Raw genomic sequence first — 144,179 nt, forward strand, 5'->3', positions numbered from 1 at the left:
GCAGTTCGGCAGGCGCCTACTGAGTTGGCCTTCCCTGCCCGTTCGAACCACGGCCCCGCCCGTCGTGGCCCTTGCTGTGCCTCGAATGGGGTCCTGGGAAGAATTGACGCCTGCCTGTTCGACTCTCATGCCTGCCTGCCCGACTCCCGTGCCGATTGCCTGCTATTCCGTCTCCCCTGCGTGCCAGCCCGACTCCGACTCTGCTGCCCGTCGGGCCGACTCCGACTCCGCTGCCCGTCGGGCCGACTCCGACTCCGCTGCCTGCCAGTCCGACTCCGCTCCTCCTGTTTTGTCTGTTCTGATTTTGACTCTCTCATGTCTTGTCTGTTCTGATTTTGACTCTCTCATGTCTTGTCTGTTCTGATTTTGACTCTCTCATGTCTTGTCTGTTCTGATTTTGACTCTCTTATGTCTTGTCTGTTTTGATTTTGACCCTCTCATGTTTTGCCTGTTCTGATTCCGCCTGTCCTGTCTGAATCGCCTCTTCTGAACCTGAACCCCCTGAGTCTGACTCTTCTGAACCTGAACCCCCTGAGTCTGACTCTTCTGCATCTGAACCCCCTGAGTGCGACTCTTCTGAACCTGAACCCCCTGAGTGCGACTCTTCTGAACCTGAACCCCCTGAGTGCGACTCTTCTGCATCGGCCTGACCTGGGTGCGACTCTTCTGCATCGGCCTGTCCTGGGTGCGACTCTTCTGCATCGGCCTGTCCTGAGTGCGACTCTTCTGCATCGGCCTGTCCTGAGTGCGACTCTTCTGCATCGGCCTGTCCTGAGTGCGACTCTTCTGCATCGGCCTGTCCTGAGTGCGACTCTTCTGCATCGGCCTGTCCTGAGTGCGACTCTTCTGCATCGGCCTGTCCTGAGTGCGACTCTTCTGCATCGGCCTGTCCTGAGTGCGACTCTTCTGTAGAGGCCTGTCCTGTTTACCTGCTCTGATTTTGCCTGTCCTGTTTACCTGCTCTGATTTTGCCTGTCCTGTTTACCTGCCCTGATTTTGCCTGTCCTGTTCTCGTCGGTTCTGCCTGTCTGTTATCCCCTGTCCAGTTTGCCCACCAGACCCCCTCCCTGCTGAGCGCCGATTCCGATCTGCCCGACGCAGATGGCGCCTGCCTCTCCCCGTTCCTGCGTGTTCGGAGGAGGGAGCGGGGTTGCCCCAATCGCGAGCGTCAACATTCCGGGGCGTGAGGTAGTAATTTTTTTCTTTTTGGGACCTCGGGAGCTGTCCCTTAAGAGGAGGGCTCTGTCACGGTCGCCTTGGTGACCAGTCTGCCCCGCCCTCTGGGCAACAGCTGAAGCAGTTCCACTAATTGTGTCTGCTATTTAAGGCTGCATTGTGGGCTCTGCGGTGGCTGGTTCATTACTCTTATACACAATCCCGGTCTGTTATGCTTGTCCTGTTTTAGTCTGTTATGCCTTGTCATGTTTTAGTCTGTTATGCCGTGTCCTGTTGAGTTCGTGCCGGAGGAACTCTGTATTGTTCTGTTTTGCCCCGGAGTATTGGGCGACTTTTATTTTATTAAATAAAACTTATGGATCGTCAACGCATTTGAGTTCTCCCTTCATGCCTCCTGCCTCCGTTCTAGTCCGGTCACCTTCCACGCCACCACGCCTCGTGACAGGAATATAATATTGTGAATGTGCTTGATCGCTGTTGTGATTGTCATGATTGTTTTTTTTGTTATTAGTGTCAATAAACTTGTTCAAAAAAAAAAAAAATTGCCCTTGCACAATAGTATTGCCCTTCACACGTTGGTTAACTACTGTTAAAAGATATTAACTCTGAAATTGTTTAATAGATGTTGAAAATGTCAGGAAAAAATGTTAAAACGTTATATCGTCGCGTCATATTGTCAGATATAACAAAAATACGCTTGATGGCTGTTGAGATTGTCGTGTTTGTTTTACTGCTGTTGGTGTCGGTGGATTTGTTCAGACCAAAGACAATCGACTTTGGCCTGGACGGATCTATTGACACTAACAAAGATGTTATATAATGAAATTGTGAATATGCTTGATTGCTATTAAGATTTTCGAGAAGGGTTGTTCAAACCTCACATTGTGTTTGCTGTTAAAAACGTCATATTGAAATATAATATTGTGAATGTGCTTAATTGCTGTTGAGATTGTCATGATTGTTTTCTGTTATTAGTGTAAATAAGTTTGTTCAAACCAAACCAAAAAATGTTGTATTTGAATTGCGTTTTTTCAATGTGGGCGCATGCGGCTAATATACAGGTGCGGCTTGTGTATGTACAAAATCGTTTTTCCTCCCGAAATGTGGTGTGTGCGGCTTATAATCAGGTGCGCACTATAGTCCGGAATTTACGAAATTTAAATAACATTGTATTATGATTATTTAAACTGCATTTGAATCAAAAACAAAAAAGTATTAAAAAAAAAGTATAAAAACAAAAGTGTAGGTAGCAGAGTTTGATAATCTGAGAACTCTGACGTGACACGGGGCAGAGGTGAGTGCGCATGACCATTGCAGCCCGAACTTAAGCATCGCAAAGGAGTCTTAATCGATTTTTATATACTTAAACATGACAGGTAAGGAAGAAACCGTATACTTTTTGCAACGAATAGGAGGAAACATTATTTTTTATTGATGTGAAAGTAAACTCTTTGTGTCTCATTTGTGGCTCGATTGTGGCTGCGGCAATTGGCACAACGTGGAGTGCCATTATAGAATTTGTCACAAAAGCTTCCATGCCACCGTAATAACCCGCCCAGCAGCGCACCCCGAACAAAAAAGGCCCGCGTGTTAAATTCCATTTCGGCCAAACAGCAGTCTTCTTTAAAAAGCCAGTAAAAAATTCAAAGCAACTGAGGCCTCTTTTCGAGGCACACAAATTTTATAAAGAGGGAGGAGGTAAAGAATTGTATATTGTATTTTTGTGATTCCTTGAACAGGGTGCAGTGATTGTATTTAAGTAGAGTAACATCCGGATGAGTTTCCTAAACATTCTCAGGTTAATTAATGATAGTCAGCAAATTCAGCTACAGCAGGAGCTTTTTGAGTGGCACCTGACTTTGGCAAAATCTAATGGACATATTTAAAATTGCAAGAAAATGTTTGACGTGATGCAGCTCATTTTTCGTTTTGCTCCTCTCAGCATTATCTCGTGCCAGGAGTTTGACATTTGCTGTAAAGGTGATTCATGTAACTTCAGAAATATTCTACATGCTGAAGGTATCTTCTGACAGTTATCCCCATTGCCGCTCTCTTTGTTGCACATGCAAGTACGTAAATTTCTTAAATGTACCCAAATAACCTCTTCCTTTTTCGGGGGTTTCAGTTGGCATTTGGATTGTATTTGACTTTCACAATTTTTTATCATAGAATTAAAGAAAACCAAGACCTTACCCGCATATCAGTCTGTAATATATCTGTAAAATTGGTAAAACTGTTTTTTTTTTGTTTTGCTTTAGGTTTTTTTTTTTACTGAATCAAAGTTTTTTTTGTACCATTAGGAAGCACTATAAATTACACACTGTCCCTTCAAGGACACCTCAAACTACGTACCTTTAACCAATAAAATACAAAATAATTCAAAAATAATTCCGTGAATGTTTTAAATGTTATTCGGACAGTTACATCATCCTTCTCGACATTGACTTTGCCCTCACCCTGACTTTATAATCCAGAAGCAGGAGGTCATAGTTCAACAGCACAGGCGAACGAGGAAATCGTTAAAGCCCCCCATCCAGAAACACTTCTGACATCCAATTTTCGCTTTGATTTATCAGTGGCAAGCTAAAATTGATAGCGTGTCATTGCTCTCGCGCCGGCACGTCGAAAAATCCCCCTGGTTTTGATTTAGCCGACCGGATCGATACGAGCCTATACTGTTTCAATTTGAGGGCTATTGATTTTCCAATGGTTGCCCCATTTAGGAAGTGGCATTCATCGCAAGTGTAGCCCAGATCTAGATGGCTGTCGCTTCTCTTCTTGAGCATTATTTGAAATTGTGGATGAACAAATCTTATCGTGTTTTCCAGACAAGTCACTCCGGACTACAAGTCAAAATAAATAAAAAATAATGCATAATTAAAAAGAAAAACATATATAAGTCGCATTCTGAGTATACTGTATTTTCACGACCATGATAAAAGGCGCGGTCTCCATTGAGGGTTCTGTTTCTGTATTTGACACATTCACAGGGTGCACCCCACGATAGGGCGCGGGAGCCCTCTGCTTGCGGCCGCGTTACAAAAACACAGACAAGCAGAAAGTGTGCTTATTTCTATATACAACAGAAGCAAAACTGAGTTTTCTTGTGGTTTGTTTAAATATTGATTACATAGTAAAATACACGGATGTTTTGCACCAACCTTTTTAAAAATAGCTGGTGCAAAAGAGTTTGGCACTCACATTTTACCTGTAATTAATAACAACCATCAAAATCTTTCTTGTTTTTGACCAAAACAGGTTTGCTAAATCTCCATTAAAGGGATCTATTTCTTCACTTTCAGAGTCATGATCGCAGTTACCGTATTTTCCGCACTATAAGGCGCACCCCGAAAAAATAGTTTTTGGTCCTATATTTGACATATATAAGACGCACCGGATTATAAGGCGCTACAATGGGAACGTCGACAAAACAGTCAAATAGTTCAGTCAAACTTATTACCCCCTTAACATTCCCAAAGCTTGCAAAGACGCAAATACGTGTCGAGAACACGTGCGGATACGGTGTCCTTACGATATCACTCAAATGCATCGTTCCATCATTCGGAAGGTTAAAGTCTTGGGATTCAAGAAATGACAAACATTCCTTAGTTTCTATTTTCTTTTTCGCTCGCAACTTTACTGTGCATATGACAATAAACACTTGGAATTGAGTTTAATTTAAAAAGAGACACTCCATTCCATCCATTATCTGCACCGCTTATCACAGAAACATCGAGTTCAGTCTGAAACAAGATACAGGAAAAATATATTGCCAGAGTAGCTCAGCGAAGTCGTTGTGTTCAATAATAATGTGCAGCCATGCTCCTCTTATATCCGTAACTGTAATAAATCCAGGAGAATAAAATATTTACAAATACAGAATGGTAAAAAATGCTTTCTGTATGCCGTCAACCACGTCCTATACACATTCATCTTTTTTGGCCAATTGCAGGCTTTGTTTTGCCACTTCTGCCTATGCCAGCCTGTAAATGATAAAAAGGATCCGCCCCTTGACCTCCGAATAACTTTAGCCAATAGTGATCGATTCAACTGATGATTGACACATCTTTTTCGGCCAATTGCAGGCTTTGTTTTGCAGCTTAAGCCTATGCCAGCCTGTAAATGATAAAAAGGATCCGCCCCTTGACCTCCGAATAACTTTAGCCAATAGTGATCGATTCAAATGATGATTGACACAGCCAATGAAACGCCGGTAAATGAATCCCAGCATACACCGCGACTACTTGGCGTTCGGGGGAAAATCTAGTCGGCGGCTGCAAGTTAGTTGGAAGACTTTGCGACTTAATATTGATCCATAAATAAGGCGCACTGTATTATAAGGCGCATGGTCCGCTTTTGAAAAAAGTAAAGGCTTTTAGGTGCGCCTTATAGTGCGGAAAATACGGTACTTGCCGAAAGCTTGAACCACAGTCCTGCTGAAGCATCGACAGTCCTGTCACAAACCAGGAAAGGAAACAGTAATGAGAACCCAATCGCGTAACGTTACTCACAATTTATTGAGGAGAGGAAGAATGCGCGCACACTCGAGACGGGGATCGATGGTCGCGGAAGTGGATTGAAATCCGAACAAAAGAGTGGTCAAAATCAAACAGATCGGGCCGAAAATAAAACAGGATCAGACACAGGCAAATTCACAGGACTTGGCATACCACAGAGTCTAGCAGAAGTTTCGCAGACGCTCTGACACCGGGCAACTCGCAAGACCGCGTTTAAAAAGTCCGGCAGCAACCTGTCAACGCGTTTCAGCTGGTGTCAGTGGGCGGGCCTAATTGGGCACCGTGGCAACAATGACAGAACCCCCCCTCAAGGGACGGCCTCAAAAGTCCCAACAAAAAAAAAATACATTGCACCCCAGAATGGGCTGATGCCCCCGAGGAGGGTGGCCCCACTTCAGCCTCTTAAGGCGAGGCAAAAGCAGGAACAGGGAGAGGCTGGGCCGGCAGACGGACAAGTCAGAGTGGCGAGCAGACGAGTCAGAGTAGAGAGCAGACGAGTCGGACAGGCGAGCCGGAGAGTCGGACAGGCGAGCCGCAGAGTCGGACAGGCAAGCCAAAGAGTCAGACAGGCGAGCCGGAAGGTCGGTCAGGCGAGCCGGAGGGTCAGACAGGCGAGCCGCGGAGTCAGACGAGCGAGCCGGGGAGTCAGATGGGCGAGCCGGGGAGTCAGACTGGCGAGGCAGGGAGTAAGACTGGCGAGCCCCGGAGTCAGACTGGCAAGCTGCGGAGTCAGACTTGCGAGCCGCAGAGTCAGACTGACAGAAGGTCGGCCGACAGGCGCGGCGTTGAGGCCGACAGGCGCGGCGTTGAGGCCGACAGGCGCGGCGTTGAGGCTGACAGGCGCGGCATTGAGGCCGACAAGCGCGGTGTTGAGGGCGACAGGGACCTTGGACAGATCGGCGCCACATTTTCACGAAAACCCCATTTGAGGCACAGCAATTGCCATGGCGGGCGAGTCCGTGGGCCAAATGGGAGGGAAAGGTGACATCGCGACAGGAAAAGAGACACCGGGAGGCGGGGCCGTTGACGACAGGAGCTCAAACAGCTGAGCTAATTGCTCCTGCTGGCGCTGCATGCTCTGTAGATTTTGTTCAAGCAGCAGTTGTCGTTGCTGGAACCGCAGCAGAAGGGCGGTGACGTCACCCATAAAGTCGCCGGACCTTGCTCTCAATCCGGTGCAACTGTTGCAGGGCGGAAGGAGTTTCTAGCTCTCCCCAATCCGAGCTTGAGTGAGCGTTTGCTGGGTTCATTTTGTGGTCAGAGCGTTTTGTCACGAACCAGGAGAGGAATAAGGAATGATAACCCAATTGCGTAACGTGACTCACAATTTATTAGGGAGAGGAAGAATGCGTGCACACTCGATCCGGGGATCGATGGTGGCTGAAGTGGATTGAAATCCAAACAAAAGAGTGGTCAAAATCAGACAGATCAGGCCGAAAATAAAACAGGATCAAACACAGGCAAATTCACAGCACTTGGCATATCACACTAGAGTCTAGCAGAAGTTTCGCAGACGCTCTGACACCAGACAACTCGCAAGACAGTGTTTAAGTAGTCCGGCAGCAATCTGTCAACACGTTTCAGCTGGTGTCAGTGGGCGGGGCCAATTGGACGCCATGGCAACGGTGACAAAACCTGGCGCCACATGGCGGGGACCAATTTGGCGCCATGGCATCCATGACAAGTCCATTCTTCTAAGTACGTTTCTGAGCCACTATAGTCCAGGTCCGAATGAAAAAATGACACAGTTCCAGGAAACGAAAGAACCAAGAAGATAATACTATCAAATTGCTACATACACCACAAAGTGAGCATTTCTGAGTGGTTCCCAAACAATGCATTGTGTGTGACTACACATGTTCTCTTCTGATTTTGGGAAACTTGTGGGGAACACGGGAGAAGGCAAACAAGTCACATGAGACCACATAGATGTCGCATTTAGTAGGGAATGTGAACAATCTCGGAAAAACATCTGATTTTACCCCAAAATGATTACAGTCTTGACTTGGCCAAGGCTAGAACCCGGGGCACGTACCCAACCCTAAGACCACAGAGCTGGTCTCTGTCCACCAATTTACATGAGACACTAGGTGCACTACACAATGGGGCACGCCACACAATTTGAAGAAAATTGTGTGCGCCCTATTGTTTGGGAAAATACAGTAAGTTGCTTTTTGGTGGGCAATGTATTTGATAAAATCCAAGACCAAACATACAAGAAATGTTAAATTGTGATTTAAAATAAAAACATAGTATGGTTATGAAATTCTTTTTACATTTAAAAGAAAAAAATATCCACATCCTGGCCAAATAATGGTGTTTATCATTCTTGCCTTAGCACAGCTCAACATCCTGAGGCAGAATTTGAGATTTGAGTGCATTAAGCTTAAAAGAAACATTTAAAGGCAGGCTTTCTGCTCTTCCTCGCTTTCCTTCCTTCCTTCCCCCGCTTGCACTTCAACAAGCCGGAGGGCTTTTCTATTTTACAGAGCGAGACGCATAAATGGAAAAGTTAATGTTGCATTGAATAGGAGAGCTCACCGAAGACAGCACCCTCCCCCTCCCCCTGGAGGCGTGCGTTCGCCAACATATAGCGTCATTTTTCTTCTACCACAGGTTGCCATTAAATTTAAATATTAATTTTATTTTTGCACTCATTTGCAAAATACTTGTCTTTTGTTTTCATGTCAAGAAGCAGACGATACATACATAAATATTTGATACAAAGGCTGCAATACAGCCTGTTTTTTTCTCACCCTTGCCGCATTTTATGAAAGCACAACATTTTAAAGTTATAGTTTTAAAACAAATCATACAAACACATGATAGCATTTAGCATACTATCTAGTCAGCCATCTACACTCAAAAAACAGCCGGGTCAAAAATAGTCCTGGGTTAATTGAATCCAACATTCCCTGAATCGCTAATTCGGCAAAAAGCATACTGAAAGCATTAGTTGTAATTAACTCAAATTAACCCTAGCTTTATCTCAATGACCTCAAAGCGCTGAAACATCTTCAAAGCATAAGCCGCAATTAACTTGAATGAACTCCATCTGATAGCTCAACCCATTCAAATCCAATTTTGTTCCCCTCTGTACTCAGACAATCCCAGCTGTGTATCTCTTCTTTTCTATGCTATTGTCATGGCCAGCATGGTCGCCATGGCGACCGGCTGGCCCCGCCCCCTGGGCACCGGCTGTAGTAAATCAGCTAATTTGCGTGTGTGCTACTTAAGGGTGGGTTGTGGGTATTGCGGGTGCTGGTTCATTGCATTTTCTGTTCTGCATTATTCTGTTCTGTCTGTCTGGAGGAAACCTGTGTTTGCACGCTTTGAATAAAACCTGTTTTGTGAGTATTTTTAGTCTGAGTTCCTGTTTGCCTGTAAAGCCTGTTTTTGTTTGTTTTGTCCCTGAGTGTTGGACGACTTTTATTTTGCTAAATAAAAGTAAGGATCGTTAACGGGAATAAGTCCATCCTTCCTGCCTCCTGCCTCCGTTCTGGTCTGCTCTCGTGACGGCTATTGGTAATTTCTTCTACCGAATCAACCATTGATGTTGATCTGTTCGCCCTAAAACCATATTAACTTAAGTAATTTTTGCTTATCTCTGAATTTGTCTTGTCTATTATGATAAAGTTATGTAGTTTGTGAAGATGTGTTTGTTTCCATTTTTGGATACTGGTATAACTTTTGCTATTTTCATTTTTTTTGGAAATTTCCCTGTGAGAAATGGTAAGTTACATATGTATGTCAATGGTTTCAAAATGGGCAGTGGGCAGGGGACACCCTGAACCGGTTACCAGCCAGTCGCAGGGCACATAGAGATGGACAACTCACTCGCTCATTCACACCAAGGGACAATTTGAAGCGGCCAATTAACCCGACATGCATCCTTTTGGAATGTGGGAGGAAACCGGAGTGCCCAGTGGAAACCCACACAAGCACGGGGAGAACATGCAAACTCCACACAGGATAGTTCGATGTCATGACCTCAGAACTGTGTCGCACATGTGCCTACCACTTTGCTGCCGTGCCGCCTGTAATAAATTGGTTTTAATATTTCTTACTAGCTCTTTACATGCCCGTTATATTGTTTTATTCGGATGCTTTACTGATTTATTGCTGTCTCAGTGGACAATTATTATTATATTCCGTACTGAATATTACCAACAATAAATCAAAGGCACTATCCACATCATCTTATCATATAATAATAATAATAATAATAATAATAATTTCCTTGTATTGTCATTCTGTGTAACAATGTACACAGAACGAAATGTCGATTGCACCTGACCCGTTGTAGCGAGCCGATGCAGCCGCAGCCAACAGAGGGCGCCGCCGACCACTTTTTAAGTCTTAGGAATGACTCGGCCGGGGCGCGAACCCCGACCTCCCAGTCTCAAAGCGGGCGCCTTACCATCTAGGCTACTGAGCTGGTTATATCATATTCTAGTTTTGTTTAATAAAATCCTAATAAAGCAATTTAATTGTCTCTTCATTTCTTATTTGTTTGTGAATATATTTTATCGTTGGTTTGTGACTAGTAACCTTATCACTTATACACTGTAAAAACTATCATGTGATCAGGCAAACCATCTCATCTCATCTCATCTAATAATAATAATAATAATAATGTTAATAATAATAATAATAATAATAATAATAATAATAATAATAATAATAATAATAATAATAATAATGCATTTCATTTAAAAGCGCCTTTCAGGCTACCCAAGGACACTGTACAGACAATGAAAAAATACAATTTAAAAAGTTGCAAGCGAAATAATAAATAAAAACAAGACATAAAATCATAAAAACATAGGAAATGGAGAAGCAATGTGTTGTAGGCAGTCCTGAACAGGTGTGTTTTTAGACAGGACTTAAAAGTGGAGAGAGATGTGCAGTTTTGGAGGTCCGGAGGTAGATTTTCCAAAGCTTGGGAGCAGCGCGACTGAAGGCTCTGGCTCCCATGGTGCTCAGGTGGGCAGGGGGCACTGACAGTCGGAGGGAGGACGAGGATCTGAGGGAGCGAGTGGGGACGTGCACCTGGAGAAGGTCGGACAGGTAAGGAGGAGCCAGGTTGTGAATGGCCATATATGTATATAGGATCAGTTTGTAGCTGATGCTGAACAGGAAGCCAGTGTAGCTGTTGGAGAACGGGGGTGATGTGCTGCTGGGAAGATGTTTTTGTGATGATGCGAGCAGAGGCGTTTTGAACCAGCTGAATTTTATGGAGGGACTTTTGAGGAAGGCCGAAAGGGAGAGCATTGCAGTAGTCAAGGCGGGATGTGACAAGACTGTGGACGAGAATAGCAGTGGTGCGGGGGGTGAGGGAAGGGCGGAGTCTGGTAATATTGCGGAGGTGGAAATAAGCAGTGCGGGTGATGGTGTTGACATGTGAGTGGAAGGTAAGCATGCTATCCAGGATGACGCCCAGACTCTTGACCTGGGGGGAGGGGGACACTAAGGAGCTGTCGATGTTGAGAGAGAAATTGTATACTTTGGATAAAGTGGATTTGGTGCCAAGAAGGTGGAATTCTGTTTTATTGGCATTTAATTTAAGAGAGTTTGTTGTGAACCATGTTTTGAGTTCGGAAAGGCAAGAGATAAGGGAGGGAGGTGGGAGTATGGAGTTTGGTTTGCAGGAGAAGTAGAGTTGGGTGTCATCAGCAAAGCAGTGAAAGTGGATATTAAATTTGCGGAGGATATGACCAAGAGGTAGACGATGAAGAAAAGAGGACCTAAGACAGATCCCTGGGGTACACCTGTGGTGACTAGGGGAGGGCTTTGAGGTGAAGGATTTCAGCTGGACAAACTGAGTGCGGCCAGTGAGGTAGGAATGGAACCAACTGAGGGGAGTATGGTTGAGACCAATGGAGGAGAGTCTATTGAGGAGGATAGGGTGAGAGATTGTGTCGAAGGTGGCGCTCAAGTCTAGGAGGATGAGGATGGAGACTAAACCGGAGTCAGATGCTATGAGGAGATCATTTACAATACGGATTAGGGCAGTCTCGGTGCTGTGGCGGGGGTGGAAACCAGACTGAAAGGGCTCATACAGAGAGTGGAGGGACAGGTACGAGTGGAGTTGAACAGTTTTTTCAAGGATTTTCAAAATAAATGGAAGGTTGGAGATGGGGCGGAGGTTGTCAAAGTTGTTGGGGTCAGTTCCATGTATTTCAGTGTAGGGGTAACAGCAGCGGTTTTGAAAAGTGATGGGACAATACCAGAAGAGAGCGAGGAGTGGATAATGGCAGATATGAGAGGAAGCAGGGAAGGGAGGCAGGATTTAACAAGGGATGAAGGGAGGGGATCAAGCTGGCAAGTGGTGGGCTTGGATTTGAGTATGAGGTTGGATAATTCAGCAGTCGTGGGTGGAGCAAAACTGGAGAAGAAGTGACAAGGAGAAGGAAATTCAGATGGGGAGGGAGCAGACAGGTTTTGATGGAGTTGGTGATGAATCTTAAGGATTTTGTGATTGAAGTACTCCATTATGGAGTTGCAGGTTGTTGTGGAGTACAGTTGGAGGGGGAGAGAATTTGGTGGCTGGAGGATTTTGTTCATGACAGAGAAGAGAGTTCTTGAATTTCCTTCGTTGGAAAGGATGAGGCCGGAGTAGTAGCTGGATTTGGTTTGTGCAATTTGGTCCTTGCATTTAGCAGTATGGGTAATGTACATGTCCTTATGGATGGTGAGGCCGGTTTTCTTATAGAGTCGCTCGAGTTGGCGGTTCTTTGATTTCATTGACCTAAGAGCGCGTGTAAACCAGGGGGCAGATGTGCAGAATGAGGCAGTCCTGGTTTCCAGGGGTGCAAGAGAATTTAGAATATTTGTGAGGCAGGCATTGTAGTGAGCGGTGAGATCGTCCGGGCTTGAGAGAGCTTCTGGGGGCGGGGAACGGTCAATAATGGAGCAGAGGGTGTCAATGTTGATATTTTTGGTATTACGAAAAGAAATGAGACGGGAGGTTTTGACAGTAGAGAGACAGAGTACGGTGTTAAAAGTGAGAAGGACATGATCAGATTCAGGAAAAACATCAGCAGTGGGCTTGGAGGTAGAGAGGCCAGAGCAGCAGACTAAGTCCAATGTGTGGCCTTTAATGTGGGTGGGGAAGTCAATAAGGCTGTGTATCCCGAGGCTCTCCAGGCAGGATGTGAAGTCTCTGGTGAGTGGCAGGTTGGGGTTGTCCATGTGAATATTGAAATCTCCCAATAAAATTAAATTTGGCGAGAGTGGATAAATGTGTAATTAAGCTGGAGAATTCATTGATAAAATCACTATGTGGCTTCGGGGGGCGATAAATTGTAGCAATAATGGTTGGCGAGGGTCCGGGAGCTTAAACACCAGGCATTCAAAAGAGCTCGATGCAGTGACGGAGACAGGCAAGACTTTCCACTTCTCGGGGTGGATTACCGCGAGACCTCCTCCACGGCCGTTGCCACGGGGACGGCAGATGTAAACAAAGACGGGAGGAGTGGAGTCATTCAGAGCAGCGAAGTCGTTTGTTTGTTGCCAGGTTTCTGTTAAAATGAGGAAGTCGAGTTTTCGTTCGGCGAGGACTTCTTGGATGAGGTGGCCCTTGTTCCTGAGTGAGCGGACGTTCAGTAATCCAAAGTTGACGGCGGAGGTGTCTTGTTTGACGGCGGCAGTGCTGTTAGCCGACCTAGCTAGGCGGGCTAATGTATGGCAGTTAGCCCTACGGCCGCAGTTTATGGGAGGGTGTTGAGATGTGGACCAGGTCGAGGTGATTGAGCCGGGGTTTTTATACTCGACGTGTCTGCGCGATCCGCGGTGAATGTAGCGGCGTCGAGGCAGGCGAGCAATGTCAGGATGGTGGAGCAGCTCCGGTGGCGGAGGCCCCAGTGCAGTCCACCGGATCCGGAGAAGATCCGCGACAGAATAGTGGAGCAATCCTGTCGCTGGATGATGGCAGAACGTCAGGAATATCAGAAATAATCCAAAGGCGGCAAGGTTTTGGCACGCCATGACGAGGGAGAGAGGCCGGTGCAGTGACAGCTGGTATGTTTAAGCTACCGGCGTTAGCCCGTGGGCTAAGTAACGAGGGTTTGATTGATTAGGTGAAACGTTTGTTCAGGTTACATCAACCACAGTACCCACAGTCCAAAACAGAAGGGCAAAAGAAAGATCAGAAAAAGTATCTGAGCTTCGAAAAAGTATTGGAGTGAGAAGCGGCGACATACACGCCAGCGTCCTCTCAACCCGGAAGTAACCCGCTTATCCTCAGTAGGGTCGCGGGGGTGCTGGAGCCCATCCCAGCAGTCATCGGGCAGTGGGCAGGGGACACCCTGAACTGGTTGCCAGCCAATCGCAGGGCACACGGGGACAGACAACTCACTCGCTCAGTCGCACCTAGGGACAATTTGAACGGGCCAATTCACCTGAAATGCATGTCTTTGGAATGTGGGAGGAAACCGGAGTGCCCGGAGGAAACACACGCAAGCACGGGGAAAACATACAAACCCCACACAGTAAGGCCAGGAGCTGGATTTTAATCCACGCAGGAGGTTCCCACGAACTCAGAACTGTGCCGCACACTCGCGAACACTGCGCCGCTAATCCACTAATGTTTGCAAATTCAATAATATTTGTAAAGATATTATCAACAAGTGTTGCACTGTGTGAGGTAATTCTACTAGGTCTTTTAATAGATGGGTATAAATTCATGCTGTACATCTCGTTAATAAAGTCTTTTGTGATTTTATGGTTGCTTGGATTCATCATGTCAATTATTAATGTTTTGTTGCATATTGCTGTATATGTTTTTTTACGCCCAATTTGTGATCTTTTCTAGACTTGAGCCCTGTTATCTGTATACAAAACTGACTAGTTCTCCTTTTTTGTTTAGTTAAGCATCTAAGTAAATCATTGATTACCAATTACATGTTTTGTAATATTTTAAATTGAAATCTCTTGTGCATGTATATAGAAACACCTCTTCCTGTTTTGTTTGATCTAGTTATATTATTTAAATTGTAATTATTTAATTCAAAATTGACTCCCTTTTCCTCATTGAACCAGGTTCCAAAAACTACAACAACACTAAATGGGTTGTCAAACTGCTGCAAGTATTCTGTAATTGCTCCAAAATTTGCATACATACTTCCACTGTTAATTTGAATCATTGATAATTACCCTTCAAATTTTATTTTCAAATTCAGTATAATACCTGTAGTTAAAAAGTAAAAATCGAAGTCAAGATTCGAAACAGCAGCTAAAATTAATTCAAATTAACTCCAGTTTTAATTCAAGTACTTAAAGTCACTTCAACTCGTCATTGTGAAGTCAAGAGTCAAAGTAAAGACCAAAGCATGAGCTGTCATTAGTTAAAATCAACTTTAGTCTTGTTTAACTCTAGCTTTAAATCAAGAGAGCAAGTGCCCCGACCCCCATCATGCTCTCATTCTACAAAGGCACCATTGAGACCATCCTGACCAGCTGCATCACTGTATGGTATAAGGCCTCCACCGTATCCTGCCAAAAGACCCAGCAGCGTATCGTGAAAACAGCAGAAAAGGTCATTGGTGTCCCTCTCAAGCCCCTCCTAGACATCTCCAACTCCCGCTTCACTCGCAAAGCCACCAGGATTTTAGGTGATGCCAGCTACCCATCTCACTGCCTCTTCAACCTGAACTGTCAGGGAAAAAGCTGCAGAGTCCCAGCGCCAGAACCAGCAGGCTTAATGATAGCGTCCTCCATCAGGCTCTCAGGACTCTGAACTCTCTCCCTGCCCATGACATTCAATTCCTTTCTGCCAAATAAATACAAAACTTCTCTATTTAGATCCAGGCTATACTTTGCACATTTTTTTATTAGAAACTAATATTTTTGTAATTTTGGAAAAACTTACTGCTGTTGGTTCTTGCTGCAATTGGTTACTTGTATCACGCCTTATATTTTGCATGTTTGTACACGGAGAAGGGGAAGCAATTTAATCTGTGCTGTATGTAGTGCATTCAGCATATTTGACAACAAAGTTAAAATTGGAGTTAACTCAAACCTGCTTTTACTCACCGGGCTCAGGTCAATGGACAAATTGGGTTTAACAAAAAACTTTCCCTGATATAAATTCTACACCCTTAATGCATTTTAATTGTGAAAGATGGGGCAGATTCAATGCATTAGCTGTAATTAACTCAAATCAACTCTAGCTTTAACATGAGTAATGTAATTGTAATTGCATTTATATAATGAATGTAATGTAATTGCATTTATATAGCGCTTTTTAAGTCAATGAAGACCTCCCAAAGCGCTTTACAATGTGTTTCACACTTTTACACACTAATTAACCAACCGGTAGCAGCGTCAGCCATGCAAGGTAACTAACTACCTGCTATCGGGGGCATAAGGGATTCGGTGTCTTGCCCAGGGACACTTCGACATATAGCACAGAGGAGCCGGGAATCGAACCTGTGACCTGTTGATCCCAAGACGAGTACTATACCTCCTGAGCCAATGCCGCCCCCACTCAAAACCACCTTAACACATCAATGGCAATTTAATGACCATAAAGCAGTCAAGCAGAAACAGCTGCAAACCATTTCCTGGAATAAATTGAAATTAACCCTAAGTTTACACAAGAATTAACTCAAGCCATTTCAACATACTAATGGGTATTGATTTGCCAGAGTCAAGTTAAAAGCAATAGCTCTAAATACCACAAATTATCTTTTGCTTTAATTTGCATTTTCTCAAAGCCATTTCAACATGCCAATAAATATTTAATGACCAAAGTCAAGATTCAAGACAGTAGCTGTAATTAACTCCAATTGACTCAAGTTTTAAGCCAACTTGATGTAACTTCAACTGGCTGATATGATGTCCATCATCAAAGTCAGGTTTCGGAGCATGAGCCGTACTTAATTCAAATTAATCTAGCTTTAACTTAAAGCTGCTTTTACTCACTATTACCAAGTCAATGGAAAACGAAGAGCTCAAACAGCTTCAAAGCATTATCTGTATTTAAGTAAAATCAACACCACTTAAACTTTAATGAACTCAAAGCAATTTTAACACACCATTAGCTATTTAATGGCCAAAGTCAAAACTCAAGCCAATCTTTGTAATTAACTGAAATTAACTCAAGCTTTAACATCAAGAGTACGTGTCTTGGCATAGATTTCAACAGAATATGAAGAAAATCTTCAATGCAATGTTTTATTATATATCAGATTAATCAACCAAAAAACTGACGGAATAATACCTCCTTATTTACAGTTTTTGCCCCCTTCTTGATGTCTGCGTTTTTTTGCATATTCATCACTCACAAAGTTTTCAGATCATCATACAAATTTTAATATCACTTAGAGACAACGCAGGGAAATAAAAATGCAGTTTTGAAATTTTCATTTCATTCATTAAGGCACAAAAAAAATGATAATAATATGGCCATATGTGAAAAGGTAATTGCGCCCTGAACTCAATATCTAGTTCGGCCGCCTTTGACAGCGATAACAGAGATTAAACGTTTCCAATCTTCTAATAGTTCCATCAACAAAGGAGCGTTGTCCTGGTAATGAGGCAGCAAAACAGCCCCGGACCATTACACTGCCGGCCCACCACTATGCTTTACTGATGGCATTATGTTCTTTTTGTCAAATGCTGAGCAGATTATACGCCGGGCTGCATACCTTCCAAAAAGTCATGAATTCTGGCTTTAATTGGGGCTGCTTTCTGCCTCAGGTCCAGGAAGGCTTTCTGTGGTTGACGGAATAATGAATTCTGGTGTAAAATTGGGCGTAAAAAAAGTTCCTGTAGGAGAACCCCTGGCCATCAATTTGTGCCCTCAAATTCAAGTGCTCTTGAATAATGCAGCAGGACAACAACCCAAAAAATAAAAATGAAAGCTCTGGAGTCCTGTTTAAAATCCAATTATGACGCTGTGGTGTGACCTTCAACTGTCAGTTTAGGCTGCTAAAGCCTCTATAATGGAGCATTTGAAACAACAAGTGGGCCAAATTCCTTCTCAGTATTGTTGAAAGACTCATTATCAAAGATCGTAAACGTTTAATTTCTGTTATCACTGCTAAAAGTGGCCCAAATTAGGTTCAGGGGCCAATTACTTTTTCACATAGGGCCAGATTATTTTTCTTTTTTTTGTGCCTTAATAAATGAAATTAACAGTACCGTAGTGCATTTTGTATTTTTTGGGTTGTGTCTGTGTGATATTGAAATTAGATTGATGATCAGAAACCTTTGAGTGATAAATATGCAAAGAAACACAGAATTCAGGAAGTGGGCAAAACATTTTCATGGCACTGTATGTTAGATTTTGTTTTAATAAGAGAAATGAAACCTTCCCTCCGACCATTTTGTCTGTAACTGGGGCGACGGACTCCCTAATGAGCCGGGACGCAGCCCCCTCTTTTGTTCTCATTTTTGGTAAACGATCTAAGGCAATAATAAAGCCTGAGGACGATTTTAAGCTCGTCTCATCGCGCATTCGTCAAAGAGACTCGAGTCAACACACACCATCGAGTCCAGATATTAGCAGACAGCAGGAGATGTATTGGGGCTCCTTCCAAGGGGGCCATAAATCATGGACGGGGTCATAAAGGAAAATAGTTTAATAGAGCCGCCAGGACCGGCACTTGTCAAGGACGGAAAGCGGCTACATATCAAACGGACGCCTAAAAGAAAACACACCATCAAAAGACACATAAATTTTGGACTTAATATGAAGGAGACTGCAAATTGAAGGGGTTAGCTTGCGCCTGGTTGGCTGCTGCTGTTCTCGTTAAAAGCCTGTAAAATAAATATTCAAGCAAACCAACAAAAAGAAACGAAACAAAAAAACAAACAAAAAACAAACGGATTTGCTTAGATTGATAAAAACATACTGGAAATATGAAATAGAAAAATGTAACGACAAAAAATAAAAAGAAACATGGAACATTTTCACACAATAGAATCCAAGAAATGAAATTTAAAATGATACAAAAATAAAACCTAAATTCACATAAAAAATGTAATTTAAGAAACGATACAACAAAAAATAAAAAGCTAACTAAAAACTAAATTATAATAAATTAAAAGCAAACTACTTGCTAAATAGATTGAAAATGTATAAATAAACATGCATAAACTATATAATACACAGAATGATAAAAAAATATTAGAACACACATAAAATAAAATGCAAGTCAAAAGCAGAATTTTTTTTGAAAAACATACAAAAAAATTCTTGCTAAAATATAAATACATTTATAAATAATAATTTAAAAAAAGTACATTAAATAAAATGCAAAACGTGATTTGCAAATAATACAATCTACAATTTAAAATATTATACAATAAAACAGCTGAAAAAAAATACATTTGAAAAAAATAGTAATTTCCCGAAAAGATTCAATATTAATTTAACAGGAATGTAATTTCAGTCAGAGATATTTTTCTTTCCAAACAAGATCATGCTAAATAAATGATGTCAAAGCAGTAACTGGTTATTGCATGCAAATATTTCCATATCCAGGTTTTGTACAGGTGCTTGAAGGCATGAAAAATATTTGAATTCTAGTTGAATTTTCCAGGTCTAAAATTTTAGGTGAAGTGCTCAAAATGGTTACCATGTTTCCTAGGACTCTGACTTAATAGACCACACATTAAATGATGAAAGGTGTATCAACTATGCGCCAAAAGGAAGCCGACATGCCTGCTTCCTTTTTCCCGCGTGACTATTGGCAGCTGGCATAAGTTTGTATGACGTTGTCATGTGAAATGCCATCGCCCCCTTACACTCCGCACCTAAGAGGACAGGACTGATCAAGATGAATTGGCCTTGGAAGTGCTTTAAGGGATTATAAAAGACATTTTTTTATTATACACGAATGTGTAGTGTTCCTCCCCGCAATCATGCAGATATGTTGCAAAATATTCCACAGGCCGGTGTACTCGAGAATTTTAGTCTCAAAATTACTCAATTTGGCATATATCCTCAACAGCTGTGACATCACTAGACGAAGAAAAGACTCATTGAAATAACATATGACACACATCCAAAGCAAACGGCGATTGTAGTGAACAGCGATCGCATACAGCTTAATTCTGCTTCGAGATATTGTAACTGAGGTTACTGTATTAATGACTTGAGACTTGAGACTGTTTAGTCCGAGTTGCCTGCTTTGATCTCCAAGTGCTTGGTTGAGGTAACTTTTCCTGCTGCTGTTACAGTGTGTGTTCTTTTTTTCCCTTCTCAACTGTTTAGGTTGGCAATCGTGGCCTTTCGTTTGTGTTTTTGGTTGCGTGTCTTGCAATTGGTATGATATTGTCCGGGTAGCTCATCGTTAGCGTCAGAGGGCGGCCGAAGGTTTTTAGTTTTGTTTGATTTACGTTAGCCTCGTTAGCAGTCGGCTAGCTGTCTAACCTACTGGCTTGGTTCATGTTTGTTGCTGCATCTGTTTTTCGTTGTTGGTTCCCTGGTAGTCAAGATGCTTACTACATGTTTTTTGTCAAATAGTCTTACGATTTTCTGCTGATCGGCCTGGTGAGCCCTCTTTCGCAGCCGGCTAGCCTGCCTAGTTATTTAATTTATTTCCGGCTCGCTTCATGTTTGTTGTCGTGGCTTACTTTCGTTGTAGGTTCGCGGGTAGACTGGCGGCTGACTGCATGTTTTCAGTCAGCCAGACTCTCATTTTTCCGCTGATCGGCCCTTTTTAGCAACCGGCTAGCCTGCCAAGTCCCAGCTGAGTTAGTCCCTGTTAGCTCTCTGTGTGTTTTTTTGTCCAGTTCGCCCTATTTTGACTGCTCACCATTTGTTGTACCATTGCTGCACCCACTGGCTAAAAAACGCCTGGCATTCACAACAAAAACTACCAACACTTGGCTTCAAACACTCAAAACCTTTTCGACTAATTAACACGTAAACCGTAATGGGGAATGGCTTGCGAAGGGGGCCGGTGATACCCTGACGATGTCTCAGTCCAGGAAGTTTAAGTCGAGACAGGCTGTCATCAAAATGTATTATCTCAGAAAATAGTTGTAATATACGATACAATTTATATCGATGTTATGCAAAAAACAGGTACTATTTTCTCATATTTTGCATGCTTTAGAATGTGGGTATCACTTTAAAAAGTACTTAAATTTGGCCATGGAAAAGGTGTACAAACCCTATATATTTGTGTTTATGATTGCATAATCTAGTCTAACTTTCCTGGAAATGTTTTTCCGATGTTCCCCCAGGAGGACACCAGCTAATATCGCACAATCTAATTTGCTATCAAATGCCGGAAGCTAATTGAATTTCCCAGCGTCGATTTCAAAGCCCTCAGATACTTTTGTCGAAAGTATCGCTCATCAGCGAGGGTAAGTGGATTGGAGCGATGATTACAAATGAATTTTGTCAAGAGTGGCGGCGGCGGTAATAAAGTGCTGGCTGTCAGACATAAAAGATGCTAGCAGCCACCCACCCCTTCTTGGATCCCCTTCCCCGATTTGACGTGTCGGGTCAAGATAAATCAAGCAGCTGTTTGAGGACGGCTGCTGTCCAAAGATAAGAAAGTCATCACGCGAAGGGTGCTAGCCATGCTAACAGCTGTGACGCGCATTGGTTGATGCCGCACAGATTGCAGGACTCAACTGTTTGAGGCTTATGAATGAGACAACTGCTGGTAAGTTGACATTTCAGGAGCGAGCAGCAGCAAGTCAACTGCAGGAGAGAGAGTGGGAAAGGTGAGATGGCACAACATTCATTTGGACAGGTAACTTAAAATTAGTTTTTGTTTGTTTGTACATGATTCAAATTGAATCGTTTCTCCGGCGCCGTCACGAATGGCAGCCACTCCAGCAGCTCCCGTGTTATTTTCGATTGTTCACAGCTCAGGGATGCTGCTGGAAAAGTGAATTTCCCTTCGGGGATGAATAAAGTATCTATCTATCTATCTATCTATCAATTTCCTTGAAAAATCAAACATCCATCAACATTTACTATGGATTTGTACATGTAAATCCGCTATGTATGCATCTTTGTCACTCTGTGTCCTACAGTGAACAATAATGGTATGACATTTTTGATTTTTAATTAGATAAAAGACTAAATAATTTGTAAAAACACATCTAATGAATAGTGTTTTACGTCTAGAAATGCGTAAATACACTCCACAACTTGATGGACTTCACATGTGAAGCGGTCATCTACCTACTTAAGAAGCCCAAACCATCATTTTGTGAAGCTAGCTTGTTTTGGTGCTACTTTCAGCATGCAACATCTACTTACCCCACAGCTAGGCCCGAAATGAGATGGTCGCTGAGTCCTGTCATTCAGGCATCCTATACCTTTTCAACTGTTTCTTTCTCGAGCCAATCATGTTAGCCCACTTTGCTACAGGCTATGGCTCTTCACATGCCACTATTGTTATTGTTAGCTGCTCTATGTAAATAATAAGTATCATTGATGTGTTTCTTTAGGACAGATACCGATTATTAGTATTAAGAGTAGGCCGATAACCAATATTTGGAAGTGATATTCATTTGCTGTAAAAGCTTAAAAATTGGCGCCAGGAATTTTAATAGTATAAAAAGAAACAAAGTATACTTCCTATTAATTCAAATGACTCTTGAATAGCTCTTTCAAACATACAACAGTAAATAAATCAGAATTCAAACACAACTAACTTGACTTATCTTTCCCTTAAATCGAAAACAAACAGTGCAGGAAATCAAATAAGGCTTAGCAACAACTCGTATAAATGTGATTAAAAGAAACAAATAGCTATGTTTTTTTTCTATAAGTAACTAAAAATGTCAATGAAACCAACATGACCTAAATTAACTTAAAACTAAAAGTGCATTGAAGTTAAAAAGTGTGGCGACTCCTTTTTTCGAGCCATTGATGAACTAATGTTATAGTAACAGCTAATCACTCGGCCTTCCACATTAGTGTGCTTTTTTTTGCCAGAGAAAGAAGGCAGCCGAGAGGCTCTGCTGCATCTGAGCCTTAATAACCCAGTCTGTCCCGTCCTGTCTGGTATCTTGCTCATGCATCCTGTATTCTGTATCAAACCTGTCTGTCCTGTCTGGTATCTTGCTCATGCATCCTGTATCTGGTATCAATCATGTCTGTCCCGTCCCGTCCGGCATCTTGCTTCTGCATCCCTTATCCGGTATCGGTCCATCCGGTATTCTGCTTGCTTATTCAGTAACCGGTATCGATCCCGTCTGTCCTGTCCGGTTTCAATCTCGTCTGCCCATGGCTTCCTGTTTTCCCGCGCCTGACTTGTCTGTCTCACTTCTCCTGCCCAGCGATCGCTGGCGTTTGTGTTTCCGCGCATGACTGCACCGCTCCCGTAAAATAAAGCTTGGTGTGAAAACATTACGCGTTTGGGTCCACCGTCTGTTTGCGTTCTGACAGAAAAATATTTTCCTATCCATTAATTTTTCATTTGTTTAGCATTCATGGTGTACTTTATCCCATTTTGAAATTTTAAGATGTTTTTTATATGTTGAATTGAAGAGAAAATACGTAAACCAAGCCACCACGGAAAATTTCAACGGGAACAGTTACATTGTTTTCTAAGGATCAAAGTGGCACCAAGTAGTATGTTCTTACAAATGGGGAGAGAGGTGAAAAAAATCATGTTTTGTCTCATTTGAATTATTCATATCTTCTACATATAGTGAGAGTAAACCTTTACTCTTAATTAGAACTGTTGGGTTTTGCGCCTCCTATTGCCACCTCAGCCAGCAGCGCCAACAGGAAGAGGGGGCACTAGGAAGGCATCGCAGTAGGAGGCGGGGCATAAGATCAAGGAGGAATAAAAACAGGGAGGGGGATTGGGTCAGGCCAGATGGATCAGCAGATGGGCGACCGGGATGAGCTCCTCACGATTGACTTAGACTCAAGTTCAAGCCACGCCCACAAAGGCAGACTTAAGCAGGACATTGTGACAAAAGGACATTGTTTAAATTCTGAGCTAATGTTTTTCTTCAAAATCCTCAAAAAACTTTACAATACACTTTACACTTTAGCCATTCACACACACACTCACATAGGCACTTATACGTTATACTTATCGGGGGCATCGGGGGCCTGTTACGTCCCGTGATCAATTCTTTACTGGCCCGTGGCCTCTGGCTCATCACTAATGTTGACTGCAGTATAAAATAAATTAATACCGGAAAAATAAATAAACCACCATTTCACCTGATGATGGCATATAGCCCTTTGGCCACCTTGGCCTTGGCTTTCTGTGAGCTTTTTAGCCCACTCCATTTCCGACATAGCAACTGTAAATACAAAAATGAAAGTTGACTGTGAGGCCCGCCGCTTCCACGACAAGTCGAAATTGGAGTACAGACGCTGCCCTACTTACGAACGAGTTCTGGACGTTTGTTTGTGTGTTGAATTTGTTCGTAAGTTGCTTCAGTGCTATTATTTGTATGGAATGTATGTTTAATGTTTATATATATGTTTTAGGCTTGTATAAGTAACCTGTATTGTTTTGTACTAAAAAATAAACATTTCATAAAATAATATGCTCTATAAAGTTAATAAAGTTAAGTTTGACTGATTTTTATAGGATGAGCTTCAAGAGTTAGGCGCCTTCCACCTCCGTGGTAAAAAGTGGCCAAAAAAAAGTGATCCAACCATTGTCTCAACTGCATCAAGCTTCCTTATTCCACTTTCATTTAAAAGCACACAATACAAAATCTAACTTACAGCAATGTCCAAGTATTTTTCAATAGCCCGAATTTTTTTTTTGTATCTACAGTTTTTCGTAACTCGAATGGTGGTAAGTAGGAGAGCGTCTGTATATTTTTCATTGATATACGAAACAACTGCGTGTGCCTGATTCGCTAAGAGACTGGCTGTTTTAAAAGAAAATAATATCAAGAGTGACTGCCAGACAAAGCAGGGCTTGCTTCCACAATCCGATGGCTGACGGACAAGAGGAGCGGGCGATGTGGAAGTGGCACTTCCGTGTCTAGCGAGGAGGAGAGCAAAGGTTGTGTCTAGTTCGGAAACGAGGTCGGCAACAGGAGGCAGAGTTAACGGGGCAAAACAGATCAAGAAACAGGCAGGCAGAACGGGGCAAAGTCAGGTCCGGAAACAGGTTGGCAACGAAGATCAGGCAGAGAAAAGCAGGGCAGGAACAGAGTCGGACGTAAGGGCTTAGTGAGCTGTTGGCAACAGTTCGCATAACGATCTGGCGGCTTCCTCTTGGAAGCCGGGGGTTTAAAAAGAGTGCATCAGCCAATCAGCTGTCCAGGCTGTTGGCGCCAACTAAGCAGTCGCAGGTGCTCTGAATTGGTAATAATGACACTCAGGTGACAGAACAAACACCGAAATGTGTGCCACGCCTATTTTCGGGGAGACCATTGGAATTTGATTGACTGGCTTGATTGGCTTTAACTTTAAATGATTACTGATCCCAGAACTCGGTTCTTTTTCTTTTTTTTTTAAACGCTTTCATCTGGCAAGCTCCGTAATCCGACCTGTCAGCCATTTTGCTTTCATCTCGAGCCTGACACTCTCCACATCTGGACGGCTTCCATCACTGAATCTTAAAACGGGGCCCGCTCCTCTGGGCCCCTCTTACCCTCGCGTGTACTCAAACTGTTACAAGAAACAGAGCCACTTGACCTTTTTTTAAGCATTTTGGAAGGGGCGTTCGCTACTTTGTGGATTTTCACTTTTCGTGGGTGGTTTTGGTTCACATTAACCGCGATAACCGAGGGATTACTGTATATATATATAATATAATATATTATATATATATATATATATATATATATATATATATATATATATATATATATATATATATATATATATATATATATATATATATATATATATATATATATATATATATATATATATATGTAACTTGTATGTAACTACGATGTGATCTTTTGCACAGTTCAGAAACCAATTTTTGTGGGTTTTTTTACCCAAGCCTTAACTAATATGAAAAGATGATACTGGCGGCACAAAAAAAAACCCTTGAGCATCTATAATTTAAGAAGCATCTTAAGGGGAAAGGGGATTGGGGGGCTTTCTACCCAGAATGTTTATTTTCTCACGTGCAATAAATCCAAACAGTAATAGGTCACTGTCAGCAAACTTTCAATAACTGACGATCGCCAGTCCCATTTGCAGGATTTTTTTTAGGGTTGGGGTCTGATGACAGCTCTGGTAGAAGCAAGGCCAGGCAAGCACCCTGCGGATGTCCGTGGCAGCAGGCAATGCACCTTGTGGCGCCGTAACGGTTTCCTTATGATCGTCCTTGCAAAAGATGGATTGGCTGACACCAAGTATGTTAAATATCTGACTCCTCACTGCTACATGAGGGCTCTGACCTACCCCTAAACAAGGATGTAATGGGGGGGTTCAGCTTCAAGGTGATCGTCTCCTGGGGAAAGGGTTGGAGACCACGGAGGACAATGAGAGAACAGACGACAGCAGCGTGAACTTTTGACATAAGAAAAATTTGGATGTGATTTTTTTAACGTAACAGAACAAAACATGACACATAACACGGCCTAAGATTCATTTCCACACATGGACAGAAAAACAAGAGTGCCATGACGATGAGACCATGAAATATACTAATGCAGGCATACTCATTATCTGCAACTGAACTAATATGAAAGTAAGACAACACAGGAAATGTTGGAATTACAAACTAGTTCATATACAACAAAACATGCATGTAAGAGAATGCGGCGAACATACCCATGCGTGAATTGAACTATTAAATTATGTTCCAACACGTACCAGCCCTAACAAATCAAAACATGAAAGTCGGACGAGCCAACAAACATTCCCACACATGAACAGAAAAACATAGGGAGTGGCATGACAATAAGTTGCAGAACCACTAACTAGCTCTTACTGAACAAAACATAGATAAAATACACTGCAGGGTATGTTGAAATACGAAGTGACTTTGACTGTCAGGAAGACAATGCATAATATGCTGGAAAATTAACTTTATCCGAACCAAACAAAGAAGAAAAACAATGTAAGCCATGTTTGGACACCAACAAGCTTTAACTGAACAAAACATTGATGGGGCACAATGCAGAATATAAATAGCCTTAACTTAAAAAAACATGAAAATTACAAAACACGGGATGTGTTGGAGCACAAAAAACTGACCGACAAAACATGAAAGGAGACATTGCAAGGTAGGATGGGACACAAACTAACTTTTTCATAACTTGCTGATATTACACGCATTTTGGCAGCTTTAAAACTTTACTTCAAGAGTTAAATAGCGTTTATCGCTTTCACTCCAGAGGGATTATTACAAAATTATATTGTACCCTTATGTTTTCTATGTGGACATTTCTTTAACCCGTGTAGTTATACAGAGCCATAACATGTAAATACTTTTTCAGAAGCAATGTCCTCAAGTGCTGAAAAACAAATATATATTTTTTTTTGTTTTAGAAAATATAATAAAGATTTTGGCTGTGCTAATCAGGAAGTATCATCCTTTGAGAATGATTTCAGTATGATTAATCACAACTATATGGCAGGAGTGGTTTTGATCAGATCTTTGTCCACACACCCACTGCTTAGTTTTGCTTCCTGTATCCAGCAATATGAAGTTAGATACGATGGGACACAAACTAACTTCACCTGAACAAGATTAAAAAGGAAGATGACGCATTACATATGGATACAACAATAATGGAGTGCCACGAATGCGAGACCACTGCAAGCATCAAAACACAGAACAAAAAAGGAAAAAATGTACTAAACATGACGGTAAAATGGTCCAATAGTGCCCCGGCTCTTGTAGGTGGGGGAAGGCGCCACCGTCGACCTCTATTTGACCTTTGACACAGTGGTCGGGTCGTCAGAGGACCTAAACCCTGTGCGGGTAGACAAACTAAACGCTTAGCTTGTCTTTGGTGGTGGTGGGGCGGTTTGGGGGCAACTAGGGGGCTGCCGGTCCTTCTCCTGGAAAATGAAAAAGGGTGGGGCCAAAGCCCTCACAACATTGCCGTGTCGGATGTTTGGCCCTCAAAACAATCTCCACGAGACTGTGAGTGTGCTGTTAGGACCACCAGGGTGTCTAGTTAAATAATAGAATAAAAGGGCAGGGCTTGGTGCAACGGGGCACGACCCGGGATAATGTAAGGAATGATGGATGTGAGTTAATTACCAGAAAATGGAGTGCCTTTAGATTTCAACCGTCATTTCCAAAATGGCTGAAGATGACAGAGAGAAGCCAAATTTTAAAAAAATAGTTAATTGTACAGTCATTTCCTTAAATGATCATAATTAATTATAAAATTGCTGCCAAACAAAGAAAATAAAGTTAATTGAACATATTATTATATAACTATTCATGATTAATTGCTCCATGTCAAGTCATGTTTATTTGTATTGCACAAAAAGGGCTGTACAAATTAGAGACTATTATTTCACCATCCCCTGATAAAAACCCTACAGTATGTCACAAAAGTGAGTACACCCTTCCCATTTCTGCAAATATGATATTATAGAGTTTATTAGGAAAACACAACATCGCTTTGACACAATGAAAAGTAGTCTTTGTAAAGCTATTATAGCAGTGTGGTATAGACCAGGATGACCAGTCTGCAATGGATGATGCAAGGGCATAAACAAACAATACACAGAAATTATCAAGCCACGGCATAGGAACAATGATTAATATTTCAGTCTTTTCAGGGTTGGGCAGAAGAAGTTAAGGGACATTCATCGTTTTATCTCAGTGAGGCAGGCATCCAAATTTTGACAATTTAGTGGGGCAGATGCCTCCATTGGTAGATACAGTTGAGTGTCATCTGCATAGCAATAGAAACTGATATTATAATTGCAAATATCATCGCCTATGGAAGCATATTGAAGGGGAAAAGAAGTGGACCAAGTACTGAGCCCTGCAGAATGTCGCAGATAACATTTAAGGGCTCAGTGCTGTCATATGAAAATGTAGTTAATCACACAGATTATCTGCAAATAATTGTGTGTAATCGCCTTTACTGAGTGTAGTTTTTAGTAAGTTTATGAAATTAAAATGTGTTAAATAAAAACGGAGGTAATTTCTCATTAATTTTCATTCATTTATTCATTAATTCATTTATCTATTTATTTCAGGCAGTTACATTCTTAGTGTACAAATGTCAATATCCCTTCAATACATAATAGAATGCCTGAAAGAAAGTAGGATGCAGAAAACATATTTAATCCCTTCCGTTGTCTCATATACACAACTTAAAGCCTTAATATTGTAATATTTGGGTGTCCGCTGCCCACTGCCTGAAGACAGTTGGATGGGCTCGGCACCCCCGGGACCCTACTCATTATAAGCGGTGCAGATAATGGATCGATGGATGGATTCATTAATCACGAGAAGGGCTGGTAAATGAAGAAAATCACGCAATAAATAGGTAATTAATCATGATTCATTGCTATAAGTGAATGCTGTCAGGTGAATACAATGTAGTGTATGTAAAAAAAAATAACTGACATTTTTAATACTGCTTTAACTAGTTACTTATTACTTAGACTTATTTTTTGTTTGTGGTTTTAAAATCAAAATCTAATCTGAAGAGTTAATCATAAAATAAAAAGATGAGGCGGTTATCATTATAGTGTCACATATTTTATCATTTAATCATCAATAGGACATTATGTAGCATTTCATTTTTTTGGTATAAACATGCTTTGTTTTCGGATAAATGTTTTTTTTTCCTCCCTGTGTGAAACGAAACCATCACTGAGATCGGGGTTACGCCAGGTTACAGTTACCATGACAACAGAGCTCCCATTGGTTGAGGGGAACACGACTGTCACAAACTATTACAGCAGTAAAAGTAGGACACGTGTGCACGCACCCACACGCACACACGCTCACACACCAGGCGGTGAGTTGAAATCCTTTACAGAAAATGTTCCAACTCAACCATCCATCCGTTATCTGCACCGCTTATCCTTAGTAGGGTCGCAGGGGGTGTTGGAGCCCATCCCAGCTATCTTCGGGCAGTGGGCAGGGGACACCCTGAACTGGTTACCAGCAAATCGCAGTGCAGACAGGGATAGACAATTCGCTCGCTCATTGACACCTGGGGACAATTTGGTACGGGCCAATTGACCTGACATGCATGTTTATGGAATGTGGGAGGAAACCGGAGTACCCGGAGGAAACCCACGCAAGCACGGAGAGAACATGCAAACTCCACAAAGGAGGGCTGGTAGCTGGATTTGAACCCATGACCTCAGAACTGTGCTGCACACGCGCAAACCACTGCGCAGCCGTGCTGCCTTTTCCAATTCATACAGTATACAGGTTTTTAGTGTTTTTTTGGGTAGAAAATTTTAAATAATATTGAACTAAATCTGTTCGTAGGCTGGGAATCAAACAGAGGGCACACGGGCTAAAACTGGGCCTTCAAGGGGTCTAATATGGCCAGGGAAGACAAGATACTTTTTTTCTCCGTGTATTAATTTTTCTAAAAGCATAACGGCCCAGTGTTGCCAGTTTTGGCGCTGCAGGGCATTATATTTGGGTGAGGTTGTCGGGGCCATGATTTGTTAAGAAAGTGCCAGGGAGTCACTAGGTAGTGCCAAAGAGCCGCATTGCCACAAAAAGCAGATGTTTATTGGTTTTCTTGGTATTTCTCATGAAGATATTTAAACAAATAAAACATCAAATTAAGTGCTTAAAATAGGGACATTTGCTTTGAATGTGAGTGTTTCAAAACCAATTTCATGAAACCAATTATATTCGGAAAGAAATACAATGTGAAGAAATATTTATTCATGGATGAAAAGTTTGGAGAAGTCTCCCAGATTGGCCCCTGGCCCAACTTTTTGATCCCAATACAGCACTCAACTCCAAATAGAAGAATAGAATAGAATAGAATAGAATAGAATAGAATAGAATAAAATAGAATATACCTTTATTGTCATTGTTACAAAATTGGTTAACGTATTGTGACAACGAAATTGGGCATGACACTAAAGAAAACAAGAAGATATGGAACAGAAGTAGGTGCCCACCCGTGGATTACGCCATGCTAGCACTTTTTTCCATCATATTTAAGCCTATCCTGTCCTTTATGATGAAAAAATAGTTTTTAAAACCCAATCATGTTGGGGGTACTTGAGCACTCTCAAAAACAGAGTGGTTACGCCTACGTTTCCAACACGGGTATATAAGTAATACACTTTTGTTTACGCCATCCGATTAATCATCGATGAATCAGTATTTGACTTTGAACGTGGGCCCGGCACAATCCTTTCGACACGGGTGACAAACCAAACCGTTGTGTTTTCAGAAAATAAGGGTTAAGGGGGAAACCCCATCAATGTGAGCTCACGGGGTCCTAGTCAACCCCTCTAGCCCTCTGCCTGACTATAAGGGATGTTTTTTTCTTTCTTTTTAAACAAGCTAGTGTTTGGTCTTGGATTCCATTGACCCAGTTAGTTCAGTGGCCGGTTCTGAGGCCATTATTGGACCAGTTTGCACGAAAAGGGAATTCTGCAGACACAGACAAAGATTTGTATTGTCTGTGGTACACGTCAACAGTGCTCTCTAGCGGATGGTAGAAGGAGCACATATGTGCTTGCTTGTATTGACTGCTTTTTTGTTGGGGTCGCGAGTCACGACCGACCTGTTTTAGATTTTAAATGTATTCAAAAAAACACGTACATTTTTGCATTGCACCATAGCTTCTTAACTTTGCAAGGAATATCTATTCCAACATAATCAAGTAAAACAATTATTACATGACAATAAAATGCTCAATGAAATTGCTACTTTTGCATTGTAAGGTCAGTTTTGACCAATGTTCCCTCTAAGCTGCGCGCATGCACAATTACGCACTGCCCGTACACTTTCTCAGCGCACAAGAAAATCTATCCAGCGCAATGTTCCCTCTAAGCTGCGCGTGTGCGCAGTTGCGCACTACCCAGAGCTTTTCCGCGCACAAGAAAATCTAGCCAGCCCACAAAAATCAGGGCTCGAAATTTCTAATTAAGAAGCGAATTAAGTCAAAAGTACAGTGCATGAAGGAAAAAATACAAGGGTTCCCCTGACGTTGTGTTCTAAATATGGTATTTTGAAGTCAAGGTCAAAGTAGAACAAAGTTGAGTAAAGTTAGTAGAGTTTTTCGAGAATCGCCTTCTTTTGCTCGGCTCACTAAAAGGAACCGGCTCTTTCGGGTCATAAACGGGTCTCCGGGTTGTTTTTGCTGCTTTCATCCCTTTATGACGAAATATTATGTAAAATTATGCACAAAATGACTTAAGGGAAGGGAGAATAGAATAAAAAAGAAAAAAATACCAAAATGAAAAAGCAGTGAAAAGCTGAGAAAAAAAGAATAAAAGGAAGAGAAAAAAGAAGGAAGCATTCAGAAAAAAAGACAGAAAAAAAGAAAAGAAGGAAACAAAGGGAAAAAAGGAAAAAGAGAACAAAAAGTAAAAAGTAACAGCTAGAAAAAAATAAACACAATGAGATTTTTTTAAAGTAATTAAAACAAATTGAAAAAAACAGAAAAAGAAGAAAAAGTTTGTGTTGCATTCAAATAATTTCATATCAATCTTGTTGCCAACATTGTACATCCACTAAAAAATGTGATTAAATACAGTTGTGTATCGTGCAACCGACTAAATAAGCCCCAAAAAATGTGAGTATTACGTGACAAAAGATACCAGGAAAAAAAATGGAAATCTTGTTCAAGAATTGTTGTAAAAACAAATGACGTTTGTACGCCGTACAACCTTTGCAATAATACATTAGTCAATTCATTCAAAAGTGAAAAATAAAAATTGCATTGCCGGAAACTCAGCAAAATGTAACGTGATGTCAAGTTTTGGACATGTTTGATAATGATTTAGTTGCCACACTTGGGGTGCTGTTGCTTACTGTTGTTTTAAGTGTTGCTCACCAACTTTGTGTGAACGCTCAGACCCGTGGAACATAAGAGGGAACATTGGTTTTGACCTGGACTATAAAACACTAACTACTACCATTTGACCATTTAAAAATATATATTTTCAATCCAAGTTCATGTTTCAGTTCTGTGATTCAAAAAAGTTTCTTTTCGATAAATGATGTTCTTCACTGAGCATAAGGAAAAGGTAGTTAGCATGCTTTTATTATATTATCAAGCGAATTGTTATTGCTATTTCAGACGTCACTGATTCAAAACATTGTGTAATTTTTCACCGATAAAGGCTTTTCTTTGCATAAGAAAGAGAATTCATGCGTGTGAGGAGTGTTAGCATCTTTTTATTTTAACTATTTAAGCCATTATTAATGCTAGTTTGAAGCTTTTTGTAGCTTTTAATGTATAAGGACGTCACTGGAAATATATTGAATTTAAAGGGTATTCCTTACTCGCAGAAAAAAGGACCTTGCGGAAGATTACGCTAACATGAACGTGTAAAAATAAAAGTCATTTAGCACCCGGGTCTCCACAACAAGTGGTGAGCGGTTCATTGGAAAGGGGGCTCCGTTCCAACATCCTGAATGTTGGGCTCCGTTCCAACACCCTGAATGTTTACCTTGAATGTTTAACGTAAATATAAAGCTAACCCAGGCTAATCGTACGTTAGCGTTGTCGTAATCTTCCGTACGAAAGGTTACGCTAACATGAAAGTGTAAAAATTTAAAAAAAGGATAAGGAAAAGAATTACGAATAGGATTTCTTACCTTTGTAGTGGTCAGCAGAAGGTGCAGGTGGACAGTGGGGAGAGGGATGGAGGAGGAAGGAAAATTATTGTTTGGAAGATGTTCTTGTCTCTTAAAATACCGATCTAATGACACTTGCTTCTTCCTTCTTTTTAGCACTTTTCTAAAGTGACTCATGACAGTGTCATTAAAGTCATCTATGACCCTGGTGGTTGCAGCTTCATCAGGGTGGTGGAGTTCGACAAAATTTTGTAACCCGGCCCATTTGTTACACATTTGTTTAATCTCGGACATCAGGGCACCCTTTCTTGCTTCCTCCTCCCCAGACGACATCTCTTCCTCCAACTTTTTCTTCTGCTCATTCTGCAGGTGGAGGAGTTCTTCTGTGGTGAGCTCGGCTTGATGTTCGTTCAGGAGTTCCTCCACATCATCTTTGTCAATCTCCAAGCCCTAGCTCTTGCCCACAGACACAATGTCATCAACGAGGCCGGGTTCCTCCTCAACAGGAGCACTCGTGCTGGTCCCTGCAACATCGAAACCCTTGCATTCTCGCTCGGTGACACACTCGGGCCATAACTTCTTCCAAACAGAATTCATTGTCCGATTGGTCACAGCGTCCCATGCTTTATCGATGATGTTGATGCAGTGCACGATGTTGAAATGGTGCCTCCAAAAATCGCGCAGGGTCAGTTCAGTGTCATTCGAGACTTGAAAGCACCTTTGGAAGAGATATTTTGTGTAGAGCTTCTTGAAGTTGGCAATTACTTTCTGGTCCACGGGTTGAAGTAACGGGGTGGTATTTGGAGGCAGAAACTTTATTTTGATAAAATCAAATTCCTCCATCAGGTCATCCTCAAAACCTGGAGGATGTGCAGGGGCATTATCCATTAACAAAAGGCAGGGTAGTGGCAAATTCTTCTCCACCAAATATTTTCTTACTTCTGGGCCAAAAACTTCATGCACCCACTTGGTGCAAAATTGCCTCGTTAGCCAAGCCTTGGAGTTTGTCCTCCACATAACAGGCAATTTGCTTTTAATTATGTTGTTGGCCTTAAATGCTCTCGGATTCTCCGAATGATAAACGAGTAGAGGCCTGATTTTACAATCCCCGCTTGCGTTGCCACATAGTTAAAAGCGTGAGGCTATCTTTCATTGGCGTGTGACCTGGCATGGACTTCTCCTCGCGTGGGATGTACGTCCTCCGTGGCATTTTTTTCCAGAAAAGACCACTTTCATCACAGTTGAAAATCTGCTGGGGAAAATAATTTTTTTGTTCAACGAAACTGGCAAAGTCCGTCTTGAATTTTTCCGCTGCAGTCTTGTCCGAACTTGATGCCTCCCCATGTCGAACCACGTTGTGGATGCCACTCCTCCTCTTGAACTTTTCGAACCATCCTCTGCTAGCCTTGAAATCAAATCCTTCAAAATCACTGTACATTTCTAGTGCTTTTGCACAAATCATCTCTTCACTAGAATTATCTCCCGCTAACTGTTTTTCATTTATGAAAATCATCAAAAGTTTTTAAACCTCTTCCAAAACTTGCGGCCGTTGCTTTCTTATAGCACTCATTCCCTTAGCCACATCACTAGATTTCACAGCCTCCTTATTCTTTAGTATTGTACTGATCGTAGATTTAGCCATGCTGTATTCCCTAGCAAGATGAGACACTCGCACACCTCCTTCATATTTTGCTATTGTTTCTTTCTTAAATGCAATAGTTGTACGCACTACTTTTACTTTTTCACCTGCAGCAACTTTGCTGCTTGCACTGACTTTCTTCAGAGGCATAATTAGGGGCTAAAAGACTTCGTACACCTATATTAAAAGCAAAAGCAAAACGAAGCACGTCCGCACGTGATAACAGTTGGGCACGAAAAGAGCGATCTACACCCGTGCGTCGCTCAGCATCGCACCCTAGCGGACGCACTCACGCATTACCGGCAGATTTTTTGACCGAACAGCAAAGCAAGAATTTCTCGAAATTTTTGGTCGGACTCCGATTTGTTCGAACTTAGAGGCGTTCGAAAACCGAGGTTCCACTGTATACCACTTAAGATTTTTCTCTCTCTCGCAATAACTTTTGAGGCTCGTTTTGTAATTTTTGTCCTAAATAATGGTTTCAAACAAGTAATTTTCTAAAAATGTCACAATACATTAGGATACAATAGGATTTTGTTGTATTTACCTTCAGTGCAAACATTGCTAGGCGAGGAGGGGTGCTGTAAATATAGCTCGGCCCATGCTTGCCCATGCTTACCAATCACCAAATCTAATTGCTCTGGGTGCTAGGCTAGAGCTTTTGGATGTTTAGTTTGTTCTTTGGCTTTTCATCATAAAGGGTTTCAACACCAAACATAGATTGTGATATTGTGAGCTTCCATATAAAGGATTATTTAGCGATGTACAGTGAAAATGAGGTCTGTTCGCGTGACACCGTGACTGTAAATTGTAGTTAAAATTGTGTCCCTTATATATTGGATGTTCAGAATTCAATCAATACTGAATGGCAGCCTAATAAAAGAGGATTGATGAAATTTCCATTCAGCTATAAAGTTTCTTATATTGCAGGGGGTCTCCAACGTGGTGCTCGCGGCCAATCAGGGTGTCCCCTATGGGCAGTTGCCTGTGGACTTGTTCTGAAAATAGCTCACCAGTGCTGGGTCATTGTGATTTTTTTAGTAAAATGATTCATTTTATAAGTTGAGTGAGTATATCTAACCCTATTTTGAAAAAAATAACCTGGTAATTACATAGTCAAGTCAAGTCATGTTTATTTGTATAGCCCTTAATCACAAAGAGTCTCAAAGGCCTGCACAGACCACAGATTATTGCAAACCACAGACTATTATTACATCATCCCCTGATCTAAAACCTACATGAGGGCAAGGAAAAACTCAAAAACCTAAACATGAGGAAAATGAACAAACCTTGAGAAAGGACCGCACATGAGGTAATCCCCCTTCCAGGATGACCAGGCTGCAATGGATGTTGCAAAAACAAATAACACACAGATATTGTCAACATGAAATATAGGTTATTTGTATGCTATAGAATGTGTGTTTTAAACCGAGATTTAAACTGTTGTAGATCGAATCTCAGGGGAAGAGCATTCCACAGCACTGGGGCCCGAATGGAGAACACTCTCGAACAACATAATAATAAAATTCATCACATCTCATATCCTTACCTGCACCGCTTATAGGGTCGCGGGGGTGCTGGAGCCCATCCCAGCTATCATCGAGCAGTGGGCAGGGCACACAGGGACAGACAACTCGCTCGCTCATTCACACCTAGGGACAATTTGGACCGCCCAATTCACCTGAAATGCATGTTTTTGGAATGTGGGAGGAAACCGGAGTGCCCGGAGAGAAACCCACACAAACACGGAGAGAACATACAAACTCCGCACAGGAAGCCCGGTAGCTGGATTCGAACCCACGCAGGAGGTTCGCATGAGAACTGTGCCGCACACGCGCTACCACTGCGCCGCCGTGCTGCTCAATAATGAAATTATAAATAAATTCCAGTTCAGGGGCTTCATGGACAAAAAAAAATCAATTATTGATCATTATTTTTAAGCAATTAATTATGAGAGTAGAGTGAGAATGTATTTTTGTATTGAACAAATGTATTTATTCAGCATTTTATTGATTTATTTGATAAGGAATGCCACAAACTGAATTCCAATTTATGTGCAAAGAAAATGCATTTTTTTATCTGGCTACCTTTTTCGCTTTGTAGCTAGTTATTTCCCTACCTATTTAGCAAGCTATCTGGCAAGTTTTGCACGCTATCTAGCTAACATTTGACCTTTGTGTGTGTGTGTGTGTGTGTGTGTGTGTGTGTGTGTGTGTGTGTGTGTGTGTGTGTGTGTGTGTGTGTGTGTGTGTGTGTGTGTGAGAATGGGTAAGTGTGAAGCACATTGTAAAGCGTTTTGAGAGGTCTTCATTGACTTGAAAAGCGCTATACAATTGCAGACCATTAACCATTTACAATTTGTGCTGGTTATCAAGCTAAATGTTGGCCTGTCTGGCTAACTATCTAGCTTTGTTTGTAGCTTTCTTTTTATATGTTGTTGATTTTTTACTCTTTTGACTAGCTACCTAGTTCTCCTTTAGTTGTTTACCTTTCTGGCTCTATATCAAGCTTTCTTTTAGCTATTTTGCATACCATCTAGAGAAGTTTCATTTCAGAAATTCATATTGAACTGAGTGCCCTAGCTGCAAAATTAGTAACAAAAAGTAGCCTGCAGTTTGAAAAAGGTTGGTGACCCTGAAATATAGTAGGTAAATTAGTGGATATTGGTACACTCTCGAAAATGATGACATGCACAACACTACCACTTGTGTCCACAAGGTAGAGTCAGGCTCGCCAATAAATACTCCAAAATTCTTCTCTAAAAGTTTAACTTTGAAATAAAAGTTAAGCACAAACATTTGAAGTTTTTCAGGTAATGGTGTGGACTTGTAAATGATGTGATCGCCTGCAGTTTTTGCAAATGGTGCCTGTTTGTGTCACGCTTGTCAGCTGGACTTAGGAGCGTTGAGACTTATGCCCTTTAGCAAGTTCATTGTTCAGCGCCTTTTTGTTTTTTTTTGTGTTTTTCTTTCTTTTTATTTTATGTTGACTACAAAAAAATCAGCCGCAAACGACAGTAAGGCCCTGCCCGACACGGCACTGCTTGGGGCCCCAGGTTCCATTTTTTTATTAAGTCTTTTAGATACATATTTCCAAATTATTTGTTATGGTTCTAATCACGATAATTACAGAATTATTATGTTAAACACCTTATTTTTAATCTGTTTGAAGCCACCTTAACAAAAATTATACTGTAGGTGCATAGTCAAGACAGTTAAACATGATTAATAGCTACAAGTGCTGTCAAGTGAATACAAAAGTCAGTTGCACAGTACATCTGTAGTTAATTATGATTAATTATACTACATGTTATTGTGTGATTAACTTGTGTTTTTTCTCCAGTAAAAGAGGAAAACATTTTAAACGTGCTTATTACAACAACAAAACAGTAGAATATAGTAAAATTATCATCAAATCCTTAGTCTTTTTAAATTATATTCGATTTATTTTTTCTTGTTGTCATTTATCATCCTGAATAAAACAAGAAACTAATAATTATAGAATGTTGAAATGTTTCTGTGTGATTTTGCTGCCACATGAATTATGAAAAAATATCCTCTATATCGTAAAAAAATACCTTTTCTGCCGATCGGGCAATATCTAATTACAACTGTATCTTATATCTACAGTAATCCATTAAGTATTACTTCTCTTATTTTCTGTTGGAAATACAATGTAAGATAAAACAAGCCATTTTCTGTGAATATTTGGTTGGTATATTTTAGCTTGTTACTCGAGTAACACAGCAAATATGTGCATTCTTATTTATAGTAGACACTTATTTATGTAGATAGATGGATAGTAAAATATGTCAGCAATTTCTGCCAAGGGCTTAGTATTTATTTAAGTATCTGTTGTGTGTTGAAAGATGTGGAATGACGGTAAAATGTGAGTATAAATAATCTTTACAATCATAAAACATGGTGCAATAATATTCAGTAACATAATTGCAAAATTGCTACAATCATTTGTATTTGTATATGTATTTTTTTCATAAAACATTTAACCAAATTGTGTTTATTCTCGCAAGAAACTTACAATGCAATGTGAGATTTAGCTTTCGTGGTGTCTGTAGCATAAGGCTAACGATGGAGTTTAATACATTCAATGACATAAATAAAAGAAAAAGATCCTGGAGTAATGTTTTTTTAGGAAGGCAAATTCTTCAGAATAGAGACAAGGGCGATCGCACGGTGTCACCCGATCCGGGCGAATAACCGTCGGATTCGGACGTGAAGTCGACGGGCGACTTGACCAAGTTGGAAGACAAAATTGAAGAGCGAGCGCCGTGCGGAAAGTCCACCGGCAGGATGTTAGCACCGGGTTGCTCCTGTCGTTGGAGGAAAACTTGCTTCTCTTTGTCCAATGGAGTGTTCTGACGACAGAAAACAAACATCAGGAACATTTTAAGGTTTGGGAACATTTTGACCTTAATAGCCATAAAAGCAAAACTATTTAAAAACATTTTTTTGAAAGAGCCTTATCATATATCTAAAGACAAAATTCAAGAAAACCACCAAACCCGCTCTCCAAACGAAAGCTAATTTTTCAGCATATTTTTATTTTACTGTTTGTCATTTGATGATTTGATAAAATCTAGGAATCAATAATAATGCCTGAGCCTGTCCCATATCAAAATAATTACACCACTTAAAATTAACCCAACACTCTCAGTTATTTAAGAGTGTTAAAGATCATTTTGAGCAAGCAAAGTTCTTTTATAAAAGTGTCACAAAATAATGCAAACGATAATGTACCGTCGTGCGAGAGAAGGGAGCGCCATCCCTGTGTGCGGAGATTAGCTCACACAATCAAATTGCTCTGAGTGGTTTGTTGTTATGTTTTATTTATTTACAGTTTGATTAGTGGGATTTTTTCATAAAGTATCTCAACAGTTAACATACATATTTAAATGAGATTCTATTTAAAGGGTTTTTTTAGCGACCTACTGCCAAAATGGGGTATTTTGGTGTGACACCCGGACTATAAACTAGGGGTGTCAAACTCATTTTAACTCGGGGCCACACAATAGAACAAACGTTCGGTCTGGGTCGGACTAGTAGATTAAAGAGAACGAAAAAGAGATAAAGAAATAAGAGAAAGAGGGAAAAGGAGAGAGGGTGGGACAAAGAGAGAAAAAGACAGAGAGGGAAAGAGCGTGAGAAACAAAAGATACAAATTTGTGAGAGAGAGGGAAAAGAAAGGTAGAGGAAGAAAGAAATCCAAAGATAAATAGAAAGACAGAAGGGGAGAAAGGAAAAGAAAGCGCAAAGGGTATGAAGAGAGAAAGTGAAAAAAGAGAAAAAGAAAAAAGGAAGTTAAAGCAAAAGAGATTAAAAGACACAGAGAGAAAGAGACAAAGAGCATCAAAGGAGGAAAAAAAGAGAGACACAGAGAGTGAAAGAGACAACGACAGAGTGGGAGAAAAGGGGTGGAAAAGAAAGAGAGTAAGGGCCCGGTCACACAGACATTTGCGGCTGAATGACGGCCAGAAATTTCTGCCCAAGAGGCGGACGATATTGGAAGTATTGAGCTCGCCTTTGAAACGTTATAAAGCTGTGCTTAACTCGAGTTCGGGAATCCGCGCGCGGGTAGCAACGCAAAATACTTTTGTCCTACTCAATTCTTCAGAGCGCGGGTAGGCAGCCTTAAACGAGCGTAGTGAGGCTTAAACACGGCCAGAAATATCTGGTCGTGAAGCAGATGCCGCTGGGGTGCCACAGGACGTTTTGAGCCCGCAATATAGACGAGATAGAGCTGTGCTTTACTCGCGGTCGCAAATTTTCACATGGTTGGGCGCGTTCAAAACTTTTGAGCAGCTCAAAAGTTTGAGCACGTGTTTAAAATGCGTGCCGCACACGTGGTCAACACGAGTTAATGACGCGGAAATGACGTGCTATGGTCGCGGCCAGGGCGCAGTTACACTTGGGTAGGACGGGAAATTTCAGCGGGTAATCGTGGGTGGAGCATGGTAATAGCATGTTCTGTGCCTGTATCGCGGTGTTATTACGTGAAATTAGCGTGTTACGCATGTGACAGTCAAACGCCTTTCTCTGCGTATAAACAGCGCAAATGCCGAGCGTGCTCGTGACGTCAAAGGGGTGAACATGGAACCACCGTCAGAGTAGTTTCTCTTCATTTCGAATAAATCATTCGGTGCATCCATCATAACCGCAGCAAGGCTTTATAGCTAGGACCTTAACTTGGCCTTAATGAATAACGAAAATAGATCAATAACCCTTAAACACCCCAAAACCCCTTTTGGCTGAGATTGCAATACCTCCGGGAACGGTGCATTCGCAATGATCGCAGCAAGGCTTAAGGGCTGGGACCTTAGCTTGGCCTATTGGCTGAGAGTAAGTGTCCCAGCTCCTAGGCTTTTAAGCGTATTATGAACTGACCGAAAACGGATAATGGATAATGAATAACGAAGATAGATCAATAACCCTTAAAAACCCCAAAACCCCTTTTGGCTGAGGTTACGAATCCTAGCTGTTAAGCCTTAATACACATTATGATTCTGATCGATAATGAACAATGAGAAAAGCAGGTAGACTCAAAATCCTTAAGCTCCACCCCCCTCTCCGTCAACGTAACAACTTCGTCTTAATCCATTTTTACAACTTAACATTTCTTTTCACGATAATAAAATTAAAATGATGCCATAGCTTGAAATCTTGTTCCTCACGAGACTGTGATTTTTTCTATTATGTTATTCTACAGTCCGGTTCCAAGATTAGCGTTCCCCCGCTACTTCAACCACGTTTACATCGTCCTATCTCACATTTAAGTAAGGAATATAATGGCGAATATACAATCAAAACCTCCTCATTTTGCATTTGTTGGAAATGTAATACAGATTAAACCGTTCCGTCATTGATGTTGTTGTGAACGTAATTTGACGGTAGAATCTCCCCCCCTCGCGTGAACGCGCATTCTCCTGCGTTCCCAACGAAAGCGAACGTATTCTATATAAAACGCTTATTAAAACTATAAAGCGAGCTAATTATAATAATTGGGAGATCCTAGTCTATATAACGCGCAACATCAAGAGAGAGAGAGAGAGAGAGAGAGAGAGAGAGAGAGATAGAGAGAGAGAGAGAGATAGAGAGAGAGAGAGAGAGAGAGAGAGAAAGATAGAGAAAGAGAGAGAGAGAGAGAGAGAGAGAGAGAGAGAGAGAGAGAGAGAGAGAGAGAGAGAGAAATAAATACAAGTACAGTGTCTTTGTGAGAGGCACTTGGCTTTGGCAACATCAAGTTGACATATTTTAACCTGCAGCTTGTTTTTCTCTTGCGCTTCTCTGAGTGTTGTCTCGCAGGCCAGATTCAATCCCTTAGCGGGCCTGATTTGGCCCGCGGGCCGCCTGTTTAACACATGTGCTGTAAACTGTAGTTAAATTGTGTCAATTATATTGGACTGAACCAAGCCATTTGATGAACAGAGCCATACATGGCTCGTGAGCAAAATTATTTTTGCGCAAAAAGATGCAATTCCATCTTACACTAGATATAACTAATTTGGAGTCAGGGACCACATTGGCCTAAAAAAACCTGTGGCCAAGTGGCCACTTCTGTAGACAGGTCTTTTTTTTTGTGAAAAAATATATATGCAGACATCTACATGTTATAATTCTTTTTACTTTTGTTTTCAAACAGAATAGTTTCATTAAATTGGTTCTAAAACGTTCACGATTAAAGCAAATAAATAAAATAATTACCTCCCTGAGGTAAGCAGTACATTTGATACTTTGATAGTTTTATAGTATTAGTTTTTTTTAATAGTATGTTTTATTTGTAGTATATCTGTATTATTTTGTAGTATTGCTGTAGTATTTCTGAAATAATATTTCTGTAATGACATTTTGTAGTAGTATTTTTTATTCTAGTATTACTGAGTTTGTTTTGTAATATTTCTGTAGAATTATTTTTGTACTGTTTTAGTAGTATTTCTTTAGAATTATTTTTGTACTGTTTCTTTAGTAGTACTTTTTTAGTATTTTGTAATATTACTGTAGTTGTATTTTTGTTGCAATATTGTTGCAGTAGTATTTGATGGTATTTCATATTTCCGCAGTAGTATTGTCACGACCGGTACAAGAAATGGACCCAAATGCGTAACGTTTCATACAATGTTTTATTGAGGGATCGAGGAAGTCAGGGCAAGAGGAAAAAGACCGCAATCTGGTGCTCGTTGGGCAGGAGGAGCGGGAAACCCTCGCAAATGAAGCGTGGTTAGGGATCAGAAGCAAGTCAGGCAGCCGGGACAGTAGACACGGAGCGTGGTCGGATATTGGAACAAGTCGGGTAGCCGGGACGGGAGACCGAGCGTGGTCGGAGATCGGGAGAATTCGGGCAGCCGGGACGGGAGACGGAGTGTGGTCAGAGATCGGAACAATTTGGGCAGCCAGGACAGGAGACAGAGCAAGGTCGGAGATCGGAAAAAGTCAGGTAACCCGGAGAAAATCTGGAAGCCAGGGACAGGGGATCGATACAGGAAACAGGGGACAAAATCGAGCAGGATACCGAAACAAGTCAGGAAGGGTCGGGATCTAGAGTCAAAAATGCTTGGCTTGTTTTGTGCGGAGGTTCGCTGACGGGCTGACCAGGAGTGAACGAAAATGACGTGCTTAAATAGGATGAGGACTAATTAGCAAACGAGAGGCAGCTGGGACTGAAAGAGTCAGCGCAGGTGAGGGCAATTGACAAATCATGACGAGTATTTTCCATGATAGTATTGTTGTCGTAGTATTTTGTAGTATTTCCATAGTAGTATTTTTTTAGTATAATTTCAATATTTTGTAATAATACTGTAGTTGTATTTTTGTAGTATTTCTGTTGTAGTATTTTTTATCATAGTATTTTCATCATAATATTTCTATAGTATTTTTTCTTATAGTATTACTGTAGAAGTCTTTTGTAGTATTTACAAAGTAGGTTTTTAATTCTTTCAATATTTTGTTATATAACTGTAGTTATTTTTGTAGTATTCATATTTTATTTTTTATTTTTAGAAAAGCCATATAATAGTTCCCTTTTTAAAGCACTAAATTGGATATTTAATTGCAGACACACAAAGGGACAATATTGGCACCTAAAAACATGTTTTATTAAAAGTACTTCTCATCGTGAGGCCCCTTCTTAAGGTTTCTTACTTTCCTCGTGTTGAGGTTTTGAGTTTTTCCTTGTCCGGATGTTGGTTTAAGATCAAGGGATGGTGTAATTGTAACCTTTGTAGTCCTTTGAGACATCTTGTGATCAAGGGCTATACAAATAAATGTGACTTGACCTAACTTGATCATATTTTAACCATTTTCGCTTTGGCTGCTCGGATGAAAATGCATCAAGGGCCGCATGTGGCCCGCGGGCTGTAGTTTGCTCACCACTGGACTAATTGGAAAGCTAAATTGTAATCTTATGGAAATGCCGAAGAAAAAAAGATTGCTAGCCTCGCAGGTAGTTTGGCGTAACAAATATATGGTAGACTCATAGGTTATAGTGTCCCTACCTTGCACTATTTTCACTTTATCCAGATACCAACCTTCCTGTGCGGAGTTTGGATGGTCTCCCCGTGCTTGCGTGGGTTTCCCCCAGGCACTCCGGTTTCCTCCCACATTCCAAAAACATGCATGTCAGGTTAATTGGCCGGTCCAAATTGTCCCTAGGTGTGAATGAGCGAGCGAGTTGGCCGTCTCTGTGTGCCCTGCGACCGGCTGGCAACCAGTTCAGGGTGTCCCCTGCCCACTGCCTGAAAATGGCTGGGATGGGCTCCAGCACCACCGCGGCCCTACTGAGGATAAGCGGTGCAGATAATGGATGGATGGGTTTTTTTGCCCTCTCATGACGTCATTTCTCCACTATATGACTTCAACAACAAATTATTTTGAATGCCAGAAACCTAAAATTCATACTTTTTGGTGTTAATACCTACGACAAATAAGGTCTCCAAAGTGCTGTCGGCTATTGTTCGGGGTAGGAATAGTTGCTGGTCTGCTATTGGCTTTGCCTAAGGTCATCATGAAAATGATGCTATTGACTGAACTTCCTCCCACAAATCCCTTTCCCTCCATTCAGTTCAGAATCCCGTGTGCTTTGTTGGGACTATGCAGGTTGGTGTGATACAATAATGTCATTTTTGTTTTCTGATAAATGAGGGGTTTGTATGCTTACAGTGATGACCATGACGCCAGCTGTAGAGCTACTGCCTTTAGGTCCCATGTTAAAGTTTTTCTTAATCCGACGTGCAATCGGTAGCAGCTGTTGGTTTTCCGACACTTCGTCCTCCTGCGAAATGAAACAATCGGTAAAAGTCCAACACACCAGAAAAGTTGACATTATGGAAGTGCACTTACGTTAACCCAAGGGTGCTGCAGCACCTGCGCCGCCGACAACCTTTTTTCCACATCCACTTGTAGCATGCCGCTAATGAGAGCCTGCAAAAAGAAAATGAAGTAAATTTGTTTCACCGCACCTTAGCATTTAATATCACGGTTGCCATGGCGCCCAATTGGCCCTGCCCATGTGGCGCCAGCTGCGGCTCATTAACAAATTGGCTTTCCGTCTTTTTAAGCTCAGTGCTCTCATTTTTCCTTTGGTCATTCCGTCAACGAACCTCTGCCCTGCAAGACGTGGGTTCTGACTCGCTCCTGTTTCCTGTTGGTATTTCCTGTCGGGTCCTAATCCTGTTCTGGTTCTTGACAATTAATCACGTTAGAAGCCAAAATTATTGTGTAATGATCACAAATTGTATTAACTTTTGCTGCACTTTAGATTTATAGGCATAATAAAAAGTACATTAGTTATTACATTAGTTGCAGAGTTTGTGCAATTTACTCAATTTACTCAATTTCTGTTCAGTGGCACGAACTAATGATTTATTGTGCAATTAGCTACATTGTATCATTTGAGAGCCCTTGTAGCCAATCTTAATGATTAATTGCAGAGATTTGTGCAGTTAACTTAATATCTATTTTAGTTTCATCAGCTTTATCAAAATTGGTCAATGCATCCATCCATTGGGCGGCAGTAGCTCAGGAGGTAGAGCGATCGTCTTAGGATTAAGGGATCCCAGTTCGAATCCCGGCTTGTCCGTGTTATTTGTCGAAGTGTCCTTGGGTAAGACATTGAACCCCCGATTCCCCCCAATAAGCAGGTTAGCGCCTTACATGGCTGCACAGATCACGGCCGCTATTGGGAAATGTGAAGCACAATGTAAAGCGCTTTGGGAAGTCATTGACTTGAAAAGCGCTATATAAATGCAGATCATTTCATTTCATTTCATCCATTCATCCCTTATCTGCACCGTTTATCATCAGTAGTGTCGTGGGGATAGTCAACGCAATCAAACACAATTAACTGAAGATGTATTGTTTAAGTCCATTGTAGCATTTAATCATGGATTAGTGTGTAAATATTAGGCAAATAAATAATCTTTTTTCATTTTGCAGCACTTTTGCAAATCATCCCGATTAAATACAGGGTCGCAGGGATAGTCAATGCAATTAAACACAATTTACTCAAGATGTATTGTTGGATTAAGTCCTTATTGCAATTAAACATGAAAGCTTGTGTCAAGATCACTTTTTGCGAATCATCATAATTAGCTACATAATTATGTGTTTGACACAATGGCGAAACTTACCAGACAACAACTTAATCCAAACAGTTCTACTTATTCTGCTAATGACATTAGATAATTTTTTTAATAAAAAGATTCAACTAATCAGGAATGAAATTTTAAAAGAACGCTCTGTAACCTCCTCCTATCTCAAAGATGTGGAGGTGTTAGGTAAGGAATGTGTCGGCGGTTGTTCAGAAAGGGATCTTAGGACCATCAGTTTTAAATATTATTATTATATCGCTATCCTCGGGTATTGTTCCTGTCGCCTTCAAGTCTGCCGTCATTAAACCCACGCTTAAGCAACTTAACCTTGACCCAGTAAGCCTAGGTAATTATAGGCCAGTGTCAAATCTGCCATTTTTTGCAAAATTACTTGAAAAGGTCGCTGCACAGCAGTTAAATGACTTCATGTCAGAAAATAACCTCTTTGAAACTGTCCAGTCAGCATTTAGGGCAAATCACTCTACTGAGACAGCCCTGGCTATAAAGTAACCAATGATCTCCTTTTAGCAATAGATTCCAGTGCCTCATCAATGTTATTGCTGCTGGATCTCAGTGCTGCTGTTGATACTGTCGATAGACCGAAGATTTATGGCCCGAGCCCGAACCCGAACCCGAGGCAATTTCGGGCCGGGTCGGGCCTGAAATGTCAGTCATACGGTCGGGTCGGGTCGGGTTCGGTCCTGCTTTTTTTTTTTTTTTTTTAATTAATATAATAATTATAAATATATGTTCATTAAATATATACTTAAACTATGTATGGATACTAGACCAAGGAATACTTGTTATAAAATAAATAATTTGGATAAAACGGAGAAGGAGCTGTAATTGCTTTTAACGGAGCCAGAGCATGCTCTGTGCACGTGACGTGACGTGAATGCTGTCCTCTTAAAAAAACAACAATTTGTTTACACCGCGGGATCCAATGCAACCAGGGTTTCATTCACAATAAAAAAGACATTACATACGGATATTATAGTAAATCAAATAAATATTATTTGTGTACAATTAGTTGTGATTGCGGAAATCATAGCGTACAGTGACGTTGGTGACTTTTCCATCCGCATTAACAAACGCATTTTGTAAAATACGATCGCGCTTTATTGTTTAAATAAACGCGTTATATAGACTAGAATCTCCCAATTATTATAATTAGCTCGCTTTATTTTGTTTTAAAGCGTATTATATAGAATACGATCGCTTTTGTCGGAAGCGTACATTGACGTTGGTGACATTTTCATCCGCGTTAAAAAACGCAATTTGTAGAATACGATCGCGCTTTATTGTTTAAATAAACGCGTTATATAGACTAGGATCTCCCAATTGTTATAATTAGCTCGCTTTATTGTTTTAATAAGCGTTTTATATAGAATACGATCGCTTTTGTCGGAAGCGTACATTGACGTTGGTGACATTTTCATCCGCGTTAAAAAACGCAATTTGCAGAATAAAATCACGCTTTATTGTTTAAATAAACGCGTTATATAGACTAGGATCTCCCAATTATTATAATTAGCTCGCTTTATTGTTTTAATAAGCGTTTTATATAGAATACGATCGGGGGGGGGGGGAATTTGCATAGGAGTCGGAAAAGGGCACAACACGTCAACACCCCCTCAATGAAAGTGCTGCGCTAAAATCTTAAGGACGTACAACTACTGCTGCTGTGGATTATGGCCCAATGATCAAGTCGTCAAAATGACGGACGCCCTTAAATGTTTTCGCTACCTCAAAAAAAAAAAAACGTCAATGACAGATTGTCGCTTAATGTAACATCTGCAGTGCAGACACAGAAATATAAAAGATGTAAATGTTTATACAGTTTTATTTAACTTAGGCCTAGATGTTGTAACAAAAGGCAGAGTTTAATTTGTTATCATAAATCACCCCTCCTTATAAATAAAATATGTAATTTCGGGCCCCTTTCGAGCCGGGCCAGCAAATCCAGTTAATTAGTCGGGCTCGGTCCGGGTCGGGTTTAATACCCCTCGGGCCTGCGTCGGGCTCGGGTGCTTTTTTTTGGCCCGATCTTACCTCTAACTGTCGACCACAACATATTACTTGTTCGTCTGTAATGCCTAGGTATCTCAGGAACTTTACTCTCATGGTTTAGGTCCTACCTGTCATACAGGATGCAATGTGTTAACTGTGGCAATCTGACCTCTAAACAATTTAATGTCTCCTGTGGTGTTCCACAGGGATCTGTACTTGGCCCCCTTCTTCTTAGTATTTATATGATCCCGCTTGGTGACATTATACGCAAGTATAATATTAGTTTCCATTGCTATGCAGATGACACTCAACTGTATGTGCCACTGGAGACAACTGGTGTTAAGTTGTAGAAATCTGGAGCCTTGCCTTAATGAGATTCAAAGATGGATGTCACTTAGTTTTTTGTGCCTTAATCCAGAAAAAACTGAAATGTTGAAAATTGGTTCAGCTCACTGTCGTGAGTTGTTTTCAATCACTACCCTGGACCTAGACAAATGTAAAATCACCCATAGTGACTTGGTCAAAAATGTAGGTGTTATATTTGATCGTAATGTCATTTCAGTCACACATGAAAAAATTACTAGAATACTTTTCTACCACCTCCGTAATATTGCAAAGATTCGTTTGATGCCGTCCCAATCAGATGCAATGTCACGGTCGCCTTGGTGACCAGTCTGCCCCGCCCCCTGGGCAACAGCTGAAAGCATTTTCACTAATGGTGGGTCTGTATTTAAGGCTGCATGGTGGGCTCTGCGGTTGCGGGTTCATTACTACTCATTCTTCACAGTCCCGGTCTGTTATGCCTTGTCCTGTTTAGTCTGTTATGCCTTGTCCTGTTTTAGTCTGTTATGCCATGTCCCGTTAAGTTCGTGCCGGAGGAACTCTGTATTGTTCTGTTTTGCCCCGGAGTATTGGGCGACTTTTATTTTATTAAATAAAACTTACGGATCGTCAACGCATTTGAGTTCTCCCTTCATGCCTCCTGCCTCTGTTCTGGTCCGGTCCCCTTCCACGCCACCACGCCACGTGACAGAATGAACCCGCCAACAATTGAACTCAGCGAACGATCCCAGCGCGACTTTGGGAGAGCTGGAGTGCGCAGTTTGGCAGGCGCCTACTGAGTTGGCCTTCCCTGCCCGTTCGAACCACGGCCCCGCCCGTCGTGGCCCTTGCTGTGCCTCGAATGGGGTCCCAGGAAGAATTGACGCCTGCCTGCCCGACTCCCGTGCCGATTGCCTGGTATTCCCTCTCCCCTGCGTGCAAGTCCGACTCCGACTCCGCTGCCCGTCGGGCCGACTCCGACTCCGCTGCCCGTCGGGCCGACTCCGACTCCCAAGCCTGCCTGTTCGACTCCCATGCCTGCCTGTTCGACTCCCATGCCTGCCTGTTCGACTCCCATGCCTGCCTGTTCGACTCCCATGCCTGCCTGTTCGACTCCCCCTGTACTGATTTTGTTCAGTCTTTCCTGTCCTGTCTTGTCTGTTCTGAATCTGTTCCCCCCTGAGTCTGACTCTTCTGAATCTGATCCCCCCTGAGTCTGACTCTTCTGAATCTGATCCCCCCTGAGTCTGACTCTTCTGAATCTGATCCCCCCTGAGTCTGACTCTTCTGAATCTGAACCCCCTGAGTGCGACTCTTCTGAATCTGAACCCCCTGAGTGCGACTCTTCTGAATCTGAACCCCCTGAGTGCGACTCTTCTGAATCTGAACCCCCTGAGTGCGACTCTTCTGAATCTGAACCCCCTGAGTGCGACTCTTCTGAATCTGAACCCCCTGAGTGCGACTCTTCTGCATCGGCCTGACCTGAGTGCGACTCTTCTGTAGAGGCCTGACCTGAGTGCGACTCTTCTGTAGAGGCCTGACCTGAGTGCGACTCTTCTGTAGAGGCCTGTCCTGTTTACCTGTTCTGATTTTGCCTGTCCTGTTTACCTGTTCTGATTCTGCTCTGATTTTGCCTGTCCTGTTCTCGTCGGTTCTGCCTGTCTGTTATCCCCTGTCCAGCTTGCCCGCCGGACCCCCCCCTGCCGAGCGCCGATTCCGATCCGCCCGACGCAGATGGCGCCTGCCTCTCCCCGTTCCTGCGTGTTCGGAGGAGGGAGCGGGGTTGCCCCAATCGTGAGCGTCGAACCATTCCGGGGCGTGAGGTTGTAATTTTTTCTTTTTTGGGACCTCGGGAGCTGTCCCTTAAGAGGGGGGCTCTGTCACGGTCGCCTTGGTGACCAGTCTGCCCCGCCCCCTGGGCAACAGCTGAAAGCATTTTCACTAATGGTGGGTCTGTATTTAAGGCTGCATGGTGGGCTCTGCGGTTGCGGGTTCATTACTACTCATTCTTCACAGTCCCGGTCTGTTATGCCTTGTCCTGTTTAGTCTGTTATGCCATGTCCCGTTAAGTTCGTGCCGGAGGAACTCTGTATTGTTCTGTTTTGCCCCGGAGTATTGGGCGACTTTTATTTTATTAAATAAAACTTACGGATCGTCAACGCATTTGAGTTCTCCCTTCATGCCTCCTGCCTCTGTTCTGGTCCGGTCCCCTTCCACGCCACCACGCCACGTGACATGCAAAGGTTTTGATTCATGCGTTTATTACTTTTCGGCTTGATTACTGTAATGTATTGCTTTCTGGTCTCCTGATGTCGAGCATCAAAAGTTTGCAGCTGGTTCGGAATGCAGCAGCTAGACTTTTGACTAAGACCAAAAAGTTTGAGCATATTACTCCTGTATTAGCCAACTTGCACTGGCTCCCAGTCAGCTTAAGATGTGACTTTAAGGTTCTCTTTTAACATATAAATGTTTGCATGGACTTGCACCCTCTTTTCTCTCTGATTTGATTCCCCCCAATGTTCCTGCACTGAGTCTGTGCTCAGAAAATGCTGGTCTACTGGTGTCTCCGAGAGCCAAGAAGTCTGCAGGCTTGAGAGCGTTCTCCATCCGGGCCCCGGTACTATGGAATGCCCTGCCTCCGGAGATAAGATCTGCAACCTCAATGAAAGTTTTTAAATCAAGGCTTAAGACACACTTCTATCCCAAAGCTTATGATTGATGCCCACATCATATTCTGTATTGTCCTGTCTTTTTCCGACTGCCTGCCTGGTGGTGATACGGAGGAGAAGGACGATTTGAGATGAGTCAGTGGACCAGCGTTTGACCTGTAGCATGTCAACGCCTGCATTGACCAGCTGGCAAAGATGGGAGCTGCGTCATGGCCGTCATAGACTTTCTGTACTAGTTTACAGGCTGGGGGCGTCGCTGCTGTCAGGCACTTTCCGGACAAATTTTCAACATGTTACCCAGTGTTTACTATGTTTGTGTACTGTAATGCTAAATGTAATTCACCCAGGTCATCCTGGAAGGGGGATACAACTTGTGAAGTCCCTTCTCAAGGTTTCTCCTTTTCCTCACGCTGAGGTTTTTGAGTTGTTCCTTTGCCCGCATGTTGGTTTAAGATCAGGTAATTGTGTCATTGTAATCCCGTGCAGTCCTTTGAGACATTCTTGTGATTAAGGGCTATATAAATAAATTTGACTTGACTTGACTTAACTCGATTTACCATACCTGTCAACCTCCACGGCTCCTTAACCTTACAAACTGTCATATTTTCCCTTACAAAATACAAAATAATCGTACAACATATTTTTTTTAAACGTGTTTTTTTTTATGTAGTTTAACATGTTGTATAGTACATGTGTTTCATTCTGTACATATTCTTACTAACGTTTTGGCGTGGTTCTTTGTATCAAAATGCGTCTTTAAATCATAGAAACCGCAGGCAGCCACTTTCACCTCTTTTTTGCAAGCACACAATACGAATATTCCACACTTTTCTTCGAAGCTTGTATCAATCCCTCGTATCGTCCTGACATTTGCTCCCACTCTTTGTGATGCTTGCCTCTTCCATTTAACTTTTGGCATTTTAATTTAGGTTCGGCCATTGCGACTTGATGATTGTATCAAAAGAAAATTCAAAACTATGTTGTAACTGCTCTGCTTTCGCTTTGTTCACATGTAGCATCAAACCGCTCGCTTCGTTTGCAACCAAAAAAAAAAGGTTCTGAGATAGAGGCTACTGCAGCAAACTCGTTTGACTTGATTGATTTGCCGTTTCGTGATAGTCTGTCACGGTCGCCATGACGACCAGTATGCCACGCCCCGAACTCAAGCTGAAGCAGATCAGCTGATTGCTGTTCTGCTATTAAAGGCTGGATTTTGGGTTTGGCGGGGGCTGGTTCATTACTTATATACACAATCCCGGTCTGTTATGCTTGTCCTGTTTTAGTCTGTTATGCCTTGTCCTGTTGAGTTCGTGCCGGAGGAACTCTGTATTGTTCTGTTTTGCCTCGGAGTATTGGGCGACTTTTATTTTATTAAATAAAACCTATGGATCGTCAACGCATTTGAGTTCTCCCTTCATGCCTCCTGCCTCCGTTCTGGTCCGGTCACCTTCCACGCCACCACGTCGCGTGACAGAATGAACCAGCCAACAAATAGAACTCAGCGAACGATCCCAGCGCGACTTGGGGAGAGCTGGAGAGCGCAGTTCGGCAGGCGCCTACTGAGTTGGCCTTCCCTGCCCGTTCGAACCACGGCCCCGCCCGTCGTGGCCCTTGCTGTGCCTCGAATGGGGTCCCGGGAAGAATTGACGCCTGCCTGTTCGACTCTCATGCCTGCCTGCCCGACTCCCGTGCCGATTGCCTGCTATTCCGTCTCCCCTGCGTGCCAGCCCGACTCCGACTCTGCTGCCCGTCGGGCCGACTCCGACTCTGCTGCCCGTCGGGCCGACTCCGACTCCGCTGCCTGCCAGTCCGACTCCGCTCCTCCTGTTTTGTCTGTTCTGATTTTGACTCTCTCATGTCTTGTCTGTTCTGATTTTGACTCTCTTATGTCTTGTCTGTTCTGATTTTGACTCTCTTATGTCTTGTCTGTTCTGATTTTGACTCTCTCATGTCTTGTCTGTTTTGATTTTGACTCTCTCATGTCTTGTCTGTTTTGATTTTGACCCTCTCATGTCTTGCCTGTTCTGATTCCGCCTGTCCTGTCTGAATCGCCACTCTGAACCCGAACCCCCTGAGTCTGACTCTTCTGAACCCGAACCCCCAGAGTGCGACTCTTCTGAACCCGAACCCCCAGAGTGCGACTCTTCTGCATCGGCCTGACCTGAGTGCGACTCTTCTGCATCGGCCTGACCTGAGTGCGACTCTTCTGCATCGGCCTGTCCTGAGTGCGACTCTTCTGCATCGGCCTGACCTGAGTGCGACTCTTCTGCATCGGCCTGACCTGAGTGCGACTCTTCTGCATCGGCCTGACCTGAGTGCGACTCTTCTGCATCGGCCTGACCTGAGTGCGACTCTTCTGCATCGGCCTGACCTGAGTGCGACTCTTCTGCATCGGCCTGACCTGAGTGCGACTCTTCTGCATCGGCCTGTCCTGAGTGCGACTCTTCTGCATCGGCCTGTCCTGAGTGCGACTCTTCTGCATCGGCCTGTCCTGAGTGCGACTCTTCTGCATCGGCCTGTCCTGAGTGCGACTCTTCTGCATCGGCCTGTCCTGAGTGCGACTCTTCTGCATCGGCCTGTCCTGAGTGCGACTCTTCTGCATCGGCCTGTCCTGAGTGCGACTCTTCTGCATCGGCCTGTCCTGTTTATCTGTCCTGTTCTCGTCTGTCCTGTTTATCTGTCCTGTTCTCGTCTGTCCTGTTTATCTGTCCTGTTCTCGTCGGTTCTGCCTGTCTGTCATCCCCTGTCCAGTTGGCCACCAGACCCCCCCTGCCGAGCGCCGATTCCGATCCGCCCGACGCAGATGGCGCCTGCCTCTCCCCGTTCCTGCGTGTTCGGAGGAGGGAGCAGGGTTGCCCCAATCGCGATCGTCAACATTCCGGGGCGCGAGGTAGTGATTTTTTCTTTTTTGGGACCTCGGGAGCTGTCCCTTAAGAGGGGGGCTCTGTCACGGTCGCCATGACGACCAGTATGCCACGCCCCGAACTCAAGCTGAAGCAGATCAGCTGATTGCTGTTCTGCTATTAAAGGCTGGATTTTGGGTTTGGCGGGGGCTGGTTCATTACTTATATACACAATCCCGGTCTGTTATGCTTGTCCTGTTTTAGTCTGTTATGCCTTGTCCTGTTGAGTTCGTGCCGGAGGAACTCTGTATTGTTCTGTTTTGCCTCGGAGTATTGGGCGACTTTTATTTTATTAAATAAAACCTATGGATCGTCAACGCATTTGAGTTCTCCCTTCATGCCTCCTGCCTCCGTTCTGGTCCGGTCACCTTCCACGCCACCACGTCTCGTGACATAGTCAGTGTATACCTAGATTGTACCCATAGTTGACAAATTTGCGTTTTTCCGTACCGATTTTCTTGTACGCCGTACACGTCTTAAAATGCATATTAACGTACTTTGTACGTCAAAAACGTACAGGTTAACAGGTATGATATACGTTCTTACAGCACTAGTGCTATCAATCACGATTAAAGCCATAATTATTTTGCGATTAACTCAGTGAGCAATTCTGTAATTGTTAGGCGAGGACCTCATTAACTGCATTTGTGCGATCAATCACAATTAAAAGCATCATTATTGTGCGATTAACTCAATGATTAATTCCCAAATTATTAAGTGTGTACCTTTTCTTACTTCACTTGTCCAATCAATCACAATTGAAGCTATAATTATTGTGCGATGAACTCCATTTTTTTTATTTGGCGACACCTTTTCAACTTCACAAGCTTTATAAAAAATGTAGTCAATGAAGACAATAGGATAGTGTTGACTTTTCAATTGGCAGTCGATCAAAGCAGCAGTTTGTTACATTTGACCACTTGAGGGAATTGTTGTCCAATGCAGACGAAAACCAGTGTCAATTGATCACTGTGTAGCAGCTAAATGCCAGACAAACATGGCGGCGACTACTAGGTATGGATTTCACTAGATAGATAGATAGATAGATAGATACTTTGTTCATCCCCGAAGGGAAATTCACATTTCCAGCAGCATCCCTGAGCTGAGAACAATCGACTATGTAGAGAAATACAAGTTTGTCCACCTATGATTTTTCTTTTACAAAAATGAACATTGGCATGATCGTTCCTGCATTATTGTCAGGTATTCAAATCATTTTTTTTAACTGAATGAACGTTTTTTTGTACCAATTGGAGACATTAAATATTACACACTGTCCCTTTAAAGCTAAGATAGTTATGAAAAGGTTTTCAGGGTTTTCAGCTACCTTGGCAGAGTCGGAAACACCATCCCAGTGTGACGAAGGGAAGTCCAGCTTGGCTTTCAGGATCTCTTGGAATTGTTTATCCTGCTCCTCATTGTTACTGTGCACAAGACAATTTTGGCAATTTTGTTTGCTTTTAGAAAATATCTTGAGGGAGAAAAAGTGAAGGGAAGTTAGGTTGAAGGTTATTTACCCTAACATGCTATCAAAAGTTACAAAATGAGAAGAATATAAAATCAAATAAGGTTAATAATTTACCACTTTTCCCACCATTTCCTTCTCTAGCCACTTGGCTGTAGGCCATAGCTCGCTGCTAGCCGTTACAGGTAGTTGAGAAAAGAGAGGCTTAATCTAAAGACCTTAAATACTTATGCTAATGCTAGCATATTTACATGACTGCTAAGCTGCCATTGCTAAAGTATTTGCAATACAGTAATGCCCAATATTAATTCATTCAAATTTGTTGCAAAAAATATAAAAATAATTTTGATAAAACTAAAATCATAACTTGGATGTATTTTTCATATATCGCCCACCCTTCTCTTTTATTTATTTATTCATATAAAGAAATGAGGGGCAGCACGGCGGCGCAATGGTTAGCGCGTGTGCAGCACAGTTCTGAGGTCATGAGATCGAACCTCCTGTGTGGGGTTTGCATGTTCTCCCCGTGCTTCCGTGGGTTTCCTCCGGGCACTCCGGTTTCCTCCCACATTCTAAAAACATGCATATCAGGTTAATTGGCCGGTCCAAATTGTCCCTAGGTATGAATGAGCTAGCAAATTGTCTGTCCCTGTGTGCCCTGCGACTGGCTGGTTACCAGTTCAAATTGGCCGGTCCAAATTGTCCCTAGGTATGAATGAGCTAGCAAATTGTCTGTCCCTGTGTGCCCTGCGACTGGCTGGCTACCAGTTCAGGGTGTCCCTCCCACTGCCCGAAGATAGCTGGGATGGCCTCCAGAACCCCCGCGACCCTACTGAGCATAAGCGGTGCAGATAATGGATGGATGGATGGATGGATAAAGAAATTAATAAATAGACACGGCAGAGTGGAACTCAACTTGAGCCGACACAAATATGTGTCCGAAATTAAAGTATATGGTTTGACCATTTATTTACAGATTGGTCAGTTACGAATAAAATCATCAGTTAAACAAAAAAACAAAATAAGACCATATTAAAGTAAATTTTTAAAAAAATGAGAAAATGAAATAACACTGTACATATCAAACTAAAAAGTGGAAATGTTTAAATCTAAACTTAAAACTCACTTCTACTCCATTGCATATGAATAACCTACACTTCTTGTCGGTTGAAAATAGTCTGTGTAATATAGTGTAACAATGTGTGAAGCCCTTTGAGACTCTGTGATTTAGGGCTATACAAATAAAAATGACTTGACTGGACTTGACTTGACTAAAAAAAATAATTACAAATATGAAATAAAACAATTACAAATAAAACGAATAATTTCACAATGCACAAATTAATTTAAAATCGATAAAATAAAATAAAAATAAAATAATTTAAAATAAAATGTATTTTTTATAATTAAATTTTAAAATACATTTTAAAAAATACATTACATACAAATCAAGTAAAAATACAAATACAGAAAAAATACATTGATAAAACATTTCGAAATAAAATTAAATATGTATGAAGAATGATGAATGTTTAAAGATGGGCTGCGTCATTTGAAAACTTGAGGCGGCAATCATGACTTTAAGCCAGGAGATGACAGCAAAGTAACACATGTTCTGCCTTTATTTAATAGACACGCATGAATAAACTATTCTTTTTTTCATCTTTTTGAGGGTTGGTTCTGCTCCAAACAGGCCTGAGGCGTGTTCAGGAGAGTGAGTGATTGCTATCGTGAGCTATCGCTAGCTTCTGAACGGCCAGTGATTATTGAGCGCTCGCGTGCCCGAGTAATCACGGGAGAAAGACCGCTCACTTTGATTTCCAACATGGCGTCGACAGTGCAGAAGATGGAGGATCTCACCCTGACGAGTGCTGTTGGCGATGTAATATATCGTCTTACATTGCCTGGTAATGTTTGTGAACAATGTTAGATGCACTCCCTTCCACTGCATTTAGGATAACCTTAACTGTGTCAATATGCGAACTGTCGCTCATATCAGCCAACTCGCTCAAAGCAAGCTGTAGAACGAAATCCATTGTACTGTCGTTGGCCATTTTGGATCAGTAAGGCAATCACAGTGAGCGATTACAACCGTTCAGCAGTGCGCGGCAAGCGATTAACAAGAGACTACATGTCTGATCACTCTCCTGAACACGCCTCTGATGAAAGTAAAATACAAGTACACACAATGGAAGATAAAGCATAAGGGTTCTTTAAACTCTGTTGTGAATTGTAGACACATCCTTAATAGAGGAAATATTTTTGTGGACCCCTTATACTACATACGCCACCTTTAATTAAAAAAAACTTGATAAATAAAACAATTAAAAATACAATCATAATTAGATTATTCAATATTCAAATCTAAATTGAAAAATATATAAATTAGAAAATATGAATAATAATTAAGAAAAAAAATGTCAGTTGCAGCCGTAGCACCAAAATTGGTAAAACGTGTTAAAATCCATAACTTACCCATCGGAAAAATGTTAAATAAACCAAATTGTTCCTGTAAAGAAAAAAGTAACATCACACTAATTGCAGCAAATTGGCACGCACCAATTGAACGGAGGAAAGCCACACAGCAGAATGTAAGTGATTACGCCTGCAGCCCAGATGTCCACTTTCAGGCCATACCTGCAAGGAAGTAGCCGCATTGTTAGGAACACAGGCAAGAAGTTTGTGGGGAATAAAGTACATTTTAGATTTGACTATCGTCAAATTTGGCTAAAAATTGTCTTATACAGTATTCAACTTCTTAGTGCACATAATATATACCAAGGGTCTTCAACGCTCACAGTTAAGTTGCCCGCAGACCCGTTCCTAAGTTGGCTCGCCAGTGCAGGGTCATTGTGATTTTCTAGTCAAATTTTGTTTTTATTGGTTGACTGAGTATATTCCACCCTATTTTTAATAAATAATCCGGCAATAACATAGTAGCAAAATAGTAGTAACATGATAAGTTGTTATTATAGAAATTCAAATAAGTTTTGTACTAAAAAAGAATATTTATTCATCGTTTTATTGGTTTATTTTACAGGAAATACAACAAACTAAATTTCAATTGATGTGCAAAACAAAATGTCAATTTTCTTAGCTTGTCACGGTCGCCATGGCTACCAGTCTGCCGCGCCCCCGAACTCAGCTGCGGCAGATCAGCTGATTGCTGGTCTGCTATTTAAGGCTGGGTTGTGGGTTTGGCGAGGGCTGGCTCATTATACACAATCCCGGTCTGTTATGCCTTGTCCTGCTTTAGTCTGTTATGCCTTGTCCTGTTGAGTTCGTGCCGGAGGAACTCTGTATTGTTCTGTTTTGTCCCGGAGTATTGGGCGACTTTTATTTTGTTAAATAAAACGTATGGATCGTTAAGCAATTGAGTTCTCCTTTCCTGCCTCCGTTCTGGTCCGGTCACCTTCCACTTCACCACGTCTCGTGACATAGCTAGCATTCTGGCTACCTTTTTCGCTTAGTAGCTAGTTATCTTCCTATATTTCCAGCTGTTTAGCAAACACCATAATTCATTATTCCTCTAAGCACAACAAGATGTCCTGGTCCTGAGGCAGCAAAGCAACCCCAGACCATCACACTGCCACCACCATGCTTTACTGTAGACATTGAATGAATGAATGCAACTTTATTTCGAACATGAGGAAACAAAATAAAACAAAACATCAAGTCAAAAAACAAAAACAATGTTAATGTAATATGTCCGAAAAGGAAAAGGAAGAAGCCAATGCTTTTTTAATCCTACCCTGAATAGTTGTGTCTTCCGGCTAGATCTCCTATGTATTTACAGAATACAACACCTCACGAATATAAATATTTACAAAGGTTCTGTAGATGCACAGTTACTTTTTCATTATCATTATCACAACCACCATCACTATTTTCACCGTCATCATCATTATTGCAATATTTTCACCAAACCATATAATAAGACTATCCATTATAATAACAAAAGATGTCATCGTGGCTCATTTATGGGGCGGCAGTAGCTCAGGAGGTAGAGCGATCGTTTTAGGATTGAGGGATCCCAGTTCGAATCCCGGCTTGTCCGTGTTACATGCCGAAGTGTCCTTGGGTAAGACACTTGAACCCCTAATACCCCCAATAAGCAGGTTAGCGCCTTACATGGCTGCAGAGATCACGGCCGCTATTGGGAAATGTGAAGCACAATGTAAAGCGCTTTGGGAAGTCATTGACTTGAAAAGCGCTATATAAATGCAGATCATTTCATTTCATTTCATTTCATGGTTACAATTGACTGTTTTTGGTGTGTATTGTCCATCACACAAAGTATCTTTGAACCGCCCCCAAGCAGTAGGATCACACTTTGCCAAGTGTCCTCATCTGTGCATTTAAAAGACAAGACATGGGAGCTTGAGCCAGATACATCCAGCATCAAAACCCCCACTTGTCTGCCCTAACTATAAGTTGTGCATGTGTGTCCTTTTTTGTTCTCATCCAAAGTTATCTCTATGTGATTGTATCTCAACCTTTTTTGTTTTTGTTTAGTTTTTACCATCATCACCAACATATTAATTCACGGCATTGATCTGTTTATAAATATAGATCTAGATTGTGATGAATTTGCATCATGTAATGGTGACAGCAATATAATAACAATAACGACGTTCAACAATAAGGATAAGAATAGTCGTAGTTGATGATAATAATAATGCAAGCTACACAGAGACATTGTCATATTTGTCAAATGCTGTGCCACTTTTACTCCAGATGTAACAAGCTGACAAAAAGTTCCAATTTTCACTCTATTCGCACAGAATGTTTCTCCAAAAGTCTTATAACAATAATAATAACAATAATAATAATAATAATCAAGATGCTTTTTGGCAAATGTGAGATGACTCTTTGTGTTCTTTTGTGACAACAGTGGTTTTTGCCTAGGAACTCTCCCATGGATGCCAGTTTTGGCCAGTGTCTTTTCTTATAATGGAGTTATAATAGGCCTCCATTTTGTTTGTACCTTAATTAATGGAACCAACAAGTCAACACTGTAATTTGTATTCCTTTGGGTTGTTTCTACGTGATATAAAATTATCTGAAACATTTATGAGTGAAAAATATGCCAAGACAGAATACTAGAAGTAGGCAAATACTTTTTCCCGGCATTGTACTTTGATGAATCGTTCAGGCGGTAGCGCTTCAAAATCACAAAATGGTGGCTGTCGAAAATAGTTCCACCAATAACCCAGACGCAAAAACTCGACAGAAAGTTCGAAAATCGTAAAATAACGTGAGGGCTCACCCTTTCCCAGAGACAATTTCCGGCGCTACGTATGTAGGCGTGCCGCACACAGTGTACAGGAAACCGTTGACAACTGTGGCCAGGCCAAAGTCGCCCAGCTTCAGAGATTTGCTGCCATCATGGTGTTGATATACCTTACATACCAAAACAAAATCAATACATTTGTTTGATTGAATCTCAAAAAAACATTATATTTTCATATTTTTAATAACATATCGAGTTCATATTTTTTAAGGTAATATAATATAACTTTGTATTCATACTCAACTATTTTCGATTTGTCATATTTTTTAATTTTTAAAATGACAATTAAATCAAATCAACTTCCATTTAGGGCAGCACGGCGGCGCAGTGGTTAGCGCGTGTGCGGCACAGTTCTAGGGCCTCGGGAACCTACTGTGTGGGTTCAAATCCAGCTACCGGACTTACTGTGCGGAGTTTGTATGTTCTTCCCGTGCTTGCGTGGGTTTCCTCTGGGCACTCCGGTTTCCTCCCACATTGCAAAGACATGCATTTCAGGTGAATTGGCCGGTCCAAAATTGTCCCTAGGTGTGAATGAGCGAGCGAGTTGTGTGTCCCTGTGTGCCATGTGATTGGCTGGCAACCAGTTCAGGGTGTTCCCTGCCCACTGCCCGATGATTGCTGGGATGGGCTCCAGCACCCTAGCGACCCTACTGAGTGCAGGATAAGTGCAGATGATGAGATGAGATGAGAACTTCCATTTAATTAAAAGAAGGTTTTGATTGAATGATTCAAATACTTGCGTGCAATATGTTCAGACGAGAATAACTGATTTCAAACAAGTTATTAAAAGGAATAAATATAGAAAAAAAATCATAAATATTGCTGATAATCAGCTTCAGCTTTGAGTAATTCAAAAGTAACTACGAGATCCTTATTATCGATTTCACCAATTACCAAATTTTGAAATTGTCGATTTAATCAAATTAATCTATTTAATTAACTAATTTACTCACTACCCTGAGATGGGCTGGCAACCAAGTGTTCAATGAACCGAATTTAGCTTGGATGGATTTCACCGCGCCTTAAGGGTAAGCCATTTTTAAATGGGTCAATAAATAATTATCTGATCAATTAATTACCTGTGTAATACACTTGTCAAATTAATGTGATTTATTCCACACTCCAAAACACATGTAATTCAATGAAAAATGCTATTAGAAATAAAAACAGGTACTAACTGTGTAAAATTGAAATGATAAATCAAAATTAACTAGGTAACTTGTCTGGTTACCAGTTCAGGGTGTCCCCTGGCCACGCGACCCTACTGAGAATAAGCATTGCCGATAATTGATGGATGGATGGATAGTTAACTTGTTAACTCACTGCCCTGTAATAGTCTAGCATGGTTGCAAACTGACCAAAGTCAGTTGAGATGGACACTGTGAGGATAAGCAGTTGGAATGAATCAACTACTTAAATACCTGTGTAATGATTATCTATTCAAAATAATTTATTACGCTCTACAAATTCAAAGAAAATTTTATATAAATTAAAATTGATTAAAATTCAAATGAATTAGTTAATTAATTAACTCACTGCCCTGCAATTGCCCAGGAACCTGTTGAAGCTGACAATAGTAGGTTGAGATGGATACTGTGAGGATAAGCAGCTGGAATGAATTAACTATTAAATTACCTGTGTAATGGTGAACTTTTCAAATTAATGTATTACTTCCCACAAATTTAAAGAAAGTTTTGATGGAAAATCTAAGTACTCCACCTACTCAGCAAATTTAAAATAGATTACAATTAAAATTAACTAGTTAACTTATTAAATTACCGCCCTAACATTGTAGTAAAACTATGCTTAAAATGTATTTTATTTTTTTCTTAAAAGGGTACTTATATGCATGCAATGGAGTTGCTACTGACGTCTGGTTGGGGATTAGTGGATGTAAGTCTTGATTTATTATTATTATTATTATTATTATTGCTATTATTATTATTATTATTATTATTATTATTATTATTATTATTATTCCATCGATCCATCCATTATCTGCACTGCTTATCCCCACTAGGGTCACGATGGTGCTGGAGCCCATCCAAGACGTCATCAGGCAGTGGGCTGTGGGCAGAGGACACCCTGAACTGGTTGCCAGCCCCTTGCAAAGTACACAGAGACAGACAACTCACAAGCTCATTCATGCCTGGGGACAATTTGGACCGGCCAATTAACCTGACATGTATGTTTTTTGACATGTTGGAGGAAACCGGAGTGCCTGGAGGAAACCCACACAGGCACGGGGAGGATGCGGTAACTGGACTTGAACCCTCAACCTCTGCGCCGTGGGGCTGCGCGCTTACTACCCAGCCTCTGTGCCGCCATTATTATCATTGTTATTATTATTATTATTATTATTGTTATTATTGTTGTTATTATTATTATTATTATGGATTTTATCAACATTATCATGAAAATTATCATCCTTACTATCATTTTTATTATTATGATTATCATGATCTTTACCATTGTTGTTTCCAGGGTTGGGTAGGGTTACTTTAACTTGATTACTTTCAATTACTTTTGGATTACTCCAATACCAAGTATGCTAATAAAAGACAAAAGAAACTAAATATGAATAAAATTACAAAATTTTGTGCAGGCTTGGGGAGTAACGGAATACATAGAACGGCAAAAAGGATGTTGGCAGGCTGTTTGGATTTATTTTCATTTTGTTTCTGTCGCATTTTATGTTAGTTTTGCTTGGAGATCAAAGAGATCAAAGCCAGGAGAGAAAGCTTACCACGTGATGTGAGTCATAATTTTATTCATATGTAGTTTATTTTGTCTTTTATTAGCATATTTGGTGTTCGAGTAATTACTTTTGTAATTGAAAGTAATCAAGTTAAAGTAACCCTACCCAACCCTGGCTGTTATTATTATTACTATTATTATCATTGTTATTACAGTATTATTACTTGTATTCTCATTACTATTGTTATTATTATTACTATAATTTTGTTTTCTACTTTGCACAAACTCATACATTGCAGATGAAAAATGAAAATACTGTGCATATGACCAATTATTATTATTATAATTATTATTACTATTATTTTTTGTATTATCATTACTATTATTATTATTATAATTTTGTTCTCTACTTTGTACAAATTCATGCATTGCAGAAAAAAATCTTTTTCTCATGCGCCTCATGTGTTTTTGCGTTCACCAGCAAGTTTTCTGGTTTGATGTCCCGGTGGACGATGCTAAGGCCGTGCAGGTATTTGATGGCGCTAGCCAAATTGAATAGCATACAGCTAGCATCTCGCTCTGTGTACTTATTGGACGAGGTGATGGCGTCAAAAAGGTCGCCGTCCTTCAATAAAAACAGAAAGTTATTATAAGACTTCAATCCTCGCCTTTGAAATGATGACTGATCTAATACCTTGACTAATTCCATGACCAGATAAATCTCATTGCCGGTTTCCATCTCCTCGATCAACAGGACGATGTTGGGATGTTTGACCCGCCGGAGGATGGACACTTCACTTTGGATCATGTGCTCCTGCATCGGACCAACATGCAAATAGACAATAGCTAAAAATAGCTTTACTTAAATGGATGGTGCGCAATAATTAGAGGTTTTTGCAGCTTAAACAAGAGCTAAATCGTGCACATGAGAGGAAGAGGCACTATAGAAGCCCAAATGGTACAAAAAAAACATTTCAACCAGCTGGAGTCAATCACAGCCAGCAACCACAAAAGACCGAGCATGTTGGATGTATCCTGAGTGACTGAAAAAAAACAATAGTTGGAGTTAGTCAGAGCTCGTTGGACTGGCTAACTTTTAACTCAAGAACAGAAGCTGGGAACCTATGGCTATGAGCCATATATTGAACATCTATTTTCATAAGAACATATGGCTCGGAGATTAAATTTCTGGCAGAACATTTCTGGCGGTCCAACTTGGTACAAGCAAAGACAAAATAATACTAAGGGTGCATTGGTTCCGTCCAGCATGTATAGGGCACTTTTTCAACAACAGTTTACAGACAGTTTGTCACACCAACTTACCCCGTTTTGGCAGCAGGTTCCTAAGGAATCCTTTGAATCGAAGCTCATTGAGCTAGGTATGTTCACTGTTGAGATACTTTATGATGAAAACCCACAAACGAACTGTAAACAGGTAAAAACGCAAGCAAACCACTCAGAGCAATTTGATTAGGTGAGCAGTAGAGGCACTCCCTTTCTTCTCTCACTCAGTGCAGTCTGCTCCGAAGGTAAATATTTTGCAAAATTAAATAAACTCGTATTTAATTCATAATTAATTTTGGATATATGTCTTTCCCCTCCATGACAGCACTATTTATTATTTTCAGACTAAGAAAACAATTACTTGTTAAATACCTCTTTAATAATCCATTGAATGGTCATTTCGGTTTTTAAATTATACTAGTTTCATTGGGCGGCACGGCGGTTAAAAGGTTAGCCAATCCCGTGGCACAGTTCTGAGGTCATGGGATAAACCAGCCTACCTGTGCGGAGTTTGCATGCTCTCCCCGGAGCTCGCGTACGTTTCCTCCAGGCACTCTGGTTTCCTCCCCCATTCCAAAAACATTCATGTCAGGTTAAATGGCCGGTTTAAATTGTCCCTAGGTGTGAATGAGCGAGTGAGTTGTCTGGCAACCGGTTGAGGGTGTCCGCTGCCCTGCACCTGAAGACAGCAAGGAACCCTACTGAAGATAAGCGGAGCAGATAATGGATGGATTGAATTTTTAATCAACCAACAAATACACATTTTACAGATAATATTCCGATTCAGATTCAGATATACTTTATTGTCATTCTTGGACCCACACAGTTTCCTTAAATATATAATAGATATATATATAAGATATAAATAATGTTGTCTGATTATCTTTATTTTTTAAATGATGTCATACTCAATATTCAATATCAATATCTTCCTGATATATCATGTTAGAGATATAAAAAAACATTATGTGTATTTTTGAATAATTCTGACAAGATTAGAATTTTTAAGAAAATCGTACTAAAACCAAAAAAAAAAAAAAGGCAATGCAAGCAGACACCTGAATTCTTTCTAATGCCCACGAAAGGAGTCTGTTGACTTTACAGTGGCCCTTAGCCAAAGCAAAGCTTTCCATGAGTCTGTGACGCGAAATAAGGCACAATGTACCTTTACAATGGGGAAGGTTCAAACAGAATTTTTTTGCTTGGATATCTTAAAAATGTTTGCACATTATGCTAAATCAGAGGTGGGCAAACTAAGGCCCAAATGAGAATGGAAGGAATGAAATGACAAGTACCTCTAATTGAAAAACAATGTGTCTACAACAAAAATAATAATAGAGATATACGGTACTTTAAAAATTCTACAATACTTTTACAAACCTAAATATCAAATCTAGTGCTTAAAAACAGGGACCCAATACAGTATTTTCCTGGCCCAGGTGTTGGTTTAAGATCAGGGGATGTTGAAATTGTAACCTGTGCAGCCCTTACTATGTTTGTGTACTGTAATGCTAAATCACCATGGAAGGGGGATTACCACTTGTGAGGCCCCCTTCTCAAGGTTTCTCTTTTTCCTCACGCTGAGTTGTTCCTTGCCCGCATGTTGGTTTAAGACAGACCTGGGCACTCCGGTCCTGGAGGGCCATACGTCCTGCCAGATTTTGAAGTTTGCTCTTCTTTAACTCAGGTGATACAAATTATAACCTCGTTAGCAAGCTAGCAAGTGCTCTTTAACGATACTGGTGATTGGAATCACCTGTATTGGATCAGAGAAACCTCAAAAATCATGCAGAACATACGGCCCTCCAGGACCGGAGTGCCCAAGTCTGGTTTAAGATCAGGTAATTGTGTAATTGTAATCCTGTGCAGTCCTTTGAGACATTTTTGTGATTAAGGGCTATACAAATAAATGTGAATTTACCTGAGTATATTATTATACTTCATTCTGAAAAGAAGAGATACTATAGAAATACTACAAAAATGCAACTACAGTAATATTACAAGAAATACTGTATGAAAAAAGATTCTACAAAATGCCTTTAGGGAAATACTACAAAAATACAGTAATAATCCATCCACCCATTATCTGCACCGCTTATTCTAAGTAGTGTCGCAGGGGCCCTGAAGCCCATCCAAGCTATCCTCGGGCAGTGGGCACTGGTTGCCAGCCACTTGCAGCGCAGACAGACAACTCACTCGCTCATTCAAACCTAGGGACAATTTGGACTGGCCAATGAACCTGACATGCATGTTTTTGGAATGTGGGAGGGAACCGGAGTGCCCGGAGGAAACCCACGCAAGCACGGGGAACACATGCAAACTCCACACATAAGGTTCGATTTAGTGACCTCAGAACTGTGCTGCCAGGCTGCCCTACTAGAATAATACTTTAATAAAAAATACTAACAGAGAAATATTATGACAGAAATAAAACTAAAATCCAACTACAGAAATATTACAACTTAAATACTACAGTAATACTAAACAAATAATACAGATTTACTACCAAAAATCAACTGTGGAATTACTACCAAAAATGCTAGTAATGCAATGATATACTACTACAGAAATATTAATAACACTGTTATTACACATAAAAAAAAAAATAAAGTGTATATGTTCAAAAGGGATGAGCCATTCTATTTGAATTGGCCCATCAGGAATGCATTGAGCCCAATCAATTTGCTGAGTCGTTAGCATGTTAGCATTACAATATTTTTTCAGCATAAAGAAGTTAGCATTTAGCCGTTAGCATCACTTTTTAGCATGTATCCGTTAGCATAACTCATCAACATGAGGCCATTAGCATAATTTGTAAATATGAAATCAAAGTCGTTACAATATTGCCATTACCAACATTTTTTACTATGAAGAAGTTAGTAATTGTTTACAACAAGGATATGCCTTGTGGAGGTCCAAAATTCACGTTCATTAGTAATAACACTGTTATTACACTTTAAAAACTTTTGAAATATACATGTTCAAATAGAATGGGCTGTTCGATTTGAGCCCATTCATTTAGCTAATTCGTTAGCATGTGTCTATTAGCATAATTTTTTAGCATGAAGCAGTTAGCATTTAGCCTTTAGCATCACTTTTTAGCATGTATCTGTTATCATAACTCAATAACACGAGGCCATTAGAATAATTTGTAAATATGAAGTCGTTAAAATATAGCCATTACCAAAATTTTTTAGCATGAAACAGTTAGTATTTAGCCGATAGCATCACTTATTAGCATGTATCCATTAGCATAACTCATCAACATGAGTCCATTAGCATAAATTGTAAATATGAAGTCGTTAAAATATTGCCATTACCAAAAATTTTTAGCATGAATAAGTTAGGGTTTAGCCGTTAGCATCACTTTTTAGTATGTAACCATTAGCATAACTCATCAACATGTATCCATTAGCATAATTTGTAAATATGAAGTCGTTAGAATATTGCCATTATGAAAAATTTTTAGCATGAAGAAGTTAGCATTTAGCTGTTAGCATCACTTTTGAGCATGTATCTGTTAGCATAACTCATAAACATAAGGCCATTAGCATAATTTGTAAATATGAATTCGTTAAAATATAGACATTACCAAAATGTTTTAGCATGAAGAAGTTGGCATTAAGCCGTTAGCATCCCTTTTTAGAATGTATCTGTCAGTATAACTCATTAACATGAGACCATTAGCAGAATTTGTAAATATGAAATCATTAAAATATAGCCATTACCTAAATTTTTTACCATCAAGAAGTTACCATTGCCGACAGTGTTTACAGCTAGCTTGCACTAATACTTGGGCTGGCTGTGCCAGCCCAACCCATTGCCTACGGTGTTACAGCTAGCTTGCGCAAATACTTGGGCTGGCGCAATAAGATCTCGGGGGATAATAGTTGTGCCTGCTTCAAAGGCACAATTACATTGCCCTGTACTTGGAGCGATCACAACTAACTAAAGAAATGGTACTACTAGAAAACTCAATATCCAATTTAGGGCTTACAACAGGGACCTAAAATGTTTTTGCTTTTATTGTGAGCATTTTAAAACTTATTTGATAAAATTAATATTTATATAAAATATGTAAAGAATGATAAAACATAGATGTCTGCATGTATTTTCTTGTCTTCAGGATTGGGCCCTATGTCCACATTTTTTAAGGCAATATGCCCCTGACTCCAAATAATTGCCCACCTCTGTGCTAATGGATAAATGTTTTTGGTACCTTTCCTCTGCACTTCTCCTTGCTGATGATTTTGAGGGCAAATTCTCTGCCTGTTGATCTCTCTACACATTCTCGCACCACAGCAAAGTTGCCACTGCCCAAAGTGCGCCCCACTTTGTAGCGCTCAGCGATAGAGGAGGGGACCACATGTTCATAAACAGGCTCAGCTGTGGACGAAGAGGAGCCGGAATAAAACCACCTTCATGCAAATGGTCTGGTTTAGTCTCACCTTTACTGCTGGGTCCGTCGCCTTCATCCATGGAGCTGCAAATCTTTGTGGATGCCAACGAGAGAGATGAGCTGCTGTGCTGCGATCCCTAAAATGACAAAAAAAGAGTGAGTGGCATCTCCATTGCAGGCGTGATTTTAGGTTCAGATATTTGGGAGTGCTGAGCACCCTGAGAATCTGGCTAATTAAAAACATTGTTTTTTATTTCATAATCTTTAAAAATTCAATCATGATAACATCTGAATTAAAATATTTTGCGAAAAGCTTCTTATTTTAAAGGTCAAATTTTATTTAATACATACAGTATAATGAATATTCGTTTTAAGGCAGATTTTATGAATTGAATGTTCCCTATTATGGCACTATTGGGCTTTGATAATAACATACTCTCATCGCAATACACCGGAGCATCCACAGACTCCGCCGCTATGCCGCAAGTGACACTAGCCGTGCTAAAAAGGAGAAGTGCTAGGATTCATATGGACTAAACCATTTTAAAGCAGGGGATTATTTCCGACGCTGTGTTGTTCACATTTTTGTTTTGTTTTTGTCAGGACCAGAACGGAGACAGGACCCACTTGCGTTACGTTTCTCTCAGTTTTATTGGAAGAAAGGAAAGGGTTGCACCCTCGATCCGGTCGCTGGTCGTGGGAAGCAGGTCGCTCTGAGCACAGAAGTGGGACATCCGTGGCGAGCAATGGCGTGTCGGGAACGGAAAAAAATGGGTCAGTAGCCGGGACAGGAGACCAGAAAACGTGGCCGGGATCAGAAACGAGTCGAAAGCCAGGAGAGGACAGTAGACGTAGTCAGGATCAAAAAACGGGTCGAAGCAACAAAGGAACAGACGGGAGCAAAAACAGGTGTGAGTCAGGGTCGAAAAAAAGCTGAGGTTCGCAGACGGACTGACAACAGGTGACAGAAGGGACTGGGTTTAAATAGTGACAGGGAGCCAATCAAAGTCCGAGGCAGGTGGCGCCAAAGGAGCAGGCAGAGGTGCATCACATCGGTAATCATGACAGTTTTACTTAATTTTTACTTTTTAGATAGTGTCTCTGCAAAATAGCCCCGCACACCATTTTAACATGCACTGCCCGACGCCGCTTGAGGGAATATTGGGGATAATAGATAGTGTTGTTCATTTTAGACAAAAAGAACAGAAAAAACAACCACACAAGACACACATTTGCTCTCTTGGGTCCTGCTCTCAGCAATAGTTAACCGGTGACAAAATCGTGCACTTCACTTTAGGTTGGCCAGAATGGCACGCCTCCTGAGAAAAGAACCTTCTGACAGTGCCATCTGGCAGCAGTAACCGATCGGGATAATGGATCACGTGTGCAGTGCACTTTTTAAAAATTTTATGCGAACAGCAAAAAAATAGTTGCCATGCCCGACAAAAGTGTGCACTGCCAATCCCCGTTCGCAGCAATAAGCAATCTGGAATAATGGACTGCTACCGCTCTATATTATATACATTCGGGGTTAAGGGTTATTGTTCTAGTTTTTTTTATTCATTATCGGTTATTGGTCAGTTCATAATAAGCTGTAAAGCTTAGGAGCTGGGACTCTTACTCTCAGCCAAGAGGCCAAGCTAAGGTCCTAGCCTTAAAGCCTTGCTGCAATCAATGCGAATGCACCGTTCCCGGAGGTACTGCATTACCGAGCCGATGCGCGGAGTGGGCAGAGCAAGCTCATATTCCATCTCCGAAATGCAAAAATCAAAGGTGGGGGGGGGGGGGGGTTTAAGGGTTATTGATCTATCTTCGTTATACATTATCCATTATCCGTTATCGGTCAGTTCATGATACGCTACAAAGCCTAGGACCCGGGACACTTACTCTCAGCCAAAAGGCCAAGCTAAGGTCCTAGTCCTAAAGCCATGCTGCGATCATTGCGAATGCACCGTTCCCGGAGGTACTGCAATACCGGGCCGATGCGTGGAGTGGACAGAGCAAGCTCATATTCCATCTCCGAAATGCAAAAATCAAAGGTGGGGGGGGGGTTTTAAGGGTTATTGATCTATCTTCGTTATACATTATCCATTATCCGTTATCGGTCAGTTCATGATACGCTACAAAGCCTAGGAGCCGGGACACTTACTCTCAGCCAAAAGGCCAAGCCAAGGTCCTAGCCCTAAAGCCTTGCGGCGATCATTGCGAATGCACCGTTCCCGGAGGTACTGCAATACCAGGCCGATGCGTGGAATGGACAGAGCAAGCTCATATTCCATCTCCGAATTGCAAAAATCAAAGCCGTGAAGGCCATATTAAGGTCCATAAAACAATTACAGATACATTTTACAAGTCAAAAACTATAGAAATGATCCCTAAAATCAAAGATAGTAGCCATCTCTTCCCAATTATATCAGAACCACAGGAGACATTCCAAACAGCAAATAATACCCGTTATTAAGCTATGATGCAGAATTCTAAAGTCGAGGTCTCATTGAAAGTAATCCAAGGAAACAAAATGGATTTTTCCAAAGTTAAGGGTGGGAATATATATAAATATATATGCACTATTGTCCGCTGTGACAACAGACAGATCTACCGGTAACTCAGCTTTACCACATTTCCCATCAGGCCGCGTTTTCTCCACCCCTTATTTTTGATTCGTCCGTAGAACACATAACAGAATAAATCTCTAAAATAAAAACATTACAAAAATATACAGTTGCAAATACATATTATACATGGTTACACATATTTAAGAAGAAAGACAGTACACCGAGAGAGTTTTCAAAGGTTTAATAATCATAACAATATAACTTTTATCCCAAACCGTGCCTTTGGCCTACAAAGCCTTTGGCGAAGCAGAGTGGCAAGAGAGCGGCGTGACCGGAGGAGGAAGCGAGGTTCAGCGAAGCAGAGTGGCAAGAGAGCGGCGTGACCGTAGGAGGAAGCGAGTTTGTCGGGCCGGGCTCACCGCTAGGTTAAAGGCTAAACCCTTAAAAACGCCTCTCCCATCCATTTTCCTCTCCAACCTTCGCTCTCTGGACAATAAACTGGACCATTTACAACTGGAAGTAACATCGAACCGCGAGATGATGAACTGCTGCGCTAAAATTCTGACGAAGACATGGTTAATCTTATCTATCCCGCCTGACGCTCAAGGAAACTGTGCGGGTCAGATGTATCGACATTTCGTTCTGTATGCACGTGTACACGAATGACAAAAAAGTAAATCTGAATCTGAATCTGAAAGGTACACCAACACGCTACTAGGATCACGCTCGCAATGTTTCAAACATACATGTGAAAAAAAAGCAACCCGTAAATGTGAAGTTCACGGCAACGCATCGGCCCGGTATTGCAGTACCTCCAGGAACGGTGCATTCACACTGATCGCTGCTTACCTCTGTGGCTAGGACCATGACTCAGCCTCTTGGCTGAGAGCAAGTGTCCCGGCCCCTTGGCTTTGTAGCGTATTATAAATTGACCGATGATTGATAAAGAATATAGAACCATAAACCTTACAAAATCCTCACTGTAAATCGTCTCGAACTTTCTTCTTACAACCATCACCATTAAGGTCAACTTCCTCAGTATCGGAACGTACCTTGACTTTACAGAAAATATATGCTAAAACTTAGAGATTGCATTCTTTCTTGATGCACATAATCAACTGGTCTCAATCTTTCCCATTCAATTCCTGTGCCGCTGGTGGCCGTTAGAAAAATTCCATTAATTAGCCGCTTCACTGAATAAGCCGCAGGGCTGAACATTTGGGAAAAAAGTAGCAGCTTATAGTCCGAAATTTACGGTAATAATCCTGATATTCTTTTATCCCTTTTCTCTTCATAGTCTCTTTATTTACCAGCTCGGTAGCCTTGATGGTAGGGCGCCCGCTCCGAGACTGGGATGTCGCTGGTTCAAGCCTCGGCCGAGTCATACCTAAGACTTACAACATTGGTACTCATTGCCTCCCTAGGCATTAAGGGTTGGAACTGGGGGGTTTGGTCACCTAATGACTCCCAACACAGCAGTTGGGTCTAAAATGGCTGCGCCCTGTTTGGCTGCGGCTGCATCCGCTCTCTACAATTAAACTGTACGGATCAGGTGTATTGACATTTCGTTCTGTGTGCATGGTTACAAAGAATGACAATAAAAGTAAATTCTATTAAATTCTATTCTATTACATATTTTACCCTGGAGTGCCATGTCTGATATTGCATACAATGTTTCACAACGTTGATATCCATGACAACAAAAATAATCATAATTCTAATATGTGATCAGGGAGAAAGGATCACAGCCACATAAGTGCAGTTCACTTTTTGGTGGACAGAATGACAAAAAGAAATGCCAGGCCCAACAAAAGTGCAGTGTGCCGTTCCCGCCTGCAGCAATATGCAATTGAGGAAAATTGAGGTATTACAGCATAAAAATTTAACACTTTATTTCCCTACCTGACGTCTTTTGAGGCTGGTTGGACTGGTGGGTGAAAGACAAGGCGATTTCCCAGATCGAGGGGTGGACATCTGACTGCCTGCAGTTCCGTTGGCTGGTAAAAACAAATTACTAGACTTCTCTTTCAACATGAATAAAATTAGTACGGCTTCACCTGAGCCGACTGAAGAAGGCGACTTGCTCCTCCGAGACAAGGCACCACTCCGTGAAGAAGGGCGACCGTGCACTGATGGAAGTCGACCGTAGGAAGATGATTTTGCAACTCTGCAGTCTAGAAAGTAAACAAGACAAAAAACACAACACAAGCATATGGTGATGTGGCAGAAATGTAAAAAAAAACTTTTGGGTGTACAGTGATTGTTCTGTAACCATGGTTAATTGGGACCAGGACCCCCCTGCAATATGTAAAAGTTCTGCGAAGTAACGCACCCCCTCAATTTCGTACAACGTACAAACTTTTTTTCGCAGCAAGGGTCAACATAAGACAAATTTTCTCTTTCAGCACCTGCTCTCAGTTGGCAAGGGGTAATGCATCACAATCAAAACAGTGCTTTTCATTTTAGGCAAGCCACAACCCTTCAGTAGACCAACACCAGCCAGAAGGCCCTAGGGAACTAATGGCCTAATTAGGCATAATTGAAACTATGGTATTTAAGTGCAACATTGACAGACAATCATTGTCAAATAGTTGAATGCTTTGCCCACCTGAAATATGTTAAAGAATGCACTCAACTGCCTCGCTGCTTTTTAGTATGACTATATAATTCTAGCATTGCCACTTTTGGATTGTGTTCTTGTAACCAGTTTTTTATTTCCCCCGTCATTACGAAGCGTCCTTTGTTGCCTTCTTCTTCCCTAAATTCTGTAAAATTGAACACGTGTTTTTGCATTTGGATCCTTTCTGCACATCATAATAAAACTGAAAAAAAGCGCTCTGCTGGCCCCTGCTCTCAGCAACAGTTGACTGGGGATAATAGATCACACCAGCACGATTGCAGTTCATTGTTTGTGGGACAGAATGGAAAAAAAAATTCTGCAAGGCAAGACAAAAATGCCCTCTGCCAGTGCCCGCTCACAGAAATATGCGACCAGGGATAATAGATCATGGCAGTTTACTTTTTGGTTGACAGACGGGCAAAACAAATTCTGCAAGGCCTGACTAAATGCGCTCTGCTGGCCCCTGCTTGCAGCAATAGGCAATCGGGGATGATAGATAACGGCCACAAATGTGCTTTTATCTTTAGGCAGGCCAAAACTTTAAGTCTTTTGACAAAAATGCATCCTGCTTTACCCAGTGACCAGAGATAATAAATTGCAGCATGACGAGTGCAGTTCACTAATTGGTGGAAAGAGAATGAAAATGTGCCACAAAGCCGGACAAAAATGAGCTATGACAGGCCCCGCTTGAAGCAATCGGCAAACGGGGATGATTATTGGTGTTGCACGGGTGCAGTTCTTTTTAGGTGAAAAGAAACGAAAAAAGAGCAACCACATTAATGTGCAGTTCATTTTAGGGAGGCCACAATGGCACACTTCAGCGGCCCATACTGAAAAAAAAGTGCACTGCAATCGTACGTCCAGTGTACTGGCAGTAAGCTTGAATATTTGTTTAATATTTCATATATGTGGGCTCTCCTCATCCTCCGCAGGAAGTACAGGCGCTGCTGTGCCCTCTTAACCAGTGATGCAGTGTTCACGGACCAGGTGAGTTTGTTTGTAATGTGCACCCCTAGGAACTTGATACTGCTGACAACCTCCACAGCCTTGTTGTTGATGCAAAGTGGGGCATGGTTGGGCTGGTTTTTCCTAAAGTCGACAATGATCTCTTTAGTTTTGTCAACATTCAGGACCAGGCTGTTGTCCCTGCACCAGGCCACCAACTGCTCCACCTCCTCTCTGTAGGCCAGGTCGTTGTCGTCCCTGATGAGGCCCACCACTGTTGTGTCGTCAGCATACTTCACGATATGGTTTGTGGCGGACCTAGGGACGCAGTCGTGTGTCATCAAGGTGAACAGCAAGGGGCTCAGGACACAGCCTTGGGGGGAGCCCGTGCTGAGGTAGATGACATCTGAGATGTTCTGACCTATCCGCTCTGTTTGGGGTCTGTCACTGAGGAAGTCCAGCAGCCAGTTCCGCAGGGGGGTGTTGAAACCCAGGAGTCTCATTTTGTCTACCAGATGTTGTGGGATGATGGTGTTGAATGCTGAACTGAAGTCCAGGAACAGCATCCGCACATGGGTGTTCTTCTCCTCTAGGTGTGTCAGGCTCAGGTGAAGCGCAGAGGAGATGGCATCCCTGGTGGAGGGGTTTGTCCGGTAGGCAAACTGAAAGGGGTCGAATGAGGAGGGGAGACTGGAGGTGATGTGCTCTTTAACCAGTCTCTCAAAGCACTTCATTATGATAGGAGTCAGTGCAACGGGCCGGTAATCGTTGAATGATAAGATCTGGGGTTTCTTTGGCACAGGGATGATGTTGGCCATTTTGAAGCATGATGGTACTTTGGCTTGGTCTAGCGAGGTGTTGAAAATGTCTGTTAGTACACAAGCCAGCTGATCGGCGCACTCCCTAAGTATCCGCCCAGGAATGTTGTCCGGGCCTGGAGCCTTCCTTGTGTTGACCCTTCTCAGGGTCTTTCTCACGTCGGTTGAGTCCAGGTGGAGTGCTCTTTTGTCCTGATTTGGAACCGCTTTCACTGCAGGGGTGCCGTTTTGTGCCTCGAACCTTCCAAAGAATTTGTTGAGGTCATTCAGAAAGTCCATGCTAGTGTCCTGCACTGGGGCGGTGGTTGGCTTGTATTTGGTGATGGCCTGAATGCCTTTCCACATATCCCTGGTGTTGGTTGTATTGAGGAAACGTTCCTGGATTTTTTGACTGTGCGTTCGCTTTGCTAGTCTGATAGCACGGTTCAGGTTAGCCCCCGCTGATCTCAGCGCCTCCTTGTCACCAGATTTAAAGGCAAGGTTCCGTACTTTTAGTTGTTTGCGTATCTCAGCAGTCATCCAGGGCTTCTGATTGGCACGGGTGCATATAGTTTTGGTCTTGCTGACGTCTTCTGCGCATTTACTGATATAGGCTGACACAGAAATGGCGTACTCATCTATATTTATTTTGTTGTTGTAAGTGGCAGCCAATTTAAACATGTCCCAATCAGTGCAATCAAAGCAGTCCTGTAGTGCCTCCATTGCCCCCTCAGACCACACCCTCACCTGCTTCACTGTTGGTTTTTCTCTGGTCAGCAGGGGCTTGTCTGTTGGAATTAGCATAACAGAGAGGTGATCTGATGAGCCAAGGTGGGGGCGGGGGGCTGCTTTATATGCACCTTTGATGTTTGTGTAGGCCAGGTCTAATGTGTTCCTACCTCTTGTAGCAAAATTTACATGCTGATGGAAATGCGGGAGAACTGTTTTCATACTGGCCTGGTTAAAGTCCCCCGCCGCAATAAAAATGCACTCGGTGTAAGCATGCTGCAGTTCACTCACAGTTCGGTAGAGAACGTCCATTGCCTCCTTCGTATTAGCGCTGGGGGGCACGTACACGGCAGTAATGATGGTCGCGCTAAACTCCCTCGGTAGGTAGAAGGGTCTGCAGATCACCGTCAAAAGTTCAATGTCTCGTGAGCAGTGATTCGAGATTATCTTCGCATTTCTACACCAGTTGTTGTTTGTATAAATGCATAGACCGCCACCCTTGCTTTTGCCGGTGAGCTCGCCGCTTCTATCAGCGCGGAAAGCAGTTAGCCCCACAATGCTAACAGCGTCATTCGGGATAGATGAGTTTAGCCATGTCTCCGTCAGAATTAAAGCACAACAGTTCGTCAACTCGCGGTTCGATGTGAATTCCACTTGTAAATGGTCCAGTTTGTTGTCCAGGGAGCGGACGTTGGATAGGAAAATGGATGGTAGAGGCGTTTTGAAGGGTTTGGCCTTCATCCGAGCTGTTAGCCCGGCCCGACAACCTCGTTTCCTTCCCCGGTCACAGCGCTTCCGCTTGCCACTTTTACTCGCTGCTTTGTAGGCCGCTGTGTTCTGTTGACGTAGCACTCCGAGGCTAAGTAAACACTCCAGAGTGATCGTCGAAATTTGCGCTGGATTTCTGGATGTTCGCATATCCAGCAAAAAACTGCGATCGTATATTAATCTGCAGTTAGAGTTGTCTTTGTTCGCCCTCATAAACTTCGAAGATTGGGGTTTTTGACCACAATGTGAGAAACTGTCGGGAGCAGATGCAGCCGCAGCCATACATACACGTGTACTAGAATGACAATAAAGTAGATCTGAATCTGAATCTGAATCTGAATATATATATATTGCCAGTTGATCCCTGAGGCCAAGGAAAGCAAAGGAGACTTAACAGTCGTCTGGCTAGACTTGGCCAAAGCATATGGGTCAATTCCACATGATGTCATCAAAACTGCTATGGAGCATTACCGTATCCCACAGCACATAAGGAGAATGATCACCTCCTGCTTCAGGGGATTCAAGTTTTGGTTCCAAACCACTCAGTTTACCACCCAATGGCAAGACATGGAGAAGGGGATCATCAAGGATTGCACCATCACCCCCATTCTGTTTGTTATGGGCATGAATCTACTCATCACTGCCGCGGTGAACAAGACCAGAGGGCCGATGACAAGGTCTGGCATATGTCAACCTCCATTGAGACGCTTAATGGACGACCTCACTATTACAGCAGTAACCCATGTGCAAGCAAGATGGATCCTGAAGGCACTCGGTGCACTGGCTTACATCTTGGAGCAGGAAAGGCAGAAGAAGCACCAACCTCAACCCAGTCCAATACATTCCATCCAGTTCGTCAGGGAAGAGGAGAAACCTGCACCCTCTAAGAACACCAAGAAGAGCCTCCCACACAGTACAGTGACAAGGGATGGCAGACCTGGCTATTCCCAATAGAGGTCGGGTGCAGGGGCTTCCCAGCACAGTCTGTATGGGACACATTAACAGCTCTGGGAATAAGTGGAAGGGAGAGGAAGGCAGCCGCCCATAGGGTGGGGGAAGCCGCTGAGAGAGCCTCTTGCTGGCTCTGGAGTATGAGAGAGGAGTTTACCGGGGGATCAGGAGAAGATGGGCAATGACTGGCCATCACTGCCGGCCCGCCAACTCGAGAGCGTTGTGCTTAAAGGTCGAAACGCCCGGTGACGGTTGGCCACCACCTGACGACATCTTCTCCTGGAAGGCTACAGTCACTATTTGAGTGACTGCAAAAGTTGCACTGATTACAAGTGTATGTAATTGTATATATACAGTACATCCGGAAAGTATTCACAGCGCTTCACTTTTTCCACATTTTGTTATGTTACAGCCTCATTTCAAATTGTATTAATTTAATCTCTTATTTTAAAATTCTACACAAAATTCTCCATTATGACAATGTGAAAAAGTTTTTTTTTTACTTTTTTGAATTTATTAAAAATAGAAAACTAAGAAATCACATTTACATAAGTGTTCACAGCCTTTGCTTAATACTTTGTTGATTCACCTTTGGCAGCAAATACAGCCTCAAGTCTTTTTGAATATGATCCCACAAGTTTAGCACACCTATCTTTAGGCAGTTTTGCCCATTCTTCTTTGCAATAAGGCTCAAGCTCAATCAGGTTGGATGGGAGACGTTTGTGCACAGCCATTTTCAGATCTCTCCAGAGATGTTCGATCGGATTCAAGTATGGACTCTGGCTGGGCCACTCCAGGACATTCACGGAGTGGTTCTGAAGCCAATCTTTTGAGATTTTGGCTCTGTGCTTTGGGTCGTTGTCCTGCTGAAAAATGAACCTTCGCCCCAGCCTGAGGTCAAGAGCGCTCTGGAGCAGGTTTTTATCCAGGATATCTCTATATATTGCTGCATACATTTTTCCTTCTATCCTGACTAGTCTGCCAGTTCCTGCTGCTGAAAAACATCCCCACAGCATGATGCTGCCACCACCATGCTTCACTGTAGGGATGGTATTGGCCTGGTGATGATCGGTGCCTGGTTTCCTCCAAACATGGCGCCTGGTATTCACCAAAGAGTTTAATCTTTGTCTCATCAGACCAGAGAATTTTGTTTCTCATGGTCTGAGAGTCATTCAGGTGCTTTTTGGCAAATTCCAGACGGGCTTCCATGCTCCTTTTACTAAGGAGTGGCTTTTGTCTGGCCACTCTACCATACAGGCCTGATTGGTGGATTGCTGCAGAGATGGTTGTCCTTCTGGAAGGCTCTCCTCTCTCCACAGAGGAACGCTGGGGCTCTGACAGAGTGACCATCGGGTTCTTGGTCACTTCCCTGACTAAGGCCCTTCTTCCCCGATCGCTCAGTTTAGAAGGGCGGCCAGCTCTAGGAAGAGTCCTGGTGCTTCCAAATGTCTTCCATTTACGAATAATGGAGGCCACTGTGCTCATTGGGACCTTCAAAGCAGCAGAATTTTTTCTGTATCCTTCCCCAGATTTGTGCCTCAAGACAATCCTGTCTCCCAGGTCTACAGACAGTTCTTTTGACTTTATATTTGGTGTTTGTGCTCTGACATGCACACTCAACCATGGGACCTTACACAGACAGGTGTGTGCCTTTTCAAATCATGTCCAATCAACTGAATTTACTGCAGGTGGACTCCAATTAAGCTGTAGAATGATCTCAAAGATGATCAGTGGAAAAAGATGCACCTGAGCTCGATTTTGAGCTTCATGGCAAAGGCTGTGAATACTTATGTAAATGTGATTTCATAGTTTTCTGTTTTTAATAAATTCCAAAAAAGGAAAAAAAAACTTTTTCACATTGTCATAATGGAGTATTTTGTGTAGAATTTTGAGATAAGAGATTAAATTAATACAATTTGGAATGAGGCTGTAACATAACAAAATGTGGAAAAAGTGAAGCGCTGTGAATACTTTCCGGATGCACTGTATATATATATATATATATATATATACATATATATATCAAACGCAGCATGGTGGGGCAGTGGTTAGCGCGTGTGCTACACAGTTCTGAGGTCATGAGATCAAACTTTCCTGTGTGGAGTTTGCATGTTCTCCCCGTGCTTGCTTGGGTTTCCTCCAGGCACTCCGGTTCCCTCCCACATTCCAAAAAAACATGCATGTCAGGTTAATTGGCCGTTCCAAATATTCACTAGGTGTGAATGGGTGAGTGAGTTGTCTGTCTTTGTGTGGCCTGCGACTGGCCGGCAACCAGTTCAGGGTGTCCCCTGCCCACTGCCCGAAGATAGCTGGGATGGGCCCCGGTGCCCCCGCGACCCTACTGAGGATATGCGGTGCAGATAATGGATCGATGGATATATATCTCATCTCATCTCATTAGCTGCACCGCTTATCCTCGGTAGGGTCGCGGGGGTTTTGGAGCCCATCCCAGCAATCATCGGGCAGTGGGCAGGGGACACCCTGAACTGGTTGCCAGCCAATCGCCGGGCACACAGGGACAGACAACTCGCTCGCTCATTCACACCTAGGGACAATTTGGACCGGCCAATCCACCTGAATGCATGTCTTTGGAATGTGGGAGGAAACCGAAGGGCCCGGAGGAAACCCACGGAAGCACGGGGAGAACATACAAACTCCGCACAGGAAGTCCGGTTGCTGGATTTGAACCCACACAGGAGGTTCCCAAGACCTTAGAACTGTGCCACACATGCGCTAACCGCGTATATTTATACATTTATATACTTATTTATTTATTTATTTAAAGCCTCTGAATGATTACCTTTAAATCCATGATGTACTCAGGCCACAAAGTAGCAAGGGATCATTGCTAACCCCTTGCTACATCACACAATGGTTATTGCTTGTTCACTCCTTCGTGGATTTTGAAATTAATTGATTTGGTCTTTGTTGTAATTGATATAATTGTATTGTGTTCAGAAGGGACAGATTAAGGAGGAAGGTGGTTTGACGAATGTGTGCGCGACAATGATGGGCTGGTGTAAGCTGTCTGACAGGAAAATGGACTAGGAAGCAGGAACTCATTTGCATAGCCGATCTTTTCACTTTAATTGAGAAATAAAAGTTGTCCAACACACAAACGGAACAAAGACAAAACAAAACAGGTTCAAAGGCAATCAAAATTACAAACTAGGCATTTACTCAGAACAAACAGGCATGAACAGGTTTTCCTCAAGGTTAAGCAATGGTCTGGCAACGGGCAGTCCCAAAAGGAGCGTTTAAGTACTCCACAAGCAATCAATTCATTGCGTCTCAGCCGGTGTCAAGGGGCGGGGCCAGCTGGGTGCCATGACGACCGTGCAGGACATGACACTGTCAATCAAACAGCGGCCACAACCACTTGTGGGAAACTGCTACATTCGGGACGGTTTCATTTTAATCATCGCGGAAATCTGTCTCCATTCTAGGACACCCAATGGTAGTGCCCATCTAGCTGACTGCTCTCTATATTGTTTTCTTACACTGAAAGGAAAAGCCCTTTACTTTTGTATAATGACAACAAATACATTCATTCAACTTCAATTATGTTTTGTGTGTTATTTCTCTATATATAATCTTTATTTTGTAAAGGCCAAGAGCTCTCAGTCGGCATTAACGTAATCTCGAGGTAAGTTCAATCCTTTCGGGGCCTTCATAAAGGTGCAACACTACTTTGCGGATGTTCACTTCTCGCGTGTTGTTCTGGTCCCCATTAACCACGAAAACTGAGGGATATCTGTACTCAACTTACCACTTTCTTCCAAACTGAAATCATCTTGGTAGCGGTACTTCTCAGGCCCACACGCAAAGAAGATGTCGTCTTCTCTGAAAAAGTCCTGAAGGCACATGACCTGCAAAACATTTTTTTATTATTTTAAGTGGTTCTATTTGTGTAGTAGTTTCCCCTCATTTTTCACAAGCATAAACAAATGTCCTAAGTGCTTCTCCTGTTTGAATAATGCCGACTCAGCAGTTATGAATAAATCAAAAGACACTAAGGAGTGCAGGTCTTCTTAAAAGCAGTTATTGATGCCCTTGCATCCCTTCACTGGGAGTGTTGGCTTAACTCAAGTAATTTAATGCAATGAAAAAGTATGTGAACTTTTTGGAATTTCTCACATTTCTCACATTTCTACTTAAAATCACATTTAAATGTGATCTGACCTTTGTTAAATTCACACAGATGAAAAAACAGCGTCTGCTTTAACTATATTAACCCAGGTATTTAGAAGCTTCTATATATAAGGGGATCATATGCAAACAATAACAGAAGGGCAGGAATAAATAACTAAACCGGCCCCCCTTTAGCAGCAATAACTTTCTGTAGCTGCATATCAGTCTGGCAAATCAATCAGGACTAATCTTGGCCCATTATTATGAGGGTTCTACACCTTTTTCATGGCCAAATTCAAGCACTTTTCAAGCACTTTGAAGGCCAATTTTTCAAATATTCCAATACTTTAAAGAACATTTTTGTTGTTGTGGTTTTTGGCTTTGATGACTAAAATAAAGTCGCTACCTTGCTGCTAGTACATACTATGTGCAACTTTGCGCTGTTCCTATCTATGATCTAATATATTTTTGTGTCAATGGGCTGCTATAAACTAACATGAATTCTGCCATTCGGTTTCAACAATGCACACACAGCTATAATATGTCACACTTGTTTAAAAGCACGGAAAAGGCTCTATAGGCGTTGGGTAATAATAAAGTTCAATACAGAAGACGAAAAAGAAAAAAACTGTATGTGTAAAGAGCAGAAAAAAATAGCCAAATTTGGAATCATTTAAATTATATTGATCACTCCGAAGCAGAGTGTGTTCAATCTTTCAATCGACTGCTGAACTTTTGCTTTTTGTTTTAGTTATTTTAATTGATATTTTTTGCGTGTTTTTCAGAAGATCTGTGTCTAAATTGATTAAAAAAAACTTGTAAATAGTTGTTTTTTTGTGCATTCTATCCTTTATTCATAGAACCTAAGAGGTAATATTTTTAACCCATATTTTACTGTTTTGCAGTTTCAGGGATTTTGTGTTGTTGTTGGACTCTAAATCTGTTCATTTTGTGAAAATCTAAAATAGTTTTGTATTTCACAATTTTTTTGTAGATCTGTGAATATTTTAATTCATATTCCATGTGTTATTCATTTACAAAAACATTTGGTGCATAATGATTTGTTATGATAAAATATCATTAAAAAAAGGGTCAAAAGAGACAAGTTTCTCCATAGAACCGGAATTCGCATGACAAGTCTGATATACCTGTCCTGGAAGTCCCTTTGGATGGGGGCAGTAACACTTCTCATGACAACTCGATAATGATGAGAAGTGGAACCACTATAGCCATCATTTTAATGCAATTTTAAAATTGGCTTCATTTAAAAGTGTGGTCTATCAAGTCAGTCTGCCAGGAAATACAGCAATGAAAATAATTTCAATAATTTCTAACCACTTAACCCAAAATACAACCAGTGTGCTGACCTTGAAAACATAACATTAAAATTCAAACATTGTAAGGATATTAAGTACTCGTAGTAATCCTATTTTTCAGCCTTTTTTCCACAACTGCTGTTGTTCAGTCATTATCCTGGGATGTCTGCATGAAATGCTGCCAGAAAATCTCAATGGGGTTCAAATCTAGACTCTGACATGGCCACTCCAAAAAGTGTATTTAGTTAGTTCTTTCGAAACCATTCTGAAGGTGATTTACTTTTTTGGATCATTGTCTTGTTGCATCCCATCATCAGTCTCAAATGTCTGACAGACAGCCTTAGGTTTTCCTGCAAGAAATGCCTTTATTTTCCACTCATGATTGCAAGTTGTCCAGGCTCTGCCGAAAACCATGGCAAAGCCCCATCAAGCTTTACAGTGAGGATGAGGTATTTATGTTTGTGTGCTCTTCCATTTTTCCTCCAATCATAATATTTCGTGTTCCTACCACACAATTCAGTCCACAAAGTATTTTGCCAAAATTTTTGTAGAGTTAATAGTGCCTTTGTGCTATCACAAGTACCACTGTTTTCTTTCTTTTAGCCAGCGGTGATATTGGCAAAGATCAGATCACATTTGACGTCAATCTTATGCAGAAATGTCAGAAATTCCAAAAGCTTCACCTCATTTTATTTACCACTGTATACTGTTGTTATGAGTGCAGGATAGCAATTGTTTGATTTAACCTCATCTTACTTTAAACCAGGTGTCAAAAACCTATGGCTCGCGAGCCATGTATGCCTCTCTTCATAAGTGCGTATGGCTCGGAGACAAAATAGATTCCATTCAAATTTTCTCTTTTTAAGTGGTATATTTATATGAGGCACAGGCTCTGGCATTCCTACTATTTTATAGATTTAATCAATCATCAAATGCAACACAGCAAAATTAGATGTGCTAAATAATAAGCTTTTGTCAGGCGAGCGGGTTTAGTGGTTTTGTTGATTTTTTTTTTCTTAAAATATATGGTGCGGAGGGGCAGCACAGCGGCTGGGTGGTTGGCGGCTGGGTGTTTAACGCGCAGCCCCACATTCCAAATATAAGCATGTGAGTTCAAATTGTGTCTAGGTGGAAATGAGTGAGTGAATGGTTGTCTGTCTCTGTGTGCCCTGCGACCAGTTCAGGGTGTCCCTGGCCCACTGTCCGAAGATAGCTGAATGAGCTACAGAACCCCGGCTATCATACTGAGGATGAGGGGTGCGGATAAGGGATGATGGGATATACAGGTATGGTGTGGCTCTGTGTGTTTTTTTGTGCCTTAATTAATAAAATCATCCTTTCAAAAATGAATTTTGTGTTTCCTTGGGTTGTCTCAGTACGATATCAAACTTGGTTGATGATCTGTAACCATGATAAGTATGTAAAAACACATAAGTCAGGAGGGGGGGAAATCATTTTTCATGTCACTGTAGTTTGTTTATCAAATTTCATGCAAAAAAACACTTCTAAACTATTGAATTTTTAAGTTTTCAAATTTAGTACCTAAAAAATGTGTTATTTTGCTCAATGATGAGTGTGTGATAGAATTAATATATTTATAAACAAATACCAGATGAAATATAAATGTGTAGACGTCTGCATGTCCATTTATTCCTGAATTCTGCTATTCTAAAAAAAATGCCTCAACATAGGAATATGTCGTTTTAAAATAGCAACGATGATGTGAAAAAAATGGAATTAGCTTATAGTATGTTCTTTCATCACGTATTGCCGTTTTATCCAATTTGAGCTTGTCAGCAGATACAAAAATAACATTGAATACAGAAGACGTTTTCCTCCAGGGCCCCACCCTCTCTGGCATTTTTGTTTTACCTAGCCTGCCCTGAAATGTTTGCCCACCCCATTCTTAGGAGAAATTCATTCCAGAAAACACAGATTGTTATATTTTCCTTTCATTGGCGTATTTCTTTGAGGTAAGACTCTGTCCCTCTTTAGTCTATCATTCTGCATAATCATCCGAACTAAAGCTATCTGGTCAGGCTATAGGATGTGAGGCTCTTGCTGGACAATGATGACATTGATGGATGAGGGGAGCGTAGGCAAAGACTGACAGAGCTGCTGCATCAGGCTTGAGATATTGTTCAAAAGCAGTGCAATCAATGGTGGCCTATTTGCACCATGCTAACAGGATGACTGTCTTGTTATCAGGTTATAAATGGTCATTTAGAAAAAAGGATATAGGGTGATTTTTAAGTGTTGATCCGGTAACAATTCACTGATCCTTTAACCGCCTGGGTCATCAAGGCACTAAGGAGGATGCAACACTGGACAGCTTTCTCCGCTGTTGACGGTTCCTGGTCTGTTTTTGAGTCGTGTCAAACTTGGCACCAGTCCATTCTTTGATATAGTTAGCCAAGACCTTTTTGAGTCGTCCTATCCCCATGCTCCCTTGGACTGTGCTCCTGAGAATGATCTTGGCCAGTCTTGATGATTTTGTGACATGACCATATCACTGCAGTGTTCGTCTGACACATTTGACCACAGTTCTTTGTACGGTCCAATGTACCCTTTAATGGCGTTGCTATGTGGCTGATGCCTAAAAGTTTTTTTTCTTTTTTAGTCATTAATTTTTTCCCCACTGGGCATCGTATACAAGGTTACAATAAATTGTAAATCAACAGCTAAGATAGACCTTTGATATTCCAGAAAGAAAAAAAGGGCAGACAGGAAAAGGCTGGAGAGATTAAGACCGGTAGAATATGTGCGGCAAGAAAGACCGCAACCTCTAAGTTTATGCATATATTGTCTGTAAAGTAAAAGTACGTTCTGATAATGAGGAAGACCCCATTGATGGCGATAATTAGGAGGAGGAAGTTAAGGACGATCTACCGTGAATTTCATAATAGCGGGATGCTTTTTTTTGACAGGTACATTTGATGCATTGCGAGCGTGATCCTACTAGCGTGTTGGTACCTTTCAAAGGCACTGTTTGGAATGAAAGTTATATTATTACTATTAAAGCTTTGAAAACTGTCTCAGTGTACCGTCTTTCTTCGTAAATATGTGTAACCATGTATAATATGTATTTGCAACTGTATATTTTTGTAATGTATTTATTTTAGAGATTTATTCTGTTATGTGTTCTACGGGCCAATCAAAAAGAAGGGGCGGAGCAGGGGCTGATGGTATTTGGGGTAAAGCTGAGTTACCGGTAGCTCTGTCTGTTGTCGCAGCGGACAATAGTGGATATATATTTTTTCCACCCTTTTTCTTTGGAAATAAACATTTTGTTTCCTTGGATTACTTTCAACGGGACCCGGACTTTACAAGTCTGCATCATACCTTAATTACGGGTATCATTTTCCATTCATGATGCCGTTTGTGGTTGCGGGAATAAGCACTATTGAATGTTAGAGAAGATCAAGTGTAGTATCTGTGGCTGAGCGCGGAGTGGCATCCAGGCGATCAATAAGCCTATGATGTCACAAAGCTATGATCTTTGATTTTTGCAACTCGGAGATGGCATAGGAGCTTGCTCTGTCCACTCCACGCAACGGCCCGGTATTGCAGTACCTCCGGGAACGGTGCATTCGCAATGATCGCAGCAAGGCTTTAGGGCTAGGACCTTAGCTTGGCCTTTTGGCTGAGAGTAAGTGTCCCGGCTCCTAGGCTTTGTAGCGTATTATGAACTGACCGATAACGGATAATGGATAATGATTTATGAACAAGCTAAATAACCCTTAAAACCCCCCCCCCCTAGAGAAGATTTGTTCAAACCTCACTTTGTTTTTGCTGTTAAAAACGTAGTATTGGAATATAATATTGTGAATGTGCTTAATTGCTGTTGAGATTGTCATGATTGTTTTCTGTTTTTAGTGTCAATAAATTTGTTCAAACCAAAAAAAGATAAACAATTCTAACCATTTTAACATAGGTAGAAGTAAAGCAGCCGAGTCCTGCCATGGCCGGGCATTATACCGGCGGGCGGAGACGTAACTGCGTGAGATTCTTGCTCAAAGATGTTGTGGCAATTTCGGAGGGAATGTCAAGGACGGATTTTATTAACAAGTTTGTTGAAAAGATTCTGAAGTTTAAAAAGGAGGAGGTACATGCTGTCATAAAAATGACTTCTGGCAAAGGCTTTGATGTGAGTTTTGAAACGGCAGCTCTTTATCAAGAGTTTTGGAATCGCTTTGAGGGAGTGAGGTCCCAGTTTTCAGGATTTACAGTGGAGAAGCTGACTGATAATGCTAACAAGATTGTCGTTGTTAGAATGTTTAGTGAAATAATCAGTGCTGATGACGTCTGTTATTGGTTGAGTAGATACTGCTCAGTAAAAGGCCAGGCTATGAAGGTGAGGTGTGAGAAAGGCTATTGGAATGGTGCCTGGAGGGTACCAGTCCAACTACGGCAAGATCCTCAGGGCTTTCAGGGACTGAAACAAATTCCGTCGACTATATTCCTGGGGGAAAACCGTGGCTTTATCCACTATCAAGGGCAACCGAAACTCTGTCGCAAATGTGGTGAGCATGGGCATCTGGCTGAGGTATGTGATCGAATTTTTTGTGGAAAGTGCAGAACAATTGGACATTCCTTTGAGGAATGTAGCAATAGCAGAAAATGCAATCTCTGTGGAGAAACGAATCACCTCTTTAGAAACTGCCCGAATTCGTTTGCTAACAAATTGAAAGCTAGGAAGGCAGTTAACAAAGACAACAAAGACAATGAAATGATGTCAGACAACATAGATAATGAAATGAATAAATGTCACAAAGACAATGAAGTGAATAAAGATAACAAAGACAATGAAATTAATAAAGTCATGGAAATACAAAATGAAAATGAACAAGAAATTAATGAAGTTATAGAAATACCCAATGAAGATGAACAGGAAATGAATAAAGTTATGGAAATACCCAATGAAATTGATCAAGAAATGCACAAAGAAATTGGACAAGACAAACAAATTGAAAAAACAGATGTACCTACCAAAACCCCTGGAGCAGAGACCAGAGAATCAAAATTGAAACAGGAAGAACCTGGAAATTCTAATTCGATTTCTCATAAAATACCTGAATTTGGACATGACAAACGAATAGAAAAAGCAACTGCCACTCCGAAAACACATATTAATCAGGAAGGGCCTGGAAGAGAGTTCAAATTAGCAAATTTGTTTGCTACGCCATTGCCGGGATTTGGAGAAGACAAACAAATCGAAAAGGCGAATGACTCTCCAAAAACCCATACAGGCACTGGAAAGAGGAGTAAAAGTAAGACAAAATTGGGAGTGGTGAAAAAAACAGAAACAAAGATAAGAGATTTAGAAGAAAGCCGATTGCCGGTGAATAAGCCCACAAGGGAACTGTATGAAGTTGAGACGGAGGAAGTCGGGGAGGGAAAAAATCTGACCCTTAGTGGGCAAGGAAGTAAGAGACCCCTTGATAGGTCCTCTGGCTCACCCCCTAACCCAGAAAAAAAGGGAAGACCTGGAACCACAGACAGAGAGTCAGAGGGTCCCAGAGTTTTCCCCGGTGAGTCTCAAAATGAGGTACTACTCTTAAGTGATGTGTCTGACACAGGTGACACTCTCGATGATCTCGATGATCACCAAAGAATGGACTCAGATCCCCCGGTTTTGTCTAACTAGTTTAAATACTTTAACAACTATTATGAACATTACATTCTCTACTATCAATGTGAGAAGTGTGAGATCAAAGGTTAAGGCTCACAGTGTTTTATCGTTCTTAAAAACTATCAGAACAGATGTGTTTTTACTACAGGAATGCTGCATCCCCTTTCTAAAAAATTATAAACAGTGGGAAGAGATTTGGCCATATCCGTCATTATGGAGTGGCTCGAATGAAAACCGTAACGATGGGGTAGCCATTTTAATAAACAACCCTCAACTCATCATAAAGGGGAGTACTGTGATGAGAGACGGACGCGCAATCTTAGCAAGACTTTCTTATATAGGGAATGATTTTAACCTCATTAACATATACGGCCATGCCGACAGACAACTCAGGTACGAACTTTTAGAGGACATCCAGTCGCATATGCTAGGCCATCAACCACTAATCGTGGGAGGAGATTTTAATTGCATCCTAAGTAGGAAGGATAGAAAGAGGAACGATGAGGAGTTTAAAGTAGATAAAACATCAACTTTATTACAAGACATGTGCCGGACATTTAAACTGGTGGACTGTTTCAAATCCATACATCCAGGAGAGGAGGGCTTCACCTGGTTCAGTAGTGACAATGCCAGAGCCTCTCGAATAGACTACATATTTAGGAGGGGTTTAGCACAGAGTGATGCAAGATTAATTCCAGTTTTTTTTTCGGATCACTTGCTACTGTCCTGCTCTTTCTCATTTCCTTCAGGTATGACTGTTGGGAAGGGTTTGTGGAAGTTAAACTGCTCCCTGCTGGAGGATGAGGCTCTAGCCGCACAATACAGGGAGCTGTACAAAGACTGGCAGACCCTTCAAGACTCGTATGATTCACGAGCACAATGGTGGGAAATGACAAAGAAACGAACACAGACCTTTTTTAAAAATGCAGGGAAAAACAAGAAACTCAAAGAGATGAAACGCATGTCGGGACTACAAAGAAGACTCCAACGCTATTTCATCCTAACAGAAAAGGGGATGGACTTTAATGATGAAATCAAAGAGACCAAACAAGAACTAAACGCTTTGGCGGAAATAAAGAGCAAAGGCATCATAATAAGAAGCAGAGAAAGAGAAATAGAAGGAAGGGAAAAATGTACACGCTACTTTTTAAAAAAAATTATGGGCAAAAATGAGGGGATTTTTAAACTTCAAAACGAAAACGGGCAAATAACAAAGGAAAGTAGTGAAATAACCAGATTGGTCGAAGACTACTACAAAAAATTATTTGAAAAGAAAGAAACATATGAGAATGAAATGGGGCATGTATTAGATCATATTTCAAGATCAGTGCGTCAAGACCCCTTTTTAACATCGGACTTTACCCAAGACCAACTGAATGATTGCATAAAGACTATGAAAAAAGGCAAATCACCCGGGGAGGACGGACTCAACCTCGAATTTTACCGGACTTTTTGGGATATTTTAGCACCAGATCTGTTAACTGTTTTTAACGAATTTTCCAGTCGAGACCATATGCCAGACAGTTTCAGAATCGGGATAGCTACTCTATTGCACAAAAAAGGAGACAAAATTGACTTAAAAAACTGGCGACCCATAACGCTTTTAAACGTGGACTGTAAAATTTTCAGCAAGCTTCTAGCAACACGAATGTCTGTTGTCTTGGGAGACTTGGTTGATCCAGACCAAACCTGTGCCATTGTGGGAAGGAAGATCAGCGACAGTCTCATGCTGATCCGTGACACCATTTGTTATGCAAGAGACAGAAACATGCGACTAGCGGTCCTAAACCTAGACTTTGAAAAAGCCTTTGATCGAGTCTCGCACCAATACCTCTTCAGGGTATTGCAAAAATGTGGTTTTCCCCAAAAATACATCAATTGGGTAGGACTGCTATACCGAGACATCTACAGCAAATTCATGATTAACGGGAATTTATCGGAAGCAATCGAGATCAACTGCGGTGTACGTCAAGGTTGCCCTATGTCTCCCCTTCTCTATGTTCTTTGCATTGAACCTTTGGCACAAATGTTAAGAAAAGATAGATTTGTCGAAGGCATCAATATCCCAGGAAGTGGGGGACAAATTACCAAGTGTGTTTTGTACATGGATGATTTTAATATTTTGTGTACTGACCGCGCATCTGTTGAAAGAGCCCTTGACTTGACTAACCTGTTTGGGAGGGCGTCTGGGTCAAGGCTAAATAGAGAAAAATCACAAGTGAAGTTTTATGGAATGTGGAAAGAGACAGAAAAGGCAGAACTCCCGCTGACGGTGTTAAAGACAGACCAGAAAATCCTAGGGATAAAATTCAATGCGGATGGAGGAGGCGAGACCAACTGGGATGACGTGACAAGGAAAGTTAAGCAAAAACTTGTTTTTTGGTCACTAAGAAAACTGACAATAGAGGGGAAGGTCCTAATCATCAAAGCGATCATCCTCCCAATGCTTTAGTCAATCAGTTTAATTTTTATGCCTAAAAGAAACGTGCTGTTACAACTGGACCGAGCCATCTTTTGCTTTGTCTGGGGCTCAAAGTGGGAAAGGATAAAAAGAGATACAATGAAAAAGAAAAAGGAAAAAGGGGGGAAAGGAGTGCCTGACCTCCAGCTTTTCCTGGGAAGCAAATATGTCTCTCTCCACTTCCAAAACGCTGTGGGCCCACCCAACAACCCGAAAAGTCAAGCAATGACCCGTTTTTGGATGGGCTCATATTTGCGGAAGCTAAAGCTTGTACCAGACAATCGTTTGATTCCAGTTTCGTTTAACTTGCCACCAACACATCTCTTTATTCGGGATTTTTTGAAGAAGTTTGATTTGGAAACACAAGAATGTCACATTTTACAAAACCAGAGGGCCCTTATTGCTATTGTGCAAGAGCGAGCTACAGTAAGCCCTGTGCGGGGGCTTGCGTTTGGCGAATCCACAACGGTTTGGAGCAACGTCAATCATCCTGCCCTCCCAAACAGACTACGAGACTTGTCATGGATGGTGGCTCATGAAGTTCTCCCAGTCAGAGCTGTAATGCACCACCGAGGAATGTCAGCGACTTCGACGTGCCCTCGACCTGGCTGTGGCGCCCAGGAGTCGGTGAGGCACCTTTTTTGTGAGTGCAGCGCTGCCAAGGTCTTGTGGACAATGGCCGAACAACTAGGAAAGTTCCCGGACTTGCCAGCAGGAGAGGTCCCTGATGCACAGTACGTGCTTTACGGGGTGAGTCGGTCGAGGAGGCATCGGAACGACTTTGCCAGGGACTGGCTCACTCTCGCCGCCATCAAGGACGCCATCTGGACCTCCAGAAACCTGCTGGTATGGAGGTGCAGGCAGATCCCCCCCGTGGCTGTGCTCCAAATGGCTGCAGATACCATACAATCTGCGAGCGGCGGGCCTAGGACGCAGCCATAAAGAAGACTCGTCTGCACCCACCCGGAGGGGGGAGCCGGAGCTACACTGTGGGAGTCCCGGCAGCAACGGCCTGGGTTGTGGAACCCAGAAGGGAGAGGACCCACGCAGAAGGGAAAGGACCCACACAGAGGACTGGAAGAATGCTGCTTGGGAGGGTGGGATGGCAGAGCTATGCCCTTGCACAATAGTATTGCCTTTTACACGCTGGTTAACTACTGTTAAAAGAAAATAACTCTGAAATTGTTTAATTGATGTTGAAAATGTCAGGAAAAAATGTTAAAACGTCATATCGTCACGTCATATTGTCAAATATAAAAAAATTGTGAATATGCTTGATGGCTGTGTTTTGCTGCTGTTGGTGTCGGTGGATTTGTTCAGACCGAGGACAATCGACTTTGGCCTAGACGGATCTATTGACACTAACAAAGATGTTATATAATGAAATTGTGAATGTTTGATTTTCGAGAAGGTTTGTTCAAACCTCACTTTGTGTTTGCTGTTAAAAACGTAATATTGGAATATAATATTGTGAATGTGCTTAATTGCTGTTGAGATTGTCATGATTGTTTTCTGTTTTTAGTGTCAATAAATTTGTTCAAACCAAAAAGTTAGATAATGTCGGTAGGATGCCAGGAGCTAAGGCCTTGACTCAGACCCTTGACTGAGATCAAGTGCCTCGGCCAATTAGCTTTGTAGTGTAATACTTTGTAATGTATAATGATTTGATGATAATGGATGATTGATAAAGAATATAGCACTAATAATCTCTACAAAATCACAATCGTGGAACTTACAGCCTGGTTTGGGTTAAACTTGTGATCTTGTCATGAATTTTTAATGCGGGCGCATGCGGCTTGTACACAGGTGCGGCTTGTGTAAGAACGAAAGTGGAAAATCACTTAAAAAGTGGTGGGTGTGGCTTATAATCAGGTGCGCTCTATAGTCCGGAATTTAAGGTAATCATGTTTACTATGATATGTCAATTTCATGTTCCTCGTGACATCTCCCCTCTCATTTTTGATTGTTCCTATTTTAATTTGGTATTCGTTTAAATTCTACCAGAGGGGCTAAAAGTCAATCTTGATCTGATTAAACCAGTCCCGGTCGTCTGACAGTCAGTAGTTCTAATTTGACGGTGAGGGCCGCAACCTTATTATGGAGGTCAGCTTTTAGCTTTTCCAAGGCTGTTGGCCAGGATGATATCACAGTTTTGAAGTATGATCTAAGTTGCGCCGGTCTGCTCTCTGATCAGTTGGTCGGACATTTTTCTCAGCCTTGTCCTTTTACAATGCCTCAGTAAAAAACATTTGGGTATATTGCATCACCGTATGGGATGCTTTGAGCACAGCACAGGGAGAATATACAGAGACTAATCAACACATCCCAAAAGATCATCAGCTGCTCTCCACCCTAGAAGACTCATACACATTATATATTTATGCTTATATAGTCTTGCATTTTTATAGTCTTTTTTTCTTGAAAGTCTTTATTAAATATTTTATTCTGAAGTGCCATGTCTAATCTCGTTGCATTTCATGTTTCATACCGTTGATATCAATGACAATAAAATTATTTCTCTTCTCTGCTCTTCTCTTCTCAAGAAGCTTCGCTTTGCATGAGTCGGATCTTTGATTTGACTGCTATGTTTTTGTCCCCCTAGATAGGTCTAAGTCTGGCAAGTGAGGCTGTGGTTTATCTTTAAACTTATATTTTGTTCCAGGCATGTTGATACATGTTTTGGCGGAAAATTTACAAAATAGAAGCCTTACATATTTTTATGGTAGACCCCCGGGTCACAAAGCCCTTACCATGTGATATTTTCAGGTTACTATTAATTTTTGATATGCATTTCTAAAATAACAACTTGTGTTATTACTATGTTGTAACTATAATATTGTCATGTGCAGAGCTGACATCAATATTTTTTTCTTATAATCCTCAGACGTAGTTTAAAAAGTTTTTTTGTATAAAAGGAGAGGTTGCCCAGAGGCAAAGAAACAAAAAACAAAAACAAAAAAACAAAAACAAAAAACCACATTAAGAATAATGTCATATTGGACTGAGTTGAAGATTGTCAGCAGATACAATCCCCAAATATATTAATCTTCAAAATTCTGAGATCATTTTGTTTTCAGTAAAATAGAAAAATATATGAAAAAATACTGCTGAGTTAGTAAATATGTGGCCCATTCTCAAGGTTTCATCATTTTTCTCATCCTGAGATTTTTGTGTTTTTCTTGCACTCATGCAAGTTTCTGATCGGTGTATGTTGCAACGGTGGTCTGTGCACTTGTGACTTTTTGTGATTAGTGGCAATACAAATAAACATGACTTGACTTGATCAGGTTAATTATTGGAAGTAATCTTAAAACACATGTGTCAAACTCACTGTAATCATATCCGGCCCGCAAGACCATTTTACATTTTTTTTATTAATGGCTGTCAATATGAACAACGCCGTCTCATCCCTGGACATCATATTCTGACGTTTTAGTCACTGTACCTATTCCTTCATATATGACGTTGAGGATGTACCTTTTTCACCGCGCTGAAAACACAATACTGCACAAAACTACACATCCCACAATACAGCGCTTCGGCTGCCTTGCGGCGCATCTCCCGCATCTATTCAGTCTTGCTATTACAAGATATCGCCGAACATACCCCTCACAATGGCGAAAAGGTGATTCTGAAAACAGAGCCTTCAATAACCGATGGGAGGCTGAGTATATGTTTACTAACATTGCCGGTAGACCCGTGTGTCTCATTTGTGGTGCTAATGTGGCTGTGATTAAAGATTTTACTCTAAGGGCCCGGTCACACAGCCGTTTGCGTCTGTATCGCGGGTAAAATTTTGCGTTTTTTTTTTTTGCCCATGCTTGCCCGCGATGGAAAATGCGCAAAATTGGCCAACCCGCTGTTCATCGGTGGTATGCCCGCAAAACAGACGCCGGCGACTGTTCCGCTTCCTCATCGCGTCATTTCCGCGTCATTTTCTCGTGTGGACCAGGGGTATAAAAGCTCCCAAGCCGGTGTTGTGCCCAAATCCGACTCCTACGCAATCAAATTGCGCTGTGTGCTTTGCTGGTGTTTTTTTTCACGTTTAATTTTTTTCTGTGGGTTTTTATCACTAATTGTCTCAACAGTGAACGTACATTATTTAATGACCTTCCATATCCAGGATTCCTTAGCGACATGAAGCGAAAATGGGTTCTGTTGGTGTGACACTTTGACTTTAAACAATAGCAGAAACTGTGCCCTTTGTATATCTTCAGAATAGAAATTCTCAGATGGGTTTTTGCATCTATAAACCCAGGCATCTAGCTAGCTGGCCAGGTTGCCATTTGTGTGCACAGTCCATTAGTGTCTTTATGTCCATTGATCGTGACTAGAGAACATGGGAGTCACTAAACAGAATCGATTGCTGTTGTGTTTACAGCTTCATCTCAATTCTCTTCTGTGGAAGAACAATAAACAGAGCTTTAGAAATCTAATTTCTAATTACCTTTTATGTAAAGTGGGCCTAGGTACAGATCGCTCTTACAATCTATGGAATATTGTCATCTAGTTTTATTTTCGTCCTACATTGCCACTTTGTAACAAATTCTGTAAAGTTCAGCCTGTCTCTTTATTAAGACAGTAGACCCCCAGGGTAAGGTGTCCGCCCCATACAACATTTTCACTTTGCAGTGAGGAATAAGATGTATCGAAGCCCCTCTTTATGGCATCTTACACAAAAGAAAATCGTTTAACAAGCACAAAAACTTCTTCAATTGTTACATTCAAGGTTCGGCATTCTCAGTATATACATGAGGAAATCGTTAAAGGCATGGCAATCTCTTTCATTATTATTCTGCTGTCGACCTCTGCATCCACCCGCAACTCCCCTCAACCAACTCAAGTCATGTCATAAATAAAGTGTAATTTTTCCGTTCCATGCATATGCATTTAAGGTGTTATTTAATCTTATCCAAGTATATTGCACTTACGTAGTATTCGTTGTATACTAACGTTGCACGATCAACCGAAATCGGATCAATATCGCGATGTGACGAAGTGCGATAGTATAACCACAAACCACTGCGTTTTTTTAAGGATTCATAGTTCCACTTTGTTAATTGATTGACAATCAAATTTTAATGGCACCAACCAATAAAGCCGAGGTAGTGTTTGCAAGGCATGTGTGTGCACGACTTTGAAAGGCTGGTGTAAGCTGCCAGTCAGCCTAACAGCGCGTACACGAATGGTCACCAATACAAACACCCCACGTTTGAAACATTACCATCTCGTTACATTGAAAATAAATCTATCAATTAAATCGGATTCCAAAGAAAGTAAAAAAAAGCGCAAAGAAAAGCGGGTTCTGCCAGGATTTTTATCACGTCTGGGAATTGACTGAGGCGGCGTCGGTTGGCTAAACTAACAGCTAGGCTTTAAACTCTTAGGCCACCACTGCAGAACTTAGTTAGTCACAAATAGATAGATAGATAGATAGATAGATAGATAGATAGATAGATAGATAGATAGATAGATAGATAGATAGATAGATAGATAGATAGATAGATAGATAGATAGATAGATAGATAGATAGATAGATAGATAGATAGATAGATAGATAGATAGATAGATAGATAGATAGATAGATAGATAGATAGATAGATAGATAGATACTTTGTTCATCCCCGAAGGGAAATTCACATTTCCAGCAGCATCCCTGAGCTGAGAACAATCGAGAACAATCGAAAATAACACGGGAGCTGCTGGAGTGGCTGCCATTCGTGACGGTGCAGGAAGAAAAGATTCAATTTGAATCATGTACAAACAAACAAACAATTGAATCATGTACAATGTCAAATCCATTACCAGTAAAGTGGACGACTTGGAGCTGCCACTTGTGGAAAACCTCTACATTTGTGACTCTCGTATTTTAATCATCACAAAGACATTGCAGAAGTCGCGGGTACCCGACTCTAGCGTGTAGCTTGCCAGCCCCTTAATCGTTTATTTATAACCTCCAATTTCGTTGTCCTTTTGTACAATGACAATAAAGACCATTTATTCATATGCAATACTATTTTTAACTGTACATCAATAGTTGATATTTTGTAACTCTTTCTCTAAGTACATTGTCTCAAGTTATGTTTGCATGTCACTATGTTTATGTTCTCCCAGGAAAAAAAACTAGCACAGAAAATGGACTTTTCTTAGGAAACTGAAAATTGGATCAAAATTGTAATTTAGGTCTGAAAAATCTCATTTGGATTCATTTCCAAAATCGTGCAGCCCTACTTCATAATTTCCTTTTTTCAAATATTATTAATGGCGCAGGTTTGTTTGTTGTGGATTATTTTAAGTGTGCAAAGTTTTCTTTTTTAGTGAGCAATTTTTAAGAGTTCATTATTTCCTTTTTTCAAATGTTATTTGTGATAGAGGTTGACTTTGTTTGGTTATAAAGACATGTTCAAATAAATAATTGAAATGTTATTTTGTGATATGTATTTATTTTGAAAATTGTGTAGACTGGATCACTATTTTAATGAGCTTAAAGTGATATTTATTGCAATTCACAAGTAGGTAGGTAATGTACTTACATCGATTGAGGAATCAAAAAGTAAAAAATTGTCAACAGACAGCAACCAACAAAGGTTCCCAGAAGAGGGCGCTGGTTTCTCAAGGTTAAGCATGTCAATGTGATTGAGTACTGATAAAAAAATAAACTAGCGCAGAAAATGCACTTAAATCAAATTGAAAATCGCATCGAAATCGCAACACTGGTCTGAAAAATCGCAATTATGATTTTTTTTTTCCTAAATACTGCAGCCCTACTGTATACACAACGAAACTGTTAAAGGGCATGGCAATATAAATGTTCATCTGAAATCGCCCTCTGCATCCACACGCAACTCCCCACACCCAACTCAAGTCATAATGTACGGTGAGGAAAATAAGTATTTGAACACCCTGCTATTTTGCTATTTCTCCCACTTAGACATCATGAAGGGGTCTGAAAGTTTCATCTTAGGCGCAGGTCCATTGTAAGAGAGATACACTATAAAGAAAAATCCAGATATCACAATTTATTTGAGTGATAAAGATGCAAATAAGTATTTGAACACCTGTGTATCATCTAGAATTCTGACCCTGAAAGACCTGTTAATTCACCCGTTACAAGTCCACCTGCAGTCCATGTATCATCCTGAATCCGATGCACCTGTTTGAGGTCGTTAGCTGCATAAAACGACCTGTCCACCCCATACAATCAGTAAGACTTTAACTTGTAACATGCGAAGACCAAAGAGCCTTCCAAAGACACCAGAGACAAAATTGTACACCTCCGCAAGGCTGGAAAGGGCTGCAAAGCAATTGCCAAGCAGCTTGGTGAAAAAAGGTCCACTGTTGGAGCAATGATTAAAAAATCGAAGAAGCTAAACATGACAGTCAATCGCAATCGGAGTGGAGCCACAAGCAAGATATCACCTGGTGGGGTCTCAATGATTCTAAGAAGGGTGAGGAATCAGCCCGGAACTACCATCCGTCCATCATCTACCGTCGACCTGATCTTGGATACGCAACAGGTAATGAATCGATGGAAGAGCCAGAAAGAAAACTTTTGTGTGAAACCTGACAGTCTATTCTTGTTCTAAGAGGATAAGGCAATTCCATGCGAGAAATTGACAAGAAACTGAATATTTTCCACAATGGTGTTTAATACTCCCTTCATTGAACAGCATAAAAAGGCTCTAGTGTGGCGCAACAAGGGTTGCTGACTAGTTAAAATGTTATATTTTGGGATTTTGGTGTTGTTTTGTAAAGCAGAAAAAGTGAAGTACCAGTATATCACCACTAGATGACATAGTCTCACAGGTCAGAGAAGGATGTTTTGGGGCAAGTCTCACGGGAACCCACGTGATTTAATGAGACTTGTTCAATAAATCGATCTTAATGGCAACAAGTAAATGGTGCCGTGTGAGACTGACATTTACCATCTATTTTGCAGATTAGGTAAAAGAACAAAAAAAACAAAAGAAAAAAAAACAAAAATATATAAAACAAATGTGTAACACCAGCTGGAGGACGATCCACCTGTGTCCCGTTACATATTTTGGCGAGCCAGCCAGGAAGAAGGTGATCAAGCCATTAATTCACCGGAAAAAGAGACGAATCTGGATCAACATTATTTTCAAAAAGGAAAAATGGAGCAATTACGGGACGAAGTAAGCAGAGAACTGCTGAAGTTGGACACAACAGAGCTCATCTCCACATGTCAACAGCTAAAGTGCTCAGAGCCATTAGGAGGGTTCGAAAAGGAAACTCGTCGTGCCCTCATCAGACTGGCTGAGAAGACGCTGGACGAAGTGGAGGAGGGAGAGGAGAGTTGCTCAGCATTTCAGCAGTACATGCAATATGTCCTGTCATGGATGAAGAACATGAAAAAGGAAGAATCAAGTGAGTCAGAGATTGTACCTGATAAGCCAAGTGAATTAGAGGTCTTGAAAGAAAGATATCTCAAGCTGCAAGAGGAACAGAAGGAAGCCCGTCGACTGCTTGAAGAGGAGATTGCTGTCTCGGAAGGAGGACAAAAGATCAGAGAACCAGCGGTGGAAACAAAGACTGTCATAATGCCACCACCTTCAATGAAACTACCTGAAGTCTGACTCTCAGACGAGAATTTCGGATCTGTGGTCAGATCGGAGAACCAGGCCAAAGAGAGAAAATCTCCTACAACAGCCTAATCAACCAAATAGACACTGGACAACGTAAGGGTCACTCAGAGGGAGAGATCATCGAAGCCGTCACACGTGCAGTGACCCCCGGCTTACATCTGAGGGACATGCTAGAGGTGAAAAGAGACCTGACCCTGCGCAATCTTAAAACTATTCTTAAAAGTCACTACAAGGTCGACTCTTCCTCAGACTTGTTGCACCGGCTAATGAACATCACACAAGACCCAAAGGAATCAGCCCAAACATTTCTGCTCAGAGCAATTGAACTGAAGGAGAAGGTAATGTGGAGCTTAAGTAATGAAGATGAGGGTGAGCAGTTTAGTCCTGAACTTATTTAGAGAAAATTCCTCCGCTCTGTTGAAACAGGCCTGTATAGTGATGCTGTAAAATTCCAGATTAAGCAGTACCTTAAAAGTCCCAATGTGACAGATGAAGAATTGATCGAGCGAATAAATGACGTGAGATCCAACAAACACAGCTGAGCTCAGGGCCAAAACTAAGCAATGTCAGGGACACAGCACAGACCAGGATACCTGAACTAGTCACCTCATAGAAGGGCTCAGAGAAGAGTTGCTGGAAATGAAAAAAATGGTTTTGGAGTGTACAGAGGCTAACAAAAAGACTCAAACAGATAGAGCTGGCAGATCTTCAGGCTACATTAGTGACAGACCAAGAGGATGCAGAGCCTGTCGGGAGGCTCAGATTGGGGAGGCATGCAGACACTGCTTCAGGTGTGGACAAGATGGCCACCTCTCCAGAGGGTGTCGACAGGGCAGAGAACAGCAGGGAAACGGAAGAGGGCTGCTGGGCCGGGACACTCAGTAGCCTGTGGACTTGAACCCCCACTGATTCCCACTGAACACACACCTCTCACTCAAATAACGTCTCCGTTCCAGAGCTCCACCAACTTTCTGTCACCCCGACGCCAGGCCAAACTCCTCGACCTCATCGGTAAGCAATGCACTGTCCATTGTCAATTAGATGGGGTCCATGTAGAGGCATTATGGGATACTGGTGCACAGTCTAGTATTATTAATGAGAAATGGAGGAAAGTGAATTTACCCCATCACAAGGTAAGACCTATTGATGAACTGTTGGGGTCAGACAGATTAATTGGGCTGGCAGCAAACCAAACAGAATTACCCTTCCGGGGTTGGGTGGAGTTCAGGCTACGCAAAGGTGTAGACCAAATGGAAGAACCACTGTTAGTACCCGCTCTAGTGGCAGGTGACCCAAATGTTGCGGAGGCTTTAATATAAGGGCCCGGTCACACAGCCTTTCACGGGCGTATCGAGGCTGAATCACGGCCAGAAATTTCTGCCTGTGAAGCAGACGCTGTTGGACGCTTTGAGATCGCCATACAGACGAGATACAGCCGTGCTTTACACGCGGTCGGAAATTCACACGCGGTTGGCCGCGCGAAAAAGTTTTGCGCTGCTCAAAACTTTAGACCACGTGTAACCGCGGGCGGCACACGTGGTACACACGAGGTAATGACGCGGTACAGACACGGAACGACGTGCTACGGCCGCGGCCAGGGCGTGGTTACACGCGGGTAGGATGCGAAATTTTAGCGGGTAATCGTGGGTGGAGCACGGTCATAGCACGTTTGTTCTGCGCCTGTATCGGGGTGTTATCACGTGATTTAGCGTGTGTAACGCGTGTGACGGTCAAATGCCTTTCTCCGCGTAAATACAGCGCGATTTGCCGAGCACACGTCAGTTGTGCTCGGGACGTCAAGGGGTGAACATGGATCCCCGTCACCGTAGTGACCTCGTCTTAATCCATTTTTATTTCTTGACATTTCTTTTCATTTCATAACAAGATAATAAAATAAAAATGAAAAACTATTACAATAATAACATATTGGCTTCTTCGGTGCCATAGCTCGAAATCTTGATCTTCACGGGACTGTTTCTTGAGCGGTTATGTTTTCTACAGCCCGGTGTTGTGCCGAGAAATGCATCCCTATAACCACTTTTACTTCGTTTTATCTCACTTTCATATCATTTTTCGAGAATGTGATGGCGAAGATATAACCAAAAACCACTTCAACTTGCATTTGTTGGGAATGTATACAATTTAAACCATTCTGTCTTTGTATTTGTTGTGAATGTAATCAAACGGTAATGCACACCGTATATAAATCACTTTTGAGAACTGTTATGCACTCTACCATTAAGCTTATTATGCTGAAATAAGCGTTATGGTAGAGTGCATAACAGTTTTAATACGAGCGATTTGAATAGAAAAGGGCAAAATAAACATGTTACCTGTTCAAAAGTGATTTAAATACGGTGTGCATTACCGTTCGATTACATTCACAACAAATACAAAGACGGAACGGTTTAAGTTGTATTACATTCCCAACAAATGCAAGACAAAGTGGTTTTGGTTATATGTCCGCTATTACATTCCTGAAAAGTGATAAAAGTGAGATAAAACCAGGTCAAAGTGGCTATAGTAGTCAGGGGGTGCAAATCTCGGCAGGGATGCATTTCTCGGCACAACACCGGCTCCTGCAGTTTTTATACCCGTGGTCCACATGCAAAAATGACGCGGAAATTACGAGATGAGGAAGCAGAACAGTCGCCGGCGTCTGTTTTGCGGGCATACCACCGATGAACAGCGGGTTGGCCAATTTTGCGCATTTTACATCGCGGGCAACCACGGGCAAAAAAAAAATCGCAAAATTTTACCCGCGATACAGACGCAAACGGCTGTGTAACCGGGCCCTAATAGAAGCTGTGCTAAATGGGGGGGTGATGTCGGAGACAAGGTCAGAAACTATTCTCCAAGTGAGCAAAGCATTTTCAGTAACTTTTAAATCGGCAAAGTCAATGCTCAGACTTGTTCAGTCCCAAGAGATTCAGGAAGAAGTGGGAATTGTGCATACAGCGAAGAAGAATATTCAACTTGCAGCTGGACAGGTCAGTGTTGTATATGTGAAAGCTAGTAGTGGAGCACAATTTCAAGGTCAAAACCTTCTACTTGTGCCTGGTGAAGAACCCGCCTACCCGAGTGGGTCATCATTGAAGAGAGGTTAGTCACTATACCCACTGACAGGTCAATGTATGTGCTGATCCCCATTGCGAATGTCGGCAAGCCGACCTTGACCTTAAATAAACGCACAGTCCTGGATCCCCTCCAGATAGTCAAGACTGCCTATCTAGTGAAAATGGAACAGTTAAAGAGTGGTCTCACCAAAAGAGATGGAGAGAGAGAGAAGTGTCAACAGAGTGACACCACACAGGCAAGTGAACAGCAAAAGGACCCCACTGTACACCAACCCAAAACACCAAAACCAAGTCAGTGGGATCCTCCAGTTGATCATTCCCACCTAACTGATGACCAGAGGGACACAGTGAGGTCATTACTGAGAGAGGAGTGTCATGCGTTTGCCTTTGATGAAGATGACATAGGATGTATCCCTTCCCTGAAACTTCACATTAGTCTTCAGGACCCTACTCCAGTAAAGAGGACGTACATGTCAGTCCCCAAACCACTACATAATGAGGTCAAAGAATATCTTCAGGACTTGCTGAACCGTGGTTGGGTTGTCCAGTCAAGATCCCCATACGCATCACCAGTGGTGTGTGTGAGGAAGAAAGATGGGACATTGAGACTTTCCTGTGATTATAGGGAGCTGACCAGAAAATCAATCCCTGATTGTCATCCAATCCCTCAAATCCAAGATATGCTAGACTCACTCACAGGCAGCTCTTGGTTCTCAGTCTTGGATCAGGGGAAGGCCTACCACCAGGGGTTCCTGAGTAAGAAAGGTCAACACCTTACTGCCTTCATAACACCCTGGGGCCTTTATCAGTGGACCAGAATCCCATTTGGTTTGAGTTCAGCCCCTGCTGAGTTTCAGCGTAACATAGAAAATGCCTTGTGGGTTTGAGGGATATCATATGTCAACCATACCTTGATGATAATCTCGTTCACAGTTCTAGCTTTGAGGACCATGTCAACCACATTAGATCTGTGTTACAGAGATACCAAAAACATGGAGTTAAGCTCAGTCCACATAAGTGTGAGGTGTTCAGGCGAAAGGTTAGATTCCTGGGACGGATGGTGTCTGGGGAAAGGCTACACAATGGACCATGCTGAAGTCACCCCAGTGCAGGCTTTAAAGGAGAGGTTGCATGCCACTGTTTCTGACCTGAGACAAACAATGGGCTTCTTATCATACTACCGGCCTTTTATACCAAACTTCTCCAGAATAGCAAGACCCCTGTACCAGCTATTCTCTTCACCGCCTAAAAAGACAACACCAGCAGAGCGAAATGTGAGCAGAAAGCATGGGAGCAAAAGAAATAAAGGTAACCTCCTACCTAACACATCCATACACTGGAAACCTACCCACCAAGAGACACTAAACTTCCTCATAGATAAGCTGATCAATACCCCCATTCTTGGGTACCCTGACTTCACCCAGCCATTCACTTTGCATTGTGATGCATCCCAGGAGGGATTGTGTGCAGTGCTTTATCAGAGGCAGAATGGCAAAATGGCTATCATCCACAAGACAATGGACAGGTAGAGCGTTTTAACAGGACACTTCTGTCAATGCTCCAAACTCTCACAGCTACAGAAAAAGCAGACTGGAAAAGTTCATTGGCCAAGATGATTCATGCATACAACTGCACACGCAACGAGGCCACCGGATTCTCACCCTATTACCTGCTTTATGGCCGCACATCCCGCCTGCCAATCGACCTGCTTTTCAACATACCACCCACAGAGGGACAAGAGAGCTATGCAGCTTACAATGAAGATTGGCAAACCAGAATAAGATCAATCATACGCGATTGCCTCCAGCACAGCAGCCAAGGAAGCTGCTCGGGGTAAAGCTGGTTATGACAAAAGAGTTCATGGGGATGCCCTTGAGCCTGGTGGACGGGTCCTCATCCGTATTCTGTCAGAAAGAGGGGGTCCGGGCAAGCTACGATCCTGTTGGGAGGACCGAGTCCATGTGGTGGTGAAAAGAAGAGGTAGTGACAGTCCTGTTAATGAGGTGGGGGAGGGGGGTGGTAAAAGTCGAGTGTTGCACAGAAATCTCCTACTTCCATGTGACAGATTACCCCTAAGTCACTCTGAAAGAGACACAGAACAGAAAAGAGTGAGCTCCACACAGAGGATAAAAAGAGGACAGAAGACTGTTAAACAATTGGAATGCTCCGACAGTGACAGCAGTGAGAAGGGTGAGTCGGTGTGTCAGTTACCTACCCGACCACAACAGAGCCAAAGGACTGGAAACCTAAACCCTGAGGTAGAGCCTTTCGTGCCAGGGATTAAATATCTACACGAGGAACCTGCACCACAGGACATTGTTGACCACATGCCCACAGAGGACAGAGATGACAACGCTTCAGAGCTGGGAGATGACCACGCGCCAGCAGAGGACAGCGATGACAATGCTGCAGAGCCTGCTGATCATCTTCTAGAGCCATCATTAGAGTATCCAACGTCAGAGGAAGATGAGCCTTCATCACCAGTCGTGAGTGCCTACCTGCAGAGGGAGCGGCGTCGCAAACGAATGCTAACCTATGAGACCCTGGGTGAGCCATCGATGGTCGAGGTTGGAGTTGATGACCTGCGTGTAAGTACGCCTTCAGCCTGCAAGAGACTGTGGCGACCTTGGGCCATGCTGGATCTTAATGTAAAATAGACACTCAGGCAGACATTTGAAGAAATCGATCTACTTTCAGAGACACTGAATACTGAGAATACAAGGTAAAGATATTACATTAGAAACCTATTGGATGGATCCTGTAAACTGACAACAATGGTAACAGACTAATGGAATTAAGCGGCCGAAAATGGAGTTCTGTTACACTGGGATATTTATCTTTAAAGATAACTGGTTTGCTGAAATTTGAACAGCACGATGTATGTGATCTAGTTAGGAAGTACAACATGATTCATGAATATTACTGTCGGAAGTACAGAATGTTAATTTACAGGTCATATGCCTGTCGAGAGCAACACCATGTGGGATTTCAGAGGGAGAAGTCAATGTGTGTAGTTAAGTTGCCTTTTTAACTAAATGTCCGGAGACATTTGAGGGGGAGAGTGTGGCGCAACAAGGGTTGCTGACTAGTTAAAATGTTATATTTTGGGATTTTGGTGTTGTTTTGTAAAGCAGAAAAAGTGAAGTACCAGTATATCACCACTAGATGACATGGTCTCACAGGTCAGAGAAGGGTGTTTTGGGGCAAGTCTCACGGGAACCCAGGTGATTTAATGAGACTTGTTCAATAAATCACTCTTAATGGCAACAAATAAATGGTGTCGTGTGAGACTGACATTTACCATCTATTTTGCAGATTAGGTAAAAGAACAACAAAACCAAAAGAAAAAAACAAAAATATATAAAACAAATGTGTAACACAAGCTGGAGCTAGACTATCCACCTGTGTCCCGTTACACTAGCCAGAGTACAAAAAGAAGAGGGAGGCACAATCAAGCAAGAGGACAAGTACATTAGAGTTTCTAGTTTGAGAAATAGATTTATCAAGGGTTCTTAACTAGCAGTGTTTTTTAAATGATACCTTCAAAACACCAGTGTCTACATCTACAGTGAAGAAGGGACTCCGAGATGATGGCCTTCAAAGCAGAGTGGCAAAGAAAAAGCCATATCGGCGACTGTAACAATAGGAAGAGATATATATGGGCAAAATAACACAGACATTTGACATTGGACAACGCAATTGTGTTCCTTGGAAAACACAAAATTGTCTGGGTGACTCCAGACTTTTGAACGGTAGGGTATGTATACATAAGTAGTACTTACTACATCACTTTGTCATTTTAAGAGGGTGTTTGAAACTAAGGGGTTACTTTGTATCGCCCGCTTTATGGGAATTTCACTTGACAATTTCAACCACCGAACGGATTCATGTCGTATCACAGGGTCTACTGTAATGTTATAAACTCCCACTACACGGGTCAGCAACCCGCAGCTTAGGAGCCACATGCAGCTCTTCAGCGGTGTAGAGTGGCTCCCTGGCACTATTCCCAAAATGTATACAAATTAAAAATGACTTGTTTGACATTTGAACAGAAATCAAACTTAAACTGAATTAATGTAATTTTATTTACATAACCTCATCAAAGGCTGCTGTTTTTTTAAACGGATGCTTTCCTTTATTGCACTCTTTTTTGCCTAAAGTAGAGCACGTTATGCATGTACCATTTTGTCGTTTTTTGAATCTTTTAAATTATATTGACATAAAAAATTCAACATACTTAAATTCATTATTAATGTAATGATGTTAAGCTTGAGGAGGCATGCTACAATAGAGTAGTCAACATTCTCCACAAGACGCGGTGGAATTAACTAATATAAATACAAACAGCATATTCATTATAAAGCTTATATAAAGCTTTGATTTTTTTTGTGGCAGACAATTTTTTTTTTTCGGTCCAATATGGCTCTTTCAACATTTTGGGTTGTTGATTACTGCACTAAAAGTAAGATCGGGCCTAAAAAGTCCAGCTCTACCCAGCCCACAGGTATGATAGCTCAAACCATCCGAAGACGGACAAATTAGTAATTTGATTTGTGGGGCCGAGCACAACGCAAACCCGAATTTTCATCTTTTATTATTGACGACTCAGGGGAGGGATTAGGGCTGCTTCTCCAACCACATGGATGCAGGGTGACTTGACCGAAAGGGGAAAGGAATCGACTTCACGGCTTTTCCACAAATAAAAAGAAACAAATAACAATGACTGAAGGATAATAAAAATAAAATAAGAAGGGAAGCCTGGCCCGAACCTGAACATAATGATTGACATATTAGGCCCAACACAAATTTCGGACTGGGTTCGGGCTTAAGATCTTACCTTGAACTCCCACTAATGCCCAATAATGTACCTACCGCCTTCCCGTCCACGGTGAAGAGTCTTTTGACGGTTCCACTGTCCAGTTTTATAGCATCCGTGATGTCAGTCATGACCTGCTCGAAAGAGTGGGCCGTCTTTTTATTGAGAAGAACTCGAACGGCCTTTCGGGGTTTCACGCCGCTTCGCACGATAGTGACCAGTTTGGGCTTGATGAAGTCTTTGCTTTCTCTGGTTTCTGGGGAGCCAGCCCTGCCGCTACCCAGGGAGGGCGGGTCACGGGGGGACCCAAGGACCGTCTTGGCGCCAGCTGACCAGTTGGGATTGACGTTCTTGGTGTAGTCCACCTTCTTGAAAGGCTCAAAGGAAGCACATATGTAGCTTTCTCCTGTAGAAATATGCAAGAATAGCAGTATTATGAAAACAGTAATGCTTTGCTGAGTATGACCTGTTTACGGCCATGCCACCCTGAGAACGCCCAATCTCAGGAGGCGAAGCAGGGTTGAGCCTGGTTAGTACTCAGATGAGAGATCGCCTGGGAATAGCTGGTGCCGTAAAAAAGGTCACTTGTCACACGTTCTGCTGCGACAGCACTGAAAGAACAATTGTTAAAAATAAATTTACCTGAGGGGACCAAATAAATTTAATAAAATTATTATAAGCCTTTTATAAGCCTTATAATAAATGCAGCGCATACTGTATGTATCTATAATAGCTACAGTATGTTAGCCTACTATCAAAAAAACTACGTTGAAGGGAGCGCATCCTCTGGATAATAATGCACCACGTGACTACCCTGTTGCAGAATTACCACCTAAAGTTTGACTTCATTACAATATTATTGAATTACACTTTGTTTCATTGATTTGACAAAATTAAAGAAATGCAATAAAGAAATCCATCACATGACTCATCACAGGCAAGTATTCTGGTGCTGTGCCTTGTCATTTTAAAGGCCATTCACTGTCTTCTTGGAGAAAGGCATGTCTTTAATTTTCTGGATTATTTCACGTTTGTTCTTGAAGTCTGCAAATATGTGTTCATGTAGTAACCATCTTTAAACGGTTTTCCCCACTTTATTGTCTCCTGGGTTGCAACAAAACTCGCGGCAGTAGCGTAGTTTGGAGATGCATTCGGATTATTAAATCTATTTCTGCGCTCATCAAATTTCTTCAGAAGTTATGCAGTCACACTTTTTCTTTCACTTCCAACTGCGTGCCCCAAAATGTAGCATGCTTTCCAAGAGAAGTTCTTTCCATGTTACTATTTTTGTTATTTGATAACTTCACTCTACAGAGCAAACTTTTAGGCAATCCATCCACATTGGCAATGAATGCAAATAATTCAATCCCAAAAAATCTTAAATCTTCTGTTCTCCTCAGTTTTATTTATCTTTATACCATTGAGGTCCATGGCCGATTTGTGGAAAACAATCATCTATATTTCTGTTGACACTTCCCCTTTAAATGGGGCCAAGCTTGGGCCACACAGCTCAGAACAGTTGAGAGAGTAAAGCGGAAGAGCAATGCACTGGAGTTCAGCTTGTGGCTTGAGAACTCATATCACCTCCTTGTTTAAATGTGATAACTATTCCACACATTTACAGCACTGGAAAACATGAAATTTGTTTGTTTCATGATTATCCTCCAACAAAAAATGTATTCAAACACAAATATGTTTTTTCAGTTTAAAAGCATTTTTGGAAAAGTACCAGAGAACTACTCAGTAGCCAAGCTGCTCCTTAGCTGTGGGTTGCCGAACACCACCCTAGGCCTTAAATAGCTTAAATAAAATAACCTAGAAAGCCAGCAAATTGTTTCTACTATCTCAAAATGTAATTAAATATCACACACTGTCATTTTAAAGAAGACAAGCAACCTTCGTCCAGCTGCTCCATGCTGGTTATTCTGGTCATCCCATCAATGGAGTAAATGTTGCGAACTCCTTGTGGCAAGTTGACGTTGTCAGAAAGCGATCGGGTGAGATCGGCTAAGAGAGCGTCTAGAGATCGAAATCGGTCCTGTGAAACAGCATACACGATCCCTTGAAAGTATCGGTCGCCGTTGCGGTAGAATCGAACTTTCCGGGCTTTTTTTTCAGAGCTCAGCGTCTGCAGCGTCCTGGTTCGATACAAACTGCAGTGGGCGCTGTGCGTCGGGCTGGGCAGCCCTTGGCCGCGGGACCCTCGACGGGTGTAGCGCTGAGCCTTGTCACGCTCGTCAAAATGCTCCAGTTCCATCTTTGAGTTATAGGCCCTGGAAAAGAAATACAATATTTAGTAAATATACTGTAATTGCATGTTGAAAAATATTCTCTGATTTGTCATCCGCACATCACATAATGCAAGGATTGGCCCGGCAGACAGCATTTTTATCAGCCCTGACTGCTGTATTTGCCTTTGTGGTCATAAAAAGGTTAAAAGTACTTGTGTGACTGTAATCCATTATCCCTAATCGCATATTGCTGCAATGGAGAACTGCAGGCCTGACTGGTCTTTTTTGGCGTTCTGTCCACATTTTTGCAACAGTGATCCATAATCCCCAATCGACTATTACAGCGAGCTAAGCCCGGAAGAGACACTTTAGTCTGGCTTGGCAGCTCATTTTTTGCCATATTGTTTTTTTCTGCCTGTATTAAACTGCATTGGCCATTGTGGCCAACCTAAAATGAAATAGACTGTTTTTGCCGCGATATACTATTCCTAAACTATTGCACAGAGAGGAATCCAGCACGGAGCATTTTTTTGACTGACCTGACAGCTCTTTTTTGCCATTCTGTCTACCAAAAGGTGAACTGCACTCATGCGTCTGCAATCTATAATCCACAATCACATTTTACTGCAAACGGGACTGTAAGACCCCAATTTTTTTCAGGCCCAGCAGCTCTTTATGTCTCCTGTCATTCTATTACCGCCTAAAAGGAACTCCATTGGCCATTGTGGCTCACCTAAAACCAAGTGCACTGTTTTGGCTGCAATCCGTTATCCCTGGTCGACTATTTTTGCGCATTGACTAAATTTAAAGTATAACACACGGCAAATTCATACTGTTGTGACCAATAGCAGACCAGTATCTTAAATTTTGTGACCAATAGGAGACAGACACACTCCAGTTCAGCAAAGTTTGAATTTCATTGTTTTTTTGTTTAATAAGGGAAATGCCATAGAAAGGGCCCAAAAAATAGTTGTATTATACATCACCATGTGAAAACATTGGAAGGTGGGGAAGCTGTAACCTGGGGGTCTACTGTATAAAACAGGGTTGGGCAATTATTATGAGTCAGAGGCCGGATTGGCTTAAAAAAATTGCTGAGGGGCCAATTCTGGAGACGGATGACTTTCTTTTCATTTGTGAATAAATATACATGCAGACATCGATCTACATGTTATATTTCATTTTTACAACTTGTATTTTTTACTTTTTTTGGGTAGTATTTCCGCAGTTGGATTGCTGTTCTATTTTATGCCGTATTTCTTTAGTAGTATTTTATTAAATTTCTGTAGTATTTTTGAAGTATTTCCATTGTTGATTTTTTTTGCATTGCAGTATTATTTTGTAGTATTACTGTAGTAGTTCAGTCACTATATTTCTGGAGCAGTATTTTTGTAGTATTTCTGTCATAATATTTCTGTAGTAGTATTTTAGAAGTATTTCTGTCATAATATTTTTGTACAATTATTTTTTTATGTTATTATTACTGTGGTGGTAGTATTTCTTTAGTAGTATTAGTAAGTGGTAAGCTAATGCCATACCATGTTAAATGAGAGATCTGACAACTGAATAGCACTTTTGCTGGCTAGCCATTTTTTATTTATTTTAGGGGGTGGGGCATGGGTGCATTGTTGGTCTAATAAACCAGCGTCTCCCCCTGATCCAACCATATATATATATATATATATATATATATATATATATATATATATATATATATATATATATATATACTGATAAGTAATAAATAAGTAATAAATAATAAAATAATAAACAATATACCCTGTGTGTTTTGAAACACAAGCTTAATACCAAAAACATAAGAATTCAGAATCAGCAAAATCTGTATCATTTCATAAACATTTTAAAATAGTAAATGGTTTATAGGTAATCCCTCAAAATGTGATGATAATGTGGGAAACTGATAATGAGAATACATAATTATTAGGTGCTAGAAATCGAGTTCTTCTTTCGCACTTCTCAACACTGCCTCTTTAAACCACTTCCATTTCATTTCCACACTCTCTACTTCTCTTCTACTAATCCGTTCATACTCTTGCCCTACCTTCTCTTTAAACTCTCTTTCCTTTTCTGCCTTATTCAACTCTGACAATTTCACCTCTTTCCTCGCACTCGTCTTATAAGTAGCCCTCCACGATCCATCTGGTCTCAGTTTTCTTTCCACATAAAAATGATCACACATACCATACCCTCGCGAGGGATGTGATCAGGGTAGGTAGGTAGGTAGATAGGTTGGATAGAAATCAAATAGGAGTGAACTATTTGAATGCAGTGTGAACATTTTTGTTTTATTATACTTTTTTATCTAGCGTTTTTCGTCATATTTAAGCCTAGCCTGTCGAGAGTTTAAAATGGTATATTTTTTGGGCGTGTTACGGTAAAATTTAAGGGTGCTTGATTTTAGTCACGCCCATCCAATGGTGATTTTTTTGAACACTGTCCAAATCAGAAGATCAGATGTTTATGATGCAAACAATACCGCGGTAGTTTTGCATGTATGAAATACGTCATATATATATATATATATATATATATATTATGATATTATGGCATATTGCGCAATCTCCTCCCAGATTTTAACATAATAGAAGCATGCAAATAGATTGCAGTCGTTACCTTGGAGATTTGGAGCAGAAATAAAGGGTTGCAAGTTGCCTTCAAGTGCATTCATTTAGTGTAAAAGCAAGTGTCCCTTTGTTGCTTAATGTGTCCGGACTGGGCTGGGCGGGGGCCGGCTTCTCTCCTCCTCCTCCCTCTTCCTCCACCTACTCCTCGTTCCTCACCCTCGTCTATCTTCTTTTCTCCCCCTGCTGTCGCTTTTCATGCACTGCGGCGGTGCAGCGGGTTGCGCATGCGCAATACAGACAACATATGCGAGGGTGGGGTATGCTCACCTCTGCAACCTCACATTGAGAGTGATGGATTTGAGTTAAAGGAACAGTGTGTAATATTTAGTGCCTCTTAGCGGAACAAAAAAACAAAATGAGCTATAAGACAAATGGTAAATTTTAGAAAAAAAAATTATAGGTTGAGAATTTTTTTTAATAGTAAAATCCTTACCAAGGAGTGTCCGCCCTGTTTTTCTGTCATCTTTCTGCTAAGCGTCGCTCTTGGCATTGGTTTTCGTTCGCACTAGACAACACTATGCCATCTATCCATTATCTGCACCGCTTATCCTCACTAGGGTCGTGGGGGTGCTGGAGCCCATACCAGCTAACTTCGGGCAGTGGGCAGGGGACAACCTAAACTGGTTTCCAGCCAGTCTTAGACCATGCAATCTAGTGGTCACCATTTATAAAATGGAGCTTTAAAGGTTATTACTTGTCTATGCTTTAGAAAATATTAGAACCACTTTTTCCCTCTTTTTCAAAGGGATAGTGTGTTTTAGCGCCACGTTGTGGTAAAAAAGACAACATTTCTTCACTAGGTATTTTCATTTGTTTCCTCGTCCCTTTCGTTTTCCCCATTTTATTATTTTTCCTCTTCTATTCTTTTATCCGTTATCATCTTCCTTTTTTCTGTCTTTGAAAAAGACAGGGCAGAAAAAAAGAAAAGCGGTGCAGTAGGGTGACTTTGAGTGTCTATATTTTGTATTCTTCATGGTGCTTTGTAGCACTCCTTTTCAGTAGCACGACATAATACAGCGATATCCGATGGCCAAATATTACACACTTAAATGACCCAACTTTGACCCAGAAAGATGATGTAATAACCGACCTGTGTCAAGGCTACCGTTTCCTTCTAAAGTACTTGAAAAAGTTGTGGCACAGTAGCTGAATAATTTTATATCTGAGAATAATCTTTTTGAATCAATGCATTCAGGCTTCAGGTGTAATCATTTTACAGAGACAGCCCTGGTTAAGGTAACCAATGAGCTTCTACTGGCACTGGACTCCGGCGCTTCATCACTGTTGCTGCTGCTGAACCTCGTGCTGCCTTTGACACAGTGGACCATAATATCTGACTAGATCGTCTGGAAAAATTGATTGGTCTCTCATGAACCGTCCTCTCATGGTTCAAATCCTACCTCTCAGATAGGCTGCATTGGCCCCCTTCTATTCAGCATTCACATGCTTCCATTAGGTGATATCATTTGCAAGCATAATATCAGTTTCCATTGCTATGCGGATGAGACTCAACTGTATCTTCCGATGGAGGAATCTGCCTCACAAAACTGTGGAAATCTGGAGGCCTGCCTCACTGAGATAAAAACATGGATGTCACTTAACTTATTGCGCCTCAACCATGAAAAGACCGAAAATGTAATTATTGGTCCATCTAAATGCTGTAACTTGTTTTCAAAAACTGCTCTGAACATTGACAAATGTAACATAATCCAGAGTAACTCAGTCAAAAATCTAGGTGTCACATTTGACCCTAATTTGGCCTTCCAAACACACATTAAGACAACTAGACTACTAGAATAGCTTTTTTCCATCCCCAGAACATTGCAAAAATTCGCCCTATATTATCCAAGTCTGATGCGGAGATTATAGTTAATGCATTTTTTACCTTCCGTTTCAATTACTGTAATGTACTAGTCAAGTCAAGTCATTTTTATTTGTATAGCCCTTAATCACAAATAGTCTCAAAGGGCTTCACAAGTTATTAAATATAAGAAGTTTAGGTTATTCGTATGCTATAGCGTAGAAGTGAGTTTTAAGCTTAGATTTAAACATTTCCACTGAGGTTGCAGATCGGATCTCAGGGGGAAGAGCATTCCACAACACCGGTGCCCGGATGGAGAATGCTCTCGAACCAGCGGAACACTTCTTGGCTCTTGGGTTCACCAGGAGACCGGCGCTCTCGGAACGAAGGCTTCGGGCCGGGACATAGGGGGAAATCAGATCTGAAAGATATGAGGGGGAAAGTCCATGTATGATTTTGTATAGTAATAGGAGAACCTTAAAATCGCATCTTAGGCTAACAGGGAGCCAATGCAGGTTAGCCAAAATTGGGGTGATGTGATCGTACTTTTTTGTCCTTGTTAAAAGCCTCGCTGCGGCACTTTGTACCAGCTGAAGACTCTTGAGTCTGGTAATCGGAAGACCGGAAAGTAGTGCATTACAGTAATCGAGACGGGAGGTAACAAACGCGTGAATTATGATTTCCGCATCCGACTGAGAAAGTATAGGACGAATTTTAGCAATGTTACGGAGATGGAAAAAAGCGGTTCTAGTCATTTTCTTCAAATGTTTGAAAGGACAGATCGGGGTAAAAAATGACACCTAAATTTTTAAGTGAGTCGCTCTGTGTGATGTGGCAATTGTCTATGTTCACAGCGGTTTTAGAGAATAAGTCACGGGACTTATATGGACCAATAACTAACATTTCTACTACTCTCCAGTCTCCCGAGGTCCAAAATCAAGAGCCTGCAGCTGGTACAAAATGCCCCGATTTTAGCTAACCTTTCAGCTTAAGATGTTATTTTAAGGTTCTGTTGATATTATACAAAATCATGCATGCACTTTCTCCCGCATATTACAGATTTAATTTCCCCCTATTGTTCCAGTCCGTAGCCTTTTCTCTGAAAATTCTGGTCCCAAGAGCCAAAAAGGGATCCGCAGGTTTGAGAGCGTTCTCCATTCGGGACCGGGTGCTATGGAATGCTCTGCCCTTTGAGATTCGATCTGCAACCTCAGTGGAACTGTTTAAATCTAGGCATAAAACACACCTGTATTCTATAGCTTGAGTGACCTCTATTTCATGTTGACAATATCTACTGCATGTATTGTTTGTTAATGCTACAATCATTGCAACTTGGTCATATTTTTATTTGAGTTTTATTTTATATTATACTTTAATTATTTACATTTTATTTTGAATTGTATTGTTTGTCAATGCAACACCCGTTGCAGCTTGGTCATCCTGGAAGGGGGATTACCTCATGTGCGGTCCCTTCTCAAGGCTTCTTAATTTTCCTCATGCTGAGGTTTTTGAGTTTTTCCATGCCCTCATGTAGGTTTGAGATCAGGGGATGGTGTAATAATAGTCTGTAGTTTGCAATAGTCTCTGAGCCTTTTGAAAATAATAATAATAATAAAATAAAATAATAAACAAAACAAAAACATATATATATATATATATTTTTTTTTATTTTTTTTTAAAAGGATTTTTGAAGGGGCGTCGCTACTTCGTGGTTCCACGTTCGCAGGTCTAAAAAAAAATAATACTAAAATAAAATAATTTAAAAAATAAATAAATTAAAAAAATTCTTAAGCAAAACTTGTTATTGTATTTTATTTTTTAAAGTATTTTTGAAAGGGCGTCGCTACTTCGTGGTTCCATGTTCGCGAGTTCAGAGCTTCGCAGGTCCAACAAATAATAATAATAATGAAAAAAAAATAAAAATATATATATATATTTTTTCAAAGCATTTTTGAAGGGGCGTTTTGGTCCCCATTAACTGCGATAACCGAGGGATTACTGTATTCCTCTATTTTTACCACGGTTTCCTCCTTTAATACTTACGTTAGCCACTTTGCCGCAGGCTTGCCACTAGGGGCTATTGTTATCTGCACCTGCTAACGTGACCTTTACGTAGCTTGTACTGCTAGCCGCTACAATTAGCCACTTACACTTAGGTCAGCCACCTTCATCTATTGGATCGTTGCAGCTGTCCTGTGTGTTTCCAGCTTATTAAACTGTCACTTTAACCTTTTTTTAAATTTGACAATGTGTCCTAAGGATGATCCAGATTTAAGAACCAGGAATTGATGTATGCTTAAATAATTTCATAGAATAGAAGTAATTTGAATGTGTGGAATAAGTATAAAGGTGCAGATTTGAACTTTTTACTTTCTTTTCCCAAATATAACATTGATAATTTCAAAAGCCTAATTGAAAAAGCTAATTTTTGTTTTATTGTTTTAGATTGATGCGAAGCTCTAATAACCAAAACATACATAATTGTTGTTAGAATATTTTAATAGAATCTTTAAGGCACAATGGGGTAAAGCTTAGTCTTTATAATAAATACAAGTATGACAAAACCAACTTCATATGATAAGATAGTTTCACAAAATCTGATCTCAATTATATTAATCTAAAGGGCAAAATCACATGTAATGAACAGTAAAATGTAGATATGGTGCAATGTCATTGTAAAGATATGAATTAAAAATGACCAAGACTTGTATATTTGGTTTGGAAATGTGTGTTTTTGATTGCAGCAACAAAACCGTAGTCATAAGTAGGCAAAGTGATCAGTGTTACAACTAATATATAGTGAAGAAAACAAGTATTTGAACACCCTGCTATTTTGTTATTTCTCCCACATAGAAACCATGGAGGGGTCTGACATTTTCATCGCCGGTGCATGTCTACTGTGAGAGAGATAAACTAAAAAGAAAAATCCAGAAATAACAATAGTAGGGTGTTCAAATACCTATTTTCTCACCGTTTAGATATATAAAACAAAATAATCACAGTTAATCAAGCTGTATTAAAGCACAATTAACCCCTACTCTTCTAATAAAATGGTTTATTTTAAGTACATTAAAAACTTTTTTGTGACCACATCAATTCATATTTTTGATTCACACTTAATATCCTTTCATCCATTATCTGCCCCGCTTATTCTCAGTAGGGTCGCGGGGGGTGCTGGAGCCCATTCCAGTTATCTTCAGGCAGTGGAGGAAACCTTGACCTGATTTGCCAGGAAGTCGCAGGGCACACAGAGACAGTCAACTCACTTGCTTATTCACACCAAGGGACAATTTGGACCGGCCATTTACCATGACATATGTTGGTCTGGAGAAAGATGGGCACCACCAGGCTGTACTTAGCCAAGACACACCACAGGAAATGGGGCCCCTACAGCCCTAGAGGTTAAGGGATCCAACCAAACAATGCTTATTTTTTATCCCATCTTATGGCGACCATTTCATCATTTTGTTGTCTAACGTTAACATTGAATATGTTAAGAGCACAGTTAATACCCAATCACAGCCCAATTGGTTTACTGAAGCTAAATCATGAATAGATGGCACCTGTGATGTAATTTTTACTCTGCAGAGGGCACCAAAATGGCCACCCCCTGGGATAAGATTTTCCCGGTTGATATACTCTACACAGTAAAATAAGCACTGTTAATTTGACGCTTGTAGACAAGGACCATATATTCACTGAGGTGTTAAATGTTTACTCAAAGTTAATTTAACACTGGTTATTTAAGTGTACTTTATGAGTTATTTAAGTATACTTCATAAGAGTACACCAGTGTAAATAACCAGTGTTAATTTAACACTTGTAGATGAGGAATAGTGTTAAATAACTACTCAAAGAGTAAACTTAACACCACCTCTTTAAGTGTATGGTCCTTAGCTGCAAGAGTTAAATTGACACAGGTTATCTTACTGTGTATATTCCACTAATGCAATATACATCAGATAGGCGAGTTTAGGCTAACGAGAAACAGATTGCACAGAACTCTAGTACAAAAAATGAGAAGGCGCGGGCGGGGAACAACTAAAATAAGAAAACACAATACTGAACATTTTGTTGTTCTATTGACAGATAACGTGTGTAACGTTATCTGTCAACAGAGCGTGTTTTTGTCTACCTAGATAATAACTCAGTTTTGGTGTGTCATATGCACAAGGTTTTACGATACTATACAGTGGAACCTCAGTTCTCGACCATAATCCGTTCCAGAACCCTGTTTGAAAACCAATTTGGTCGATCACCGAAAATTGTTTTTCCCATTAAAAGTAATGTAAAATCGTTTTAATCCGTTCCAACACCCTGAATGTTTACCATGAACTTAAACATGAAGCTAACCCAGGCTAATCGTACGTTCGCGTTAGAGTAATCTTCCGTACGAAAGATTACGCTAACATGAACGTGTAAAAATAAAAAAATCAGGTCGTTTACACGTCATTTAGCCCCCGGGTCTCCACAACAAGTGGCTAGCGCTTCATTGGAAAGGGAGCTCCGTTCCAACACCCTGAATGTTTTACGTAAACAAAACTAACCCAGGCTAATGGTACGTTCGCGTTATCGTAATCTTCCGTACGAAGAAAAGAGAAAAATCATCAAAAGTTTTTCAACCTCTTCCAAAACTTGCGGCAGTTGCTTGCTTATAGCGCTAACTTCCTTAGCCGCATGACTCGATTTCACAGCCTCCTTATTCTTTACTATCGTACTGATAGTAGATTTAGCCATGCTGTATTCACTAGCAAGATCGGAAATTCGTACACCTCTTTCATATTTAGCTATTATGTCTTTCTTAAAGGCAATAGTTGGACAAACAACTTGTTTTTGTTTTCACCTGTCCTGCTTGCACTGACTTTCTTCGGAGGCATAATTAGGGGCTAAAACACCCGTACGCCGCTCAGCATCGCACCCTAGCGTACCGGCGTTCGAACTCCGATTTTTTGACCGAACAGCGAAGCAAGAATTTTTTCGAAATTTTTGGTCTAACACCGGTTTGTTCCGAACTGAGAGGCGTTCGAAAACCGAGGTTCCACTGTATTACTGTATTCGTACAATAATTGATAAGTTGAAAATATAGCAGGCCACAATCGAAAAACATTGGATGCCAGGGGAAATGAATTAGAATTCAGCGCGACACGGGTTAGAATCCCGTTACAATCTATGATTTGGAATTATAGTGTAGAGCACACACACGAATTTTGAGTCCTTTTTTGGTATGATAAAATTGACCTTATACATAAATGAATAAGGTATTACTTTTTTTTTTCGACATGTTTCTGCTTTTCGGTTTTGTCATGAATGTTGTAGTCTTCCAGGATAGCCTTTGCAGTCTGCTTGCCGGTCCGTTTAACTACTGCTTTGACGCCCAGGTTGTCGATATTGAAGGCGGCCATGCCCACATTTATGGCAGAGTTGACGGCGTTATCTGTAGCCTGGCCAGCTGCGGTGCCGTACCTTTTGATTGGTGGGGTTGGGGGAAGGGAATTGACAGCAATTAATAGACAAGGTCATGCAGAGAGAGATTAGAGTAATTATCCCTTATTGTTGTGTATTTATAAATGTATAGGGTTAGGGTGGGCAGCTAAGACAGTTTAAGACTGGACAATAGATAAAAGAACAGCACCGAGGTTTAGGCTGAACCTTACAAATCCTTTCTAAGGTGAGGATCGCAAAGTGAAATTATTGTATGGCGGGGGATAAAAGAAACCTATGCTAATTAGCCAACGCCTTCCGATCTACCGGTTCCCCAGATAAAATCCTGAAATTAACAAAAAAAATCTGGTAGGAGCTGGTAAGACAGAGTTAGTGGGTGAGAGGGGGAGGAGATGGCAGATTTAAATTAAACAGATTTTAAAACTTTCTCTTGCAAAGATTGCCATGATTTGATCGCCTCTTTATTTTTAGTAATATCCCTGATCATTGATTGGTTACGACCGAGCAACTTAGTGAGGGTAGCAATGCGTACGCCTTCTTCAAACTTCATAATAATCTTTTACTTCGCCCTTTAGCATCACTGAAGGTTTTGGGACCCATAGATAAACAAATTAAACAATTGAAGAGCGAGGAGGAGACCATTGAAGGAGAGAGTTCAGCCTGTAGCATTATTTTGCATCTTCATGTCAACCAATAGCAGACAAGCATCTTAGAGATGTAATTGTCCTACACACAAACACTCAAAATAATCCGTCTTTGATGTAGAGTAAAGGGGGAAATAGTTTAAAGGTGGGGTTCTTAATTTGAAAAAAGTAAAGTTTATTCAAGCGTGTCCAATATATCAAGGCAAACATGTGGTGCTCTGCTGCTATCTCCCGGCTTAAAGTAAGAGTGCAGTCTTAAGGTTTAAATTATGCACTCCACCTTTAAAGAGGGCTGTGACAACATATTATTTCACACAGTTAAGTGAAAATGTAGAAAAGTGGCGACGCTGTATCCCAAGGGTCTATTGTAAAATTAATTTATTCTTGATGCTGAGAGAAAATTAAAGCAGTCATGCTTAATGCAAATGGTGAAAGAGCTAATTAGAATAGCAAAAAAAGCAAAGCGTCATGTTTATTGTTGATAGGAACCCATGTTTTTGATGATGACATTCAACTCCTGTTTGTATGTTAAACAAGTTTTTGAAGACCTCTAAATCTGTAAAGCAAATTGAAGACAGTGGGCTCACAAAACAAGTATAATGTGAAGCTACAGCAAGCATTTGAAGATAATATTCAAAAGAAGTTGACCTACTTATGTTTCACTGTGCTGACCGTTTCAGAGGCGACGCTCCAAGTGATGGTCTTGGCCGCCACTTCCAAACCTGTCCACATGGTGGTGAATCCTGTAAAACAAACATTTTTTTTTTGTGCATAATTCCAGATTAATTAGAAATGTCCCGAAATCTGTCCGATCAAACCACCCTATTTCATCATTCCCCCGCAATAATATAAAATAGCGGAAAAAGGATTCAGTGGCCCTTAAATTTTGTAATAGTTCACCACAGGAGGTTTTCGTAGCTTAGAATTGAGCTGGAGCAAGTGAATTGAAAGAAGACACTACAGAACCACAGAAATACCAGGGCTCAGCTGAGTGCACGAAGTGACCGTTAAATGCTAAAAGAACCACAGAGAGAAGCTAGCAAAATAGTCATCAGGGCTTCCTTAGCAGCAAGATGGTGGCCAAATATGTCAGCTTCTTCAAAGTTTTGAAAAGATGAATGCGTTTTTTTCCCCTATTATTTGAATCAATAGTGTTTTATTTGTTGTATTTTCTGGACTATGAGCCGCACCTAAAAAAAACAAAAACCTTTGCCGGAAATTCAAGGTTGTGCCCTATATACTGGAAAATAGTACATAAAAGTAAATAAACATTAGAAATGCATAATCCTAATGAAATGCTACTACATAGAGTAACCATTTATGAATAAATACATTCATAATGTTAGTTTACGTTCTATAAATTATTTTTTATGTTTTGGAGGCAGGTGGAATATATGTGTCGAGGAAGACGCAATATATAACTATGTATATATATATATATATATATATATATATATATATATATATATATATATATATATATCAATTATAGATATACAAATACCATATAGTGTAAAACTAGATGCCTTGTTTTCGAGTGTCTTGTTTCAGACTGATCGTGATGAGGATATTTTGAAATGGTCATATCTTGAATCCCAAGAGTTTAAGCTGTCCAATGATATGTGGTACGACACATTTCAGTGACTGGTGACATCTTAGGGACACATATTTGTTTAGCAGAAGTCCGACGGCCCACCGGTTAAGATATTTTATATTAATAAAACTCTGCGTACCGTCGTTCATTGTGAAGAGGTGATCTTTTTGGGGGATTTGTTCAACATTTTACCCTTATTTTGTTAATTCCGTTTTCTAGCCCTGGTTTACTGAGAAGGCAATTTCGTCTGAAGCACCTGTCCTCTTGGGCGTGACGCGTAGGAGGTGATGATTCTTCACATGACAACACCATATAGACCAGGGATGGGGAACAAGTTTGGCACAAAGAGCCGAAATTTTTAACTGTGAGAGTCAAAGAGCCACACCATGCACTGACCTGCCATGACAGTCAGACACACACAAACACACAAAATTAAAAACACTATTTCCCATAACACACTCCTCTCGTTACAATACAAGTATTGTTCTTGTGTTGATTTCAAAGAAAGTGTCCACCCTCAATACAAAAAAAAACTAAACATGAAACAAGGCAAAGAGCCAGTTTGTAGAAAATATGATGAGGCAAAGAGCCGCATTCTTATTGGCCAAGAGCCGCATGCGGCTCTAGAGCCACGTGTTCGCCACCCCTGATATAGACTAAGGCCAGCTGCCTTAAGTCGCAAGGGAAGAATAAATGCAATAGCGACGAGAAGCCATCAAGGCAAACGTCATTCTAAAGCAGACTTTTTTTTTTTATATTTCTTTATTTAATGTGAGGTCTATCGAGAATGCCAGGAAACATGGCAACAATTTTAAGCACTTTACCCAAAACTTACTTTTCAGACCTTGAAAACATAACAATAGAACTCAAGCATTTTCAAGGATTTAGAGCACCCGTACAACCTGATTTTTACACCAATTTCTAATACCCGCGCATGCTCCCAGTCCTCTTAGGCTCCAGGCGGGGAGGCGGGTGACTGTGAAGGGGCAAACCGGAGTTAATAGCTTTATAACGCAGATAAGACAGTGAAAAATTAAGACATTTAAGAGTTAAATTTAAGACTTGTATACAAAATTTAAAACCATTTAAATCCCTTAAATTGCATTTATCAAATTCAAGATTTTTTTAAGTTTTGAAGACCTTGGGAGAACCCTGACTACACACTGGGGCCCATCACTACCTTGTACTCCGCTAGCAGCTACCACCATGGCCCCGTCGATGTTGGAACGCCCGTCCTTGTCTTTCCGCATGGATTCTGGAACCAGCTTTCCTCCATGTTTCTTGACGTGTGGCGCCAACTCCCGCCCAACGCAGCTTGCCACCATGCAAACGCCATCCACTAGAGGGACACGTTAGCAAATAACAGAACAAAAACAAAAAATGGTGACATCCTTACCTAAAAACTGGCTGACTTGAACGGCGCCGCCAGTGGCCTGTTTAGCGACGTGAAGGCTTTTGGTGACCGTTGGGCTGACTTGTGCCGGTTTGTCCTCGGGTGTGATGTGTTCACGCAGCTTGGATGCTCCCTTGTGGATGGCCTTGCCCGTCAACTCGGCTCCTTTGACTAGGCCCCAGCTCAGCCACGAGGCACCTGCAATTTGAAGTTATTACAACAAAAAGAATGTGCTGAATCCTCTTGTTGTCGACGTGTAATATTTTTCAAAATTTATTCAAGTTGAAATTTTCCGCTTCTTGGGTAAGTTATGCAGGGGAAGGAAACAAATAAGACAATGTGCTGTTTTTTCGTATCCAAGAATAAGAGGCAGTGATAAATCAACATTTGATTCATGTTTTAAAAAGCAATGCGTGGAAGGGATCCGTTTTATTCATTCATATTATTTTAACTTTTATAACTTGTATTAAAAGTTGTTCTTAAAAGGTGGAGTGCATAGTTTGAGGTGTCCTTAAAACGTTTAAATGTAAGTATTTTCTCATCTAAGTATGTGTTAATAATGCCCAATCGAGTTCAAAGAGCCTTTATATATTTTTTTCCTACCGCACCTATCTGCTTTTATCTTAATTTTATCATCGGTGTTCAGGCTACGCTAAAGAGAAGGAAACGGGGAAAGGGTTGGGAGGACAGATTTATAGCACGCAAGTGGTCGTGTTTTTTTTTAAATTCCAGGACGAAAATGGTACAAGTAAGAAAAGGACCATTTCAAATGCAGTCAGAATGCCAACCCAAACCCCCCAAAAGGATTAAAAAGGAAGTTTATTCAAGCGCATCTAAGAATTTCAAATACTTTCTTTTTGACAGAATATGACATTAGCAAGAAGAATATTTTTGAAGTTATATACACCACCTTTAATAAAAACAGCCTGTGGACCCAAACTACCTATTCATATAGCAATCAAATGTATATTCATTTTGGTCTCAAACAGAAATGCACCAAAATGAAGACTTAAAACTGAAAACCCAAATTGTATAACCCTTGGCCAAAAGACTGAAAAAGCAACACCACAATACATTTTAAGGGCTTTAAAAAAAATCCTGTCTGACAATGAAGTGAAACAGATGAGCAAGTTTATGTCTAAAAATAAAAGCCTCTTTAATTTTTTTAAATAAATAAACATTTTGAGGGCATTTTAGATTTTCATGACTACGAACATTACTCGTAACATGAAAACAGGAGTAGGTGGGAACTGATGATGATTGTGCGGTAATAAGAGAAGTGTAACGCCACAAAAAGCTCACTCTCGGATATTCACCAAAGTTAAATAATACAGACATCCCTTATTGTGGTTAATATTGACCAGAACCATCCGCGGGAACTGAAAATCCGCAAAGTAGCGTTGCACCGTCATAAGTCTCCAAAGGTCAAACTTAACAACTATAGGCCTACAAATATAAACACAGAACACAGAATTGCAATTGTATTGTATTTATTTTTTATTCAGCCAGTATAAACCATAAACATGATATATACAAGAAATCATTTGACACGTGAACACTCAATAATGATAAAATAATATATTTAAAAGAATAAAAAGAATAGAGCAAAAAATATATTGTAGTGTATAATACAAGGTAATTATATAGAATAGTCTAAAAAGAAAGAATATGTAAATAACAAAACTACAGTAGAATAGGTCGGAGGAACGACAATGGCATAATAGTAATATACACAATAACCTAAATCAATTCCCATTGAACATACGGATAGCGGAAGGGTAAAAACTCTCTTTAAGACGTGAAGTCTTGCTCGCAATGGAGCGAAGACGGCGACCTGACGGCAGGTAATCAAAGTACCTGCGAGCAGGGTGACTGGGATCGCCTATAATTTTTAGTGTCCGTTTTCTAGTTCGATCGATGTACTTTGCAGGGACGGGAGGCCAGTAACTATTATTTCCTCTGCCGTCCTCACTACTGATTCCATCTTTGACAATTCTTTCTGATTGACGTGAACAAAACAAACTGTGATTGACCTAGTTAAAACGGATTCAATGATAGCACGATAAAAATTGACTAGAATGGATGGACGGCCTCTGAATGATTTGAGTTGACGAAGGAAGTAGAGCCTTTGTCTACTTGTGACTCCGAGAGCCAAGAAGTCTGCAGGCTCGAGAGCGTTCTCCATCCGGGCCCCGGTGTTATGGAACGCCCTGCCTCTGGAGATAAGATCTGCAACCTCAACGGAAGTTTTTAAATCGAGGCTTAAGACACACTTCTATTCCAAAGCATGATTGATGTCCACCTCATATTCTGTTTTGTCCTGTCTTTTTCCGACGCCTGCCTGGCTGATACGAAGGAGAAGGATGATTTGGGATGGGTCAGCGGACCAGCGTCTGACCTGCAGCATGTCAACCCCTGCATTTACCAGCTGGCAGAGACGGGAGGCAGCGTCGTGGCCGTCATAGACTTTCTGGTCTGGTTTGCAGGCTGGGGGCGTCGTTGATGTCATGCACTTTCCGGACATTTTCAACATCTTACCTAATCTTTACTATTATGTGTACAGTAATGCTAATTGTAATTCACCCTGGTCAATCCTGGAAGGGGGATTACCACATGTGAGGTCCTTTCTTAAGGTTTCTCTTTTCTCCTCACACTGAGGTTTTTGAGTTGTTCCTTGCCCGCATACTGGTTTAATATCAGGTAATTGTGTAATTTTGTAATTGTAATCCTGTGCAGTCCATTGAGACATTTTTGTGATTAAGGGCTATATAAATAAATTTGACTTGACTTGTCGTGCTGACTTTAGAATATCAGTAGCATTGACAGTCCATGTGAGGTCAGCTGACAAGTAAGTACCCTGAAACTTGAATGAATGGACCAGTTCCACCTCACTACCATTAATTGACAGTGGCACATGCGGGGGAGGCTTAGTACGGAAATCTTTTATCATCTCCTTAGTTTACCTACATTCAATAACAGATTACTCTCATGACACCAGGTAGAAAGTGAATCAATTTCTGCTCGGTATTCAGTTTCGTCTCCATTTGAAATAAAGCCAGTAACCGTGGTTTCGTCTGCATATTTAGCGAATAGTGAATGATCAGAATTGGGTTGACAATCATGTGTGAATAGGGAAAACAAAGTTGGAGACAATGGACACCCCTGAGGCGTACCAGTGTTGAGGACAATAGAACACAAATCTTTCTCACCAATGCGAAGGGACTGTTCTCTATTGAGAAGGAAATCTAAAGTCCTATTTGATAGTAACGGGAAAATTGAGGTCATGAAGAAGTTTAAAATGCAGTTTAGAAGGAATTATAGTGTTAAAAGCGGAACTAAAATCTATGAATAAAACCCAAACGTATGAATTCCTATTCTCAAGATGACTTAGAATCTCATGAATATAAATTGAAATGGCATCATCTACAATTCTATTAGCACGATACGCGAATTGGTACGGATCTAGATTCGATGGTAGACTGTGAATTTCAATACGATCTTCTCGAAAGTTTTCATGATCACGGACGTGAGTGCTATGGGTATATAATCGTTCAGACATGAGACATTGTTCTTCTTCGTGACCGGTTCAATTGTTGCGCGCTTCCAACACGAGGGTACAGTAGCAGAACTCAAAGACCAATTGAAAATACCAGTAAAGACAGGAGCAAGTTGAGAAGCTCACTCTTTGAGAATGCGGGGTGAGAGTTTATCGGGGCCTGGTGATTTCCTCTCTTTCAACCTCCTGAAATTACGTTTTACCTCCTCTTCACTGATGATCAAAGGATTGTCGTCCTTGGTCACCGGGGCTGGCACTTGAGTACTACTATTGTCCTTGTCAAATCGGGCATAAAAGTCATTGAGCTGATCGGGTAGAATAGCGTCCACATTACCAATAGTATTCTTTTGGTTTGAGTTATGAGCTTCAAGTTTGACCATAGAGGTCTGGAGTCCTAAGTGTCGAATTGTACCTCTACCCTATCGCGGAATGAACGTTTGGCGGCCTTAACGCCCTTTGTCAACGCTGATTTCGCTTAGCGGTAAGCGTCCGGGTCCGAGTCCTCGTGTCTATAGGCGACGTCCTTGGCAACGATCAATTTCCGGATGGACTTGTTGAATCATGGTTTTGAATTGGAGTACTTTGTTTTGGACGTAGTAGGTAGACAAAGCTCCTGGCAGAAACGTACGTAATCCGACACTGTGTCCGTGTACTCGTTGATGTCATGTTTGAGTACTTCCCAGTCCATGCACTCCAAACATCCACGCAGTTTATCCACATCAGCTGGTGACCAGGTCAGATGGGTACGTTTGGTAGGTGGAACGTGCTTGAGCTGTTGTTTGTAGGCGGGTATGAGTAGTACCGTGGAGTGATCAGAATTACCCAGACTTGACCGGTTGACAGATTTGTACGCCTGCTTCACCGGACAATAACAGTGGTCGAGGATCTCTGTTTATAGTTTGTTAGTACGGAATGAAGATTGGCCTGGTTGAAATCACCTAATACTATGGATAGGGTGTTGGGATCCTTGTTTTCGTACTTGGATATAGCGCTTGCCAATCCTTTTAGTGCGACATCGACGTCGGCCCAGGGGTGGATATACCTGTATACTGCGGTGAGGGTCACTGAAGAGAAATCACAAGGATGATAGAAAGGCCTGCATTTAATGGTCACGTGTTCCAAATCAGCAGAACATCACTGGATATAATCCGAGCATCCGTACACCAGCTGTCGTTCACCAAAAAACACACTCCGCCTCCTCGGGATTTACCTGTGATATCTGTGTCCCGATCCTGACGGAAAATCGTAAATCCCGGCAGCTAGACCAAGGATTCATTAGGCCGAAATTAGCAGTTTCCCACAAGTTGTAAAACCAGGTCCTCTGATTCATGGGTAATGGATCTGCCATTGGTGAATTACAGGCAGTGGTGGCTGAAGATTGTTGTTAGCCAAGCCGGACTCGTGGGCCAGACCTGCAGGCTCGGTATTGTCTTCTCCTCGATGCCGCCTCAGTTGCATCGCAAACCCAATAGTTATCCACAGAGCACCCACTGGTGATAACCATTTATTTGCGCTCTTCTGACTATCCTTAGAGTTTGATTTAATTGATGAACTTATTTCCAATGTAACGAGTTGCTAAAAGCTGGGTGACACCGTTTGTTTTGGCTCATGTACAACCTACCCCCTCGTGAAAGCATTTACTGTGTGCTCTCTGCTGATATCAATGCCAATTAAGACAATTTGATTAAAATCCGCAAAGCAGTGAACAAGTGATAACCAAAGTGCCAACTACAGAGGGGTCTCTGTAATAATTAAACTGTCATTGTACTTAGTTTAGTAATAGCCAATAGACTTTTGGAATGCTACACAAAAAGTATGTGTTTACAAAAGAAAACTGCTCAACTTTATTAAGTTAGCTTTCTAGTGCCAACACACATTATCCAAAGTTTGTCTGGCGGCTAACACAACGTGTAAGCAGAGGGACACAACAAAATTTGAGAATATGTCTTGTTGGTAAAGATGCTGCCATTTTTTAAAAAACGTCCTCAATTCTTTCATTTTTATAAACAACATGAAAAATAAGCAGATGTTTCATGCACAAACTTTAACCAGATTGAAAACCGGGTTTGCATGGATCGCCTCACCCTTAAAACATGACATCATCACAACATGATCCTTTCAAAAGCCTTTCTGTTTTTTTTTCTTCCGTCTGAAACCAAAGGTGCACTCTTTAATTTTCGGTGGAAAAACACTTTTGGGGTAAAATTTTAATGCATCCCTACTCATACTTTTGTTTGCATTGAGACTGAACCGCACCTGCTATAAACTGACGTGAATTCTGCCATTCTGCTTCAACAATGCACGTGCAGATTGGCTGCGTCGTACTTGTTTACAAACAGGGAAAGGAGTTTAAAGGTTTTGGGTGAAAATGGAGCTCAATACAAAGGATAGAAAAGTAAGTACGGTATGTATGAAAAGCAGAAAACTGAGCCAAATTTGGACCGATTGTAAGGATTCTGATTACTCCGAAGCGGAGTGTAATTTTTATTTTAATTTAGATTATTTTTGCGTATTTTTCAGAGGATCTGTGTCTATATTGGTTAAAATAGAATTGTAAATAGTTAATATTTGTTGGTAGTTTATTATTTATTTATAGCACAGAGGAGTTAATATTTTTTATCATAGTTTATTGTTTTGCATTTTCTGGGAGCCAAAAGAGCCGTCCGTCTCTTCTCAGTGAGCCGAGCCAAAGGAGTTGGTTTTCTGAATAGAGCTGTCCTCTTGGGTGGGGTCATTCATAATGACTGAAAGCAGGCGTGTTGACGTCATTTTCACGCACTTTGGGTGGTCTGTAGAGTAAGACTCAAGAAACATGGTAATGGCAAGAATTTCAAGCATTTTGAGCACTTTAACCAAAATCCAAGCATTTCCCTGACCTTGAAAACACAACATTAAGATTCAAGCATTTTTTAAGGATTTCAAGCACCTGTATGAACCCTGAATCATGTTACAGCAGGGGTGGGCAATTAATTTTTATCAGGGGCCGCATGAGAAACCTGAATTGTGTCAGAGGGCCACCAACTTTCTTTCATTGTAAAATGCTCAAATTAAATATTTTGAATAGCTGATGCTGATAAACAGAAGAATATAGCACTCTGTAAATATTTATATTAGGCTATGTGAAATTGTGGTGTATTGGTTAAATAAGAAAAACAATCATTGAACCAGTGCAATTCATTTTTAACTTGTTAATTTCCACAAACAATAACTTGTAATGTTCTCCACCTCATGTTACCTCTTCAGTGAGAATAACCCAGTCTGTTCTGGGCTTGAACAAGGGCATTGGAATCTGGCGGAATGTCTGAAGTGGCTATGCGAAGGACAGCTGAGAGGTGGTCAACAGTCATAGAGGATCTATGTTTGGATTTATTAAACTTCATAACTGAGAATGTCTGTTCACAATGATAGGTAGATCCAAAGAGGACTAGGATCCTCTGAGCATGCTTCCTCAGGTGTGGAAAGTTCTCCTCTTTGAGGGAGTAAAAATACAGCAGTGAGACTGACTTGAAGTGATCTGCCAGAAGTGTGTCAGACTGCAGATTTATGAGTTCCATCTGAACTTCACTTGGGGCATCATCCACACTGCAGTTGAAGGGAGATGAGACCATGTGCATTTCACTCTCAAGAGTTTTGAAATCGCCTTGAAAACTCTGCATGTAATGTTTCTAACATGGTTGAGTACTTTTGGAGGTGATCGCCTGATCTTTTGGCTTCCTTAAGTGTTGGCAAGTGGGTCAGAATGTTGTCCTTCACTTGGCTTGAGAGAAGCTGTAGTTTTCTCATAAAAGCCTTCACTGCACTGTACATCTCATGCACAAAAAGGCCCTTGCTCTGCAGTTTGACATTAAGTTCGTTCATTAGTGCGGTCACATCCACAGTGAATCCGAGGTCTGCCAACCAGTCTTCATCTGAAAGTTCTGAGACGTCATGACCTTTCTGAACACAGAACTCCTGAATCTGGTTTCTCAGGTCCCAGACACTTTTCAGAATTTTGCCAAGGCTGAGCCACCTAACAGTGCAGTGATAGCTTATGTCACCATGTTCAGCCTCATTTTCCTCCAACAAAGCAACAAACTGTCTGTGATTTAAAGCTCTCGCTCTGATGAAGTTAACTATTTTAGTGACTTCCTGATGTATGATACAATGCAAAAATGTCAATTTCTGATCAGGGTTCATTTCTGTCACTTTATCCTGCATTCTCTTTAAAAGTCCAACATTTTTCCCGGCCAGATTTGGACAACCATCTGTTGTCACACCTGCAAGCTTGTTCCATTTCAGTTCTAACATGTCCATACATCCATACATGCATTTACCTCTCTGAACAAGTCATTACCTGTGGTTGTCCCTTTTATTGACTGCATGGATGCCAACTCCTCCGTGATTTGAAAGTCTGCGGTTATCCCACGTAAGAAGATGAGCAGCCGGGCGGTGTCACGTACATCGCAGCTCTCATTCAAAGCCAGAGAAAAAAAGTCAAAGTCCGCCGCTCTTTTCTTCAGCTGAAGCTCTAAATTTCCCGTGATTTCCTCAATCCGCCTCGTTACAGTGCGTCGGGAGAGTGAAACGTTCTCAAACGCGCCCTTTTTTTCTGGGCACATCAGCTCAGCAGAGTCCAATAAACACTCCTTAATAAACTCTTTGTCGGAAAATGCCCTACTTTTTCTGGCGTTTTAATGAGAAATTACATAACTTGTCCTGACGGCTGCATCTCTGGAAGTGTGAAGTTTAGTGAAAAATCCTTGTTGGGTTTGTAGTTTTGCTAGCAATGCATCAGACTCCCTTGCACGCTCTTCACCAGACAGGTTTCTGTATTCATCTTCATGCTTGGTCGTGTAGTGGCGATTCAAATTATATTCTTTAAACACAGCAACCTGTGTACCACAGACTAAGCACACTGCTTTACCTTTAATTTCTGTAAAGAAATATTTGGCAGTCCATGTCTTGTTGAAAATACGGCATTCGTTATCAACTTTTCTTTTCTTGGGGTGTGCCGACATCTTGAGGGTACCCTGGGGAACAGTATCACCTTCACTCACTCAAGTGTATACGCGCGTGAAGGCGCTACGTCTATGACGTGTATATGTAGTCAAAATAAAATTTCAAAATAAAAGTTTAATTTTTTTTTTTTAATTTATGGTGTTTATGATTGGTCTTACGCGGGCCGGACAGGGACGTACAAAGGGCCGGATGTGGCCCGCGGGCCGTAATTTGCCCAGGCCTGTGTTACAGTATTCAAAACAGTGTTATCAAAGACAATAAAGAAAACTCAATTAAAAAAATACAGTGACAGACAACATGAGCGATTAAAAGTACCTGCCAGGATACCGTTGGCCACATTCTCGCTCCACTCGGGAAGATACTCGCCCGCTGCCTCCTTCTCAGCTGCCTCTCCCTCGGGCGTCACAATGGACACTTTGTTGCAGAGATTGACTTGCTCGCTCGTCTCGTCTGCGTCCTGATGAAACAAACACATGGCACCTGAAGATAGCGCGATACTATATAAATGTCCACTGCTTCACTTTGGGAAGAAATTCTTACGAAAAGTGCCTACTCGCCAACGCAAGTTCAGCTCCATCAGCAAGAAGGCTGTCTGTTCTTTCGCAAAGGCTGATAAGAGCATTAGCGTTGTTTTAATGCTCAAATCCCAACAATGCTGAGACTGAGCGAGTAAGGCGGGCTAACACCTTAAAACGAACTGCCAAAAAGAGTGCTAGAGGACACAACAATCTCAATTTCAAATCATCAACTGTAATTTTATTCATAACTACCTATTATAATTAAAAATGGTCACATTTTAATGAGCGAAAGCTATTGGGGCCTTTCTTTAAGAGTTTTTAATACAGAAAACCCCGGGAAACAGTGACCCCCACCTTATGGCAGTGTGGAATTACTATATTATTTTTTTTCAGCTCCTCTTTGTGGCGTTTTCCCCAATATACAACACCATCAACAAATTATTTGTCGTGCCACAAAAAATTATATAATTTATACTTTGCTGTGTTCAATTGTGACAGGTTACATCTCTAAGATGTCATTCTGCTTTTGGTTGAGGTCATAAAAGATGCCGGTATGCTTTTTCTTTGCATCACAGCATCATGAAAATGCAGATATACGATTGGCTGAACTCCCTCCCACAAAGCCTTTCTCTCATTTAGTATAGTTTGGAATCTTGAGGTTTTCATAAATAATACGAATTTGAGTAGTGCATTCATTAATCATGTGTCCAAAGACCTGCATTAATGGTAAAGGGAGAAACAAAGATGTCCAAAGTCCGGCCCGGGGGCCAGTTATGGCCTGTGATCAAATTCATACTGACAAGCAGCATCTGACATAAAGTTAATAATATGTGTCCCGCCAGGATAATTGAATGCAGGATAAAATTAATTGTCCAACAAAAATGTCACCATATCATGGCAGTAGCCCTTTAGCCACCTTTTACTTTTTGTGGGACTTTAAGCCCACCCCAATTCCGACATGGCGACTGTAAATAAAAAAAGGAAAGTTGACTGTAAGGGCCGCCGCTTCCAGGACATGTGGAAATTGGAGTATTTTTTCACCGAAATCCCAAACAACTCCGTCTGCCTAATTTGCCAAGATAAATATTATCAAGAGGCCCTGCCAGACCAAACATGCTGACTACATCAAGCTGTCTGGAAATAATTGCTGTGAAAAGGTAAAGCAACTTGAAGCTATTTTAATGGCGGAGCAGTGCTTTCCAGGAGACGCTGTGAGTCAAATTAAAATGCTGAAAAGGCGAGCTACGAGGTTCCAACACTAATCACCAAGCACGCCAAACCTTTCACAGAGGGTAAATTTAGTAAGGACTGTTCAAAGAATGCCAGGCTGAGTAGTCGGCCCTCAAACATATTCAGCATTCCAAATCTAGCCCACTTTGTGAAATGTTTCAACATCCCTGCCGTAACCAATCGATAAACGAAAAAAATATTTTAAGTAAGAAAACGATTAAAGCAAAGAAATCCTCTAAAGGCATGACAGTCGGGGCAAGCTCTAAAATAAATTCTAGTTTGAATCAGCCATGTTGTCCCTCCTTCTGCATTTAGCAAATCCACTCGAACAGCTTAAGTCCCTTCACAACTAAGGTAACCAAATTTCATATTCACTTTCCATTTTTTTTTGTCATTTAATCCAATACGCCTATACATGCATGACACATAATTGGTACTCACTATATACTGTTTTGTCAATTTAATGTTTTCATCTGGGGGTACCGTGGGAATGGAGGGCATTTTACCAATTACTATAGGTTTCCTGTATCCGTTATACAGCTATCAAATTCATAACTATCCCAATGCTCTTCTGTAATATCTTTATGATGACACTTTTTAAAAAGTCATCAGGTGCGCTACTGAGAAAGGTACCTGCAGTCTTAGGTCTGTCAACTGAGCCAGCAGATCCTGGAACAGTTCTCGTTTAGCGGAGGGAAGTTTTGAAGATAGGACCACGCCTACAAAGTGTCCCGGAGCCGTCGCCATCAAGTCTGGGAACATGAAAATGCCAGTGTTGCACAGCAAGACTGGGGAGTTTGCAGACATGAGCGGGTAAAGCCAACCGCAGACCTACAGGAAGAGAATGTATTACATCGATGGGCAACATTTTTTGAGTTGCAGGCTGCATTATGTTGAACAATTTAACAGAGCAGCTGGGTCGGGAGGAAAAAGTGATTGGTTAGATTTTTGCATCTGCCAGGACAGTCTTGTTTTAATACCTCGGCAAAAATGAGAATAAATGATATCCAATTTTTTTAATATGTATTTAGGAATTAATATACATGCAGACATTCATACATGTTATGTTGGTATATGAACAGACCATTTCATAATTTTTTGAAACACTCAGAATTTAAGCTAACTAATATATTCTCCCCTTTAAGCAGAACATTTCCTTTTCATGTAAAAAAAATTTAAAAATTAAGTTTTTTTGTTTTCCATGACATTAACATATTTATAAAATAAATTCATGGTAAAAAAATTACAAATACAGAAAATTACGCGGTTAAAAATAACGATATTAACGATATTAAAAATATTTTTATCTTGTTTAAATTTACACAGGAAATTCTATAATAATTGGTACAGGAAAGCAAATGATGAATGGTGTCGAAAGATAGGAGTGAACTTTGAGGAAAGGAGAAAATTGTTCTGGAAAGAAGTGAAAAGAATAATAAAGAGCGAGTCGGGAAAGGAAGAGAGAGTGAAAGATAAGGATGGTAGATTGCTGGTTAGCGGTAGTGCAGTCAGGCCGAGATGGGCAGAGTATTTTGAGGAGTTGCTAAATGTGGATGGGAAGGTGAGAGTCGAGGCGATCGATGGTATGGAGAGAATGCCCGTGTTGGGTGATCTAAATGTGAAGCCTGTGGAAACATGGGAGGTGCAAGAGGCAGTGAAAGAAATGAAAGGGAGGAAGGCACCTGGATTGGATGTTTGTACAGCTGAATGCTTAAATAAAAGGTGGCACAGCTATAATTGACTGGTTAGTACACTTGTTGAATGTATGATTTTTAAGTGGTGTGGTTCCTGTTGACTGGTGTAGTGCATGTGTGGTGCCATTGTATAAGGGTAAAGGTAATAAATATGAATGTAACAATTCGAGAGGTATGAGTTTGTTGTCTGTGCCGGGTAAGCGGGATGGAAGAGTCTTGATTAAGAGAGTGAGAGAAAGAATGAATGAGGTGGTGATGGAGGGGCAGAGTGGTTTCAGGAAAGGAAAAGGATGTGTGGATCAGGTGTTTGTAGTACGACAGATGTGTGAGAAATATTTTGCAAAAGGTAAGGATGTTTTTTTGGCTTTCATGGACTTGGAAAATGCGTATGACAGAGTTGATAGAGAGGCGTGGCAAGTGATGGTATGGAGTGGGTGGAAAGTTGTTGGAAGCATTGAGGAGTTTTTATGTGAACAGCAGAGCATGTGTAAGAGTAAGGAGTAGGACAAGTGAGTGGTTCCCTGTGTTGACTGGTGTGAGACAGGGGTGTGTGATGTCACCATGGCTGTTTAATGTGTACATGGATGGTGTGATGAGAGAGGTGAATGCAAGAGTATTAGGCAGAGGTGCAGAAATGATCGATAACAGTGGAACAGTGTTGCAGGTAAGTCAGATGTTTGCAGATCACACAGCACTTGTGGCTGATTCTGAGGAAACATCGAGAAGGTTGGTAATGGAGTTTGGAAGAGTATGTGATAGGCGTAAATTATGTGTGAATGATGGGAAGAGTGAAGTGTTAAGAGTGCTCACGTGGTGGAGTGGGCATGGCGTTAGAAATAAGGTTGCATGGACAGGTGCTGGAGGAAGTTGAACGCTTTAGGTACTTGGGTTGTGATGTGGCTGCAGTTGGTGGAATGGAGTGCGAGGTATTGCACAGAGTGAATAAAGGAAGCAAGGTTTTGGGTGCTCTGAGGAGAGTAAAAAGCAACAAGAGTATGAGTATGGATGTTAAGAGGGGACTGTATGAGAGTGTGAATATGCCGACTGTGTTGTATGGTGCAGAGACTTAGAGCCTGAACGCAGATTTGAGAAGGAAATTAAATGTTTTTGAGATGAAGTGTTTGAAGAGTATGTTAGGAGTGACAAGATTGGTTCGATTGAGAAATGAAATTGTGAGAGACAGAACTGGATTAGTCGTGGAACTGAGCAAGCGCGTGGATAAGAGTACTTGGTTGGTTTGGACACATGGAGAGGATGGATGAGGATCGAATGTTGAAGAGGATCTACAGAGCAGAAGTAAATGGAAGGAGACCAATAGGAAGGGCACGATTGACGTGGATGGATGGTGTTATGAATGCACTGCAGGGAATAGGTCTACATCTAGTGGAAGCTAGAGCTCTTGTCGGTAATATGAATGAATGGAGAGGTGTTGTAAAAGGATAGTGGGATGTTTGGAAGCGGTCAAAGGGATGGGCAGGGCACCTGTATGTTGCGGCAGGGGTAAACCAGTGAAAGCTGTATGGCCCTGCTGTTGAACAAAAGAGTGTGTTGTGTCGTGTCACCCTGACCCGAGTGACATGGCGGCTTTCTTGTGTCCCGTTTCATCTGGAGGGACGAAAGCATGACCAACTAAGGTGCCGAGTTGCCTAACTTGTTTGGGTGTTTGGGCATTTGGGTTGGCCATGGTCCAAAAATGTTTGTGTGTGTTTTTGCTATTTTTTTCCCTTTTTTTTTCTTTGATATTGTATTGTTTGTCTTGCTGTCAGTCACCCCTCTTGAGGGATATGACTAAGGTAGATAGATAGAAAGTTACACAATGTTCATTTTTTGCATGGCCAATAATAAGTGTCCATAATTGACATTGCACTAATACACATTTTATAGTGCCCCGTTTAGGTGTGGCATGCACCCGTCCTCTTGGACGTGACGTGTTAGTTAAAGATGCCGTTTCATAGGACAATGCCATACAAAGTAATTCCAGCTACCATTAATCACAAGGTACGAAGAAATGGTGAAAAGGGAGCTGAGCCGAAAGGCAAAGCTCTTGATTTACCAGTCGATCTACGTTCCTACCCTCAATTACGGTCATGAACTGTGGATCATGACGGAAAGAACAAGATCCGGTATACAAGCGGCTGAAATTAGTTTTCTCCGCCAGGTGGATGGCATCTCCATCAGGGAGGTGAGAAGCTCAGTCATCCGGAAGGAACTCAGTGTAGAGTTGCTGCTTCTCCACATTGAGAGGAGCCAGTTGAACCGGCTTGGGCATCTAATAAGGATGCCTCCTGGACGCTTCCCTCAGGTGTTCCAGGCATGTTCCACCGGAAGGAGGCCCCGCGGACAATCCAGGACACCCTGGAGAGACTACGTCTCTAGGCTGGTCTGGGAACGCTTTGGGATCCCGTCGGAAGAGCTGGACTAAGTGACTATGAGAATATGGAGGTCTGGGCTTTCCTGGTGAGGCTGCTGCCCCAGCGACCCGACCTCAGATAAGCGGAAGAAAAAAAATGGATGGATGGACGGATGGATGGACTGATCAAAATGAATAATATATAAGGCATGTGTGACAATCGACAGCTGCAACTAATGATTATTTTTCATAATAGATGGATCAGATTAGTATTTTTTCGATCAATCGATGAATCAGATTTCTTAAAGAGTATTGAGTATTCAAGGTTTGGACAGATAGAAGATTCTGGGAGCGCCCATCCATCTCCAGGCCAACAAATGTTTCCACCCAAGCTCAAACAGAGGACACACAGACGTGTTAATTGAATGTGGTACCACAACTATCAGCATCACAACTGAATTGTGTGCACTCTTATTAGCACTGATTTAACTTACTTAGTGGCTTATAAATCACATGATACAATGAATTGATCATCTAATTAGTTGCCGATGCTTTTAATAATCGATTTTAATCAATTTAGTCAATTAGTTGTTGCAACCCTGGACAATTGACTTACCTGCAGAAACGCCGGGGGTCTCCCAGGACAATCCTCCACAAACTTAACCAGCCTCAGGTAACCAGAGTACGACGGGGTGCTCACATTTCCCTCTGGCGTCACGAAGAATATTTGCACCCCTTGCGGGATGCACAGCAACTCCTCAGCATCCTCACCCAAACTCTGTGGGGATGACGCCAAGCTGGACATACCACTGTAAAAGTCGTGGCCCACTATTGACAGCTCGCCCGATTCTGTACCGAAAGAAATGGAAAGATGCCCGTCCGCCGCCTGCGGAGAGTACACTGGCGGCTGGTCCGTGAATACAACATCTCCAAGGTGATCTTCTTTATCTTCGGTTGGGAGTAGTGGATAGATGGCGGACTCTCCGACAACGGTGCTCTCAAGCACAGTGAGGCGCTTAGTGATATTGTCCAGGGTTTCCTGCATCTTTCTTTGCATGTCTCGGGCCGCTCCCCAGGAGTCCCCAATGCATTCACCCCCCTGCGAGGGCACACTGATGCCCCTGAGGAGGTGCTTGCGCCCATTTTTGTAGAGATAGAGGGCCAGGCGCTTGTCACCGTCTTCGTCCGCCGTCAGAGCCTGGCTGATGCAGTCAAAGGCTCGCTTGTAGCCGTCTTCGATCACTCCGAGTTGGGCCTGGCCGAATGCATCCTTTTTCTCCATGTCTGAAATGAGATTCATGAGTAGAGGATTCCAAGAATCACTTGACTTTTCAAGCAACTGCCTTATTAATGAACAGGCTATATTGTCATTGATAATGAAAGTTTTATGCAACAAGATTAGACACTGCAGGGTAAACACTAGTGATGTGCTCCTCAGCTTGAATCCCTGACATGTGTGCCGAATATTTTAAAAGAGTGGTTCATGGAGCAATAGTTGAGGTGTGTTTTGATATCAGAAGCAGTGACATTGATTCAGGAAATGATTCGCTAGCTTTGAGTCCAGTTTGAAGAAACGTCCCCAGAGTTGGAAGTCCCCTTTAGTACTGAGAATCACAGAAATATGCACTTCCAATTATTTGCAAACTTGCTATCACACATCTATGCACCCTTGCTTTATCTGTACCTTGTGAAAGTGCCTTTTGAAATTCTCTTCAAAAAAGAAACCGCCTGAGTAAAAAGCTTTGGAAAAAAATATGGTTTAAAATAAAAAATGAATAACCACTTTTTAACCTTATTTTTTTCACTTGTTGTATATCCAGAAAGCAACAGAGAACAATTCATGATACACCGTTACTCCTTTACTCTCTTAATACACTCTTCAAATATATTTGTATTAGTGCTGCAACAACGAATCGACGATTAAAATCGATGATTAAAAGCGTTGAGCATATATAATTTACATACTGGCAATATTTATCATATTCCAAAAATGTACCGCCCAAAAACAAATTTGTTGACATCATTTTGTTTGTTAACATTTCTGATTATTTAACACAATTGAAATGTATTGCTTTTTGTTTTGTATGATAAGTCCAAATGTCATATGATCTGTGGATAAGATGGTAGGAAAAGAGTGTCTTACATATTTGCAGGTGCACATGCATTTTTTTCATTATCAAGGTAATTGACATTTATGCATTTCTTTATTGTTTTATATAATGGAATACTTTGTTTTATCGTCTATCTGTCCAAAACTTCAATATTTGAATAAATAGGAGGGAAATAAGTATTCTGATTAATCGATTACTCGAAAAATAATTGACCGATTATGAAATTAATCGTTAGTTGCAGCCCTAATTTGTATTCAGTGTATTTTACACAAGCATGTTATACATTTTTCTTTCCACATGGTGTCATAGTCGAGCTAATGAATTATCTTAAAGCCCTTACGTGAGTGTGTGGAACATTTTCCGAGAGGGCTTCATTGTTTTACGAAGCTTAATTTTACCATCACTAGTAAACACGAAATAAAGACTTCAAAGAGAAAAACAAAAGGAAAGACGGTCAGGATAAAAAGGCAAAAATATTCACAAAGTATTGTTTACAGACTGGCCCAAATTATGATATTGCGAAGATTAGTGTATAAAATATGTGATTATTGTAACTTATAATTATTGATATCTGACCTATGTAATAAGTATATCCATGAGATTTTGTTGTATTGGACATAAGAGGAGCTATATATAAAATGTGTTTTATAGGGAAGATAAAGGGGTAGGAAAAATAAGCATCTGCTTCTGACTACTCCTTTTCGAACATGTGTGACATTATTTCGTTGTTGATTCATTGTTTTTGTCCTGTTTTTATTTTTATGTTCGAAATAAAGTTTTCATTCATTCATTCATTCATTCATTCATTCATTCATTCATTCATTCATAGTAGTGCATTGTAACAATAGTACAAGAAAAAGTAGTGCAATACAATTTAGCAACAACAAAAAAATCCCAAATAATATTGGCTTACAAACGAAAATGGGGGTTTTTAAGGGTTATTGATCTATCTTCGTTATTTATTATCCATTATCCGTTATCGGTCAGTTCATAATACGCTACAAAGCCTAGGAGCCGGGACACTTACTCTCAGCCAAAAGGCCAAGCTAAGGTCCTAGCCCTAAAGCCTTCCTGCGATTCATTGCGAATGCACCGTTCCCGGAGGTACTGCAATACCGGGCCGATGCGTGGAGTGGACAGAGCAAGCTCATATTCCATCTCCGAAATGCAAAAATCAAAGATAGTGACTTCATAGAAAGTACACAAAAGGCCAAGCTAAGGACTTATGCCCATTTTACTCAGTTCAACAACCACAGCCGGAAATGGAACAAAGAAATCGCTCCGCATACTTTTTGAGTGTTCCAAAACTAGTTGAGTAGACCACAGGATATGGCATCCTCGCCATACTTAATTCACGGTGTGAATTCAGATGTTATTTGGGCCCCTCTTTGCTGCATTTCCCCCCACTATTTCATAACAAACCATTATTATCAAGTCAAGATTTTTTTTTCAATTTTACCTTTGTGGCATTTGTGGGTACTAGTATGTTTAGATTATGTCTGTTATAGCTTGACGTCGTGTAAAATGCTGATTTGCTATTAGTTGGCGTAAAGGCGTCTTGAAAATGCGATACGCTATTGGCTGGAATCCCTCTATCAATGTTTTACCTGTGATTTTGTTCATTCCGCATCTCTTTCCCTTGAATAGACTTTGTGAGTAGGCGATACCATACTATGTTTTGTACTGTATTTCTTCGCTATGGGTCTAAGGCTTGTGGTGATGCTAAAGGGATAAGTAAACATGACAGAAATGAAGCTTGAGATTATCAAGAAATATAATAAAGGCAGACAAATCGCAACCCTCGCTACGTTGCATGGGGGCTAATCAATTACTGGGATAATTATTAAAACTGAGGCGGTGATTAAAGCAAAAACGCCTTTTTAGGGCACGACAATCTTTGCAATTGGATGTTTGAAATCAGTTTCCATTTTTAATCTTTTGACCCCAATCCCCCTGCATTTACCTGTTACTCCAATCAACCGGCTCATGTCACTTCACACAAAATGTAAATAACATTTCATTTTTTTTCCCCTGTACTTGTCCAATCAACAGAGATAATTGGTTATCATTTAGTTCTTGGACAGATAATTAAGAGTTTGTTTGAGAGACATTTTCCTCGCTGTTTGATAGAGAGTTTAGTTTTATCACATCCTTCCGTGATCACAGACGGCAAAGGATGGAAAAAATATATTGTCTCGATTCCCACACCCATAAACAGCACAAATAATGATTAATATTGACAAGTATAGCGTTAAAACCACTATATTATAAATCTGACCGGTTATGATCCATGAGCAATTTAAAACGTTACGGGACATCTAGAAACAGCAATAGATTTAATACACACCATTTTATGTCACAGCATTTTTTTAGGTAAAAGCTGGGGAAACTATTCATATTTATTCGTCTGCTGTTGTTTTCTAGTAGTAAAGGCAGAACAACAATACAAGAAAAAATGTTAGCAAATTGTGGAGGAATATTAGGGATTCAATGACGCCACCAGCACCCGAAACGTTTTTTTATTTAGCGTCACATTCGAGCAAAAACAACCGCACATCCACAACTGTCGTATTTAATACAGTGTTATGAGAGTAAATTATGAATTGGCATAATGTAAGGACTTTAAACGACGTACGTTTAGCTAGCAACTCCGTTTTTAGGCAGTCAGCGTTAGCTACCCGTTAGATCATAACAGTGCTGGCTTACCTCGCACTGTCAGAGGCTAACACGGGTGTAAAAGTTCCACTGTTAGACGATTATCAGTCTTCTAGGGTTCGAACAAACATTTCAACCTGATTTAAATTCAACCAAAAACTAGTGTCGTGTAACTGGACTCTGGAACGCGACCATTCAATTTGAAGTGTACTTTATTGTGAAGTTAAACTCAAGACCGGGATTGGAAAAAATACGGTAGAAATCGTTTTCTTGTGTGTAATGGTTCTCAGAGAGTTGTTGTGTGTGTTT

General features: G+C 41.3%; 2 protein-coding genes, 1 non-coding gene and 4 pseudogenes across 9 annotated transcripts; 1 reads left to right on the forward strand and 6 right to left on the reverse strand.

Annotated features, from left to right (window-relative positions):
• Nucleotides 1–37,976: 37,976 nt before the first annotated feature.
• Nucleotides 37,977–114,046, reverse strand: dclk1b (doublecortin-like kinase 1b). 3 transcript variants are annotated; one of them, XM_088346503.1, is made up of 16 exons: nt 113,874–114,046; nt 110,905–111,281; nt 109,065–109,414; nt 82,739–82,838; nt 74,217–74,333; nt 74,062–74,156; nt 69,654–69,741; nt 69,425–69,591; nt 64,616–64,735; nt 64,400–64,546; nt 61,201–61,334; nt 58,491–58,568; nt 55,794–55,890; nt 45,314–45,394; nt 45,132–45,245; nt 37,977–39,339 (listed from the first exon to the last, which is right to left on the reverse strand). In XM_088346503.1, exons 2-16 carry the CDS (start codon nt 111,263–111,265, stop codon nt 39,130–39,132), a joined length of 2,259 nt encoding a protein of 752 aa, XP_088202629.1. In that variant the 5' UTR covers nt 111,266–111,281; nt 113,874–114,046; the 3' UTR covers nt 37,977–39,129. The 3 variants fall into 3 exon arrangements, with proteins under 3 accessions (XP_088202629.1, XP_088202630.1, XP_088202631.1); XM_088346504.1 differs by lacking the exon at nt 55,794–55,890; XM_088346505.1 differs by lacking the exons at nt 64,400–64,546; nt 64,616–64,735.
• On the reverse strand, nt 71,280–71,517 carry LOC148357473 (U2 spliceosomal RNA; annotated as a pseudogene).
• Nucleotides 71,546–71,779, reverse strand: LOC148357474 (U2 spliceosomal RNA; annotated as a pseudogene).
• Nucleotides 71,808–71,974, reverse strand: LOC148357475 (U2 spliceosomal RNA; annotated as a pseudogene).
• LOC148357476 (U2 spliceosomal RNA) lies at nt 87,819–88,011 on the forward strand. Its single transcript, XR_015851908.1, has one exon. It is a non-coding gene; the product is annotated as a U2 spliceosomal RNA (small nuclear RNA).
• A 4,120-nt stretch (nt 114,047–118,166) lies between the features above and the next one.
• Nucleotides 118,167–144,092, reverse strand: spartb (spartin b). 5 transcript variants are annotated; one of them, XR_015851485.1, is made up of 9 exons: nt 143,922–144,092; nt 139,721–140,388; nt 135,694–135,891; nt 133,628–133,769; nt 124,762–124,956; nt 124,546–124,704; nt 122,424–122,514; nt 118,994–121,148; nt 118,167–118,905 (listed from the first exon to the last, which is right to left on the reverse strand). XR_015851485.1 is itself a non-coding variant. In XM_088345269.1 (9 exons), exons 2-8 carry the CDS (start codon nt 140,384–140,386, stop codon nt 119,041–119,043), a joined length of 1,491 nt encoding a protein of 496 aa, XP_088201395.1. In that variant the 5' UTR covers nt 140,387–140,388; nt 143,922–144,092; the 3' UTR covers nt 118,167–118,905; nt 118,994–119,040. The 5 variants fall into 5 exon arrangements, 4 of the variants coding, with proteins under 4 accessions (XP_088201395.1, XP_088201394.1, XP_088201393.1 ...); XM_088345269.1 differs by having other exon boundaries at nt 118,994–119,080; XM_088345268.1 differs by having other exon boundaries at nt 118,167–119,080.
• LOC148357478 (U2 spliceosomal RNA) lies at nt 142,298–142,434 on the reverse strand (annotated as a pseudogene).
• Nucleotides 144,093–144,179: the final 87 nt, after the last annotated feature.

This window comes from Urocampus carinirostris, chromosome 10, assembly GCF_059441175.1.
Source record: "Urocampus carinirostris isolate Australia breed hairy pipefish chromosome 10, RoL_Ucar_1.0, whole genome shotgun sequence".
Classification (NCBI taxonomy): domain Eukaryota; kingdom Metazoa; phylum Chordata; class Actinopteri; order Syngnathiformes; family Syngnathidae; genus Urocampus; species Urocampus carinirostris.

Coding starts and splice junctions, on each gene's coding strand:
- dclk1b (XM_088346503.1), bottom strand. CDS start 111,265: ATGGAACTGGAGCATTTTGACGAGCGTGACAAGGCTCAGCGCTACACC. Junction 82,839..109,064: donor TCACCGTGGACGGGAAGGCG/GTAGGTACATTA, acceptor AATGTTTTGCAG/GTCATGTGCCTTCAGGACTT. Junction 55,891..58,490: donor GGCTTTCCTCCGTTCAATTG/GTGCGTGCCAAT, acceptor TCTTGTGCACAG/TAACAATGAGGAGCAGGATA.
- spartb (XM_088345267.1), bottom strand. CDS start 140,386: ATGGAGAAAAAGGATGCATTCGGCCAGGCCCAACTCGGAGTGATCGAA. Junction 124,705..124,761: donor TCAAGTCAGCCAGTTTTTAG/GTAAGGATGTCA, acceptor GTGTCCCTCTAG/TGGATGGCGTTTGCATGGTG. Junction 121,149..122,423: donor GTCAGCACAGTGAAACATAA/GTAGGTCAACTT, acceptor ACCAATCAAAAG/GTACGGCACCGCAGCTGGCC.